At 43.1% G+C, this 121,896-nt stretch overlaps 18 non-coding genes across 18 annotated transcripts; all 18 read left to right on the top strand.

Annotated features, from left to right (window-relative positions):
* Positions 1-554: 554 nt before the first annotated feature.
* trnap-agg (transfer RNA proline (anticodon AGG)) lies at positions 555-642 on the top strand. Its single transcript is given in 2 exon segments — positions 555-590; positions 607-642. It is a non-coding gene; the product is annotated as a tRNA-Pro (tRNA).
* Positions 643-3,632: 2,990 nt separating this feature from the next.
* On the top strand, positions 3,633-3,720 carry trnap-agg (transfer RNA proline (anticodon AGG)). Its single transcript is given in 2 exon segments — positions 3,633-3,668; positions 3,685-3,720. It is a non-coding gene; the product is annotated as a tRNA-Pro (tRNA).
* A 2,991-nt stretch (positions 3,721-6,711) lies between these two features.
* Positions 6,712-6,799, top strand: trnap-agg (transfer RNA proline (anticodon AGG)). Its single transcript is given in 2 exon segments — positions 6,712-6,747; positions 6,764-6,799. It is a non-coding gene; the product is annotated as a tRNA-Pro (tRNA).
* Positions 6,800-9,790: 2,991 nt separating this feature from the next.
* On the top strand, positions 9,791-9,878 carry trnap-agg (transfer RNA proline (anticodon AGG)). Its single transcript is given in 2 exon segments — positions 9,791-9,826; positions 9,843-9,878. It is a non-coding gene; the product is annotated as a tRNA-Pro (tRNA).
* A 2,991-nt stretch (positions 9,879-12,869) lies between these two features.
* Positions 12,870-12,957, top strand: trnap-agg (transfer RNA proline (anticodon AGG)). The gene is given in 2 exon segments: positions 12,870-12,905; positions 12,922-12,957. It is a non-coding gene; the product is annotated as a tRNA-Pro (tRNA).
* Positions 12,958-15,948: 2,991 nt separating this feature from the next.
* Positions 15,949-16,036, top strand: trnap-agg (transfer RNA proline (anticodon AGG)). Its single transcript is given in 2 exon segments — positions 15,949-15,984; positions 16,001-16,036. It is a non-coding gene; the product is annotated as a tRNA-Pro (tRNA).
* Positions 16,037-19,027: 2,991 nt separating this feature from the next.
* On the top strand, positions 19,028-19,115 carry trnap-agg (transfer RNA proline (anticodon AGG)). The gene is given in 2 exon segments: positions 19,028-19,063; positions 19,080-19,115. It is a non-coding gene; the product is annotated as a tRNA-Pro (tRNA).
* A 2,991-nt stretch (positions 19,116-22,106) lies between these two features.
* Positions 22,107-22,194, top strand: trnap-agg (transfer RNA proline (anticodon AGG)). The gene is given in 2 exon segments: positions 22,107-22,142; positions 22,159-22,194. It is a non-coding gene; the product is annotated as a tRNA-Pro (tRNA).
* A 2,989-nt stretch (positions 22,195-25,183) lies between these two features.
* trnap-agg (transfer RNA proline (anticodon AGG)) lies at positions 25,184-25,271 on the top strand. Its single transcript is given in 2 exon segments — positions 25,184-25,219; positions 25,236-25,271. It is a non-coding gene; the product is annotated as a tRNA-Pro (tRNA).
* Positions 25,272-28,261: 2,990 nt separating this feature from the next.
* On the top strand, positions 28,262-28,349 carry trnap-agg (transfer RNA proline (anticodon AGG)). The gene is given in 2 exon segments: positions 28,262-28,297; positions 28,314-28,349. It is a non-coding gene; the product is annotated as a tRNA-Pro (tRNA).
* A 2,991-nt stretch (positions 28,350-31,340) lies between these two features.
* On the top strand, positions 31,341-31,427 carry trnap-agg (transfer RNA proline (anticodon AGG)). Its single transcript is given in 2 exon segments — positions 31,341-31,376; positions 31,392-31,427. It is a non-coding gene; the product is annotated as a tRNA-Pro (tRNA).
* A 2,991-nt stretch (positions 31,428-34,418) lies between these two features.
* On the top strand, positions 34,419-34,506 carry trnap-agg (transfer RNA proline (anticodon AGG)). Its single transcript is given in 2 exon segments — positions 34,419-34,454; positions 34,471-34,506. It is a non-coding gene; the product is annotated as a tRNA-Pro (tRNA).
* Positions 34,507-37,497: 2,991 nt separating this feature from the next.
* Positions 37,498-37,584, top strand: trnap-agg (transfer RNA proline (anticodon AGG)). Its single transcript is given in 2 exon segments — positions 37,498-37,533; positions 37,549-37,584. It is a non-coding gene; the product is annotated as a tRNA-Pro (tRNA).
* Positions 37,585-40,575: 2,991 nt separating this feature from the next.
* On the top strand, positions 40,576-40,663 carry trnap-agg (transfer RNA proline (anticodon AGG)). Its single transcript is given in 2 exon segments — positions 40,576-40,611; positions 40,628-40,663. It is a non-coding gene; the product is annotated as a tRNA-Pro (tRNA).
* A 2,990-nt stretch (positions 40,664-43,653) lies between these two features.
* Positions 43,654-43,741, top strand: trnap-agg (transfer RNA proline (anticodon AGG)). Its single transcript is given in 2 exon segments — positions 43,654-43,689; positions 43,706-43,741. It is a non-coding gene; the product is annotated as a tRNA-Pro (tRNA).
* A 2,991-nt stretch (positions 43,742-46,732) lies between these two features.
* On the top strand, positions 46,733-46,820 carry trnap-agg (transfer RNA proline (anticodon AGG)). The gene is given in 2 exon segments: positions 46,733-46,768; positions 46,785-46,820. It is a non-coding gene; the product is annotated as a tRNA-Pro (tRNA).
* A 2,991-nt stretch (positions 46,821-49,811) lies between these two features.
* trnap-agg (transfer RNA proline (anticodon AGG)) lies at positions 49,812-49,898 on the top strand. Its single transcript is given in 2 exon segments — positions 49,812-49,847; positions 49,863-49,898. It is a non-coding gene; the product is annotated as a tRNA-Pro (tRNA).
* Positions 49,899-52,889: 2,991 nt separating this feature from the next.
* trnap-agg (transfer RNA proline (anticodon AGG)) lies at positions 52,890-52,977 on the top strand. Its single transcript is given in 2 exon segments — positions 52,890-52,925; positions 52,942-52,977. It is a non-coding gene; the product is annotated as a tRNA-Pro (tRNA).
* The last annotated feature ends 68,919 nt before the right edge of the window (positions 52,978-121,896 follow it).

Here is a 121,896-nt window from a genome sequence, read left to right as displayed (position 1 = left end):
CAGGTTCGAGGCCTGCCGCGGTCAGCTAACTTGCCGCGTGAAATTTTACATTCTTTATTTTGATTCTGCCTCAAAACCAACCATCTCGTGCAGTCACTCACCGAAAGTAAAGGAAGGCTGTTTGCTTTAAAAAGCTCATGGCACATTTTCATCACTGTCGATCTGGTTGCACGGGCAAAACAAGCGGTGAAGTAGACTTTCGTGCACATTATTTCTGTTTGAATGGAAAAAGTAGGGGATGGATGTCTGACGTTGCAGTAAATAGGAGATAAGGTGACTGAGAAGTTCAGGCAATGGACTGCTGATCCAGTCTGCCCTCAACTTCGTCGTTATTGTGTTAAACCGTTTCCACTCGGTTTTTTTCCGTAATCACATTTAACCTCATTGCCAAATTCACCTTTTACTGACAAGAATGCAGCTCGTTGGTGAAGTAATGTCTCAAAGAATAATCTATTCATCAAAGGGAAAACATGAGCAGGACTATGGAGAGGGGGACGATGGGCCGAATAGCAAACGAAGGTCAGAATCTGAGAGCTAGATCCCTTACTGTCGGCGGCTCGTTGGTCTAGGGGTATGATTCTCGCTTAGGGGTTTTAATAATTGAAATGCGAGAGGTCCCGGGTTCAAATCCCGGACGAGCCCTGACAACTTTTAGTCAAAAAAACACTTCTCAGCCGGTCGACATGTTTCAAATTAAAACGTTTGATTGCGCGCCGTTGTTCACACAGCGTCCAAAAATCCTGGAGATTCCCAGGAGCAAAGTGAAACTCACCGAACTGAGTAAAGTTCATGCATCTCAGATGTGCTCGGCTCAGTGTCTCATTGGACAACCTAAACCCGTGTTTGATTCTGGCCAATTCTTGATCAGTCCATCTTCCGTTCTGCACGCATGAGCTCACCTCCATTGGGATATGGATACATTCAGCGTCAATCTCAACTTCAACGTGAAACAGACTCTGCCCTTAATATGAGTGCGTCCTGTTTCTCCAGCGCTGAAAAGATGGGAGAAGCTGGCTTTGGATTTAGTCCCTTGGCTGCCGAATTTAAACCGTACAGGAAATCAATCCGGGGTGGGCAAGCTGCCTGGTCTGATTAAAAGGCGTTCAGACCCTACATTCCAGGCATGTTATTGTGTTCTGGCCTCAACATTCGATTCAACGTCTCGGATCATAAGCCGCGCTCATTGTCTGCTAATGGTTCTGCTGTTCCCACTAACACCTGCTCTAGTCCATCCTTTGTTATTTTATTGCCCGCTTACCACCCACTTTGCCTTTTCGCATTGTGCCATTTATTATTCAATCACTCCTACGCTCCACTGTATCACAGACATTCCCTTTTGTCCTTCCTCGCTGCCTATTTTTTTCCAGGCGCTATTTTCGTGGAAGAAATCTGTAAACTTTACATTTTTCTTAAAATATCGGAATGATCATCTGACTGAACGTGAGCCCGGGTTCTTCATCCACAGAATGTTCACGACCAGCTGAGTTTTACAGAATTCTTTGTTTTTGTTCACTGTGTTTCTGTATCGCTTTTAAGGTGATGTCCTGTCTGTCCGAGGTCATTCTCTGTCTCTCCAAAATGGTTGCTATCAGTATCGGATCATTATGTATCTGTTTAAAAGGAATGTGCTGTCTGTCCCGGATTTTAAATTACAAATTTCAAAAACTGCCTTTGGAGGTTGCAGGAATTTTAGTTTGTTGGTGTGTTTCTGTAGCGAGGGAGTGTGTGCAAACGTGCTGCGCGATCTTACTGTGCATTTCATGTCATGGGAGAAAAAATGCATTACATGCAACTTGAAGCCACACTGATTTGATTGAACACACATTCGAGGACTGCCTGACAGGAGAAGAATCTGCTGTGGGATTTTGCTGTTCCACATCTGAAAGAAGGCAAATTATATAAGTTAGAAACATAGCGATTTGAGCGAGAGCTTGCGGATGGGCTTTGTGACATGATGAGCTCTTTCCTCCTTATTTTCAAATACAAATCAAATCAAGACAAGACAAGACATGACTGACTGACTGACTTTGTTTATATAAATATATGTATTAATATTTATATATGCGTATATTAACATACATTCCATACTTTTTAACTTTCAAAATAAATGTGCCTTTTCTGTTCTACCGGCACTGGGCTCTATTGCATTTGAGCTCTTTCACAGCACACGCAGCTGCTGTCAGATCCAGCAGAAAGGCACTCGCGACTTTAAAAGATCGCCTTTGTTCCCCACATCTTCGCTCGTGGCTTGTCTTACACCATGGGCTTACTTGTTTGTGTATTTACTGACTGCACGCCCTGATTTCCAGTGGATTTCAAGCAGTCGCACAGCCTTCGTTCAATCAAAAACATATAGATTAAGAAATAATTATTTCTTTATTGAAATCAAACTAAATTCAATTTTTTGCAATAAAACTGTAAATTTATTTATTTTCTTATTGTGATAAATATATATATGTTTTAAATTGTCTTTTTGTCTGGGTTGATTTTACTTCCCTCCGTCCTTCCTGCCTGTCAATCACCTGTGGCTTCAAAAACCGTCCCAGCCACTCGTGGTCCTGAGATCCGCGCTCACTCACGCACAGCACAATTGCCTTCATAATGATAGAAATCCGACTTTAATCTTTTGAAAGGGAAGTGCTGTCCGTGAAGGCCCATTCTACAGCTGTGTAAGATGGATGTGCTTCCTGTCCTGGATCATTCGGTGTCTGTTCAAACGGGATGGTTGTCAGTTCCGGTTCATCAACTGCCCCTTTAAGACGTATTTTCTCATAATCGCGATCATCCTGTATATTTTAAAAGGAGTGTGATTTCAGTTGCGATAACCGATTGTTAAACTGTTGTGTATCAAGCTACATTGACGTTGCCTGTGTCCGTGCACATCCATATCGCAGCATAACGGTTCATTACTCAAAATATGCCCATATTTTCATAAATCCACTCCTTGAAAGATCCCTTGTCCCAAATTTGCTCTCAGTATAAAAAAAACAACAAATTTCATGCCAGCAGCAGCAGCCGCGTGGCCTAATGGATAAGTCGTCTGACTTCGATTGTAACTGTGATGTTATCAAAAGATTGCAGGTTCGAGTCCTGCCGCGGTCAGCTAACCTGCCGCTTGAAATTTTACATTCTTTATTTTGATTCTGCCTCAAAACCAACCATCTCGTGCAGTCACTCACCGAAAGTAAAGGAAGGCTGTTTGCTTTAAAAAGCTCATGGCACATTTTCATCACTGTCGATCTGGTTGCACGGGCAAAACAAGCGGTGAAGTAGACTTTCGTGCACATTATTTCTGTTTGAATGGAAAAAGTAGGGGATGGATGTCTGACGTTGCAGTAAATATGAGATAAGGTGACTGAGAAGTTCAGGCAATGGACTGCTGATCCAGTCTGCCCTCAACTTCGTCGTTATTGTGTTAAACCGTTTCCAGTCGGTTTTTTTCCGTAATCACATTTAACCTCATTGCCAAATTCACCTTTTACTGACAAGAATGCAGCTCGTTGGTGAAGTAATGTCTCAAAGAATAATCTATTCATCAAAGGGAAAAGATGAGCAGGACTATGGAGAGGGGAACGATGGGCCGAATAGCAAACGAAGGTCAGAATCTGAGAGCTAGATCCCTTACTGTCGGCGGCTCGTTGGTCTAGGGGTATGATTCTCGCTTAGGGGTTTTAATAATTGAAATGCGAGAGGTCCCGGGTTCAAATCCCGGACGAGCCCTGACAACTTTTAGTCAAAAAAACACTTCTCAGCCGGTCGACATGTTTCAAATTAAAACGTTTGATTGCGCGCCGTTGTTCACACAGCGTCCAAAAATCCTGGAGATTCCCAGGAGCAAAGTGAAACTCACCGAACTGAGTAAAGTTCATGCATCTCAGATGTGCTCGGCTCAGTGTCTCATTGGACAACCTAAACCCGTGTTTGATTCTGGCCAATTCTTGATCAGTCCATCTTCCGTTCTGCACGCATGAGCTCACCTCCATTGGGATATGGATACATTCAGCGTCAATCTCAACTTCAACGTGAAACAGACTCTGCCCTAAATATGAGTGCGTCCTGTTTCTCCAGCGCTGAAAAGATGGGAGAAGCTGGCTTTGGATTTAGTCCCTTGGCTGCCGAATTTAAACCGTACAGGAAATCAATCCGGGGTGGGCAAGCTGCCTGGTCAGATTAAAAGGCGTTCAGACCCTACATTCCAGGCATGTTATTGTGTTCTGGCCTCAACATTCGATTCAACGTCTCGGATCATAAGCCGCGCTCATTGTCTGCTAATAGTTCTGCTGTTCCCACTAACACCTGCTCTAGTCCATCCTTTGTTATTTTATTGCCCGCTTACCACCCACTTTGCCTTTTCGCATTGTGCCATTTATTATTCAATCACTCCTACGCTCCACTGTATCACAGACATTCCCTTTTGTCCTTCCTCGCTGCCTATTTTTTTCCAGGCGCTATTTTCGTGGAAGAAATCTGTAAACTTTACATTTTTCTTAAAATATCGGAATGATCATCTGACTGAACGTGAGCCCGGGTTCTTCATCCACAGAATGTTCACGACCAGCTGAGTTTTACAGAATTCTTTGTTTTTGTTCACTGTGTTTCTGTATCGCTTTTAAGGTGATGTCCTGTCTGTCCGAGGTCATTCTCTGTCTCTCCAAAATGGTTGCTATCAGTATCGGATCATTATGTATCTGTTTAAAAGGAATGTGCTGTCTGTCCCGGATTTTAAATTACAAATTTCAAAAACTGCCTTTGGAGGTTGCAGGAATTTTAGTTTGTTCGTGTGTTTGTGTAGCGAGGGAGTGTGTGCAAACGTGCTGCGCGATCTTACTGTGCATTTCATGTCATGGGAGAAAAAATGCATTACATGCAACTTGAAGCCACACTGATTTGATTGAACACACATTCGAGGACTGCCTGACAGGAGAAGAATCTGCTGTGGGATTTTGCTGTTCCACATCTGAAAGAAGGCAAATTATATAAGTTAGAAACATAGCGATTTGAGCGAGAGCTTGCGGATGGGCTTTGTGACATGATGAGCTCTTTCCTCCTTATTTTCAAATACAAATCAAATCAAGACAAGACAAGACATGACTGACTGACTGACTTTGTTTATATAAATATATGTATTAATATTTATATATGCGTATATTAACATACATTCCATACTTTTTAACTTTCAAAATAAATGTGCCTTTTCTGTTCTACCGGCACTGGGCTCTATTGCATTTGAGCTCTTTCACAGCACACGCAGCTGCTGTCAGATCCAGCAGAAAGGCACTCGCGACTTTAAAAGATCGCCTTTGTTCCCCACATCTTCGCTCGTGTCTTGTCTTACACCATGGGCTTTCTTGTTTGTGTATTTACTGACTGCACGCCCTGATTTCCAGTGGATTTCAAGCAGTCGCACAGCCTTCGTTCAATCAAAAACATATAGATTAAGAAATAATTATTTCTTTATTGAAATCAAACTAAATTCAATTTTTTGCAATAAAACTGTAAATTTATTTATTTTCTTATTGTGATAAATATATATATGTTTTAAATTGTCTTTTTGTCTGGGTTGATTTTACTTCCCTCCGTCCTTCCTGCCTGTCAATCACCTGTGGCTTCAAAAACCGTCCCAGCCACTCGTGGTCCTGAGATCCGCGCTCACTCACGCACAGCAAAATTGCCTTCAGGAATTATAGAAATCCGACTTTAATCTTTTGAAAGGGAAGTGCTGTCCGTGAAGGCCCATTCTACAGCTGTGTAAGATGGATGTGCTTCCTGTCCTGGATCATTCGGTGTCTGTTCAAACGGGATGGTTGTCAGTTCCGGTTCATCAACTGCCCCTTTAAGACGTATTTTCTCATAATCGCGATCATCCTGTATATTTTAAAAGGAGTGTGATTTCAGTTGCGATAACCGATTGTTAAACTGTTGTGTATCAAGCTACATTGACGTTGCCTGTGTCCGTGCACATCCATATCGCAGCGTAACGGTTCATTACTCAAAATATGCCCATATTTTCATAAATCCACTCCTTGAAAGATCCCTTGTCCCAAATTTGCTCTCAGTATAAAAAAAACAACAAATTTCATGCCAGCAGCAGCAGCCGCGTGGCCTAATGGATAAGTCGTCTGACTTCGATTGTAACTGTGATGTTATCAAAAGATTGCAGGTTCGAGTCCTGCCGCGGTCAGCTAACTTGCCGCGTGAAATTTTACATTCTTTATTTTGATTCTGCCTCAAAACCAACCATCTCGTGCAGTCACTCACCGAAAGTAAAGGAAGGCTGTTTGCTTTAAAAAGCTCATGGCACATTTTCATCACTGTCGATCTGGTTGCACGGGCAAAACAAGCGGTGAAGTAGACTTTCGTGCACATTATTTCTGTTTGAATGGAAAAAGTAGGGGATGGATGTCTGACGTTGCAGTAAATAGGAGATAAGGTGACTGAGAAGTTCAGGCAATGGACTGCTGATCCAGTCTGCCCTCAACTTCGTCGTTATTGTGTTAAACCGTTTCCACTCGGTTTTTTTCCGTAATCACATTTAACCTCATTGCCAAATTCACCTTTTACTGACAAGAATGCAGCTCGTTGGTGAAGTAATGTCTCAAAGAATAATCTATTCATCAAAGGGAAAACATGAGCAGGACTATGGAGAGGGGGACGATGGGCCGAATAGCAAACGAAGGTCAGAATCTGAGAGCTAGATCCCTTACTGTCGGCGGCTCGTTGGTCTAGGGGTATGATTTTCGCTTAGGGGTTTTAATAATTGAAATGCGAGAGGTCCCGGGTTCAAATCCCGGACGAGCCCTGACAACTTTTAGTCAAAAAAACACTTCTCAGCCGGTCGACATGTTTCAAATTAAAACGTTTGATTGCGCGCCGTTGTTCACACAGCGTCCAAAAATCCTGGAGATTCCCAGGAGCAAAGTGAAACTCACCGAACTGAGTAAAGTTCATGCATCTCAGATGTGCTCGGCTCAGTGTCTCATTGGACAACCTAAACCCGTGTTTGATTCTGGCCAATTCTTGATCAGTCCATCATCCGTTCTGCACTCATGAGCTCACCTTCATTGGGATATGGATACATTCAGCGTCAATCTCAACTTCAACGTGAAACAGACTCTGCCCTTAATATGAGTGCGTCCTGTTTCTCCAGCGCTGAAAAGATGGGAGAAGCTGGCTTTGGATTTAGTCCCTTGGCTGCCGAATTTAAACCGTACAGAAAATCAATCCGGGGTGGGCAAGCTGCCTGGTCTGATTAAAAGGCGTTCAGACCCTACATTCCAGGCATGTTATTGTGTTCTGGCCTCAACATTCGATTCAACGTCTCGGATCATAAGCCGCGCTCATTGTCTGCTAATGGTTCTGCTGTTCCCACTAACACCTGCTCTAGTCCATCCTTTGTTATTTTATTGCCCGCTTACCACCCACTTTGCCTTTTCGCATTGTGCCATTTATTATTCAATCACTCCTACGCTCCACTGTATCACAGACATTCCCTTTTGTCCTTCCTCGCTGCCTATTTTTTTCCAGGCGCTATTTTCGTGGAAGAAATCTGTAAACTTTACATTTTTCTTAAAATATCGGAATGATCATCTGACTGAACGTGAGCCCGGGTTCTTCATCCACAGAATGTTCACGACCAGCTGAGTTTTACAGAATTCTTTGTTTTTGTTCACTGTGTTTCTGTATCGCTTTTAAGGTGATGTCCTGTCTGTCTGAGGTCATTCTCTGTCTCTCCAAAATGGTTGCTATCAGTATCGGATCATTATGTATCTGTTTAAAAGGAATGTGCTGTCTGTCCCGGATTTTAAATTACAAATTTCAAAAACTGCCTTTGGAGGTTGCAGGAATTTTAGTTTGTTCGTGTGTTTGTGTAGCGAGGGAGTGTGTGCAAACGTGCTGCGCGATCTTACTGTGCATTTCATGTCATGGGAGAAAAAATGCATTACATGCAACTTGAAGCCACACTGATTTGATTGAACACACATTCGAGGACTGCCTGACAGGAGAAGAATCTGCTGTGGGATTTTGCTGTTCCACATCTGAAAGAAGGCAAATTATATAAGTTAGAAACATAGCGATTTGAGCGAGAGCTTGCGGATGGGCTTTGTGACATGATGAGCTCTTTCCTCCTTATTTTCAAATACAAATCAAATCAAGACAAGACAAGACATGACTGACTGACTGACTTTGTTTATATAAATATATGTATTAATATTTATATATGCGTATATTAACATACATTCCATACTTTTTAACTTTCAAAATAAATGTGCCTTTTCTGTTCTACCGGCACTGGGCTCTTTTGCATTTGAGCTCTTTCACAGCACACGCAGCTGCTGTCAGATCCAGCAGAAAGGCACTCGCGACTTTAAAAGATCGCCTTTGTTCCCCACATCTTCGCTCGTGTCTTGTCTTACACCATGGGCTTTCTTGTTTGTGTATTTACTGACTGCACGCCCTGATTTCCAGTGGATTTCAAGCAGTCGCACAGCCTTCGTTCAATCAAAAACATATAGATTAAGAAATAATTATTTCTTTATTGAAATCAAACTAAATTCAATTTTTTGCAATAAAACTGTAAATTTATTTATTTTCTTATTGTGATAAATATATATATGTTTTAAATTGTCTTTTTGTCTGGGTTGATTTTACTTCCCTCCGTCCTTCCTGCCTGTCAATCACCTGTGGCTTCAAAAACCGTCCCAGCCACTCGTGGTCCTGAGATCCGCGCTCACTCACGCACAGCAAAATTGCCTTCAGGAATTATAGAAATCCGACTTTAATCTTTTGAAAGGGAAGTGCTGTCCGTGAAGGCCCATTCTACAGCTGTGTAAGATGGATGTGCTTCCTGTCCTGGATCATTCGGTGTCTGTTCAAACGGGATGGTTGTCAGTTCCGGTTCATCAACTGCCCCTTTAAGACGTATTTTCTCATAATCGCGATCATCCTGTATATTTTAAAAGGAGTGTGATTTCAGTTGCGATAACCGATTGTTAAACTGTTGTGTATCAAGCTACATTGACGTTGCCTGTGTCCGTGCACATCCATATCGCAGCGTAACGGTTCATTACTCAAAATATGCCCATATTTTCATAAATCCACTCCTTGAAAGATCCCTTGTCCCAAATTTGCTCTCAGTATAAAAAAAACAACAAATTTCATGCCAGCAGCAGCAGCCGCGTGGCCTAATGGATAAGTCGTCTGACTTCGATTGTAACTGTGATGTTATCAAAAGATTGCAGGTTCGAGTCCTGCCGCGGTCAGCTAACTTGCCGCGTGAAATTTTACATTCTTTATTTTGATTCTGCCTCAAAACCAACCATCTCGTGCAGTCACTCACCGAAAGTAAAGGAAGGCTGTTTGCTTTAAAAAGCTCATGGCACATTTTCATCACTGTCGATCTGGTTGCACGGGCAAAACAAGCGGTGAAGTAGACTTTCGTGCACATTATTTCTGTTTGAATGGAAAAAGTAGGGGATGGATGTCTGACGTTGCAGTAAATAGGAGATAAGGTGACTGAGAAGTTCAGGCAATGGACTGCTGATCCAGTCTGCCCTCAACTTCGTCGTTATTGTGTTAAACCGTTTCCACTCGGTTTTTTTCCGTAATCACATTTAACCTCATTGCCAAATTCACCTTTTACTGACAAGAATGCAGCTCGTTGGTGAAGTAATGTCTCAAAGAATAATCTATTCATCAAAGGGAAAACATGAGCAGGACTATGGAGAGGGGGACGATGGGCCGAATAGCAAACGAAGGTCAGAATCTGAGAGCTAGATCCCTTACTGTCGGCGGCTCGTTGGTCTAGGGGTATGATTTTCGCTTAGGGTTTTTAATAATTGAAATGCGAGAGGTCCCGGGTTCAAATCCCGGACGAGCCCTGACAACTTTTAGTCAAAAAAACACTTCTCAGCCGGTCGACATGTTTCAAATTAAAACGTTTGATTGCGCGCCGTTGTTCACACAGCGTCCAAAAATCCTGGAGATTCCCAGGAGCAAAGTGAAACTCACCGAACTGAGTAAAGTTCATGCATCTCAGATGTGCTCGGCTCAGTGTCTCATTGGACAACCTAAACCCGTGTTTGATTCTGGCCAATTCTTGATCAGTCCATCTTCCGTTCTGCACTCATGAGCTCACCTTCATTGGGATATGGATACATTCAGCGTCAATCTCAACTTCAACGTGAAACAGACTCTGCCCTTAATATGAGTGCGTCCTGTTTCTCCAGCGCTGAAAAGATGGGAGAAGCTGGCTTTGGATTTAGTCCCTTGGCTGCCGAATTTAAACCGTACAGAAAATCAATCCGGGGTGGGCAAGCTGCCTGGTCTGATTAAAAGGCGTTCAGACCCTACATTCCAGGCATGTTATTGTGTTCTGGCCTCAACATTCGATTCAACGTCTCGGATCATAAGCCGCGCTCATTGTCTGCTAATGGTTCTGCTGTTCCCACTAACACCTGCTCTAGTCCATCCTTTGTTATTTTATTGCCCGCTTACCACCCACTTTGCCTTTTCGCATTGTGCCATTTATTATTCAATCACTCCTACGCTCCACTGTATCACAGACATTCCCTTTTGTCCTTCCTCGCTGCCTATTTTTTTCCAGGCGCTATTTTCGTGGAAGAAATCTGTAAACTTTACATTTTTCTTAAAATATCGGAATGATCATCTGACTGAACGTGAGCCCGGGTTCTTCATCCACAGAATGTTCACGACCAGCTGAGTTTTACAGAATTCTTTGTTTTTGTTCACTGTGTTTCTGTATCGCTTTTAAGGTGATGTCCTGTCTGTCTGAGGTCATTCTCTGTCTCTCCAAAATGGTTGCTATCAGTATCGGATCATTATGTATCTGTTTAAAAGGAATGTGCTGTCTGTCCCGGATTTTAAATTACAAATTTCAAAAACTGCCTTTGGAGGTTGCAGGAATTTTAGTTTGTTCGTGTGTTTGTGTAGCGAGGGAGTGTGTGCAAACGTGCTGCGCGATCTTACTGTGCATTTCATGTCATGGGAGAAAAAATGCATTACATGCAACTTGAAGCCACACTGATTTGATTGAACACACATTCGAGGACTGCCTGACAGGAGAAGAATCTGCTGTGGGATTTTGCTGTTCCACATCTGAAAGAAGGCAAATTATATAAGTTAGAAACATAGCGATTTGAGCGAGAGCTTGCGGATGGGCTTTGTGACATGATGAGCTCTTTCCTCCTTATTTTCAAATACAAATCAAATCAAGACAAGACAAGACATGACTGACTGACTGACTTTGTTTATATAAATATATGTATTAATATTTATATATGCGTATATTAACATACATTCCATACTTTTTAACTTTCAAAATAAATGTGCCTTTTCTGTTCTACCGGCACTGGGCTCTTTTGCATTTGAGCTCTTTCACAGCACACGCAGCTGCTGTCAGATCCAGCAGAAAGGCACTCGCGACTTTAAAAGATCGCCTTTGTTCCCCACATCTTCGCTCGTGGCTTGTCTTACACCATGGGCTTACTTGTTTGTGTATTTACTGACTGCACGGCCTGATTTCCAGTGGATTTCAAGCAGTCGCACAGCCTTCGTTCAATCAAAAACATATAGATTAAGAAATAATTATTTCTTTATTGAAATCAAACTAAATTCAATTTTTTGCAATAAAACTGTAAATTTATTTATTTTCTTATTGTGATAAATATATATATGTTTTAAATTGTCTTTTTGTCTGGGTTGATTTTACTTCCCTCCGTCCTTCCTGCCTGTCAATCACTTGTGGCTTCAAAAACCGTCCCAGCCACACGTGGTCCTGAGATCCGCGCTCACTCACGCACAGCACAATTGCCTTCAGGAATGATAGAAATCCGACTTTAATCTTTTGAAAGGGAAGTGCTGTCCGTGAAGGCCCATTCTACAGCTGTGTAAGATGGATGTGCTTCCTGTCCTTGATCATTCGGTGTCTGTTCAAACGGGATGGTTGTCAGTTCCGGTTCATCAACTGCCCCTTTAAGACGTATTTTCTCATAATCGCGATCATCCTGTATATTTTAAAAGGAGTGTGATTTCAGTTGCGATAACCGATTGTTAAACTGTTGTGTATCAAGCTACATTGACGTTGCCTGTGTCCGTGCACATCCATATCGCAGCATAACGGTTCATTACTCAAAATATGCCCATATTTTCATAAATCCACTCCTTGAAAGATCCCTTGTCCCAAATTTGCTCTCAGTATAAAAAAAACAACAAATTTCATGCCAGCAGCAGCAGCCGCGTGGCCTAATGGATAAGTCGTCTGACTTCGATTGTAACTGTGATGTTATCAAAAGATTGCAGGTTCGAGTCCTGCCGCGGTCAGCTAACCTGCCGCTTGAAATTTTACATTCTTTATTTTGATTCTGCCTCAAAACCAACCATCTCGTGCAGTCACTCACCGAAAGTAAAGGAAGGCTGTTTGCTTTAAAAAGCTCATGGCACATTTTCATCACTGTCGATCTGGTTGCACGGGCAAAACAAGCGGTGAAGTAGACTTTCGTGCACATTATTTCTGTTTGAATGGAAAAAGTAGGGGATGGATGTCTGACGTTGCAGTAAATAGGAGATAAGGTGACTGAGAAGTTCAGGCAATGGACTGCTGATCCAGTCTGCCCTCAACTTCGTCGTTATTGTGTTAAACCGTTTCCAGTCGGTTTTTTTCCGTAATCACATTTAACCTCATTGCCAAATTCACCTTTTACTGACAAGAATGCAGCTCGTTGGTGAAGTAATGTCTCAAAGAATAATCTATTCATCAAAGGGAAAACATGAGCAGGACTATGGAGAGGGGGACGATGGGCCGAATAGCAAACGAAGGTCAGAATCTGAGAGCTAGATCCCTTACTGTCGGCGGCTCGTTGGTCTAGGGGTATGATTCTCGCTTAGGGGTTTTAATAATTGAAATGCGAGAGGTCCCGGGTTCAAATCCCGGACGAGCCCTGACAACTTTTAGTCAAAAAAACACTTCTCAGCCGGTCGACATGTTTCAAATTAAAACGTTTGATTGCGCGCCGTTGTTCACACAGCGTCCAAAAATCCTGGAGATTCCCAGGAGCAAAGTGAAACTCACCGAACTGAGTAAAGTTCATGCATCTCAGATGTGCTCGGCTCAGTGTCTCATTGGACAACCTAAACCCGTGTTTGATTCTGGCCAATTCTTGATCAGTCCATCTTCCGTTCTGCACGCATGAGCTCACCTCCATTGGGATATGGATACATTCAGCGTCAATCTCAACTTCAACGTGAAACAGACTCTGCCCTAAATATGAGTGCGTCCTGTTTCTCCAGCGCTGAAAAGATGGGAGAAGCTGGCTTTGGATTTAGTCCCTTGGCTGCCGAATTTAAACCGTACAGGAAATCAATCCGGGGTGGGCAAGCTGCCTGGTCAGATTAAAAGGCGTTCAGACCCTACATTCCAGGCATGTTATTGTGTTCTGGCCTCAACATTCGATTCAACGTCTCGGATCATAAGCCGCGCTCATTGTCTGCTAATGGTTCTGCTGTTCCCACTAACACCTGCTCTAGTCCATCCTTTGTTATTTTATTGCCCGCTTACCACCCACTTTGCCTTTTCGCATTGTGCCATTTATTATTCAATCACTCCTACGCTCCACTGTATCACAGACATTCCCTTTTGTCCTTCCTCGCTGCCTATTTTTTTCCAGGCGCTATTTTCGTGGAAGAAATCTGTAAACTTTACATTTTTCTTAAAATATCGGAATGATCATCTGACTGAACGTGAGCCCGGGTTCTTCATCCACAGAATGTTCACGACCAGCTGAGTTTTACAGAATTCTTTGTTTTTGTTCACTGTGTTTCTGTATCGCTTTTAAGGTGATGTCCTGTCTGTCTGAGGTCATTCTCTGTCTCTCCAAAATGGTTGCTATCAGTATCGGATCATTATGTATCTGTTTAAAAGGAATGTGCTGTCTGTCCCGGATTTTAAATTACAAATTTCAAAAACTGCCTTTGGAGGTTGCAGGAATTTTAGTTTGTTCGTGTGTTTGTGTAGCGAGGGAGTGTGTGCAAACGTGCTGCGCGATCTTACTGTGCATTTCATGTCATGGGAGAAAAAATGCATTACATGCAACTTGAAGCCACACTGATTTGATTGAACACACATTCGAGGACTGCCTGACAGGAGAAGAATCTGCTGTGGGATTTTGCTGTTCCACATCTGAAAGAAGGCAAATTATATAAGTTAGAAACATAGCGATTTGAGCGAGAGCTTGCGGATGGGCTTTGTGACATGATGAGCTCTTTCCTCCTTATTTTCAAATACAAATCAAATCAAGACAAGACAAGACATGACTGACTGACTGACTTTGTTTATATAAATATATGTATTAATATTTATATATGCGTATATTAACATACATTCCATACTTTTTAACTTTCAAAATAAATGTGCCTTTTCTGTTCTACCGGCACTGGGCTCTTTTGCATTTGAGCTCTTTCACAGCACACGCAGCTGCTGTCAGATCCAGCAGAAAGGCACTCGCGACTTTAAAAGATCGCCTTTGTTCCCCACATCTTCGCTCGTGTCTTGTCTTACACCATGGGCTTTCTTGTTTGTGTATTTACTGACTGCACGCCCTGATTTCCAGTGGATTTCAAGCAGTCGCACAGCCTTCGTTCAATCAAAAACATATAGATTAAGAAATAATTATTTCTTTATTGAAATCAAACTAAATTCAATTTTTTGCAATAAAACTGTAAATTTATTTATTTTCTTATTGTGATAAATATATATATGTTTTAAATTGTCTTTTTGTCTGGGTTGATTTTACTTCCCTCCGTCCTTCCTGCCTGTCAATCACCTGTGGCTTCAAAAACCGTCCCAGCCACTCGTGGTCCTGAGATCCGCGCTCACTCACGCACAGCAAAATTGCCTTCAGGAATTATAGAAATCCGACTTTAATCTTTTGAAAGGGAAGTGCTGTCCGTGAAGGCCCATTCTACAGCTGTGTAAGATGGATGTGCTTCCTGTCCTGGATCATTCGGTGTCTGTTCAAACGGGATGGTTGTCAGTTCCGGTTCATCAACTGCCCCTTTAAGACGTATTTTCTCATAATCGCGATCATCCTGTATATTTTAAAAGGAGTGTGATTTCAGTTGCGATAACCGATTGTTAAACTGTTGTGTATCAAGCTACATTGACGTTGCCTGTGTCCGTGCACATCCATATCGCAGCGTAACGGTTCATTACTCAAAATATGCCCATATTTTCATAAATCCACTCCTTGAAAGATCCCTTGTCCCAAATTTGCTCTCAGTATAAAAAAAACAACAAATTTCATGCCAGCAGCAGCAGCCGCGTGGCCTAATGGATAAGTCGTCTGACTTCGATTGTAACTGTGATGTTATCAAAAGATTGCAGGTTCGAGTCCTGCCGCGGTCAGCTAACTTGCCGCGTGAAATTTTACATTCTTTATTTTGATTCTGCCTCAAAACCAACCATCTCGTGCAGTCACTCACCGAAAGTAAAGGAAGGCTGTTTGCTTTAAAAAGCTCATGGCACATTTTCATCACTGTCGATCTGGTTGCACGGGCAAAACAAGCGGTGAAGTAGACTTTCGTGCACATTATTTCTGTTTGAATGGAAAAAGTAGGGGATGGATGTCTGACGTTGCAGTAAATAGGAGATAAGGTGACTGAGAAGTTCAGGCAATGGACTGCTGATCCAGTCTGCCCTCAACTTCGTCGTTATTGTGTTAAACCGTTTCCACTCGGTTTTTTTCCGTAATCACATTTAACCTCATTGCCAAATTCACCTTTTACTGACAAGAATGCAGCTCGTTGGTGAAGTAATGTCTCAAAGAATAATCTATTCATCAAAGGGAAAACATGAGCAGGACTATGGAGAGGGGGACGATGGGCCGAATAGCAAACGAAGGTCAGAATCTGAGAGCTAGATCCCTTACTGTCGGCGGCTCGTTGGTCTAGGGGTATGATTTTCGCTTAGGGTTTTTAATAATTGAAATGCGAGAGGTCCCGGGTTCAAATCCCGGACGAGCCCTGACAACTTTTAGTCAAAAAAACACTTCTCAGCCGGTCGACATGTTTCAAATTAAAACGTTTGATTGCGCGCCGTTGTTCACACAGCGTCCAAAAATCCTGGAGATTCCCAGGAGCAAAGTGAAACTCACCGAACTGAGTAAAGTTCATGCATCTCAGATGTGCTCGGCTCAGTGTCTCATTGGACAACCTAAACCCGTGTTTGATTCTGGCCAATTCTTGATCAGTCCATCTTCCGTTCTGCACTCATGAGCTCACCTTCATTGGGATATGGATACATTCAGCGTCAATCTCAACTTCAACGTGAAACAGACTCTGCCCTTAATATGAGTGCGTCCTGTTTCTCCAGCGCTGAAAAGATGGGAGAAGCTGGCTTTGGATTTAGTCCCTTGGCTGCCGAATTTAAACCGTACAGAAAATCAATCCGGGGTGGGCAAGCTGCCTGGTCTGATTAAAAGGCGTTCAGACCCTACATTCCAGGCATGTTATTGTGTTCTGGCCTCAACATTCGATTCAACGTCTCGGATCATAAGCCGCGCTCATTGTCTGCTAATGGTTCTGCTGTTCCCACTAACACCTGCTCTAGTCCATCCTTTGTTATTTTATTGCCCGCTTACCACCCACTTTGCCTTTTCGCATTGTGCCATTTATTATTCAATCACTCCTACGCTCCACTGTATCACAGACATTCCCTTTTGTCCTTCCTCGCTGCCTATTTTTTTCCAGGCGCTATTTTCGTGGAAGAAATCTGTAAACTTTACATTTTTCTTAAAATATCGGAATGATCATCTGACTGAACGTGAGCCCGGGTTCTTCATCCACAGAATGTTCACGACCAGCTGAGTTTTACAGAATTCTTTGTTTTTGTTCACTGTGTTTCTGTATCGCTTTTAAGGTGATGTCCTGTCTGTCTGAGGTCATTCTCTGTCTCTCCAAAATGGTTGCTATCAGTATCGGATCATTATGTATCTGTTTAAAAGGAATGTGCTGTCTGTCCCGGATTTTAAATTACAAATTTCAAAAACTGCCTTTGGAGGTTGCAGGAATTTTAGTTTGTTCGTGTGTTTGTGTAGCGAGGGAGTGTGTGCAAACGTGCTGCGCGATCTTACTGTGCATTTCATGTCATGGGAGAAAAAATGCATTACATGCAACTTGAAGCCACACTGATTTGATTGAACACACATTCGAGGACTGCCTGACAGGAGAAGAATCTGCTGTGGGATTTTGCTGTTCCACATCTGAAAGAAGGCAAATTATATAAGTTAGAAACATAGCGATTTGAGCGAGAGCTTGCGGATGGGCTTTGTGACATGATGAGCTCTTTCCTCCTTATTTTCAAATACAAATCAAATCAAGACAAGACAAGACATGACTGACTGACTGACTTTGTTTATATAAATATATGTATTAATATTTATATATGCGTATATTAACATACATTCCATACTTTTTAACTTTCAAAATAAATGTGCCTTTTCTGTTCTACCGGCACTGGGCTCTTTTGCATTTGAGCTCTTTCACAGCACACGCAGCTGCTGTCAGATCCAGCAGAAAGGCACTCGCGACTTTAAAAGATCGCCTTTGTTCCCCACATCTTCGCTCGTGGCTTGTCTTACACCATGGGCTTACTTGTTTGTGTATTTACTGACTGCACGGCCTGATTTCCAGTGGATTTCAAGCAGTCGCACAGCCTTCGTTCAATCAAAAACATATAGATTAAGAAATAATTATTTCTTTATTGAAATCAAACTAAATTCAATTTTTTGCAATAAAACTGTAAATTTATTTATTTTCTTATTGTGATAAATATATATATGTTTTAAATTGTCTTTTTGTCTGGGTTGATTTTACTTCCCTCCGTCCTTCCTGCCTGTCAATCACTTGTGGCTTCAAAAACCGTCCCAGCCACACGTGGTCCTGAGATCCGCGCTCACTCACGCACAGCACAATTGCCTTCAGGAATGATAGAAATCCGACTTTAATCTTTTGAAAGGGAAGTGCTGTCCGTGAAGGCCCATTCTACAGCTGTGTAAGATGGATGTGCTTCCTGTCCTGGATCATTCGGTGTCTGTTCAAACGGGATGGTTGTCAGTTCCGGTTCATCAACTGCCCCTTTAAGACGTATTTTCTCATAATCGCGATCATCCTGTATATTTTAAAAGGAGTGTGATTTCAGTTGCGATAACCGATTGTTAAACTGTTGTGTATCAAGCTACATTGACGTTGCCTGTGTCCGTGCACATCCATATCGCAGCATAACGGTTCATTACTCAAAATATGCCCATATTTTCATAAATCCACTCCTTGAAAGATCCCTTGTCCCAAATTTGCTCTCAGTATAAAAAAAACAACAAATTTCATGCCAGCAGCAGCAGCCGCGTGGCCTAATGGATAAGTCGTCTGACTTCGATTGTAACTGTGATGTTATCAAAAGATTGCAGGTTCGAGTCCTGCCGCGGTCAGCTAACCTGCCGCTTGAAATTTTACATTCTTTATTTTGATTCTGCCTCAAAACCAACCATCTCGTGCAGTCACTCACCGAAAGTAAAGGAAGGCTGTTTGCTTTAAAAAGCTCATGGCACATTTTCATCACTGTCGATCTGGTTGCACGGGCAAAACAAGCGGTGAAGTAGACTTTCGTGCACATTATTTCTGTTTGAATGGAAAAAGTAGGGGATGGATGTCTGACGTTGCAGTAAATAGGAGATAAGGTGACTGAGAAGTTCAGGCAATGGACTGCTGATCCAGTCTGCCCTCAACTTCGTCGTTATTGTGTTAAACCGTTTCCAGTCGGTTTTTTTCCGTAATCACATTTAACCTCATTGCCAAATTCACCTTTTACTGACAAGAATGCAGCTCGTTGGTGAAGTAATGTCTCAAAGAATAATCTATTCATCAAAGGGAAAACATGAGCAGGACTATGGAGAGGGGGACGATGGGCCGAATAGCAAACGAAGGTCAGAATCTGAGAGCTAGATCCCTTACTGTCGGCGGCTCGTTGGTCTAGGGGTATGATTCTCGCTTAGGGGTTTTAATAATTGAAATGCGAGAGGTCCCGGGTTCAAATCCCGGACGAGCCCTGACAACTTTTAGTCAAAAAAACACTTCTCAGCCGGTCGACATGTTTCAAATTAAAACGTTTGATTGCGCGCCGTTGTTCACACAGCGTCCAAAAATCCTGGAGATTCCCAGGAGCAAAGTGAAACTCACCGAACTGAGTAAAGTTCATGCATCTCAGATGTGCTCGGCTCAGTGTCTCATTGGACAACCTAAACCCGTGTTTGATTCTGGCCAATTCTTGATCAGTCCATCTTCCGTTCTGCACGCATGAGCTCACCTCCATTGGGATATGGATACATTCAGCGTCAATCTCAACTTCAACGTGAAACAGACTCTGCCCTAAATATGAGTGCGTCCTGTTTCTCCAGCGCTGAAAAGATGGGAGAAGCTGGCTTTGGATTTAGTCCCTTGGCTGCCGAATTTAAACCGTACAGGAAATCAATCCGGGGTGGGCAAGCTGCCTGGTCAGATTAAAAGGCGTTCAGACCCTACATTCCAGGCATGTTATTGTGTTCTGGCCTCAACATTCGATTCAACGTCTCGGATCATAAGCCGCGCTCATTGTCTGCTAATGGTTCTGCTGTTCCCACTAACACCTGCTCTAGTCCATCCTTTGTTATTTTATTGCCCGCTTACCACCCACTTTGCCTTTTCGCATTGTGCCATTTATTATTCAATCACTCCTACGCTCCACTGTATCACAGACATTCCCTTTTGTCCTTCCTCGCTGCCTATTTTTTTCCAGGCGCTATTTTCGTGGAAGAAATCTGTAAACTTTACATTTTCCTTAAAATATCGGAATGATCATCTGACTGAACGTGAGCCCGGGTTCTTCATCCACAGAATGTTCACGACCAGCTGAGTTTTACAGAATTCTTTGTTTTTGTTCACTGTGTTTCTGTATCGCTTTTAAGGTGAGGTCCTGTCTGTCCGAGGTCATTCTCTGTCTCTCCAAAATGGTTGCTATCAGTATCGGATCATTATGTATCTGTTTAAAAGGAATGTGCTGTCTGTCCCGGATTTTAAATTACAAATTTCAAAAACTGCCTTTGGAGGTTGCAGGAATTTTAGTTTGTTGGTGTGTTTCTGTAGCGAGGGAGTGTGTGCAAACGTGCTGCGCGATCTTACTGTGCATTTCATGTCATGGGAGAAAAAATGCATTACATGCAACTTGAAGCCACACTGATTTGATTGAACACACATTCGAGGACTGCCTGACAGGAGAAGAATCTGCTGTGGGATTTTGCTGTTCCACATCTGAAAGAAGGCAAATTATATAAGTTAGAAACATAGCGATTTGAGCGAGAGCTTGCGGATGGGCTTTGTGACATGATGAGCTCTTTCCTCCTTATTTTCAAATACAAATCAAATCAAGACAAGACAAGACATGACTGACTGACTGACTTTGTTTATATAAATATATGTATTAATATTTATATATGCGTATATTAACATACATTCCATACTTTTTAACTTTCAAAATAAATGTGCCTTTTCTGTTCTACCGGCACTGGGCTCTTTTGCATTTGAGCTCTTTCACAGCACACGCAGCTGCTGTCAGATCCAGCAGAAAGGCACTCGCGACTTTAAAAGATCGCCTTTGTTCCCCACATCTTCGCTCGTGGCTTGTCTTACACCATGGGCTTACTTGTTTGTGTATTTACTGACTGCACGGCCTGATTTCCAGTGGATTTCAAGCAGTCGCACAGCCTTCGTTCAATCAAAAACATATAGATTAAGAAATAATTATTTCTTTATTGAAATCAAACTAAATTCAATTTTTTGCAATAAAACTGTAAATTTATTTATTTTCTTATTGTGATAAATATATATATGTTTTAAATTGTCTTTTTGTCTGGGTTGATTTTACTTCCCTCCGTCCTTCCTGCCTGTCAATCACTTGTGGCTTCAAAAACCGTCCCAGCCACACGTGGTCCTGAGATCCGCGCTCACTCACGCACAGCACAATTGCCTTCAGGAATGATAGAAATCCGACTTTAATCTTTTGAAAGGGAAGTGCTGTCCGTGAAGGCCCATTCTACAGCTGTGTAAGATGGATGTGCTTCCTGTCCTGGATCATTCGGTGTCTGTTCAAACGGGATGGTTGTCAGTTCCGGTTCATCAACTGCCCCTTTAAGACGTATTTTCTCATAATCGCGATCATCCTGTATATTTTAAAAGGAGTGTGATTTCAGTTGCGATAACCGATTGTTAAACTGTTGTGTATCAAGCTACATTGACGTTGCCTGTGTCCGTGCACATCCATATCGCAGCATAACGGTTCATTACTCAAAATATGCCCATATTTTCATAAATCCACTCCTTGAAAGATCCCTTGTCCCAAATTTGCTCTCAGTATAAAAAAAACAACAAATTTCATGCCAGCAGCAGCAGCCGCGTGGCCTAATGGATAAGTCGTCTGACTTCGATTGTAACTGTGATGTTATCAAAAGATTGCAGGTTCGAGTCCTGCCGCGGTCAGCTAACCTGCCGCTTGAAATTTTACATTCTTTATTTTGATTCTGCCTCAAAACCAACCATCTCGTGCAGTCACTCACCGAAAGTAAAGGAAGGCTGTTTGCTTTAAAAAGCTCATGGCACATTTTCATCACTGTCGATCTGGTTGCACGGGCAAAACAAGCGGTGAAGTAGACTTTCGTGCACATTATTTCTGTTTGAATGGAAAAAGTAGGGGATGGATGTCTGACGTTGCAGTAAATAGGAGATAAGGTGACTGAGAAGTTCAGGCAATGGACTGCTGATCCAGTCTGCCCTCAACTTCGTCGTTATTGTGTTAAACCGTTTCCAGTCGGTTTTTTTCCGTAATCACATTTAACCTCATTGCCAAATTCACCTTTTACTGACAAGAATGCAGCTCGTTGGTGAAGTAATGTCTCAAAGAATAATCTATTCATCAAAGGGAAAACATGAGCAGGACTATGGAGAGGGGGACGATGGGCCGAATAGCAAACGAAGGTCAGAATCTGAGAGCTAGATCCCTTACTGTCGGCGGCTCGTTGGTCTAGGGGTATGATTCTCGCTTAGGGGTTTTAATAATTGAAATGCGAGAGGTCCCGGGTTCAAATCCCGGACGAGCCCTGACAACTTTTAGTCAAAAAAACACTTCTCAGCCGGTCGACATGTTTCAAATTAAAACGTTTGATTGCGCGCCGTTGTTCACACAGCGTCCAAAAATCCTGGAGATTCCCAGGAGCAAAGTGAAACTCACCGAACTGAGTAAAGTTCATGCATCTCAGATGTGCTCGGCTCAGTGTCTCATTGGACAACCTAAACCCGTGTTTGATTCTGGCCAATTCTTGATCAGTCCATCTTCCGTTCTGCACGCATGAGCTCACCTCCATTGGGATATGGATACATTCAGCGTCAATCTCAACTTCAACGTGAAACAGACTCTGCCCTAAATATGAGTGCGTCCTGTTTCTCCAGCGCTGAAAAGATGGGAGAAGCTGGCTTTGGATTTAGTCCCTTGGCTGCCGAATTTAAACCGTACAGGAAATCAATCCGGGGTGGGCAAGCTGCCTGGTCAGATTAAAAGGCGTTCAGACCCTACATTCCAGGCATGTTATTGTGTTCTGGCCTCAACATTCGATTCAACGTCTCGGATCATAAGCCGCGCTCATTGTCTGCTAATGGTTCTGCTGTTCCCACTAACACCTGCTCTAGTCCATCCTTTGTTATTTTATTGCCCGCTTACCACCCACTTTGCCTTTTCGCATTGTGCCATTTATTATTCAATCACTCCTACGCTCCACTGTATCACAGACATTCCCTTTTGTCCTTCCTCGCTGCCTATTTTTTTCCAGGCGCTATTTTCGTGGAAGAAATCTGTAAACTTTACATTTTCCTTAAAATATCGGAATGATCATCTGACTGAACGTGAGCCCGGGTTCTTCATCCACAGAATGTTCACGACCAGCTGAGTTTTACAGAATTCTTTGTTTTTGTTCACTGTGTTTCTGTATCGCTTTTAAGGTGAGGTCCTGTCTGTCCGAGGTCATTCTCTGTCTCTCCAAAATGGTTGCTATCAGTATCGGATCATTATGTATCTGTTTAAAAGGAATGTGCTGTCTGTCCCGGATTTTAAATTACAAATTTCAAAAACTGCCTTTGGAGGTTGCAGGAATTTTAGTTTGTTGGTGTGTTTCTGTAGCGAGGGAGTGTGTGCAAACGTGCTGCGCGATCTTACTGTGCATTTCATGTCATGGGAGAAAAAATGCATTACATGCAACTTGAAGCCACACTGATTTGATTGAACACACATTCGAGGACTGCCTGACAGGAGAAGAATCTGCTGTGGGATTTTGCTGTTCCACATCTGAAAGAAGGCAAATTATATAAGTTAGAAACATAGCGATTTGAGCGAGAGCTTGCGGATGGGCTTTGTGACATGATGAGCTCTTTCCTCCTTATTTTCAAATACAAATCAAATCAAGACAAGACAAGACATGACTGACTGACTGACTTTGTTTATATAAATATATGTATTAATATTTATATATGCGTATATTAACATACATTCCATACTTTTTAACTTTCAAAATAAATGTGCCTTTTCTGTTCTACCGGCACTGGGCTCTATTGCATTTGAGCTCTTTCACAGCACACGCAGCTGCTGTCAGATCCAGCAGAAAGGCACTCGCGACTTTAAAAGATCGCCTTTGTTCCCCACATCTTCGCTCGTGGCTTGTCTTACACCATGGGCTTTCTTGTTTGTGTATTTACTGACTGCACGCCCTGATTTCCAGTGGATTTCAAGCAGTCGCACAGCCTTCGTTCAATCAAAAACATATAGATTAAGAAATAATTATTTCTTTATTGAAATCAAACTAAATTCAATTTTTTGCAATAAAACTGTAAATTTATTTATTTTCTTATTGTGATAAATATATATATGTTTAAATTGTCTTTTTGTCTGGGTTGATTTTACTTCCCTCCGTCCTTCCTGCCTGTCAATCACCTGTGGCTTCAAAAACCGTCCCAGCCACTCGTGGTCCTGAGATCCGCGCTCACTCACGCACAGCACAATTGCCTTCAGGAATGATAGAAATCCGACTTTAATCTTTTGAAAGGGAAGTGCTGTCCGTGAAGGCCCATTCTACAGCTGTGTAAGATGGATGTGCTTCCTGTCCTGGATCATTCGGTGTCTGTTCAAACGGGATGGTTGTCAGTTCCGGTTCATCAACTGCCCCTTTAAGACGTATTTTCTCATAATCGCGATCATCCTGTATATTTTAAAAGGAGTGTGATTTCAGTTGCGATAACCGATTGTTAAACTGTTGTGTATCAAGCTACATTGACGTTGCCTGTGTCCGTGCACATCCATATCGCAGCGTAACGGTTCATTACTCAAAATATGCCCATATTTTCATAAATCCACTCCTTGAAAGATCCCTTGTCCCAAATTTGCTCTCAGTATAAAAAAAACAACAAATTTCATGCCAGCAGCAGCAGCCGCGTGGCCTAATGGATAAGTCGTCTGACTTCGATTGTAACTGTGATGTTATCAAAAGATTGCAGGTTCGAGTCCTGCCGCGGTCAGCTAACTTGCCGCGTGAAATTTTACATTCTTTATTTTGATTCTGCCTCAAAACCAACCATCTCGTGCAGTCACTCACCGAAAGTAAAGGAAGGTTGTTTGCTTTAAAAAGCTCTGGCACATTTTCATCACTGTCGATCTGGTTGCACGGGCAAAAAAAGCGGTGAAGTAGACTTTCGTGCACATTATTTCTGTTTGAATGGAAAAAGTAGGGGATGGATGTCTGACGTTGCAGTAAATAGGAGATAAGGTGACTGAGAAGTTCAGGCAATGGACTGCTGATCCAGTCTGCCCTCAACTTCGTCGTTATTGTGTTAAACCGTTTCCACTCGGTTTTTTTCCGTAATCACATTTAACCTCATTGCCAAATTCACCTTTTACTGACAAGAATGCAGCTCGTTGGTGAAGTAATGTCTCAAAGAATAATCTATTCATCAAAGGGAAAACATGAGCAGGACTATGGAGAGGGGAACGATGGGCCGAATAGCAAACGAAGGTCAGAATCTGAGAGCTAGATCCCTTACTGTCGGCGGCTCGTTGGTCTAGGGGTATGATTCTCGCTTAGGGGTTTTAATAATTGAAATGCGAGAGGTCCCGGGTTCAAATCCCGGACGAGCCCTGACAACTTTTAGTCAAAAAAACACTTCTCAGCCGGTCGACATGTTTCAAATTAAAACGTTTGATTGCGCGCCGTTGTTCACACAGCGTCCAAAAATCCTGGAGATTCCCAGGAGCAAAGTGAAACTCACCGAACTGAGTAAAGTTCATGCATCTCAGATGTGCTCGGCTCAGTGTCTCATTGGACAACCTAAACCCGTGTTTGATTCTGGCCAATTCTTGATCAGTCCATCTTCCGTTCTGCACGCATGAGCTCACCTCCATTGGGATATGGATACATTCAGCGTCAATCTCAACTTCAACGTGAAACAGACTCTGCCCTAAATATGAGTGCGTCCTGTTTCTCCAGCGCTGAAAAGATGGGAGAAGCTGGCTTTGGATTTAGTCCCTTGGCTGCCGAATTTAAACCGTACAGGAAATCAATCCGGGGTGGGCAAGCTGCCTGGTCAGATTAAAAGGCGTTCAGACCCTACATTCCAGGCATGTTATTGTGTTCTGGCCTCAACATTCGATTCAACGTCTCGGATCATAAGCCGCGCTCATTGTCTGCTAATGGTTCTGCTGTTCCCACTAACACCTGCTCTAGTCCATCCTTTGTTATTTTATTGCCCGCTTACCACCCACTTTGCCTTTTCGCATTGTGCCATTTATTATTCAATCACTCCTACGCTCCACTGTATCACAGACATTCCCTTTTGTCCTTCCTCGCTGCCTATTTTTTTCCAGGCGCTATTTTCGTGGAAGAAATCTGTAAACTTTACATTTTTCTTAAAATATCGGAATGATCATCTGACTGAACGTGAGCCCGGGTTCTTCATCCACAGAATGTTCACGACCAGCTGAGTTTTACAGAATTCTTTGTTTTTGTTCACTGTGTTTCTGTATCGCTTTTAAGGTGATGTCCTGTCTGTCCGAGGTCATTCTCTGTCTCTCCAAAATGGTTGCTATCAGTATCGGATCATTATGTATCTGTTTAAAAGGAATGTGCTGTCTGTCCCGGATTTTAAATTACAAATTTCAAAAACTGCCTTTGGAGGTTGCAGGAATTTTAGTTTGTTCGTGTGTTTGTGTAGCGAGGGAGTGTGTGCAAACGTGCTGCGCGATCTTACTGTGCATTTCATGTCATGGGAGAAAAAATGCATTACATGCAACTTGAAGCCACACTGATTTGATTGAACACACATTCGAGGACTGCCTGACAGGAGAAGAATCTGCTGTGGGATTTTGCTGTTCCACATCTGAAAGAAGGCAAATTATATAAGTTAGAAACATAGCGATTTGAGCGAGAGCTTGCGGATGGGCTTTGTGACATGATGAGCTCTTTCCTCCTTATTTTCAAATACAAATCAAATCAAGACAAGACAAGACATGACTGACTGACTGACTTTGTTTATATAAATATATGTATTAATATTTATATATGCGTATATTAACATACATTCCATACTTTTTAACTTTCAAAATAAATGTGCCTTTTCTGTTCTACCGGCACTGGGCTCTATTGCATTTGAGCTCTTTCACAGCACACGCAGCTGCTGTCAGATCCAGCAGAAAGGCACTCGCGACTTTAAAAGATCGCCTTTGTTCCCCACATCTTCGCTCGTGGCTTGTCTTACACCATGGGCTTTCTTGTTTGTGTATTTACTGACTGCACGCCCTGATTTCCAGTGGATTTCAAGCAGTCGCACAGCCTTCGTTCAATCAAAAACATATAGATTAAGAAATAATTATTTCTTTATTGAAATCAAACTAAATTCAATTTTTGCAATAAAACTGTAAATTTATTTATTTTCTTATTGTGATAAATATATATATGTTTTAAATTGTCTTTTTGTCTGGGTTGATTTTACTTCCCTCCGTCCTTCCTGCCTGTCAATCACCTGTGGCTTCAAAAACCGTCCCAGCCACTCGTGGTCCTGAGATCCGCGCTCACTCACGCACAGCAAAATTGCCTTCAGGAATTATAGAAATCCGACTTTAATCTTTTGAAAGGGAAGTGCTGTCCGTGAAGGCCCATTCTACAGCTGTGTAAGATGGATGTGCTTCCTGTCCTGGATCATTCGGTGTCTGTTCAAACGGGATGGTTGTCAGTTCCGGTTCATCAACTGCCCCTTTAAGACGTATTTTCTCATAATCGCGATCATCCTGTATATTTTAAAAGGAGTGTGATTTCAGTTGCGATAACCGATTGTTAAACTGTTGTGTATCAAGCTACATTGACGTTGCCTGTGTCCGTGCACATCCATATCGCAGCGTAACGGTTCATTACTCAAAATATGCCCATATTTTCATAAATCCACTCCTTGAAAGATCCCTTGTCCCAAATTTGCTCTCAGTATAAAAAAAACAACAAATTTCATGCCAGCAGCAGCAGCCGCGTGGCCTAATGGATAAGTCGTCTGACTTCGATTGTAACTGTGATGTTATCAAAAGATTGCAGGTTCGAGTCCTGCCGCGGTCAGCTAACTTGCCGCGTGAAATTTTACATTCTTTATTTTGATTCTGCCTCAAAACCAACCATCTCGTGCAGTCACTCACCGAAAGTAAAGGAAGGCTGTTTGCTTTAAAAAGCTCATGGCACATTTTCATCACTGTCGATCTGGTTGCACGGGCAAAACAAGCGGTGAAGTAGACTTTCGTGCACATTATTTCTGTTTGAATGGAAAAAGTAGGGGATGGATGTCTGACGTTGCAGTAAATAGGAGATAAGGTGACTGAGAAGTTCAGGCAATGGACTGCTGATCCAGTCTGCCCTCAACTTCGTCGTTATTGTGTTAAACCGTTTCCACTCGGTTTTTTTCCGTAATCACATTTAACCTCATTGCCAAATTCACCTTTTACTGACAAGAATGCAGCTCGTTGGTGAAGTAATGTCTCAAAGAATAATCTATTCATCAAAGGGAAAACATGAGCAGGACTATGGAGAGGGGGACGATGGGCCGAATAGCAAACGAAGGTCAGAATCTGAGAGCTAGATCCCTTACTGTCGGCGGCTCGTTGGTCTAGGGGTATGATTTTCGCTTAGGGGTTTTAATAATTGAAATGCGAGAGGTCCCGGGTTCAAATCCCGGACGAGCCCTGACAACTTTTAGTCAAAAAAACACTTCTCAGCCGGTCGACATGTTTCAAATTAAAACGTTTGATTGCGCGCCGTTGTTCACACAGCGTCCAAAAATCCTGGAGATTCCCAGGAGCAAAGTGAAACTCACCGAACTGAGTAAAGTTCATGCATCTCAGATGTGCTCGGCTCAGTGTCTCATTGGACAACCTAAACCCGTGTTTGATTCTGGCCAATTCTTGATCAGTCCATCTTCCGTTCTGCACTCATGAGCTCACCTCCATTGGGATATGGATACATTCAGCGTCAATCTCAACTTCAACGTGAAACAGACTCTGCCCTTAATATGAGTGCGTCCTGTTTCTCCAGCGCTGAAAAGATGGGAGAAGCTGGCTTTGGATTTAGTCCCTTGGCTGCCGAATTTAAACCGTACAGAAAATCAATCCGGGGTGGGCAAGCTGCCTGGTCTGATTAAAAGGCGTTCAGACCCTACATTCCAGGCATGTTATTGTGTTCTGGCCTCAACATTCGATTCAACGTCTCGGATCATAAGCCGCGCTCATTGTCTGCTAATGGATCTGCTGTTCCCACTAACACCTGCTCTAGTCCATCCTTTGTTATTTTATTGCCCGCTTACCACCCACTTTGCCTTTTCGCATTGTGCCATTTATTATTCAATCACTCCTACGCTCCACTGTATCACAGACATTCCCTTTTGTCCTTCCTCGCTGCCTATTTTTTTCCAGGCGCTATTTTCGTGGAAGAAATCTGTAAACTTTACATTTTTCTTAAAATATCGGAATGATCATCTGACTGAACGTGAGCCCGGGTTCTTCATCCACAGAATGTTCACGACCAGCTGAGTTTTACAGAATTCTTTGTTTTTGTTCACTGTGTTTCTGTATCGCTTTTAAGGTGATGTCCTGTCTGTCCGAGGTCATTCTCTGTCTCTCCAAAATGGTTGCTATCAGTATCCGATCATTATGTATCTGTTTAAAAGGAATGTGCTGTCTGTCCCGGATTTTAAATTACAAATTTCAAAAACTGCCTTTGGAGGTTGCAGGAATTTTAGTTTGTTCGTGTGTTTGTGTAGCGAGGGAGTGTGTGCAAACGTGCTGCGCGATCTTACTGTGCATTTCATGTCATGGGAGAAAAAATGCATTACATGCAACTTGAAGCCACACTGATTTGATTGAACACACATTCGAGGACTGCCTGACAGGAGAAGAATCTGCTGTGGGATTTTGCTGTTCCACATCTGAAAGAAGGCAAATTATATAAGTTAGAAACATAGCGATTTGAGCGAGAGCTTGCGGATGGGCTTTGTGACATGATGAGCTCTTTCCTCCTTATTTTCAAATACAAATCAAATCAAGACAAGACAAGACATGACTGACTGACTGACTTTGTTTATATAAATATATGTATTAATATTTATATATGCGTATATTAACATACATTCCATACTTTTTAACTTTCAAAATAAATGTGCCTTTTCTGTTCTACCGGCACTGGGCTCTATTGCATTTGAGCTCTTTCACAGCACACGCAGCTGCTGTCAGATCCAGCAGAAAGGCACTCGCGACTTTAAAAGATCGCCTTTGTTCCCCACATCTTCGCTCGTGGCTTGTCTTACACCATGGGCTTTCTTGTTTGTGTATTTACTGACTGCACGCCCTGATTTCCAGTGGATTTCAAGCAGTCGCACAGCCTTCGTTCAATCAAAAACATATAGATTAAGAAATAATTATTTCTTTATTGAAATCAAACTAAATTCAATTTTTTGCAATAAAACTGTAAATGTATTTATTTTCTTATTGTGATAAATATATATATGTTTTAAATTGTCTTTTTGTCTGGGTTGATTTTACTTCCCTCCGTCCTTCCTGCCTGTCAATCACCTGTGGCTTCAAAAACCGTCCCAGCCACTCGTGGTCCTGAGATCCGCGCTCACTCACGCACAGCACAATTGCCTTCAGGAATGATAGAAATCCGACTTTAATCTTTTGAACGGGAAGTGCTGTCCGTGAAGGCCCATTCTACAGCTGTGTAAGATGGATGTGCTTCCTGTCCTGGATCATTCGGTGTCTGTTCAAACGGGATGGTTGTCAGTTCCGGTTCATCAACTGCCCCTTTAAGACGTATTTTCTCATAATCGCGATCATCCTGTATATTTTAAAAGGAGTGTGATTTCAGTTGCGATAACCGATTGTTAAACTGTTGTGTATCAAGCTACATTGACGTTGCCTGTGTCCGTGCACATCCATATCGCAGCGTAACGGTTCATTACTCAAAATATGCCCATATTTTCATAAATCCACTCCTTGAAAGATCCCTTGTCCCAAATTTGCTCTCAGTATAAAAAAAACAACAAATTTCATGCCAGCAGCAGCAGCCGCGTGGCCTAATGGATAAGTCGTCTGACTTCGATTGTAACTGTGATGTTATCAAAAGATTGCAGGTTCGAGTCCTGCCGCGGTCAGCTAACTTGCCGCGTGAAATTTTACATTCTTTATTTTGATTCTGCCTCAAAACCAACCATCTCGTGCAGTCACTCACCGAAAGTAAAGGAAGGCTGTTTGCTTTAAAAAGCTCATGGCACATTTTCATCACTGTCGATCTGGTTGCACGGGCAAAACAAGCGGTGAAGTAGACTTTCGTGCACATTATTTCTGTTTGAATGGAAAAAGTAGGGGATGGATGTCTGACGTTGCAGTAAATAGGAGATAAGGTGACTGAGAAGTTCAGGCAATGGACTGCTGATCCAGTCTGCCCTCAACTTCGTCGTTATTGTGTTAAACCGTTTCCACTCGGTTTTTTTCCGTAATCACATTTAACCTCATTGCCAAATTCACCTTTTACTGACAAGAATGCAGCTCGTTGGTGAAGTAATGTCTCAAAGAATAATCTATTCATCAAAGGGAAAACATGAGCAGGACTATGGAGAGGGGGACGATGGGCCGAATACCAAACGAAGGTCAGAATCTGAGAGCTAGATCCCTTACTGTCGGCGGCTCGTTGGTCTAGGGGTATGATTCTCGCTTAGGGGTTTAATAATTGAAATGCGAGAGGTCCCGGGTTCAAATCCCGGACGAGCCCTGACAACTTTTAGTCAAAAAAACACTTCTCAGCCGGTCGACATATTTCAAATTAAAACGTTTGATTGCGCGCCGTTGTTCACACAGCGTCCAAAAATCCTGGAGATTCCCAGGAGCAAAGTGAAACTCACCGAACTGAGTAAAGTTCATGCATCTCAGATGTGCTCGGCTCAGTGTCTCATTGGACAACCTAAACCCGTGTTTGATTCTGGCCAATTCTTGATCAGTCCATCTTCCGTTCTGCACGCATGAGCTCACCTCCATTGGGATATGGATACATTCAGCGTCAATCTCAACTTCAACGTGAAACAGACTCTGCCCTTAATATGAGTGCGTCCTGTTTCTCCAGCGCTGAAAAGATGGGAGAAGCTGGCTTTGGATTTAGTCCCTTGGCTGCCGAATTTAAACCGTACAGGAAATCAATCCGGGGTGGGCAAGCTGCCTGGTCTGATTAAAAGGCGTTCAGACCCTACATTCCAGGCATGTTATTGTGTTCTGGCCTCAACATTCGATTCAACGTCTCGGATCATAAGCCGCGCTCATTGTCTGCTAATGGTTCTGCTGTTCCCACTAACACCTGCTCTAGTCCATCCTTTGTTATTTTATTGCCCGCTTACCACCCACTTTGCCTTTTCGCATTGTGCCATTTATTATTCAATCACTCCTACGCTCCACTGTATCACAGACATTCCCTTTTGTCCTTCCTCGCTGCCTATTTTTTTCCAGGCGCTATTTTCGTGGAAGAAATCTGTAAACTTTACATTTTTCTTAAAATATCGGAATGATCATCTGACTGAACGTGAGCCCGGGTTCTTCATCCACAGAATGTTCACGACCAGCTGAGTTTTACAGAATTCTTTGTTTTTGTTCACTGTGTTTCTGTATCGCTTTTAAGGTGATGTCCTGTCTGTCCGAGGTCATTCTCTGTCTCTCCAAAATGGTTGCTATCAGTATCGGATCATTATGTATCTGTTTAAAAGGAATGTGCTGTCTGTCCCGGATTTTAAATTACAAATTTCAAAAACTGCCTTTGGAGGTTGCAGGAATTTTAGTTTGTTGGTGTGTTTCTGTAGCGAGGGAGTGTGTGCAAACGTGCTGCGCGATCTTACTGTGCATTTCATGTCATGGGAGAAAAAATGCATTACATGCAACTTGAAGCCACACTGATTTGATTGAACACACATTCGAGGACTGCCTGACAGGAGAAGAATCTGCTGTGGGATTTTGCTGTTCCACATCTGAAAGAAGGCAAATTATATAAGTTAGAAACATAGCGATTTGAGCGAGAGCTTGCGGATGGGCTTTGTGACATGATGAGCTCTTTCCTCCTTATTTTCAAATACAAATCAAATCAAGACAAGACAAGACATGACTGACTGACTGACTTTGTTTATATAAATATATGTATTAATATTTATATATGCGTATATTAACATACATTCCATACTTTTTAACTTTCAAAATAAATGTGCCTTTTCTGTTCTACCGGCACTGGGCTCTTTTGCACTTGAGCTCTTTCACAGCACACGCAGCTGCTGTCAGATCCAGCAGAAAGGCACTCGCGACTTTAAAAGATCGCCTTTGTTCCCCACATCTTCGCTCGTGGCTTGTCTTACACCATGGGCTTACTTGTTTGTGTATTTACTGACTGCACGGCCTGATTTCCAGTGGATTTCAAGCAGTCGCACAGCCTTCGTTCAATCAAAAACATATAGATTAAGAAATAATTATTTCTTTATTGAAATCAAACTAAATTCAATTTTTTGCAATAAAACTGTAAATTTATTTATTTTCTTATTGTGATAAATATATATATGTTTTAAATTGTCTTTTTGTCTGGGTTGATTTTACTTCCCTCCGTCCTTCCTGCCTGTCAATCACCTGTGGCTTCAAAAACCGTCCCAGCCACACGTGGTCCTGAGATCCGCGCTCACTCACGCACAGCACAATTGCCTTCAGGAATGATAGAAATCCGACTTTAATCTTTTGAAAGGGAAGTGCTGTCCGTGAAGGCCCATTCTACAGCTGTGTAAGATGGATGTGCTTCCTGTCCTGGATCATTCGGTGTCTGTTCAAACGGGATGGTTGTCAGTTCCGGTTCATCAACTGCCCCTTTAAGACGTATTTTCTCATAATCGCGATCATCCTGTATATTTTAAAAGGAGTGTGATTTCAGTTGCGATAACCGATTGTTAAACTGTTGTGTATCAAGCTACATTGACGTTGCCTGTGTCCGTGCACATCCATATCGCAGCGTAACGGTTCATTACTCAAAATATGCCCATATTTTCATAAATCCACTCCTTGAAAGATCCCTTGTCCCAAATTTGCTCTCAGTATAAAAAAAACAACAAATTTCATGCCAGCAGCAGCAGCCGCGTGGCCTAATGGATAAGTCGTCTGACTTCGATTGTAACTGTGATGTTATCAAAAGATTGCAGGTTCGAGTCCTGCCGCGGTCAGCTAACTTGCCGCGTGAAATTTTACATTCTTTATTTTGATTCTGCCTCAAAACCAACCATCTCGTGCAGTCACTCACCGAAAGTAAAGGAAGGCTGTTTGCTTTAAAAAGCTCATGGCACATTTTCATCACTGTCGATCTGGTTGCACGGGCAAAACAAGCGGTGAAGTAGACATTCGTGCACATTATTTCTGTTTGAATGGAAAAAGTAGGGGATGGATGTCTGACGTTGCAGTAAATAGGAGATAAGGTGACTGAGAAGTTCAGGCAATGGACTGCTGATCCAGTCTGCCCTCAACTTCGTCGTTATTGTGTTAAACCGTTTCCACTCGGTTTTTTTCCGTAATCACATTTAACCTCATTGCCAAATTCACCTTTTACTGACAAGAATGCAGCTCGTTGGTGAAGTAATGTCTCAAAGAATAATCTATTCATCAAAGGGAAAACATGAGCAGGACTATGGAGAGGGGGACGATGGGCCGAATAGCAAACGAAGGTCAGAATCTGAGAGCTAGATCCCTTACTGTCGGCGGCTCGTTGGTCTAGGGGTATGATTCTCGCTTAGGGGTTTTAATAATTGAAATGCGAGAGGTCCCGGGTTCAAATCCCGGACGAGCCCTGACAACTTTTAGTCAAAAAAACACTTCTCAGCCGGTCGACATGTTTCAAATTAAAACGTTTGATTGCGCGCCGTTGTTCACACAGCGTCCAAAAATCCTGGAGATTCCCAGGAGCAAAGTGAAACTCACCGAACTGAGTAAAGTTCATGCATCTCAGATGTGCTCGGCTCAGTGTCTCATTGGACAACCTAAACCCGTGTTTGATTCTGGCCAATTCTTGATCAGTCCATCTTCCGTTCTGCACGCATGAGCTCACCTCCATTGGGATATGGATACATTCAGCGTCAATCTCAACTTCAACGTGAAACAGACTCTGCCCTAAATATGAGTGCGTCCTGTTTCTCCAGCGCTGAAAAGATGGGAGAAGCTGGCTTTGGATTTAGTCCCTTGGCTGCCGAATTTAAACCGTACAGGAAATCAATCCGGGGTGGGCAAGCTGCCTGGTCAGATTAAAAGGCGTTCAGACCCTACATTCCAGGCATGTTATTGTGTTCTGGCCTCAACATTCGATTCAACGTCTCGGATCATAAGCCGCGCTCATTGTCTGCTAATGGTTCTGCTGTTCCCACTAACACCTGCTCTAGTCCATCCTTTGTTATTTTATTGCCCGCTTACCACCCACTTTGCCTTTTCGCATTGTGCCATTTATTATTCAATCACTCCTACGCTCCACTGTATCACAGACATTCCCTTTTGTCCTTCCTCGCTGCCTATTTTTTTCCAGGCGCTATTTTCGTGGAAGAAATCTGTAAACTTTACATTTTTCTTAAAATATCGGAATGATCATCTGACTGAACGTGAGCCCGGGTTCTTCATCCACAGAATGTTCACGACCAGCTGAGTTTTACAGAATTCTTTGTTTTTGTTCACTGTGTTTCTGTATCGCTTTTAAGGTGATGTCCTGTCTGTCCGAGGTCATTCTCTGTCTCTCCAAAATGGTTGCTATCAGTATCGGATCATTATGTATCTGTTTAAAAGGAATGTGCTGTCTGTCCCGGATTTTAAATTACAAATTTCAAAAACTGCCTTTGGAGGTTGCAGGAATTTTAGTTTGTTCGTGTGTTTGTGTAGCGAGGGAGTGTGTGCAAACGTGCTGCGCGATCTTACTGTGCATTTCATGTCATGGGAGAAAAAATGCATTACATGCAACTTGAAGCCACACTGATTTGATTGAACACACATTCGAGGACTGCCTGACAGGAGAAGAATCTGCTGTGGGATTTTGCTGTTCCACATCTGAAAGAAGGCAAATTATATAAGTTAGAAACATAGCGATTTGAGCGAGAGCTTGCGGATGGGCTTTGTGACATGATGAGCTCTTTCCTCCTTATTTTCAAATACAAATCAAATCAAGACAAGACAAGACATGACTGACTGACTGACTTTGTTTATATAAATATATGTATTAATATTTATATATGCGTATATTAACATACATTCCATACTTTTTAACTTTCAAAATAAATGTGCCTTTTCTGTTCTACCGGCACTGGGCTCTATTGCATTTGAGCTCTTTCACAGCACACGCAGCTGCTGTCAGATCCAGCAGAAAGGCACTCGCGACTTTAAAAGATCGCCTTTGTTCCCCACATCTTCGCTCGTGGCTTGTCTTACACCATGGGCTTTCTTGTTTGTGTATTTACTGACTGCACGCCCTGATTTCCAGTGGATTTCAAGCAGTCGCACAGCCTTCGTTCAATCAAAAACATATAGATTAAGAAATAATTATTTCTTTATTGAAATCAAACTAAATTCAATTTTTTGCAATAAAACTGTAAATGTATTTATTTTCTTATTGTGATAAATATATATATGTTTTAAATTGTCTTTTTGTCTGGGTTGATTTTACTTCCCTCCGTCCTTCCTGCCTGTCAATCACCTGTGGCTTCAAAAACCGTCCCAGCCACTCGTGGTCCTGAGATCCGCGCTCACTCACGCACAGCACAATTGCCTTCAGGAATGATAGAAATCCGACTTTAATCTTTTGAACGGGAAGTGCTGTCCGTGAAGGCCCATTCTACAGCTGTGTAAGATGGATGTGCTTCCTGTCCTGGATCATTCGGTGTCTGTTCAAACGGGATGGTTGTCAGTTCCGGTTCATCAACTGCCCCTTTAAGACGTATTTTCTCATAATCGCGATCATCCTGTATATTTTAAAAGGAGTGTGATTTCAGTTGCGATAACCGATTGTTAAACTGTTGTGTATCAAGCTACATTGACGTTGCCTGTGTCCGTGCACATCCATATCGCAGCGTAACGGTTCATTACTCAAAATATGCCCATATTTTCATAAATCCACTCCTTGAAAGATCCCTTGTCCCAAATTTGCTCTCAGTATAAAAAAAACAACAAATTCCATGCCAGCAGCAGCAGCCGCGTGGCCTAATGGATAAGTCGTCTGACTTCGATTGTAACTGTGATGTTATCAAAAGATTGCAGGTTCGAGTCCTGCCGCGGTCAGCTAACTTGCCGCGTGAAATTTTACATTCTTTATTTTGATTCTGCCTCAAAACCAACCATCTCGTGCAGTCACTCACCGAAAGTAAAGGAAGGCTGTTTGCTTTAAAAAGCTCATGGCACATTTTCATCACTGTCGATCTGGTTGCACGGGCAAAACAAGCGGTGAAGTAGACTTTCGTGCACATTATTTCTGTTTGAATGGAAAAAGTAGGGGATGGATGTCTGACGTTGCAGTAAATAGGAGATAAGGTGACTGAGAAGTTCAGGCAATGGACTGCTGATCCAGTCTGCCCTCAACTTCGTCGTTATTGTGTTAAACCGTTTCCACTCGGTTTTTTTCCGTAATCACATTTAACCTCATTGCCAAATTCACCTTTTACTGACAAGAATGCAGCTCGTTGGTGAAGTAATGTCTCAAAGAATAATCTATTCATCAAAGGGAAAACATGAGCAGGACTATGGAGAGGGGGACGATGGGCCGAATACCAAACGAAGGTCAGAATCTGAGAGCTAGATCCCTTACTGTCGGCGGCTCGTTGGTCTAGGGGTATGATTCTCGCTTAGGGGTTTAATAATTGAAATGCGAGAGGTCCCGGGTTCAAATCCCGGACGAGCCCTGACAACTTTTAGTCAAAAAAACACTTCTCAGCCGGTCGACATATTTCAAATTAAAACGTTTGATTGCGCGCCGTTGTTCACACAGCGTCCAAAAATCCTGGAGATTCCCAGGAGCAAAGTGAAACTCACCGAACTGAGTAAAGTTCATGCATCTCAGATGTGCTCGGCTCAGTGTCTCATTGGACAACCTAAACCCGTGTTTGATTCTGGCCAATTCTTGATCAGTCCATCTTCCGTTCTGCACGCATGAGCTCACCTCCATTGGGATATGGATACATTCAGCGTCAATCTCAACTTCAACGTGAAACAGACTCTGCCCTTAATATGAGTGCGTCCTGTTTCTCCAGCGCTGAAAAGATGGGAGAAGCTGGCTTTGGATTTAGTCCCTTGGCTGCCGAATTTAAACCGTACAGGAAATCAATCCGGGGTGGGCAAGCTGCCTGGTCTGATTAAAAGGCGTTCAGACCCTACATTCCAGGCATGTTATTGTGTTCTGGCCTCAACATTCGATTCAACGTCTCGGATCATAAGCCGCGCTCATTGTCTGCTAATGGTTCTGCTGTTCCCACTAACACCTGCTCTAGTCCATCCTTTGTTATTTTATTGCCCGCTTACCACCCACTTTGCCTTTTCGCATTGTGCCATTTATTATTCAATCACTCCTACGCTCCACTGTATCACAGACATTCCCTTTTGTCCTTCCTCGCTGCCTATTTTTTTCCAGGCGCTATTTTCGTGGAAGAAATCTGTAAACTTTACATTTTTCTTAAAATATCGGAATGATCATCTGACTGAACGTGAGCCCGGGTTCTTCATCCACAGAATGTTCACGACCAGCTGAGTTTTACAGAATTCTTTGTTTTTGTTCACTGTGTTTCTGTATCGCTTTTAAGGTGATGTCCTGTCTGTCCGAGGTCATTCTCTGTCTCTCCAAAATGGTTGCTATCAGTATCGGATCATTATGTATCTGTTTAAAAGGAATGTGCTGTCTGTCCCGGATTTTAAATTACAAATTTCAAAAACTGCCTTTGGAGGTTGCAGGAATTTTAGTTTGTTGGTGTGTTTCTGTAGCGAGGGAGTGTGTGCAAACGTGCTGCGCGATCTTACTGTGCATTTCATGTCATGGGAGAAAAAATGCATTACATGCAACTTGAAGCCACACTGATTTGATTGAACACACATTCGAGGACTGCCTGACAGGAGAAGAATCTGCTGTGGGATTTTGCTGTTCCACATCTGAAAGAAGGCAAATTATATAAGTTAGAAACATAGCGATTTGAGCGAGAGCTTGCGGATGGGCTTTGTGACATGATGAGCTCTTTCCTCCTTATTTTCAAATACAAATCAAATCAAGACAAGACAAGACATGACTGACTGACTGACTTTGTTTATATAAATATATGTATTAATATTTATATATGCGTATATTAACATACATTCCATACTTTTTAACTTTCAAAATAAATGTGCCTTTTCTGTTCTACCGGCACTGGGCTCTTTTGCATTTGAGCTCTTTCACAGCACACGCAGCTGCTGTCAGATCCAGCAGAAAGGCACTCGCGACTTTAAAAGATCGCCTTTGTTCCCCACATCTTCGCTCGTGGCTTGTCTTACACCATGGGCTTACTTGTTTGTGTATTTACTGACTGCACGGCCTGATTTCCAGTGGATTTCAAGCAGTCGCACAGCCTTCGTTCAATCAAAAACATATAGATTAAGAAATAATTATTTCTTTATTGAAATCAAACTAAATTCAATTTTTTGCAATAAAACTGTAAATTTATTTATTTTCTTATTGTGATAAATATATATATGTTTTAAATTGTCTTTTTGTCTGGGTTGATTTTACTTCCCTCCGTCCTTCCTGCCTGTCAATCACCTGTGGCTTCAAAAACCGTCCCAGCCACACGTGGTCCTGAGATCCGCGCTCACTCACGCACAGCACAATTGCCTTCAGGAATGATAGAAATCCGACTTTAATCTTTTGAAAGGGAAGTGCTGTCCGTGAAGGCCCATTCTACAGCTGTGTAAGATGGATGTGCTTCCTGTCCTGGATCATTCGGTGTCTGTTCAAACGGGATGGTTGTCAGTTCCGGTTCATCAACTGCCCCTTTAAGACGTATTTTCTCATAATCGCGATCATCCTGTATATTTTAAAAGGAGTGTGATTTCAGTTGCGATAACCGATTGTTAAACTGTTGTGTATCAAGCTACATTGACGTTGCCTGTGTCCGTGCACATCCATATCGCAGCGTAACGGTTCATTACTCAAAATATGCCCATATTTTCATAAATCCACTCCTTGAAAGATCCCTTGTCCCAAATTTGCTCTCAGTATAAAAAAAACAACAAATTTCATGCCAGCAGCAGCAGCCGCGTGGCCTAATGGATAAGTCGTCTGACTTCGATTGTAACTGTGATGTTATCAAAAGATTGCAGGTTCGAGTCCTGCCGCGGTCAGCTAACTTGCCGCGTGAAATTTTACATTCTTTATTTTGATTCTGCCTCAAAACCAACCATCTCGTGCAGTCACTCACCGAAAGTAAAGGAAGGCTGTTTGCTTTAAAAAGCTCATGGCACATTTTCATCACTGTCGATCTGGTTGCACGGGCAAAACAAGCGGTGAAGTAGACATTCGTGCACATTATTTCTGTTTGAATGGAAAAAGTAGGGGATGGATGTCTGACGTTGCAGTAAATAGGAGATAAGGTGACTGAGAAGTTCAGGCAATGGACTGCTGATCCAGTCTGCCCTCAACTTCGTCGTTATTGTGTTAAACCGTTTCCACTCGGTTTTTTTCCGTAATCACATTTAACCTCATTGCCAAATTCACCTTTTACTGACAAGAATGCAGCTCGTTGGTGAAGTAATGTCTCAAAGAATAATCTATTCATCAAAGGGAAAACATGAGCAGGACTATGGAGAGGGGAACGATGGGCCGAATAGCAAACGAAGGTCAGAATCTGAGAGCTAGATCCCTTACTGTCGGCGGCTCGTTGGTCTAGGGGTATGATTCTCGCTTAGGGGTTTTAATAATTGAAATGCGAGAGGTCCCGGGTTCAAATCCCGGACGAGCCCTGACAACTTTTAGTCAAAAAAACACTTCTCAGCCGGTCGACATGTTTCAAATTAAAACGTTTGATTGCGCGCCGTTGTTCACACAGCGTCCAAAATCCTGGAGATTCCCAGGAGCAAAGTGAAACTCACCGAACTGAGTAAAGTTCATGCATCTCAGATGTGCTCGGCTCAGTGTCTCATTGGACAACCTAAACCCGTGTTTGATTCTGGCCAATTCTTGATCAGTCCATCTTCCGTTCTGCACGCATGAGCTCACCTCCATTGGGATATGGATACATTCAGCGTCAATCTCAACTTCAACGTGAAACAGACTCTGCCCTAAATATGAGTGCGTCCTGTTTCTCCAGCGCTGAAAAGATGGGAGAAGCTGGCTTTGGATTTAGTCCCTTGGCTGCCGAATTTAAACCGTACAGGAAATCAATCCGGGGTGGGCAAGCTGCCTGGTCAGATTAAAAGGCGTTCAGACCCTACATTCCAGGCATGTTATTGTGTTCTGGCCTCAACATTCGATTCAACGTCTCGGATCATAAGCCGCGCTCATTGTCTGCTAATGGTTCTGCTGTTCCCACTAACACCTGCTCTAGTCCATCCTTTGTTATTTTATTGCCCGCTTACCACCCACTTTGCCTTTTCGCATTGTGCCATTTATTATTCAATCACTCCTACGCTCCACTGTATCACAGACATTCCCTTTTGTCCTTCCTCGCTGCCTATTTTTTTCCAGGCGCTATTTTCGTGGAAGAAATCTGTAAACTTTACATTTTTCTTAAAATATCGGAATGATCATCTGACTGAACGTGAGCCCGGGTTCTTCATCCACAGAATGTTCACGACCAGCTGAGTTTTACAGAATTCTTTGTTTTTGTTCACTGTGTTTCTGTATCGCTTTTAAGGTGATGTCCTGTCTGTCCGAGGTCATTCTCTGTCTCTCCAAAATGGTTGCTATCAGTATCGGATCATTATGTATCTGTTTAAAAGGAATGTGCTGTCTGTCCCGGATTTTAAATTACAAATTTCAAAAACTGCCTTTGGAGGTTGCAGGAATTTTAGTTTGTTCGTGTGTTTGTGTAGCGAGGGAGTGTGTGCAAACGTGCTGCGCGATCTTACTGTGCATTTCATGTCATGGGAGAAAAAATGCATTACATGCAACTTGAAGCCACACTGATTTGATTGAACACACATTCGAGGACTGCCTGACAGGAGAAGAATCTGCTGTGGGATTTTGCTGTTCCACATCTGAAAGAAGGCAAATTATATAAGTTAGAAACATAGCGATTTGAGCGAGAGCTTGCGGATGGGCTTTGTGACATGATGAGCTCTTTCCTCCTTATTTTCAAATACAAATCAAATCAAGACAAGACAAGACATGACTGACTGACTGACTTTGTTTATATAAATATATGTATTAATATTTATATATGCGTATATTAACATACATTCCATACTTTTTAACTTTCAAAATAAATGTGCCTTTTCTGTTCTACCGGCACTGGGCTCTATTGCATTTGAGCTCTTTCACAGCACACGCAGCTGCTGTCAGATCCAGCAGAAAGGCACTCGCGACTTTAAAAGATCGCCTTTGTTCCCCACATCTTCGCTCGTGGCTTGTCTTACACCATGGGCTTTCTTGTTTGTGTATTTACTGACTGCACGCCCTGATTTCCAGTGGATTTCAAGCAGTCGCACAGCCTTCGTTCAATCAAAAACATATAGATTAAGAAATAATTATTTCTTTATTGAAATCAAACTAAATTCAATTTTTTGCAATAAAACTGTAAATTTATTTATTTTCTTATTGTGATAAATATATATATGTTTTAAATTGTCTTTTTGTCTGGGTTGATTTTACTTCCCTCCGTCCTTCCTGCCTGTCAATCACCTGTGGCTTCAAAAACCGTCCCAGCCACTCGTGGTCCTGAGATCCGCGCTCACTCACGCACAGCAAAATTGCCTTCAGGAATTATAGAAATCCGACTTTAATCTTTTGAAAGGGAAGTGCTGTCCGTGAAGGCCCATTCTACAGCTGTGTAAGATGGATGTGCTTCCTGTCCTGGATCATTCGGTGTCTGTTCAAACGGGATGGTTGTCAGTTCCGGTTCATCAACTGCCCCTTTAAGACGTATTTTCTCATAATCGCGATCATCCTGTATATTTTAAAAGGAGTGTGATTTCAGTTGCGATAACCGATTGTTAAACTGTTGTGTATCAAGCTACATTGACGTTGCCTGTGTCCGTGCACATCCATATCGCAGCGTAACGGTTCATTACTCAAAATATGCCCATATTTTCATAAATCCACTCCTTGAAAGATCCCTTGTCCCAAATTTGCTCTCAGTATAAAAAAAACAACAAATTTCATGCCAGCAGCAGCAGCCGCGTGGCCTAATGGATAAGTCGTCTGACTTCGATTGTAACTGTGATGTTATCAAAAGATTGCAGGTTCGAGTCCTGCCGCGGTCAGCTAACTTTCCGCGTGAAATTTTACATTCTTTATTTTGATTCTGCCTCAAAACCAACCATCTCGTGCAGTCACTCACCGAAAGTAAAGGAAGGCTGTTTGCTTTAAAAAGCTCATGGCACATTTTCATCATTGTCGATCTGGTTGCACGGGCAAAACAAGCGGTGAAGTAGACTTTCGTGCACATTATTTCTGTTTGAATGGAAAAAGTAGGGGATGGATGTCTGACGTTGCAGTAAATAGGAGATAAGGTGACTGAGAAGTTCAGGCAATGGACTGCTGATCCAGTCTGCCCTCAACTTCGTCGTTATTGTGTTAAACCGTTTCCACTCGGTTTTTTTCCGTAATCACATTTAACCTCATTGCCAAATTCACCTTTTACTGACAAGAATGCAGCTCGTTGGTGAAGTAATGTCTCAAAGAATAATCTATTCATCAAAGGGAAAACATGAGCAGGACTATGGAGAGGGGGACGATGGGCCGAATAGCAAACGAAGGTCAGAATCTGAGAGCTAGATCCCTTACTGTCGGCGGCTCGTTGGTCTAGGGGTATGATTTTCGCTTAGGGGTTTTAATAATTGAAATGCGAGAGGTCCCGGGTTCAAATCCCGGACGAGCCCTGACAACTTTTAGTCAAAAAAACACTTCTCAGCCGGTCGACATGTTTCAAATTAAAACGTTTGATTGCGCGCCGTTGTTCACACAGCGTCCAAAAATCCTGGAGATTCCCAGGAGCAAAGTGAAACTCACCGAACTGAGTAAAGTTCATGCATCTCAGATGTGCTCGGCTCAGTGTCTCATTGGACAACCTAAACCCGTGTTTGATTCTGGCCAATTCTTGATCAGTCCATCTTCCGTTCTGCACTCATGAGCTCACCTCCATTGGGATATGGATACATTCAGCGTCAATCTCAACTTCAACGTGAAACAGACTCTGCCCTTAATATGAGTGCGTCCTGTTTCTCCAGCGCTGAAAAGATGGAAGAAGCTGGCTTTGGATTTAGTCCCTTGGCTGCCGAATTTAAACCGTACAGAAAATCAATCCGGGGTGGGCAAGCTGCCTGGTCTGATTAAAAGGCGTTCAGACCCTACATTCCAGGCATGTTATTGTGTTCTGGCCTCAACATTCGATTCAACGTCTCGGATCATAAGCCGCGCTCATTGTCTGCTAATGGTTCTGCTGTTCCCACTAACACCTGCTCTAGTCCATCCTTTGTTATTTTATTGCCCGCTTACCACCCACTTTGCCTTTTCGCATTGTGCCATTTATTATTCAATCACTCCTACGCTCCACTGTATCACAGACATTCCCTTTTGTCCTTCCTCGCTGCCTATTTTTTTCCAGGCGCTATTTTCGTGGAAGAAATCTGTAAACTTTACATTTTTCTTAAAATATCGGAATGATCATCTGACTGAACGTGAGCCCGGGTTCTTCATCCACAGAATGTTCACGACCAGCTGAGTTTTACAGAATTCTTTGTTTTTGTTCACTGTGTTTCTGTATCGCTTTTAAGGTGATGTCCTGTCTGTCCGAGGTCATTCTCTGTCTCTCCAAAATGGTTGCTATCAGTATCGGATCATTATGTATCTGTTTAAAAGGAATGTGCTGTCTGTCCCGGATTTTAAATTACAAATTTCAAAAACTGCCTTTGGAGGTTGCAGGAATTTTAGTTTGTTCGTGTGTTTGTGTAGCGAGGGAGTGTGTGCAAACGTGCTGCGCGATCTTACTGTGCATTTCATGTCATGGGAGAAAAAATGCATTACATGCAACTTGAAGCCACACTGATTTGATTGAACACACATTCGAGGACTGCCTGACAGGAGAAGAATCTGCTGTGGGATTTTGCTGTTCCACATCTGAAAGAAGGCAAATTATATAAGTTAGAAACATAGCGATTTGAGCGAGAGCTTGCGGATGGGCTTTGTGACATGATGAGCTCTTTCCTCCTTATTTTCAAATACAAATCAAATCAAGACAAGACAAGACATGACTGACTGACTGACTTTGTTTATATAAATATATGTATTAATATTTATATATGCGTATATTAACATACATTCCATACTTTTTAACTTTCAAAATAAATGTGCCTTTTCTGTTCTACCGGCACTGGGCTCTATTGCATTTGAGCTCTTTCACAGCACACGCAGCTGCTGTCAGATCCAGCAGAAAGGCACTCGCGACTTTAAAAGATCGCCTTTGTTCCCCACATCTTCGCTCGTGGCTTGTCTTACACCATGGGCTTTCTTGTTTGTGTATTTACTGACTGCACGCCCTGATTTCCAGTGGATTTCAAGCAGTCGCACAGCCTTCGTTCAATCAAAAACATATAGATTAAGAAATAATTATTTCTTTATTGAAATCAAACTAAATTCAATTTTTTGCAATAAAACTGTAAATTTATTTATTTTCTTATTGTGATAAATATATATATGTTTTAAATTGTCTTTTTGTCTGGGTTGATTTTACTTCCCTCCGTCCTTCCTGCCTGTCAATCACCTGTGGCTTCAAAAACCGTCCCAGCCACTCGTGGTCCTGAGATCCGCGCTCACTCACGCACAGCAAAATTGCCTTCAGGAATTATAGAAATCCGACTTTAATCTTTTGAAAGGGAAGTGCTGTCCGTGAAGGCCCATTCTACAGCTGTGTAAGATGGATGTGCTTCCTGTCCTGGATCATTCGGTGTCTGTTCAAACGGGATGGTTGTCAGTTCCGGTTCATCAACTGCCCCTTTAAGACGTATTTTCTCATAATCGCGATCATCCTGTATATTTTAAAAGGAGTGTGATTTCAGTTGCGATAACCGATTGTTAAACTGTTGTGTATCAAGCTACATTGACGTTGCCTGTGTCCGTGCACATCCATATCGCAGCGTAACGGTTCATTACTCAAAATATGCCCATATTTTCATAAATCCACTCCTTGAAAGATCCCTTGTCCCAAATTTGCTCTCAGTATAAAAAAAACAACAAATTTCATGCCAGCAGCAGCAGCCGCGTGGCCTAATGGATAAGTCGTCTGACTTCGATTGTAACTGTGATGTTATCAAAAGATTGCAGGTTCGAGTCCTGCCGCGGTCAGCTAACTTTCCGCGTGAAATTTTACATTCTTTATTTTGATTCTGCCTCAAAACCAACCATCTCGTGCAGTCACTCACCGAAAGTAAAGGAAGGCTGTTTGCTTTAAAAAGCTCATGGCACATTTTCATCATTGTCGATCTGGTTGCACGGGCAAAACAAGCGGTGAAGTAGACTTTCGTGCACATTATTTCTGTTTGAATGGAAAAAGTAGGGGATGGATGTCTGACGTTGCAGTAAATAGGAGATAAGGTGACTGAGAAGTTCAGGCAATGGACTGCTGATCCAGTCTGCCCTCAACTTCGTCGTTATTGTGTTAAACCGTTTCCACTCGGTTTTTTTCCGTAATCACATTTAACCTCATTGCCAAATTCACCTTTTACTGACAAGAATGCAGCTCGTTGGTGAAGTAATGTCTCAAAGAATAATCTATTCATCAAAGGGAAAACATGAGCAGGACTATGGAGAGGGGGACGATGGGCCGAATAGCAAACGAAGGTCAGAATCTGAGAGCTAGATCCCTTACTGTCGGCGGCTCGTTGGTCTAGGGGTATGATTTTCGCTTAGGGGTTTTAATAATTGAAATGCGAGAGGTCCCGGGTTCAAATCCCGGACGAGCCCTGACAACTTTTAGTCAAAAAAACACTTCTCAGCCGGTCGACATGTTTCAAATTAAAACGTTTGATTGCGCGCCGTTGTTCACACAGCGTCCAAAAATCCTGGAGATTCCCAGGAGCAAAGTGAAACTCACCGAACTGAGTAAAGTTCATGCATCTCAGATGTGCTCGGCTCAGTGTCTCATTGGACAACCTAAACCCGTGTTTGATTCTGGCCAATTCTTGATCAGTCCATCTTCCGTTCTGCACTCATGAGCTCACCTCCATTGGGATATGGATACATTCAGCGTCAATCTCAACTTCAACGTGAAACAGACTCTGCCCTTAATATGAGTGCGTCCTGTTTCTCCAGCGCTGAAAAGATGGAAGAAGCTGGCTTTGGATTTAGTCCCTTGGCTGCCGAATTTAAACCGTACAGAAAATCAATCCGGGGTGGGCAAGCTGCCTGGTCTGATTAAAAGGCGTTCAGACCCTACATTCCAGGCATGTTATTGTGTTCTGGCCTCAACATTCGATTCAACGTCTCGGATCATAAGCCGCGCTCATTGTCTGCTAATGGTTCTGCTGTTCCCACTAACACCTGCTCTAGTCCATCCTTTGTTATTTTATTGCCCGCTTACCACCCACTTTGCCTTTTCGCATTGTGCCATTTATTATTCAATCACTCCTACACTCCACTGTATCACAGACATTCCCTTTTGTCCTTCCTCGCTGCCTATTTTTTTCCAGGCGCTATTTTCGTGGAAGAAATCTGTAAACTTTACATTTTTCTTAAAATATCGGAATGATCATCTGACTGAACGTGAGCCCGGGTTCTTCATCCACAGAATGTTCACGACCAGCTGAGTTTTACAGAATTCTTTGTTTTTGTTCACTGTGTTTCTGTATCGCTTTTAAGGTGATGTCCTGTCTGTCCGAGGTCATTCTCTGTCTCTCCAAAATGGTTGCTATCAGTATCGGATCATTATGTATCTGTTTAAAAGGAATGTGCTGTCTGTCCCGGATTTTAAATTACAAATTTCAAAAACTGCCTTTGGAGGTTGCAGGAATTTTAGTTTGTTCGTGTGTTTGTGTAGCGAGGGAGTGTGTGCAAACGTGCTGCGCGATCTTACTGTGCATTTCATGTCATGGGAGAAAAAATGCATTACATGCAACTTGAAGCCACACTGATTTGATTGAACACACATTCGAGGACTGCCTGACAGGAGAAGAATCTGCTGTGGGATTTTGCTGTTCCACATCTGAAAGAAGGCAAATTATATAAGTTAGAAACATAGCGATTTGAGCGAGAGCTTGCGGATGGGCTTTGTGACATGATGAGCTCTTTCCTCCTTATTTTCAAATACAAATCAAATCAAGACAAGACAAGACATGACTGACTGACTGACTTTGTTTATATAAATATATGTATTAATATTTATATATGCGTATATTAACATACATTCCATACTTTTTAACTTTCAAAATAAATGTGCCTTTTCTGTTCTACCGGCACTGGGCTCTTTTGCATTTGAGCTCTTTCACAGCACACGCAGCTGCTGTCAGATCCAGCAGAAAGGCACTCGCGACTTTAAAAGATCGCCTTTGTTCCCCACATCTTCGCTCGTGGCTTGTCTTACACCATGGGCTTACTTGTTTGTGTATTTACTGACTGCACGCCCTGATTTCCAGTGGATTTCAAGCAGTCGCACAGCCTTCGTTCAATCAAAAACATATAGATTAAGAAATAATTATTTCTTTATTGAAATCAAACTAAATTCAATTTTTTGCAATAAAACTGTAAATTTATTTATTTTCTTATTGTGATAAATATATATATGTTTTAAATTGTCTTTTTGTCTGGGTTGATTTTACTTCCCTCCGTCCTTCCTGCCTGTCAATCACCTGTGGCTTCAAAAACCGTCCCAGCCACTCGTGGTCCTGAGATCCGCGCTCACTCACGCACAGCACAATTGCCTTCAGGAATGATAGAAATCCGACTTTAATCTTTTGAACGGGAAGTGCTGTCCGTGAAGGCCCATTCTACAGCTGTGTAAGATGGATGTGCTTCCTGTCCTGGATCATTCGGTGTCTGTTCAAACGGGATGGTTGTCAGTTCCGGTTCATCAACTGCCCCTTTAAGACGTATTTTCTCATAATCGCGATCATCCTGTATATTTTAAAAGGAGTGTGATTTCAGTTGCGATAACCGATTGTTAAACTGTTGTGTATCAAGCTACATTGACGTTGCCTGTGTCCGTGCACATCCATATCGCAGCGTAACGGTTCATTACTCAAAATATGCCCATATTTTCATAAATCCACTCCTTGAAAGATCCCTTGTCCCAAATTTGCTCTCAGTATAAAAAAAACAACAAATTTCATGCCAGCAGCAGCAGCCGCGTGGCCTAATGGATAAGTCGTCTGACTTCGATTGTAACTGTGATGTTATCAAAAGATTGCAGGTTCGAGTCCTGCCGCGGTCAGCTAACTTGCCGCGTGAAATTTTACATTCTTTATTTTGATTCTGCCTCAAAACCAACCATCTCGTGCAGTCACTCACCGAAAGTAAAGGAAGGCTGTTTGCTTTAAAAAGCTCATGGCACATTTTCATCACTGTCGATCTGGTTGCACGGGCAAAACAAGCGGTGAAGTAGACTTTCGTGCACATTATTTCTGTTTGAATGGAAAAAGTAGGGGATGGATGTCTGACGTTGCAGTAAATAGGAGATAAGGTGACTGAGAAGTTCAGGCAATGGACTGCTGATCCAGTCTGCCCTCAACTTCGTCGTTATTGTGTTAAACCGTTTCCACTCGGTTTTTTTCCGTAATCACATTTAACCTCATTGCCAAATTCACCTTTTACTGACAAGAATGCAGCTCGTTGGTGAAGTAATGTCTCAAAGAATAATCTATTCATCAAAGGGAAAACATGAGCAGGACTATGGAGAGGGGGACGATGGGCCGAATACCAAACGAAGGTCAGAATCTGAGAGCTAGATCCCTTACTGTCGGCGGCTCGTTGGTCTAGGGGTATGATTCTCGCTTAGGGGTTTAATAATTGAAATGCGAGAGGTCCCGGGTTCAAATCCCGGACGAGCCCTGACAACTTTTAGTCAAAAAAACACTTCTCAGCCGGTCGACATATTTCAAATTAAAACGTTTGATTGCGCGCCGTTGTTCACACAGCGTCCAAAAATCCTGGAGATTCCCAGGAGCAAAGTGAAACTCACCGAACTGAGTAAAGTTCATGCATCTCAGATGTGCTCGGCTCAGTGTCTCATTGGACAACCTAAACCCGTGTTTGATTCTGGCCAATTCTTGATCAGTCCATCTTCCGTTCTGCACGCATGAGCTCACCTCCATTGGGATATGGATACATTCAGCGTCAATCTCAACTTCAACGTGAAACAGACTCTGCCCTTAATATGAGTGCGTCCTGTTTCTCCAGCGCTGAAAAGATGGGAGAAGCTGGCTTTGGATTTAGTCCCTTGGCTGCCGAATTTAAACCGTACAGGAAATCAATCCGGGGTGGGCAAGCTGCCTGGTCTGATTAAAAGGCGTTCAGACCCTACATTCCAGGCATGTTATTGTGTTCTGGCCTCAACATTCGATTCAACGTCTCGGATCATAAGCCGCGCTCATTGTCTGCTAATGGTTCTGCTGTTCCCACTAACACCTGCTCTAGTCCATCCTTTGTTATTTTATTGCCCGCTTACCACCCACTTTGCCTTTTCGCATTGTGCCATTTATTATTCAATCACTCCTACGCTCCACTGTATCACAGACATTCCCTTTTGTCCTTCCTCGCTGCCTATTTTTTTCCAGGCGCTATTTTCGTGGAAGAAATCTGTAAACTTTACATTTTTCTTAAAATATCGGAATGATCATCTGACTGAACGTGAGCCCGGGTTCTTCATCCACAGAATGTTCACGACCAGCTGAGTTTTACAGAATTCTTTGTTTTTGTTCACTGTGTTTCTGTATCGCTTTTAAGGTGATGTCCTGTCTGTCCGAGGTCATTCTCTGTCTCTCCAAAATGGTTGCTATCAGTATCGGATCATTATGTATCTGTTTAAAAGGAATGTGCTGTCTGTCCCGGATTTTAAATTACAAATTTCAAAAACTGCCTTTGGAGGTTGCAGGAATTTTAGTTTGTTGGTGTGTTTCTGTAGCGAGGGAGTGTGTGCAAACGTGCTGCGCGATCTTACTGTGCATTTCATGTCATGGGAGAAAAAATGCATTACATGCAACTTGAAGCCACACTGATTTGATTGAACACACATTCGAGGACTGCCTGACAGGAGAAGAATCTGCTGTGGGATTTTGCTGTTCCACATCTGAAAGAAGGCAAATTATATAAGTTAGAAACATAGCGATTTGAGCGAGAGCTTGCGGATGGGCTTTGTGACATGATGAGCTCTTTCCTCCTTATTTTCAAATACAAATCAAATCAAGACAAGACAAGACATGACTGACTGACTGACTTTGTTTATATAAATATATGTATTAATATTTATATATGCGTATATTAACATACATTCCATACTTTTTAACTTTCAAAATAAATGTGCCTTTTCTGTTCTACCGGCACTGGGCTCTTTTGCATTTGAGCTCTTTCACAGCACACGCAGCTGCTGTCAGATCCAGCAGAAAGGCACTCGCGACTTTAAAAGATCGCCTTTGTTCCCCACATCTTCGCTCGTGGCTTGTCTTACACCATGGGCTTACTTGTTTGTGTATTTACTGACTGCACGGCCTGATTTCCAGTGGATTTCAAGCAGTCGCACAGCCTTCGTTCAATCAAAAACATATAGATTAAGAAATAATTATTTCTTTATTGAAATCAAACTAAATTCAATTTTTTGCAATAAAACTGTAAATTTATTTATTTTCTTATTGTGATAAATATATATATGTTTTAAATTGTCTTTTTGTCTGGGTTGATTTTACTTCCCTCCGTCCTTCCTGCCTGTCAATCACCTGTGGCTTCAAAAACCGTCCCAGCCACACGTGGTCCTGAGATCCGCGCTCACTCACGCACAGCACAATTGCCTTCAGGAATGATAGAAATCCGACTTTAATCTTTTGAAAGGGAAGTGCTGTCCGTGAAGGCCCATTCTACAGCTGTGTAAGATGGATGTGCTTCCTGTCCTGGATCATTCGGTGTCTGTTCAAACGGGATGGTTGTCAGTTCCGGTTCATCAACTGCCCCTTTAAGACGTATTTTCTCATAATCGCGATCATCCTGTATATTTTAAAAGGAGTGTGATTTCAGTTGCGATAACCGATTGTTAAACTGTTGTGTATCAAGCTACATTGACGTTGCCTGTGTCCGTGCACATCCATATCGCAGCGTAACGGTTCATTACTCAAAATATGCCCATATTTTCATAAATCCACTCCTTGAAAGATCCCTTGTCCCAAATTTGCTCTCAGTATAAAAAAAACAACAAATTTCATGCCAGCAGCAGCAGCCGCGTGGCCTAATGGATAAGTCGTCTGACTTCGATTGTAACTGTGATGTTATCAAAAGATTGCAGGTTCGAGTCCTGCCGCGGTCAGCTAACTTGCCGCGTGAAATTTTACATTCTTTATTTTGATTCTGCCTCAAAACCAACCATCTCGTGCAGTCACTCACCGAAAGTAAAGGAAGGCTGTTTGCTTTAAAAAGCTCATGGCACATTTTCATCACTGTCGATCTGGTTGCACGGGCAAAACAAGCGGTGAAGTAGACATTCGTGCACATTATTTCTGTTTGAATGGAAAAAGTAGGGGATGGATGTCTGACGTTGCAGTAAATAGGAGATAAGGTGACTGAGAAGTTCAGGCAATGGACTGCTGATCCAGTCTGCCCTCAACTTCGTCGTTATTGTGTTAAACCGTTTCCACTCGGTTTTTTTCCGTAATCACATTTAACCTCATTGCCAAATTCACCTTTTACTGACAAGAATGCAGCTCGTTGGTGAAGTAATGTCTCAAAGAATAATCTATTCATCAAAGGGAAAACATGAGCAGGACTATGGAGAGGGGGACGATGGGCCGAATAGCAAACGAAGGTCAGAATCTGAGAGCTAGATCCCTTACTGTCGGCGGCTCGTTGGTCTAGGGGTATGATTCTCGCTTAGGGGTTTTAATAATTGAAATGCGAGAGGTCCCGGGTTCAAATCCCGGACGAGCCCTGACAACTTTTAGTCAAAAAAACACTTCTCAGCCGGTCGACATGTTTCAAATTAAAACGTTTGATTGCGCGCCGTTGTTCACACAACGTCCAAAAATCCTGGAGATTCCCAGGAGCAAAGTGAAACTCACCGAACTGAGTAAAGTTCATGCATCTCAGATGTGCTCGGCTCAGTGTCTCATTGGACAACCTAAACCCGTGTTTGATTCTGGCCAATTCTTGATCAGTCCATCTTCCGTTCTGCACGCATGAGCTCACCTCCATTGGGATATGGATACATTCAGCGTCAATCTCAACTTCAACGTGAAACAGACTCTGCCCTAAATATGAGTGCGTCCTGTTTCTCCAGCGCTGAAAAGATGGGAGAAGCTGGCTTTGGATTTAGTCCCTTGGCTGCCGAATTTAAACCGTACAGGAAATCAATCCGGGGTGGGCAAGCTGCCTGGTCAGATTAAAAGGCGTTCAGACCCTACATTCCAGGCATGTTATTGTGTTCTGGCCTCAACATTCGATTCAACGTCTCGGATCATAAGCCGCGCTCATTGTCTGCTAATGGTTCTGCTGTTCCCACTAACACCTGCTCTAGTCCATCCTTTGTTATTTTATTGCCCGCTTACCACCCACTTTGCCTTTTCGCATTGTGCCATTTATTATTCAATCACTCCTACGCTCCACTGTATCACAGACATTCCCTTTTGTCCTTCCTCGCTGCCTATTTTTTTCCAGGCGCTATTTTCGTGGAAGAAATCTGTAAACTTTACATTTTTCTTAAAATATCGGAATGATCATCTGACTGAACGTGAGCCCGGGTTCTTCATCCACAGAATGTTCACGACCAGCTGAGTTTTACAGAATTCTTTGTTTTTGTTCACTGTGTTTCTGTATCGCTTTTAAGGTGATGTCCTGTCTGTCCGAGGTCATTCTCTGTCTCTCCAAAATGGTTGCTATCAGTATCGGATCATTATGTATCTGTTTAAAAGGAATGTGCTGTCTGTCCCGGATTTTAAATTACAAATTTCAAAAACTGCCTTTGGAGGTTGCAGGAATTTTAGTTTGTTGGTGTGTTTCTGTAGCGAGGGAGTGTGTGCAAACGTGCTGCGCGATCTTACTGTGCATTTCATGTCATGGGAGAAAAAATGCATTACATGCAACTTGAAGCCACACTGATTTGATTGAACACACATTCGAGGACTGCCTGACAGGAGAAGAATCTGCTGTGGGATTTTGCTGTTCCACATCTGAAAGAAGGCAAATTATATAAGTTAGAAACATAGCGATTTGAGCGAGAGCTTGCGGATGGGCTTTGTGACATGATGAGCTCTTTCCTCCTTATTTTCAAATACAAATCAAATCAAGACAAGACAAGACATGACTGACTGACTGACTTTGTTTATATAAATATATGTATTAATATTTATATATGCGTATATTAACATACATTCCATACTTTTTAACTTTCAAAATAAATGTGCCTTTTCTGTTCTACCGGCACTGGGCTCTATTGCATTTGAGCTCTTTCACAGCACACGCAGCTGCTGTCAGATCCAGCAGAAAGGCACTCGCGACTTTAAAAGATCGCCTTTGTTCCCCACATCTTCGCTCGTGGCTTGTCTTACACCATGGGCTTACTTGTTTGTGTATTTACTGACTGCACGCCCTGATTTCCAGTGGATTTCAAGCAGTCGCACAGCCTTCGTTCAATCAAAAACATATAGATTAAGAAATAATTATTTCTTTATTGAAATCAAACTAAATTCAATTTTTTGCAATAAAACTGTAAATTTATTTATTTTCTTATTGTGATAAATATATATATGTTTTAAATTGTCTTTTTGTCTGGGTTGATTTTACTTCCCTCCGTCCTTCCTGCCTGTCAATCACCTGTGGCTTCAAAAACCGTCCCAGCCACTCGTGGTCCTGAGATCCGCGCTCACTCACGCACAGCACAATTGCCTTCAGGAATGATAGAAATCCGACTTTAATCTTTTGAAAGGGAAGTGCTGTCCGTGAAGGCCCATTCTACAGCTGTGTAAGATGGATGTGCTTCCTGTCCTGGATCATTCGGTGTCTGTTCAAACGGGATGGTTGTCAGTTCCGGTTCATCAACTGCCCCTTTAAGACGTATTTTCTCATAATCGCGATCATCCTGTATATTTTAAAAGGAGTGTGATTTCAGTTGCGATAACCGATTGTTAAACTGTTGTGTATCAAGCTACATTGACGTTGCCTGTGTCCGTGCACATCCATATCGCAGCGTAACGGTTCATTAATCAAAATATGCCCATATTTTCATAAATCCACTCCTTGAAAGATCCCTTGTCCCAAATTTGGTCTCAGTATAAAAAAAACAACAAATTTCATACCAGCAGCAGCAGCCGCGTGGCCTAATGGATAAGTCGTCTGACTTCGATTGTAACTGTGATGTTATCAAAAGATTGCAGGTTCGAGTCCTGCCGCGGTCAGCTAACTTGCCGCGTGAAATTTTACATTCTTTATTTTGATTCTGCCTCAAAACCAACCATCTCGTGCAGTCACTCACCGAAAGTAAAAAAAGGTTGTTTGCTTTAAAAAGCTCATGGCACATTTTCATCACTGTCGATCTGGTTGCACGGGCAAAACAAGCGGTGAAGTAGACTTTCGTGCACATTATTTCTGTTTGAATGGAAAAAGTAGGGGATGGATGTCTGACGTTGCAGTAAATAGGAGATAAGGTGACTGAGAAGTTCAGGCAATGGACTGCTGATCCAGTCTGCCCTCAACTTCGTCGTTATTGTGTTAAACCGTTTCCACTCGGTTTTTTTCCGTAATCACATTTAACCTCATTGCCAAATTCACCTTTTACTGACAAGAATGCAGCTCGTTGGTGAAGTAATGTCTCAAAGAATAATCTATTCATCAAAGGGAAAACATGAGCAGGACTATGGAGAGGGGGACGATGGGCCGAATAGCAAACGAAGGTCAGAATCTGAGAGCTAGATCCCTTACTGTCGGCGGCTCGTTGGTCTAGGGGTATGATTCTCGCTTAGGGGTTTTAATAATTGAAATGCGAGAGGTCCCGGGTTCAAATACCGGACGAGCCCTGAAAACTTTTAGTCAAAAAAACACTTCTCAGCCGGTCGACATGTTTCAAATTAAAACGTTTGATTGCGCGCCGTTGTTCACACAGCGTCCAAAAATCCTGGAGATTCCCAGGAGCAAAGTGAAACTCACCGAACTGAGTAAAGTTCATGCATCTCAGATGTGCTCGGCTCAGTGTCTCATTGGACAACCTAAACCCGTGTTTGATTCTGGCCAATTCTTGATCAGTCCATCTTCCGTTCAGCACGCATGAGCTCACCTCCATTGGGATATGGATACATTCAGCGTCAATCTCAACTTCAACGTGAAACAGACTCTGCCCTAAATATGAGTGCGTCCTGTTTCTCCAGCGCTGAAAAGATGGGAGAAGCTGGCTTTGGATTTAGTCCCTTGGCTGCCGAATTTAAACCGTACAGGAAATCAATCCGGGGTGGGCAAGCTGCCTGGTCAGATTAAAAGGCGTTCAGACCCTACATTCCAGGCATGTTATTGTGTTCTGGCCTCAACATTCGATTCAACGTCTCGGATCATAAGCCGCGCTCATTGTCTGCTAATGGTTCTGCTGTTCCCACTAACACCTGCTCTAGTCCATCCTTTGTTATTTTATTACCCGCTTTCCACCCACTTTGCCTTTTCGCATTGTGCCATTTATTATTCAATCACTCCTACGCTCCACTGTATCACAGACATTCCCTTTTGTCCTTCCTCGCTGCCTATTTTTTTCCAGGCGCTATTTTCGTGGAAGAAATCTGTAAACTTTACATTTTTCTTAAAATATCGGAATGATCAACTGACTGAACGTGAGCCCGGGATCTTCATCCACAGAATGTACACGACCAGCTGAGTTTTACAGAATTCTTTGTTTTTGTTCACTGTGTTTCTGTATCCCTTTTAAGGTGATGTGCTGGTCTGTCCGGGGACATTCGCTGTCTCTCCAAAATGGTATGCTATCAGAATCGGATCATTATGTATCTGTTAAAAAGGAATGTGCTGTCTGTCCCGGATTTTAAATTTCAAATTTCAAAAACTGCCTTTGGAAGTTGCAGGAATTTTAGTTTGTTCGTGTGTTTGGGTAGCGAGGGAGTGTGTGCAAACGTGCTGCGTGATCTTACTGTGCATTTCATGTCATAGGAGAAAAAATGCATTACATGCAACTTGAAGCCACACTGATTTGATTGAACACGCATTCGAGGACTGCTTGACAGGAGAAGAATCTGCTGTGGGATTTTGCTGTTCCACATCTGAAAGAAGGCAAATTATATAAGTTAGAAACATAGCGATTTGAGCGAGAGCTTGCGGATGGGCTTTGTGACATGATGAGCTCTTTCCCCCTTATTTTCAAATACAAATCAAATCAAGACAAGACAAGACATGACTGACCGACTGACTTTGTTTATATAAATATATGTATAAATATTTATATATGCATATATTAACATACATTCCATACTTTTTAACTTTCAAAATAAATGTGCCTTTTCTGTTCTACCGGCACTGGGCTCTATTGCATTTGAGCTCTTTCACAGCACACGCAGCTGCTGTCAGATCCAGCAGAAAGGCACTCGCGACTTTAAAAGATCGCCTTTGTTCCCCACATCTTCGCTCGTGTCTTGTCTTACACCATGGGCTTACTTGTTTGTGTATTTACTGACTGCACGCCCTGATTTCCAGTGGATTTCAAGCAGTCGCTCAGCCTTCGTTCAATCAAAAACATATAGATTAAGAAATAATTATTTATTTATTGAAATCAAACTAAATTCAATTTTTTGCAATAAAACTGTAAATTTATTTATTTACTTATTGTGATAAATATATATATGTTTTAAATTGTCTTTTTGTCTGGGTTGATTTTACTTCCCTCCGTCCTTCCTGCCTGTCAATCACCTGTGGCTTCAAAAACCGTCCCAGCCACTCGTGGTCCTGAGATCCGCGCTCACTCACGCACAGCACAATTGCCTTCAGGAATGATAGAAATCCCACTTTAATCTTTTGAAAGGGAAGTGCTGTTCGTGAAGGCCCATTCTACAGCTGTGTAAGATGGATGTGCTTCCTTTCCTGGATCATTCGGTGTCTGTTCAAACGGGATGGTTGTCAGTTCCGGTTCATCAACTGCCCCTTTAAGACGTATTTTCTCATAATCGGGATCATCCTGTATATTTTAAAAGGAGTGTGATTTCAGTTGCGATAACCGATTGTTAAACTGTTGTGTATCAAGCTACATTGACGTTGCCTGTGTCCGTGCACATCCATATCGCAGCGTAACGGTTCATTACTCAAAATATGCCCATATTTTCATAAATCCACTCCTTGAAAGATCCCTTGTCCCAAATTTGCTCTCAGTATAAAAAAAACAACAAATTTCATGCCAGCAGCAGCAGCCGCGTGGCCTAATGGATAAGTCGTCTGACTTCGGTTGTAACTGTGAAGTTATCAAAAGATTGCAGGTTCGAGTCCTGCCGCGGTCAGCTAACTTGCCGCGTGAAATTTTATATTCTTTATTTTGATTCTGCCTCAAAACCAACCATCTCGTGCAGTCACTCACCGAAAGTAAAGGAAGGCTGTTTGCTTTAAAAAGCTCTTGGCACATTTTCATCACTGTCGATCTGGTTGCACGGGCAAAACAAGCGGTGAAGTAGACTTTCGTGCACATTATTTCTGTTTGAATGGAAAAAGTAGGGGATGGATGTCTGACGTTGCAGTAAATAGGAGATAAGGTGACTGAGAAGTTCAGGCAATGGACTGCTGATCCAGTCTGCCCTCAACTTCGTCGTTATTGTGTTAAACCGTTTCCACTCGGTTTTTTTCCGTAATCACATTTAACCTCATTGCCAAATTCACCTTTTACTGACAAGGATGCAGCTCATTGTTGAAGTAATGTCTCAAAGAATAATCTATTCATCAAAGGGAAAACATTAGCAGGACTATGGATAGGGGGACTCATGAGATAGGTCTCTGAGAGTCAGCACAGGCACGATGGGCCGAATAGCAAACTAACGTCAGAATCTGAGCGCTAGATCCCTTACTGTCGGCGGCTCGTTGGTCTCGGGGTATGATTCTCGCTTAGGGATTCTAATAATTGAAATGCGAGAGATCGCGGACGAGTCCTGACAACTTTTAGTCAAAAAAACACTTTTCAGCCGGTCGACATGTGAGAAAACTGACATGTTTCAAATTAAAACGTTTGATTGCGCTCCGTTGTTCACACAGCTTCCAAAAATCCTGGAGATTCCCAGGAGCAAAGTGAAACTCACCGAACTGAGTAAAGTTCATGTATCTCAGATGTAATCGGCTCTGTGTCTCATTGGACAAACTAAACCCGTGTTTGATTCTGGCCAATACTTGATCAGTCCATCTTCTTTTCTGCACGCATGAGCTCACCTCCATTGGGATATGGATACATTCAGAGTCAATCTCAACTTCAACGTGAAACAGACTCTGCCCTGAATATGAGTGCGTCCTGTTTCTCTCGCGCTGAAAAGATGGGAGAAGCTGGCTTTGGATTTCGTCCCTTGGCTGCCGAATTTAAACCGTACAGGAAATGAATCCGGGGTGGGGAAGCTGCCTGGTCTGATTAAAAGGCGTTCAGACCCTACATTCCAGGCATGTTATAGTGTTCTGGCCTCAAAATTCGGTTCGACATATCGGATCATAAGCACCGCTCCCATTGTCTGCTAATGGTTCTGCAGTTCCCACTAACACCTCCTCTGGTTCCTCCTTTGTTACTGTATTGCCCGCTTACCACCCACTTTGCCTTTTCGCATTGTGCCATTTATTATTCAATCACTCCTACGCTCCACTGTATCACAGACATTTTGTCCTTCCTCGCTGCCTATTTATTTCCAAGCGCTATTTTCGTGGAAAAAATCTGTAAACTTTACATTTTTCTTAAATTATCGGAATGATCATCTGACTGAACGTGAGCCCGGGATCTTCATCCACAGAATGTACACGACCAGCTGAGTTTTACAGAATTCTTTCTTTTTGTTCACTGTGTTTCTGCATGCCTTTTAAGGTGATGTGCTGGTCTGTCCGGGGACATTCTCTGTCTCTCCAAAATGGTATGCTATCAGTATCGGATCATTATGTATCTGTTTAAAAGGAATGAGCTGTCTGTCCCGGATTTTAAATTTCAAATTTCAAAAACTGCCTTTGGAATTTGCAGGAATTTTAGTTTGTTGGTGTGTTTGTGTAGCGAGGGCGTGTGTGCAAACGTGCTGCATGATCTTACTGTGCATTTCATGTCATCGGAGAAAAAATGCATTACATGCAACTTGAAGCCACACTGATTTGATTGAACACGCATTCGAGGACTGCCTGACAGGAGAAGAATCTGCTGTGGGATTTTGCTGTTCCACATCTGAAAGAAGGCGAATTATATAAGTTAGAAACATAGCGATTTTAGCGATAGCTTGCGGATGGGCTTTGTGACATGATGAGCTCTTTCCCCTTATTTTCAAATACAAATCAAATCAATACAAGACAAGACATGACTGACTGACTGACTTTGTTTATATAAATATATGTATAAATATTTATATTTGCGTATATTAACATACATTCCCTACTTTTTAACTTTCACAATAAATGTGCTTTTTCTGTTCTGCCTGCATTGCTCAATTACTACATTTGACCTCTTTCACAGCACACGCAGCTTCTGTCTGATCCTGCAGAAAGGGACTCGCGACTTGAAAAGATCGCCTCTGTTGCCCACATCTTCCCTCGTGGCTTGTCTTACACCATGGGCTTACTGTTTTTGGGTATTTACTGACTGCACGCCCAGATTTCCAGTGGATTTCATGCAGTCGCACAGCCTTCGTTCAATCAAAAATATATAGATTAAGAATTAATTATTTATTTATTTAAATCAAACCAAATTAAATGTTTTGCATTAAACTGTAAATTTATGTATTTTCTTATTGTGATAAATATATATATTTTTTAAATTGTCTTTTTGTCTGGGTTGGTTTTACTTCCCTCCCTCCTTCCTGCCTGTCAATCACCTGTGGCTTCAACATCCGTCCCAGCCCCGCGTGGTCCTGAGACCCGCGCTCACTCACGCACAGCACAATTGCCTTCAGGAATGATAGAAATCCCACTTTAATCTTTTGAAAGGGAAGTGCTGTCCGTGAAGGCCCATTCTAGAGCTGTGTAAGAGGGATGTGCTTCCTGTCCTGGATCATTCGGTGTCTGTTCAAACGGGATGGTTGTCAGTTCCGGTTCATCAACTGCCCCTTTAAGACGTATTTTCTCATAATCGTGATCATCCTGTATATTTTAAAAGGAGTGTGATTTCAGTTGCGATAACCCATTGTTAAACTGTTGTGTATCAAGCTATATTGACGTTGCCTGTATCCGTGCACATCCATATCGCAGCGCATCGATTCATTACTCAAAATATTCCCATATTTTCATAAATCCACTCCTTGAAAGTTCCCTTGGCCTAAATTTGCTCTCAGTATAAAAAAACAACAAATTTCATGCCAGCAGCAGCGGCCGCGTGGCCTAATGGATACTCGTCTGACTTCGATTGCAACTGTGATGTTTTCAAAAGATTGCAGGTTCGAGTCCTGCCGCGGTCAGCTAACTTGCCGCGTGAAACTTTACATTCTTTATTTTGATTCTGCCTCAAAACCAACCATCTCGTGCAGTCACTCACCTGAAGTGAAGGAAGGCTGTTTGCTTTAAAAAGCGAATGGCACATTTTCATCACTGTCGATCTGGTTGCACGGGCAAAACAAGCGGTGAAGTAGACTTTCGTGCATATTATTTCTGTTTGATTGCAAAAAGTAGGGGATGGATGTCTGACGTTGCAGTAAATAGGAGATAAGGTGACTGAGAAGTTCAGGCAATGGACTGCTGATCCAGTATGCCCTCAACTTCGTCGTTATTGTGTTAAACCGTTTCCACTCGTTTTTTTTCGGCAATCACATTTAACCTCATTGCCAAATTCACCTTTTACTAACAAGGATGCAGCTCATTGGTGAAGTAATGTCTCAAAGAATAATCTATTCATCAAAGGGAAAACATTAGCAGGACTATGGAGAGGGGGACTCATGAGATAGGTCTCTGAGAGTCAGCACAGGCACGATGGGCCGAATAGCAAACTAACGTCAGAATCTGAGCGCTAGATCCCTTTCTGTCGGCGGCTCGTTGGTCTCGGGGTATGATTCTCGCTTCGGGATTCTAATAATTGAAATGCGAGAGATCCCGGACGAGTTCTGACAACTTTTAGTCAAAAAACCACTTTTCAGCCGGTCGACATGTGAGAAAACTGACATGTTTCAAATTAAAACGTTTGATTGCGCTCCGTTGTTCACACAGCGTCCAAAAATCCTGGAGATTCCCAGGAGCAAAGTGAAACTCACCGAACTGAGTAAAGTTTATGTATCTCAGATCTACTCGGCTCTGTGTCTCATTGGACAACCTAAACCCGTGTTTGATTCTGGCCAATACTTGATCAGTCCATCTTGCTTTCTGCACGCATGAGCTCACCTCCATTGGGATATGGATACATTCAGCATCAATCTCAACTTCAACGTGAAACAGACTCTGCCCTGAATATGAGTGCGTCCTGTTTCTCTAGCTGGGAGAAGATGGGAGAAGCTGGCTTTGGATTTAGTCCCTTGGGTGCCGAATTTAAACCGTACAGGAAATCAATCCGGGGTGGGCAAGCTGCCTTGTCTGATTAAAAGGCGTTCAGACCCTACATTCCAGGCATGTTATAGTGTTCTGGCCTCAACATTCTGTTCGACGTCTCGGATCATAAGCACCGCTCCCATTGTCTGCTAATGGTTCTGCAGTTCCCACTAACACCTCCTCAGGTCCATCCTTTGTTAGTGTATTGCCCGCTTACCACCCACTTTGCCTTTTCGCATTATGCCATTTATTATTCAATCACTCCTCAGCTCCACTGTATCACAGGCATTCCCTTTTATCCTTCCTCGCTGCCTATTTATTTCCAGGCGCTATTTTCGTGGAAAAAATCTGTAAACATTAAATTTTTCTTAAAATATCGGAATGATCATCTGACTGAACGTGAGCCCGGGATCTTCATCCACAGAATGTACACGACCAGCTGAGTTTTACAGAATTCTTTCTTTTTCTTCACTGTGTTTCTGTATCCCTTTTAAGGTGATGTGCTGGTCTGTCCGGGCACATTCTCTGTCTCTCCAAAATGGTGTGCTCTCAGTATCGGATCATTATGTATCTGTTTAAAAGGAATGTGCTGTCTGTCCCGTATTTCAAATTTCAAATTTCAAAAACTGCCTTTGGAAGTTGCAGGAATTTTAGTTTGTTGCTGTGTTTGTGTAGCGACGGAGTGTGTGCAAACGTGCTGCGCGATCTTACTGTGCGTTTCATTTCATGGGAGAAAAAATGCATTACATGCAAATTGAAGCCACACTGATTTGATTGAACACACATTCGAGGACTGCCTGACAGGAGAAGAATCTGCTGTGGGATTTTGCTGTTGCACATCTGAAAGAAGGCAAATTATATAAGTTAGAAACATAGCGATTTTAGCGAGAGCTTGCGGATGGGCTGCATGACATGATGAGCTCCTTCCCCCTTATTTTCAAATAAAATCAAATCAAGAGAAGACAAGACATGACTGACTGACTGACTTTGTTTTTACAGATATATATATAAATATTAATGTATACGTATATTTACAAACAATCCCTACTTTTTAACTTTCAAAATAAATGTGCCTTTTCTGTTCTGCCAGCACTGGGCTCTATTACATTTGAGCACTTTCACAGCACATGCAGCTGCTGTCAGAACCAGCAGAAAGGCACTCGCGACTTTAAAAGCTCGTCTTTGTTCCCCATATCTTCCCTCGTGCCTTGCCTTACACCATGGGCTTACTTGTTTGGGTATTTACTGACTGCACGCCCTGATTTCCAGTGGAATTCATGCAGTCGCACAGCCTTCGTTGAATCAAAAATATATAGATTAAGAAATAATTATTTATTTATTTAAATCAAACTAAATTCAATTTTTTGCAATAAAACTGTAAATTTCTTTATTTTCTGATTGTGATAAATATATATATGTTTTAAATTGTCTTTTTGTCTGGGTTGATTTTACTTCCCTCCGTCCTTCCTGCCTGTCAATCACCTGTGGCTTCAAAAACCGTCCCAGCCCCGAAGGTCCTGAGATCCGCGCTCACTCACGCACAGCACAATTGCCTTCAGGAATGATAGAAATCCCACTTTAATCTTTTGAAAGGGAAGTGCTGTCCGTGAAAGCCCATTCTACAGCTGTGTAAGATGGATGTGCTTCCTGTCCTGGATCATTCGGTGTCTGTTCAAACGGGATGGTTGTCAGTTCCAGTTCATCAACTGCCCCTTTAAGACGTATTTTCTCATAATCGGGATCATCCTGTATATTTTAAAAGGAGTGTGATTTCAGTTGCGATAACCGATTGTTAAACTGTTGTGTATCAAGCTACATTGACGTTGCCTGTGTCCGTGCACATCCATATCGCAGCGTAACGGTTCATTACTCAAAATATGCCCATATTTTCATAAATCCACTGCTTGAAAGATCCCTTGTCCCAAATTTGCTCTCAGTATAACAAAAACAACACATTTCATCCCAGCAACAGCAGCCGCGTGGCCTAATGGATAAGTCGTCTGACTTCGATTGTAACTGTGAAGTTATCAAAAGATTGCAGGTTCGAGTCCTGCCGCGGTCAGCTAATTTGCCGCGTGAAATTTTATATTCTTTATTTTGATTCTGCCTCAAAACCAACCATCTCGTGCAGTCACTCACCTAAAGTAAAGGAAGGCTGTTTGCTTTAAAAAGCGAATGGCACATTTTCATCACTGTCGATCTGGTTGCACGGGCAAAACAAGCGGTGAAGTAGACTTTCGTGCACATTATTTCTGTTTGAATGCAAAAAGTAGGGGATGGATGTCTGACGTTGCAGTAAATAGGATATAAGGTGACTGAGAAGTTCAGGCAATGGACTGCTGATCCAGTATGCCATCAACTTCGTCGTTATTGTGTTAAACCGTTTCCACTCGTTTTTTTTCGGCAATCACATTTAACCTCATTGCCAAATTCACCTTTTACTGACAAGGATGCAGCTCATTGGTGAAGTAATGTCTCAAAGAATAATCTATTCATCAAAGGGAAAACATTGGCAGGACTATGGAGAAGGGGACTCATGAGATCGGTCTCTGAGAGTCAGCACAGGCACGATGGGCCGAATAGCAAACTAACGTCAGAATCTGAGCGCTAGATCCCTTACTGTCGGCGGCTCGTTGGTCTCGGGGTATGATTCTCGCTTCGGGATTCTAATAATTGAAATGCGAGAGATCCCGGACGAGTCCTGACAACTTTTAGTCAAAAAAACACTTTTCAGCCGGTCGACATGTGAGAAAACTGACATGTTTCAAATTAAAACGTTTGATTGCGCTCCGTTGTTCACACAGCGTCCAAAAATCCTGGAGATTCCCAGGAGCAAAGTAAAACTCACCGAACTGAGTAAAGTCCATGTATCTCAGATGTAATCGGCTCTGTGTCTCATTGGACAACCTAAACCCGTGTTTGATTCTGGCCAATACTTGATCAGTCCTTCTGCCTTTCTGCACGCATGAGCTCAGCTCCATTGGGATATGGATACATTCAGCGTCAATCTCAACTTCAACGTGAAACAGACTCTGCCCTGAATATGAGTGCGTCCTGTTTCTCCAGCGCTGAAAAGATGGGAGAAGCTGGCTTTGGATTTCGTCCCTTGGCTGCCGAATTTAAACCGTACAGGAAATGAATCCGGGGTGGGGAAGCTGCCTGGTCTGATTAAAAGGCGTTCAGACCCTACATTCCAGGCATGTTATAGTGTTCTGGCCTCAACATTCGGTTCGACGTATCGGATCATAAGCACCGCTCCCATTGTCTGCTAATGGTTCTGCAGTTCCCACTAACAACTCCTCTGGTCCATCCTTTGTTACTGTATTGCCCGCTTACCACCCACTTTGCTTTTTCGCATTGTGCCATTTATTATTCAATCACTCCTACGCTCCACTGTATCACAGACATTTTGTCCTTCCTCGCTGCCTATTTATTTCCAGGCGCTATTTTCGTGGAAAAAATCTGTAAATTTTACATTTTTCTTAAAATATCGGAATGATCATCTGACTGAACGTGAGCCCGGGATCTTCATCCACAGAATGTACACGACCAGCTGAGTTTTAAAGAATTCTTTGTTTTTGTTCACTGTGTTTCTGTATCCCTTTTAAGGTGATGTGCTGGTCTGTCCGGGGACATTCGCTGTCTCTCCAAAATGGTATGCTATCAGTATCGGATCATTATGTATCTGTTAAAAAGGAATGTGCTGTGTGTCCCGGATTTTAAATTTCAAATTTCAAAAACTGCCTTTGGAAGTTGCAGGAATTTTAGTTTGTTCGTGTGTTTGTGTAGCGAGGGAGTGTGTGCAAACGTGCTGCGTGATCTTACTGTGCATTTCATGTCATGGGAGAAAAAATGCATTACATGCAACTTGAAGCCACACTGATTTGATTGAACATGCATTCGAGGACTGCCTGACAGGAGAAGAATCTGCTGTGGGATTTTGCTGTTCCACATCTGAAAGAAGGCAAATTATATAAGTTAGAAACATAGCGATTTGATCGAGAGCTTGCGGATGGGCTTTGTGACATGATGAGCTCTTTCCCCCTTATTTTCAAATACAAATCAAATCAAGACAAGACAAGACATGACTGACTGACTGACTTTGTTTATGTAAATATATGTATACATATTTATGTCTACGTATATTTACAAACAATCCGTACTTTTTAACTTTCACAATAAATGTGCCTTTTCTGTTCTGCCAGCACTGGTGTCTATTACATTTGAGCTCTTTCACAGCACACGCAGCTGCTGTCAGATCCAGCAGAAAGGCACTCGCGACTTTAAAAGATCGCCTTTGTTGCCCATATCTTCGCTCGTGGCTTGTCTTACACCATGGGCTTACTTGTTTGTTTATTTACTGACTGCACGCCCTGATTTCCAGTGGATTTCAAGCAGTCGCACAGCCTTCGTTCAATCAAAAACATAGAGATTAAGAAATAATTATTTATTTATTGAAATCAAACTAAATTCAATTTTTTGCAATAAAACTTAAATGTATTTATTTTCTTACTGTGATAAATATATATATGTTTTAAATTGTCTTTTTGTCTGGGTTGGTTTTATTTCCCTCCCTCCTTCCTGCCTGTCAATCACCTGTGGCTTCAAAAACCGTCCCAGCACCTCGTTGTCCTGAGATCCGCGCTCACTCACGCACAGCACAATTGCCTTCAGGAATGATAGAAATCCCACTTTAATCTTTTGAAAGGCAATTGCTGTCCGTGAAGGCCCATTCTACAGCTGTGTAAGATGGATGTGCTGCCTTTCCTGGATCATTCGGTGTCTGTTCAAACGGGATGGTTGTCAGTTCCGGTTCATCAACTGCCCCTTTAAGACGCATTTTCTCATAATCGGTATCATCCTGTATAATTTAAAAGGAGTGTGATTTCAGGTGCGATAACCGATTGTTAAACTGTTGTGTATCAAGCTACATTGACGTTGCCTGTGTCCGTGCACATCCATATCGCAGCGCAACGGTTCATTACTCAAAATATGCCCATATTTTCATAAATCCACTCATTGAAAGATCCCTTGTCCCAAATTTGCTCTCAGTATAAAAAAACAACTAATTTCATGCCAGCAGCAGCAGCCGCGTGGCCTAATGGATAAGTCGTCTGACTTCGATTGCAACTGTGATGTTATGAAAAGATTGCAGGTTCGAGTCCTGCCGCGGTCAGCTAAATTGCTGCGTGAAATTTTATATTCTTTATTTTGATTCTGCCTCAAAACCAACCATCTCGTGCAGTCACTCACCGAAAGTAAAGGAAGGCTGTTTGCTTTAAAAAGCTCACGGCACATTTTCATCACTGTCGATCTGGTTGCACGGGCAAAACAAGCGGTGAAGTAGACTTTCGTGCACATTATTTCTGTTTGAATGGAAAAAGTAGGGGATGGATGTCTGACGTTGCAGTAAATAGGAGATAAGGTGACTGAGAAGTTCAGGCAATCCACTGCTAATCGAGTATGCCCTCAACTTCGTCGTTATTGTCATAAACCGTTTCCACTCGTTTTTTTTCGGTAATCACATTTAACCTCATTGCCAAATTCACCTTTTACTGACAAGGATGCAGCTCGTTGGTGAAGTAATGTCCCAAAGAATAATCTATTCATCAAAGGGAAAACATTAGCAGGACTGTGGAGAGGGGGACTCATGAGATTGGTCTCTGAGAGTCAGCACAGGCACGATGGGCCGAATAGCAAACGAACGTCAGAATCTGAGAGCTACATCCCTTACTGTCGGCGGCTCGTTGGTCTAGGGTTATGATTCTCGCTTAGGGGTTCTAATAATTGAAATGCGAGAGGTCCCGTGTTTAAATCCCGGACGTGCCCTGACAACTTTTAGTCAAAAAAACACTTTTCAGCCGGTCGACATGTTTCAAATTATAACGTTTGATTGCGCGCCGTTGTTCACACAGCGTCCAAAAATCCTGGAGATTCCCAGGAGCAAAGTGAAACTCACCGAACTGAGTAAAGTTCATGCATCTCAGATGTGCTCGGCTCAGTGTCTCATTGGACAACCTAAACCCGTGTTTGATTCTGGCCAATTCTTGATCAGTCCATCTTCCGTTCTGCACGCATGAGCTCACCTCCATTGGGACATGGATACATTCAGCGTCAATCTCAACTTCAACGTGAAACAGACTCTGCCCTGAATATGAGTGCGTCCTGTTTCTCTAGCGCTGAAAAGATGGGAGAAGCTGGCTTTGGAATTAGTCCCTTGGCTGCCGAATTTAAACCGTACAGGAAATCAATCCGGGGTGGGCAAGCTGCCTGGTCTGATTAAAAGGCGTTCAGATCCGACATTCCAGGCATGTTATAGTGTTCTGGCCTCAACATTCGATTCAACGTCTCGGATCATAAGCCGCGCTCATTGTCCGCTAATGGTTCTGCTGTTCCCATTAACACCTCCTCTGGTCCATCCTTTGTTATTTTATTGCCCGCTTACCAACCACTTTGCCTTTTCGCATTGTGACATTTATTATTCAATCACTCCTACGCTCCACTGTATCACAGACATTCCCTTTTGTCCTTCCTCGCTGCCTATTTTTTTCCAGGCGCTATTTTCGTGGAAAAAATCTGTAAACTTTACATTTTTCTTAAAATATCGGAATGATCATCTGACTGAACGTGAGCCCATCATCTGACTGAACGTGAGCCCAGGTTCTTCATCCACAGAATGTTCACGATCAGCTGAGTTTTACAGAATTCTTTGTTTTTGTTCTCTGCGTTTCTGTATCGCTTTCAAGGTGATGTCCTGTCTGTCCGAGGTCATACTCTGTCTCTCCAAATTGGTTGCTATCAGTATCGGATCATTATGTAGCTGTTTAAAAGGAATGTGCTGCCTGTCCCGGATTTTCAATTTCAAATTTCAAAAACTGCCTTTGGAGGTTGCAGGAATTTTAGTTTGTTGGTGTGTTTGGGTAGCGAGGGAGTGTGTGCAAACGTGCTGCGCGATCTTACTGTGCATTTCATGTCATGGGAGAAAAAATGCATTACATGCAACTTGAAGCCACACTGATTTGATTGAAGACGCATTCGAGGACTGCCTAACAGGAGAAGAATCTGCTGTGGGATTTTGCTGTTCCACATCTGAAAGAAGGCAAATTATATAAGTTAGAAACATAGCGATTTGAGCGAGAGCTTGCGGATGGGCTTTGTGACATGATGAGCTCTTTCCCCCTTATTTTCAAACACAAATCAAATCAAGACAGGACAAGACATGACTGACTGACTGACTTTGTTTATATAATTATATGTATAAATATTTATATATGCGTATATTAACATACATTCCATACTTTTTAACTTTCACAATAAATGTGCTTTTTCTGTTCTGCCTGCATTGGCTCTATTACTACATTTGACCTCTTTCACAGCACACGCAGCTTCTGTCTGATCCTGCAGAAAGGGACTCGCGACTTGAAAAGATCGCCTCTGTTGCCACATCTTCCCTCGTGGCTTGTCTTACACCATGGGCTTACTGTGTTTGGGTATTTACTGACTGCACGCCCTGATTTCCAGTGGATTTCATGCAGTCGCATAGCCTTCGTTCAATCAAAAATATATAGATTAATAAACAATTATTTATTTATTTAAATCAAATCAAATTCAATTTTTTGCAATAAAATTGTAAATTTATTTATTTTCTTATTGTGATAAATATATCTAGGTTTTAAATTGTCTTTTTGTCTGGGTTGGTTTTACTTCCCTCCCTCCTTCCTGCACGTCAAGCACCTGTGGCTTCAAAAACCGTCCCAGCCCCGCGTGGTCCTGAGACCCGCGCTCACTCAGGCACAGCACAATTGCCTTCAGGAATGATAGAAATCCCACTTTAATCTTTTGAAAGGGAACTGCTGTCCGCGAAGGCCCATTCTACAGCTGTGTAAGAGGGATGTGCTTCCTGTCCTGGATCATTCGGTGTCTGTTCAAACGGGATGGTTGTCAGTTCCGGTTCATCAATTGCCCCTTTAAGACGTATTTTCTCATATACCGGATCATCCTGTGTATTTTAAAAGGAGTGTGATTTCAGTTGCGATAACCGAATTGTTAAACTGTTGTGTTTCAAGCTACATTGACGTTGCCTGTGTCCCTGCACATCCATATCGCAGCGCATCGGTTCATTACTCAAAATATGCCCATGTTTTCCGAAATCCACTCCTTGATCGAACTCTTGTCCCAAATTTGCTCTCAGTATAAAAAAACAACAAATTTCATGCCAGCAGCAGCGGCCGCGTGGCCGAATGGATAAGTCGTCTGACTTCGATTGCAACTGTGATGTTATGAAAAGATTGCAGGTTCTAGTCCTGCCGCGGTCAGCTCACTTGCCGCGTGAAATTTTATATTCTTTATTTTGATTCTGCCTCAAAACCAACCATCTCGTGCAGTCACTCACCTAAAGTAAAGGAAGGCTGTTTGCTTTAAAAAGCGAATGGCACATTTTCATCACTGTCGATCTGGTTGCACGGGCAAAATAAGCGCTGAAGTAGACTTTCGTGCACATTATTTCTGTTTGAATGCAAAAAAGGGGGATGGATGTCTGACGTTGCAGTAAATAGGAGATCAGGTGACTGAGAAGTTGAGGCAATGGACTGCTGATCCAGTATGCCCTCAACTTCGTCGTTGTTGTGTTAAACCGTTTCCACTCGTTTTTTTTCGGCAATCACATTTAACCTCATTGCCAAATTCACATTTTACTGACAAGAATGCAGCTCGTTGGTGAAGTAATGTCTCAAAGAATAATCTATTCATCAAAGGGAAAACATTAGCAGGACTATGGAGAGGGGGACTCATGAGATAGGTCTCTGAGAGTCAGCACAGGCACGATGGGCCGATTATCAAACTAACGTCAGAATCTGAGCGCTAGATCCCTTATTGTCGGCGGCTCGTTGGTCTCGGGGTATGATTCTCGCTGAGGGATTCTAATAATTGAAATGCGAGAGATCCCGGACGAGTCCTGACAACTTTTAGTCAAAAAAACACTTTTCAGCCGGTCGACATGTGAGAAAACTGACATGTTTCAAATTAAAACGTGTGATTGCGCTCCGTTGCTCACACAGCGTTCAAAAATCCTGGAGATTCCCAGGAGCATTGTGAAACTCACCGAACTGAGTAAAGTTCATGTATCTCAGATGTACTCGGCTCTGTGTCTCGTTGGAAAAACTAAACCCATGTTTGATTCTGGCCAATACTTGATCAGTCCATCATCCTTTCTGCACGCATGAGCTCACCTCCATTGGGATAAGGATACACTCAGCGTCAATCTCAAATTCAACGTGAAACAGACTCTGTCCTGAATATGAGTGTGTCCTGTTTCTCTAGCGCTGAAAAGATGGGAGAAGCTTGCTTTGGATTTTGTCCCTTGGCTGCCGAATTTAAACCGTTCCGGAATTCAATCCGGGGTGGGCAAGCTGTCTGGTCTGATTAAAAGGCGTTCAGACCCTACCTTCCAGGCATGTTATCGTGTTCTGGCCTCAACATTCGGTTCAACGTATCGGATCATAAGCACCGCTCCCATTGTCTGCTAATCGTTCTGCAGTTCCCACTAACACCTCCTCTGGTCCATCCTTTGTTACGATATTGCCCGCTTACCACCCACTTTGCCTTTTCGCATTGTGCCATTTATTATTCAATCACTCCTACGCTCCAGTGTATCAAAGACATTTTGTCCTTCCTCGCTGCCTATTTATTTCCAGGTGCTATTTTCGTGGAAAAAATCTGTAAACTTTACATTTTTCTTAAAATATCGGAAAGATCATCTGACTGAACGTGAGCCCGGGATCTTCATCCACAGAATGTACACGACCAGCTGAGTTTTACAGAATTCTTTGTTTTTGTTCACTGTGTTTCTGTATCCCTTTTAAGGTGATGTGCTGGTCTGTCCGGGGTCATTCTCTGTCTCTCCAAAATGGTGTGCTATCAGTATCGGATCATTTGTATCTGTTTAAAAGGAATGTGCTGTCTGTCCCGGATTTTAAATTTCAAATTTCAAAAACTGCCTTTGGAGGTTGCAGGATTTTTAGTTTGTTGGTGTGTTTGTGTAGCGAGGGAGTGCGTGCAAAGGTGCTGCGCGATCTTACTGTGCATTTCATGTCATGGGAGAAAAAATGCATTACTTGCAACTTGAAGCCACACTGATTTGATTGAACACACATTGGAGGACTGCCTGACAGGAGAAGAATCTGCTGTGGGATTTTGCTGTTCCACATCTGAAAGAAGACAAATTATATAAGTTAGAAACATAACAATTTTAGCGAGAGCTTGCGGATGGGTTGTGTAACATGATGAGCTAGCTCCTTCCCCATTATTTTCAAATACAAATCAAATCAAGACAAGACAAGGCATGGCTGACTGACTGAGTTGTTCATATAAATATATGTATAAATATTTATATATGCGTATATTAACATACATTCCCTACTTTTGAACTTTCACATTAAATGTGCTTTTTCTGTTCTACCTGCATTGGCTCTAATACATTTGACCTCTTTCACAGCACACGCAGCTTCTGTCTGATCCTGCAGAAAAGGACTCGCGACTTGAAAAGATCGCCTTTGTTGCCCACATTTTCCCTCGTGGCTTGTCTTACACCATGGGCTTACTGTGTTTGGGTATTTACTGACTGCACGCCCTGATTTCCAGTGGATTTCATGCAGTCGCATAGCCTTCGTTCAATCAAAAAGATATCGATGAAGAAACAATTATTTATTTATTTAAATCAAATCAAATTCAATTTTTTGCAATAAAATTGTAAATTTATTTATTATCTTATTGTGATAAATATATATATGTTTTAAATTGTCTTTTTGTCTGGGTTGGTTTTACTTCCCTCCCTCCTTCCTGCCTATCAAACTCCTGTGGCTTCAACATCTGTCACAGCCCCGCGTGGTCCTGAGACCCGCGCTCACTCACGCACAGCACAATTGCCTTCAGGAATGATAGAAATCCCACTTTAATCTTTTGAAAGGCAAGTGCTGTCCGTGAAGGCCCATTCTACAGCTGTGTAAGAGGGATGTGCTTCCTGTCCTGGATCATTCGGTGTCTGTTCAAACGGGAAGGTTTTCAGTTCCGGTTCATCAATTGCCCTTTAATACGTATTTTCTCATAATCCGGATCATCCTGTATATTTTAAAAGGAGTGTGATTTCAGTTGCAATAACCGAATTGTTAAACTGTTGTCTTTCTAGCTACATTGACGTTGCCTGTGTCCGTGCACATCCATATCGCAGCGCAACGGTTCATTACTCAAAATATGACCATATTTTCATAAATCCACTCCTTGATATAACTCTTGTTCCAAATTTGCTCTCAGTATAAAAAAACAACAAATTTCATGCCAGAAGCAGCGGCCACGTGTCCTAATGGATAAGTCGTCTGACTTCGATTGTAATTGTGATGTTATTAGAAGATTGTAGGTTCGAGTCCCGACGTGGTCACCTAACTCACCAACTGAATATTTATATTCTTTGTTTTGATTCGGCCTCAAAACCAACCATCTCGTGCAGTCACTCACCTGAAGTAAAGGCAGGCTGTTTGCTTTAAAAAGCTAATGGCACATTTTCATCACTGTCGATCTGGTTGCACGGGCAAAACAAGCGGTGAAGCAGACTTTCGTGCACATTATTTCTGTTAAAATGCAAAAAGTAGGGGATGGATGTCTGACGTTGCAGTAAATAGGAGACAAGGTGACTGACAGGTTCAGGCAATGGACTGCTGATCCAGTATGCCCCCAGCTTCGTCGTTATTGTGTTAACCCGTTTCCACTCGTTTTTTTTCGGCAATCACATTTAATCTCATTGCCTAATTCACCTTTTACTGACAAGGATGCAGCTCGTCGGTGAAGTCATGTCTCAAAGAATAATCTATTCATCAAAGGGAAAACATTAGCAGGACTATGGAGAGGGGGACTCATGAGATAGGTCTCTGAGAGTCAGCACAGGCACGATGGGCCGAATTGCAATCTAACGTCAGAATCTGAGAGCTAGATCCCTCACTGTCGGCAGCTCGTTGGTCTAGGGGTATGATTCTCGCTTAGGGATTCTAATTATGGAAATGCGAGAGGTCCCGGGTTGAAATTCCGGCCGAGCCGTGACAACTTTTAGTAAAAAACACACTTCTCAGCCGGTCGACATGTGAGAAAACTGACATGTTTCAAATTAAAACGTTTGATTGCGCTCCGTTGTTCACACAGCGTCCAAAAATCCTGGAGATTCCCAGGAGCAAAGTGAAACTCACCGAACTGAGTAAAGTTCATGTATCTCAGATGTACTCGGCTTGTGTCTCATTGGACAACCTAAACCCATGTTTGATTCTGGCCAATACTTGATCAGTCCATCTTCCTTTCTGCACGCATGAGCTCATCTCCATTGGGATAAGGATACATTCAGCGTCAATCTCAACTTCAACGTGAAACAGACTCTGCCCTGAATATGAGTGCGTCCTGTTTCTCTAGCGCTGAAAAGATGTGTGAATTTGGCTTTGGATTTAGTCCATTGGCTGCCGAATTTAAACCGTACTAGGAAATCAATCCGGGGTGGCTAAGCTGCCTGGTCTGATTAAAAGGCGTTCAGACCCTACATTCCAGGCATGTTATTGTGTTCTGGCCTCAACATTCGGTTCAACGTATCGAATCATAAGCACCGCTCCCATTGTCTGCTAATGGTTCTGCTGTTCCCACTAACACCTCCTGTGGTCCAACCTTTGTTACTTTACACCCGCTTACCACCCACTTTGCCTTTTCGCATTGTGACATTTATTATTCAATCACTCCTACGCTCCACTGTATCACAGACATTTTGTCCTTCCTCGCTGCCTATTTATTCCAGGCGCTATTCTCGTGGATAAAATCTGTAAACTTTACATTTTTCTTAAAATATCGGAATGATCGTCTGACTGAACGTGAGCCCGGGTTCTTCATCCACATAATGTTCACAACCTGCTGAGTTTAACAGAATTCTTTGTTTTTGTTCATTGTGTTTCTGTATCCCTTTTAACGTGATGTGCTGGTCTGTCCGGGGTCATTTTCTGTCTCTCCAAAATGGTGTGCGATCAGTATCGGATCATTATGTATCTGTTTAAAAGGACTGTGCTGTCTGTCCCGGATTTAAAATTTAAAATTTCAAAAACTGCCTTTGGAGGTTGCAGGAATTTTAGTTTGTTGGTGTGTTTGTGTAGCGAGGGAGTGTGTGCAAACGTGCTGCGCGATCTACTGTGCATTTCATGTCACGAGAGAAAAAATGCATTACATGCAACTTCAAGCCACACTGATTTATTTGAACACGCATTCGACGACTGCCTGACAGGAGAAGAATCTGCTGCAGGATTTTGCTATTCCACATCTGAAAGAAGGCAAATTATATAAGTTAGAAACATAGCGATTTTATCGAGAGCTTGCGGATGGGCTGTGTGACATGAGGAGCTCCTCCCCCCTTATTTTCAAATACAAATCAAACCAAGACAAGACAAGACATGACTGACTGACTGACTTTGTTTATACAGATATATATATAAATATTAATGTATACGTATATTTACAAACAATCGCAACTTTTTAAATTTCACAATAAATGTTCCTTTTCTGTTCTGCCAGCACTGGGCTCTATTACATTTGAGCTATTTCACAGTACACGCAGCTGCTGTCAGATCCAGCAGAAAGGCACTCGCGACTTTAAAAGATCGCCTTTGTTCCCCATATCTTCCCTCGTGGCTTGTCTTACACCATGGGCTTACTGTGTTTGGGTATTTACTGACTGCACGCACTGATTTCCAGTGGATTTCATGCAGTCGCACAGCCTTCGTTCAATCAAAAATATATAGATTAAGAAATAATTATTTATTTATTTAAATCAAACCAAATTCAATTTTTTGCAATAAAACTGTAAATTTATTTATTTTCTTATTGTGATAAATATATATATGTTTTAAATTGTCTTTTTGTCTGGGTTGGTTTTACTTCGCTCCCTCCTTCCTGCCTGTCAATCACCTGTGGCTTCAAAAGCCGTCCCAGCCCCTCGTGGTCCTGAGATCCGCGCTCACTCACGCACAGCACAATTGCCTTCAGGAATGATAGAAATCCCACTTTAATCTTTTGAAAGGGAACTGCTGTCCGTGAAGGCCCATTCTACAGCTGTGTAAGAGATATGTGCTTCCTGTCCTGGATCATTCGGTGTCTGTTCAAACGGGATGGTTGTCAGTTCCGGCTCATCAATTGCCCCTTTAAGACGTATTTTTTCATAATCGGGATCATCCTGTATATTTTAAAAGGAGTGTGATTTTAGTTGCGATAACCGATTGTTAAACTGTTGTGTTTCAAGCTACATTGACGTTGCCTGTGTCCGTGCACATCCATATCACAGCGCATCGTTTCATGACTCAAAATATACCCATGTTTTCATAAATCCACTCCTTGAAAGATCCTTTGTCCCAAATTTGCTCTCAGTATAAAAAAACAACAAATTTCATGCCAGCAGCAGCGGCTGCGTGGCCAAATGGATAAGTCGTCTGACTTCGACTGTAACTGTGATATTATCAGAAGATTGCAGGTTCGAGTCCTGCTGCGGTCAGCTAACTTGCAGCGTGAAATTTTATATTCTTTGTTTTGATTCTGCCTCAAAACCAACCATCTCGTGCAGTCACTCACCTAAAGTAAAGGAAGGCTGTTTGCTTTAAAAAGCTAATGGCACATTTTGATCACTGTCGACCTGGTTGCACGGTCAAAACAAGCGGTTAAGTAGACTTTCGTGCACATTATTTCTGTTTGAATGCCAAAAGTAGGGGATGGATGTCTGACTTTGCAGTAAAGGGCAGAAAAGATGACTGAGAATATTTATAAACAATCCCTACTTTTTAACTTTCACAATAAATGTGCCTTTTCTGTTCTGCCTGCACTTGGCCCTATTACATTTGAGCTCTTTCACAGCACACGCAGCTGCTGTCAGATCCAGCAGAAAGGCAATCGCGACTTTAAAAGTTCGCCTTTGTTCCCCACATCTTCCCTCGTGGCTTGCCCTCCACCATGGGCTGACCGTGTTTGGATATTTACTTACTGCACCCCTGATTTCCAGTACAATTCATCCAGTCACGCAGTCTTCCTTCAATCAAAAATATATAGATTATGAAACAATTATTTATTTATTTAAATCAAATCAAATTAATTTTTTTTCAATAAAATTATAAAATTATTTATTTTCTTATTATGATAAATATATATATATATATATATATATTTCAAATTAGCTTTTTGTCTGGGTTGGTTTTACTAACCTCCCTCCTTCCTGTCTGTCGATCACCTGTGGCTGCAACAACCGTCCCAGCCCCGCGTGGTCCAGAGTCCCACGCTCACACACGCACAGCATAATTGCCTTGAGGATTGATAGAAATCCCACTTCATTCTTTTAAAAGGGAACTGTTGTCAGTCAATAGTCATTCTACATCTGTAAGAGGGATGTTCTTGCAGTCCCGGATCATTCGGTGTCTCCTTAAAAGGGGTGGTTGTCAGTTCCGGTTCATAATTTTCTCCTTTAACAAGTCGGATCGACCTGTATAGCATTAAAAGGAGTGTGATTTCAGCTGCGATGACCGAATTGTTAAACTGTTGTGTTTCAAGATACATTGTGCCCGTGCCCATCCATATCGCAGCGCATCTGTTCATTACTCGAAATATGCAATGTTTTTCTAAATCCTCTCCTTGATCTCATCCTTGTCTCAAATTTGCTCTCAACATAACAGTCACCTGTCACAAAGTGTATGGGAATTTAAGTGGCAGTATCTATCCTGCATTCACCTGTCACATATTTTCAGAATAAGATAGACAGTATCTATCTAACACTCACCTGTCACATTGTATCAGAGAATGAGAGAGGCAGTATCTATCCAACACTCACCTGTCACATAGTTTCAGAGAATTAGAGTGGCAGTATCTAACCGACACTCACCTGTTACATAGTGTCAGAGAATGAGTGAGGCAGTATCTATCCAAAACTCACCTGTCACTTCGTATCAGAGAATGATAGAGGCAGTATCTATCCAACACTCACCTGTCACAAAGAGTCAGGAAATTTCGGAGGCAGTATCTATCCTGCACTCACCTGTCACATATTGTCAGAATAAAAGTGACAGTATCTATCGAACACTCACCTGTCACATATTATCAGAGAATGAGAGAGGCAGTATCTGTCCAAAACTCACCTGTCACATAGTGTCAGAGAATGAGAGAGGAAGTATCTATCCAACACTCACCTGTCGCATAGTGTCAGAGAATGCGAGAGGCAGTATCTATCCATCACTCATCTGTCACATGGTATCAGAGAATGAGAGAGGCAGTATCTATCCAAAACTTAGCTGTCACAAAGTGTGAAAGAATGAGAGAGGCAGTATGTATCCTACAGTCACCTGTCACATAGTGTCAGAGAATGAGAGAGGCAGAATCTATCCAACACTCACCTGTAACATAGTATCAGAGAATGAGAGAGGCAGTATCTATCCAAAACTTAGCTGTTACATAGTATCAGAGAATGAGAGAGGCAGTATCTACCCTCCACTCACCTGTCGCACTGTATCAGAAAATGAGACAGTATCTATGCAAAAGTCACCTGTCACAAAGTGGCAGAGACTGAAATAGTCAGTATCTGTCCAACACTCATCTGTCACTTCGTGTCGGAGAATGAGAGAGGAAGTATCTATCAACACTTACCTGTCACTTCGTGTCAGAGAATGAGAGAGGCAGTATCTATCCAACACTCACCTGTCACATAGTCTCAGAGAATGAGAGAGGCAGTATCTATCCAACACTCACCGACCACATAGTCTCAGAGAATGAGAGAGGCAGTATCTATCCAACACTCACCTACAACATAGTGTCAGAGAATGAGAGAGGAAGTATCTATCCTACAATCACCTGTCACATCGTGTCAGAGAAGTAGAGAAGCAGCATCTAGCCAACACTCACCTGTAACATATTGTCAGAGAATGTGAGAGGGAGTAACTATGCAACACTCACCTGTCACATAGTGTCAGAGAATGAGAGAGGCAGTATCTATCCAACACACACCTGTCACATGATGTTAGAGAATGAGAGAGGCAGTATCTATACTGCACTCACATTTCACATATTCTCAGAGAATGAAAGAGGATATATCTATCCAACACGCACCTGTCACATATATCAGAGAATGAGAGAGATAGTATCTATCCATCAATCACCTGTCACATAGTGTCAGCGAATGAGAGAGGCACTATGTATCCTACACTAACCTGTCACATAGTGTGAGAGAATGAGAGAAGCAGTATCTATCCAACACTCACCTGTCACATCGTATCACTGAATGAGAGAGGCACTATCTATCCTACACTCACATGTCACATAGTGTCAGAGAATGAGAGATGCAGTATCGATCCAACACTCACCTGTCACATAGTGTCAGCGATTGAGAGAGACAGTATCTATCCTACACTCACCTGTCAAACAATGTCAGCGAATGAGAGAGGCAGTATCTCTCCAACACTCGCCCGACACATCGTGTCAGAGAATTAGAGAGGCTGCATCTATCCTACACTCACCTGTCACATTGTGTCAGAGAATGAGAGAGGCAGTATCAATCCAACACTGACCTGTCACATAATGTCAGCGATTGAGAGAGGCAGTATCTATCCTACACTCAACTGTCAAACAAATTCAACGAATGAGAGAGGCAGTATCTCTCCAACACTCGCCTGTCACATCGTGTCAGAGAATGAGACAGGCAGCATCTATCCTACACTCACCTGTCACATAGTGTCAGAGAATGAGAGAGGCAGTATCAATCAAGCACTCATCTGTAACACTGTATCAGAGAATGAGAGAGGCAGTATCTATCCAACACTGACCTGTCACATAGTGTTAGAGAATAAGAGAAGCAGTATCTATCCAACACTCACCTTTCACATTGTGTCAGAGAATGAGGGAGGCAGTATCTATCCAACACTCACCTGTCACATAGTGTCAGAGAATGAGAGAGGCTGTATCTATCCTAAACTCACCTGTCACATTGTGTTAGAGAATGAGAGAGGCAGTATCTATCCAAAGCTCACATTTCACATATTGTCAGAGAATGAGAGTGGCAGTATCTATCCTACACTCAACTGTCACATTGTGTCAGAGAACGAGAGAGGTAGTATCTATCCAACACTCCCCTGTCACATATTGTCAGAGAATGAGAGAGGCAGTATCAGTCCAAAATAACCAGTCACATATTGTCAGAGAATGAGAGAGGCAGTATCTAACCCACACACACCTAACAAATTGTTTCAGCGAATGAGAGATGCAGTATCTCTCCAACACTCACCTGTCACATAGTGTCAGAGAATTAGAAAGGCAGTATCTATCCTGCAATCACCTGTCACATTGTGTCAGAGAATGAGAGAGGCAGTATCGATCTAACACTCAACTGTCACATAGACAGAGAATGAGGGAGGCAGTACTATCCAACACTCACCTGTCACATAGTGTCAGAGAATTAGTTCGGCAGTATCTATCCAACACTCACCTGTCACTTGGTATCAGAGAATAAGAGAGGCAGTATATCTCCAAAAATCACCTGTCACTTGTATCAGATAATGAGAGAGGCAATATCTATCCAACACTCACCTGTGACATAATGTCAGAGTATAGGAGAGGTAGTATCTATCCAACACAAACCTGTCATATAGGTTCAGAGAATGAGAAAGGCAGAATCTATCCAACACTCACCTTTCACAGAGTGTCAGAGAATGAGAGAGGCAGTATCTATCCTACACTCATATGTCACATAGTGTCAGAGTATGAGCGTGGCAGTACCTATCAAACACACAGCTGTCACATCGTGTCAGAGAATGAGAGAGGCAGTATCTAACCAACACTCACCTGTCACATAGTGTCACAGAATGAGAGAGGCAGTATATATCAAACACTCACCTGTCACATAGTGTCAGAGAATGAGAGAGGCAATATCTATCCGAATCATCTGTCAAATAGTGATCGAGAATGAGAGAGGCAGTATGTATCCAACATTCACCTGTCACAGTGTCAGAGTATGAGAGAGGCTGTAGCTATCCAACACTTACCTATCACATCGTGTCAGAGAATTAGAGTGGCAGTATCTATCCTACACTCACCTGTCACATAGTGTCAGAGAATGAGTGAGGCAGTATCTATCCTCCACTCACATGTCACAGAGTGTCAGCGAATGAGAGAGGCAGTGTCTATCCAAAACTCACCTGTCACAACATGCCAGAGAATGAGAGAGGCAGTATCCATCCAACACTCATCTGTAACATTGTATCAGAGAATGAGAGAGGCAGTATCTATCCAACACTCACCTGTCACATCGTATCAGAGAATGAGAGAGGCAGTATCTATCCAACACTCACCTGTCACAAAGTGTCAGGTAATTTCAGAGGCAGTAACTATCCTGCACTCACCTGTGACATTTTGTCAGAATAAGAGAGGCAATATCTATCGAACACTCACTTGTCACATTGTGTCAGAGAATGAGAGAGGCAGTATCTATCCAACACGCACCTGTCACATATTGTCAGAGAATGAGAGAGGCAGAATCTATCCAACACTCTCGTGTCACATAGTGTCAGTGAATGAGAGAGGCAGTATCTATCCAACACTCACCTGTCACATAGTGTCAGAGAATGAGAGAGGCAGTATCTATCCAGCACTCACCTGTCACATAGTTTCAGAGAATGAGAGAGACAGTATATATCCTGCACTCACATGTCACTTGGTATCAGGAAATGCGAGAGGCAGTATCTATCCTACAATCACCTGTCACATGGTATCAGAGAATGGGAGAGGCAGTATCGATCCAACACTAACCTGTCACATGATGTCTGAGAATTAGAGAGGCAGCATCTAACCTCCACTCACCTGTCACATAGTGTCAGAGAATGAGAGAGGCTCTATCTATCCAACACTGACCTGTCACATAGTGTCAGCGAATGAGAGAGGCAGTATCTATCCAACATTCACCTGACACATAGTATCAGCGAATGAGAGAGGCAGTATCAATCCTGCACTCACCTGTCACACAGTGTCAGCGAATGAGAGAGGCAGTATCTCTTTTCACTCGCATGTCACATATTGTCAGAGAATCAGAGAGGCAGTATCTATCCAAAACTCATCTGTAAGATTGTAACAGAGAATGAGAGAGGCAGTATCTATCCAACGCTCACCTGTCACATCGTATCAGAGAATGAGAGAGGCAGTATCTGTCCAACACTCACCTGTCACAAAGTGTCAGGTAATTTCAGAGGCAGTAACTATCCAACACTCACCAGTCACATAGTGTCAGAGAATGAGAGAGGCAGTATCTATCCAGCACTTACCTGTCACAAAATATCAGAGAAGTAGAGAGGAAGCATGTATCCAACACTCACCTGTCACATAATGTCAGAGAATGAGAGAGGAAGTGTCTATCCAACACTCACCTGTCACATAGTATCAGAGAATGAGAGAGACAGTATCTATCCAACACTCACCTGTCACATAGTGTCAGAGAATGAGAGAGGCAGTATCTATACTACACTCACCTGTCACATATTGTCAGAGAATGAGAAAGGATATATCTATCCAACACGCACCTGTCACATAGTATCAGAGAATGAGAGAGACAGCATCTTTCCAACACTCACCTGTCACATCGAATCACTGAATGAGAGAGGCACTATCTATCCTACACTCACATGGCACACAGTGTCAGACAATGAGAGAGGCAGTATCGATCCAACACTCACCTGTCACATAATGTCAGAGAATTAGAGAGGCTGCATCTATCGTACAATCACCTGTCACATCGTTTCAGAGAATGTGAGAGGCAGTATCTATCCAACACTGACCTGTCACATAGTGTCAGCGAATGAGAGAGGCAGTATCTATCCTAAACTCACCTGTCAAACAGTGTCAACGAATGAGAGAGGCAGTATCTCTCCAACACTCGCCTGTCACATCGTGTCAGAGAATGAGACAGGCAGCATCTATCTTACACTCACCTGTCACATCGTGTCAGAGAAGTAGAGAGGCAGCATCTATCCAACACTCACCTGTCACATAGTGTCAGAGGATGAGAGAGGCAGTATCTATCCAACACTCACCTGTCACATCGTATCACTGAATGAGAGAGGCACTATCTATCCTACACTCACATGTCACACAGTGTCAGAGAATGAGAGAGGCAGTATCGATCCAACACTTACCTGTCACATAGTGTCAGAGAATTAGAGAGGCAGCATCTATCGTCCACTCACCTGTCACATAGTTTCAGAGAATGTGAGAGGCAGTATCTATCCAACACTGACCTGTCACATAGTTTCAGCGAATGAGAGAGGCAGTATCGATCCAACACTCACCTGTCACATAGTATCAGAGAATGAGTGAGGCAGTGTCTATCCTACACTCACCTGTCACACAGTGTCAGCGAATGAGATAAGCAGTATCTCTTCAACACTTGCATGTCACATCGTGTCAGAGAATTAGAGAGGCAGCATCTATCCTCCACTCACCTGTCACATATTGTCAGAGAATGAGAGAGGCAGTATCTATCCAACACTGACCTGTCACATAGTATCAGCGAATGAGAGAGGCAGTATCTATCCTACACTCACCTGTCACACAGTGTCAGCTAATGAGAGAGGCAGTATCTATCCTACACTCACCTGTCACATAGTGTCAGAGAATGAGAGAGGCAGTATCTATCCAAAACTCATCTGTAAGATTGTATCAGAGAATGAGAGAGGCACTATCTATCCAACACTCACCTGTCACATCGTATCAGAGAATGAGAGAGGCAGTATCTATCCAACACTCACCTGTCACAAAGTGTCAGGTAATTTCAGCGGCAGTAACTATCCTGCACTCACCTGTCACATATTTTCAGAATAAGAGAGACAGTCTCAATCTAACACTCACCTGTCACATAGTGTCAGATAATGAGAGAGGCAATATCTATCCGAATCACCTGTCAAATAGTGATCGAGAATGAGAGATGCAGTATGTATCCAACACTCACCTGTCACAGTGTCAGAGAATGAGAGAGGCTATAGCTATCCAACACTTACCTGTCACATCGTGTCAGAGAATTAGAGTGGCAGTATATATCCTACACTCACCTGTCACATAGTGTCAGAGAATGAGAGAGGCAGTATCTATCCTCCACTCACATGTCACATATTGTCAGAGAATGAGAGAGGCAGTATCTATTCAAAACTCACCTGTCACAAAATGTCAGAGAATGAGAGAGGCAGTATCCATCCAACACTCATCTGTAACATTGTATCAGAGAATGAGAGAGGCAGTATCTATCCAACACTCACCTGTCACATCGTATCAGAGAATGGGAGAGGCAGTATCTATCCAACACTCACCTGTCACAAAGTGTCAGGTAATTTCAGAGGCAGTAACTATCCTGCACTCACCTGTCACATTTTTCAGAATAAGAGAGACAGTATATATCTAACACTCACCTGTCACATTGTGTCAGAGAATGAGAGAGGCAGTATCTATCCAACACTGACCTGTCACATATTGTCAGAGAATGAGAGAGGCAGAATCTATCCAACACTCTCCTGTCACATAGGGTCAGTGAATGAGAGAGGCAGTATCTATCCAACACTCACCTGTCACATAGTTTCAGAGAATGAGAGAGGCAGTATCTATCCAGCACTCACCTGTCACATAGTATCAGAGAATGGGAGAGGCAGTATATATCCTGCACTCACATGTCACTTGGTATCAGGAAATGAGAGAGGCAGTATCTATCCTACAATCACCTGTCACATCGTGTCAGAGAATGAGAGAGGCAGTATCGATCCAACACTAACCTGTCACATGGTGTCAGAGAATTAGAGAGGCAGCATCTATCCTCCACTCACCTGTCACATAGTGTCAGAGAATTAGAGAGGCTCTATCTTTCCAACACTGACCCGTCACATAGTGTCAGCGAATGAGAGAGGCAGTATCTATCCAACATTCACCTGTCACACAGTATCAGCGAATGAGAGAGGCAGTATCAATCCTACACTCACCTGTCACACAGTGTCAGTGAATGAGAGAGGCAGGATCTCTTTTCACTCGCATGTCACATAGTGTCAGAGAATGAGGGAGGCAGTATCTATTCAAAACTCATCTGAAAGATTGTATCAGAGAATGAGAGAGGCAGTATCTATCCAACCCTGCCCTGTCACATCGTATCAGAGAATGAGTGAGGCAGTATCTATCCAACACGCACCTGTCACAAAGTGTCAGATAATTTCAGAGGCAGTAACTATCCTGCACTCACCTGTCACATATTTTCAGAATAAGAGAGATAGTATCTATCTAACACTCACCTGTCACATAGTTTCAGAGAATGAGAGAGGCAGTATCTATCCAACACTCACCTGTCACATAGTGTCAGAGAAAGGGAGAGGCAGTATCTATCCAGCACTCACCTGCCACATAGTATCAGAGAAAGAGAGAGGCAGTATCAATCCTGCACTCACATGTCACTTGGTATCAGGAAATGAGAGAGGCAGTATCTCTCCTACAATCACCTGTCACATCGTGTCAGAGAAGTAGAGAGGAAGCATCTATCCAACACTCACCTGTCACATAATGTCAGGGAATGAGAGAGGCAGTATCTATCCAACACTCACCTGTCACATAGTGTCAGAGAATGAGAGAGGCAGTATCTATACTACACTCACCTGTCACATATTGTCAGAGAATGAGAGAGGATATATCTATCCAACACGCACTTGTCACATAGTATCAGAGAATGAGAGAGACAGCATCTTTCCAACACTCACCTGTCACATCGTATCACTGAATGAGAGAGGCACTATCGATCCAACACTCACCTGTCACATAGTGTCTAAGAATTAGAGAGGCTGCATCTATCCTGCACTCACCTGATACATAGTGTCAGAGGATGAAAGAGACAGTATCAATCCAACACTGACCTGTCACATAGTGTCAGCGAATGAGAGAGGCAGTATCTATCCTACACTCACCTGTCAAACAGTGTCAACGAATGAGAGAGGCAGTATCTCTCCAACACTCGCCTGTCACATCGTGTCAGAGAATGAGACAGGCAGCATCTATCCTACACTCACCTGTCACAGCGTGTCAGAGAAGTAGAGAAGCAGCATCTATCCAACCCTCGCCTGTCACAAAATGTCAGAGGATGAGAGAGGCAGTATCTATCCAACACTCACCTGTCACATCGTATCACTGAATGAGAGAGGCACTATCTATCCTACACTCACATGTCACACAGTGTCAGAGAATGAGAGAGGCAGTATCGCTCCAACACTAACCTGTCACATAGTTTCAGAGAATTAGAGAGGCAGCATCTATCTTCCACTCACCTGTCACATAGTGTCAGAGAATGAGAGAGGCAGTATCTATCCAACACTGACCTGTCACATAGTATCAGCGAATGAGAGAGGCAGTATCGATCCAACACTCACCTGTCACATAGTATCAGAGGATGAGAGAGGCATTGTCTATCCTACACTCACCTGTCACACAGTGTCAGAGAATGAGAGAAGCAGTATCTCTTCAACACTCACCTGTCACATCGTATCACTGAATGAGAGAGGCACTATCTATCCAACACTCACATGTCACGTAATGTCAGAGAATTGGAGAGGCTGCATCTATCCTACACTCACCTGTCACATAGTGTCAGAGAATGAGAGAGACAGTATCAATCCAACACTAACCTGTCACATAGTGTCAGCGAATGAGAGAGGCAGTATCAATCCTACACTCACCTGTCAAACAGTGTCAACGAATGAAAGAGGCAGTATCTCTCCAACACTCGCCTGTCACATCGTGTCAGAGAATGAGACAGGCAGCATCTATCCTACACTCACCTGTCACAGCGTGTCAGAGAAGTAGAGAAGCAGCATCTATCCAACACTCGCCTGTCACATAGTGTCAGAGGATGAGAGAGGCAGCATCTATCCAACACTCACCTGTCACATCGTATCACTGAATGAGAGAGGCACTATCTATCCTACACTCACATGTCACACAGTGTCAGAGAATGAGAGAGGCAGTATCGATCCAACACTAACCTGTCACATAGTGTCAGAGACTTTGAGAGGCAGCATCTATCTTCCACTCACCTGTCACATAGTGTCAGAGAAGGAGAGAGGCAGTATCTATCCAACACTGACCTGTCACATAGTGTCAGCGAATGAGAGAGGCAGTGTCGATCCAACACTCACCTGTCACATAGTATCAGAGGATGAGAGAGGCATTGTCTATCCTACACTCACCTGTCACACAGTGTCAGCGAATGAGAGAAGCAGTATCTAGTCAACACTCACCTGTCACATCGTATCACTGAATGAGAGAGGCACTATCTATCCTACACACACATGTCACATAATGTCAGAGAATTAGAGAGGCTGCATCTATCCTACACTCACCTGTCACATAGTGTCAGAGAATGAGAGAGACAATATCAATCCAACACTGACCTGTCACACAGTGTCGGCGAATGAGAGAGGCAGTATCTATCCTACACTCACCTGTCAAACATTGTCAACGAATGAGAGAGGCAGTATCTCTCCAACACTCGCCTGTCACATCGTGTCAGAGAATGAGACGGGCAGCATCTATCCTACACTCACCTGTCACATTGTGTCAGAGAAGGAGAGAGGCAGCATCTATCCAACACTCACATATCACATAGTGCCAGAGAATGAGAGAGGCAGTATCTATCCAACACTGACCTGTCACGTAGTGTCAGCAAATGAGAGAGGCAGTATCTGTCCAACATTCACCTGTCACATAGTATCAGCGAATGAGAGAGGCAGTAACTATCCGACACTCACCTGTCACACAGTGTCAGCGAATGAGAGAGGCAGTATCTATCCTACACTCACCTGTCAAACAGTGTCAACGAATGAGAGAGGCAGTATCTCTCCAACACTCGCCTGTCACATCGTGTCAGAGAATGAGACAGGCAGCATCTATCCTACACTCACCTGTCACATCGTGTCAGAGAAGGAGAGAGGCAGCATCTATCCAACACTCACATGTCACATAGTGTCAGAGAATGAGAGAGGCAGTTTCAATCCACACTCACCTGTCACACAGTGTCAGAGAATGAGAGAGGCAGTATCTATCCTCCACTCACCTGTCACATATTGCCAGAGAATGAGAGAGGCAGTATGTATCCAACACTGACCTGTCACGTAGTGTCAGCGAATGAGAGAGGCAGTATATGTCCAACATTAACTGTCACATAGTATCAGCGAATGAGAGAGGCAATATCTATCCTACACTCACCTGTCACACAGTGTCAGCGAATGAGAGAGGCAGTATCTATCCTACACTCACCTGTCACATAGTGGCAGAGAATGAGAGAGGCAGTATCTATCCAAAACTCATCTGTAAGATTGTATCAGAGATGGGAGAGGCAGTATCTATCCTACACTCACATGTCACTTAATGTCACAGAATTAGAGAGTCTGCATCTATCCTACATTCACCTGTCACATAGTGTCAGAGAATGAGAGAGACAGTATCAATCCAAAACTGACCTGTCACATAGTGTCAGCGAATGAGAGAGGCAGTATCTATCCTACACTCACCTGTCAAACAGTGTCAACGAATGAGAGAGGCAGTATCTCTCCAACCCTCGCCTGTCACATCGTATCACTGAATGAGAGAGGCACTGTCTATCCTACACTCACATGTCACACAGTGTCAGAGAATGAGAGAGGCAGTATCGATCCAACAATAACCTGTCACATAGTGTCAGAGAATTAGAGAGGCAGCATCTATCCTCCACTCACCTGTCACATAGTGTCAGAGAATGAGAGAGGCAGTATCTATCCAACACTGGCCTGTCACGTAGTGTCAGCGATGAAAGAGGCAGTATCTGTCCAACATTCACCTGTCACTTGGTATCAGCGAATGAGAGAGGCAGTATCTATCCTACACTCACCTGTCACACAGTGTCAGCTAATGAGAGAGGCAGTATCTATCCTACACTCACCTGTCACATAGTGTCAGAGAATGAGAGAGGCAGTATCTATCCAAAACTCATCTGTAAGATTGTATCAGAGAATGAGAGAGGCAGTATCTATCCAACACTCACCTGTCACATCGTATCAGAGAATGAGAGAGGCAGTATCTATCCAACACTCACCTGTCACAAAGTGTCAGGTAATTTCAGCGGCAGTAGCTATCCTGCACTCACGTGTCACATATGTTCAGAATAAGAGGGACAGTATCTATCTAACACTCACCTGTCACATTGTATCAGAGAATGAGAGAGGCAGTATCTGTCCAAAACTCACCTGTCACATAGTTTCAGAGAGTGAGAGAGGCACTATATATCCTACACTCACATGTCACATAATGTCAGAGAATTAGAGAGGCTGCATCTATCCTACACTCACCTGTCACATAGTGTCAGAGAATGAGAGAGACAGTATCAATCCAACACTGACCTGTCACATAGTGTCAGCGAATGAGAGAGGCAGTATCTATCCTGCACTCACCTGTCAAACAGTGTCAACGAATGAGAGAGGCAGTATCTCTCCAACACTCGCCTGTCACATCGTGTCAGAGAATGAGACAGGCAGCATCTATCCTACACTCACCTGTCACATCGTGTCAGAGAAGGAGAGAGGCAGCATCTATCCAACACTCACATGTCACATAGTGTCAGAGAATGAGAGAGGCAGTATCAATCCACACTCACCTGTCACACAGTGTCAGAGAATGAGAGAGGCAGTATCGATCCAACACTAAACTGTCACATAGTGTCAGAGAATTAGAGAGGCAGCATCTATCCTCCACTCACCTGTCACATATTGCCAGAGAATGAGAGAGGCAGTAGATATCCAACACTGACCTGTCACGTAGTGTCAGCGAATGAGAGAGGCAGTATCTGTCCAACATTAACTGTCACATAGTATCAGCGAATGAGAGAGGCAATATCTATCCTACACTCACCTGTCACACAGTGTCAGCGAATGAGAGAGGCAGTATCTGTCCTACATTCACCTGAGACATAGTGTCGGAGAATGAGAGAGGCAGTATCTATCCAAAACTCATCTGTAAGATTGTATCAGAGAATGAGAGAGGCAGTATCTATCCTACACTCACATGTCACATAATGTCAGAGAATTATAGAGGCTGCATCTATCCTACACTCACCTGTCACATAGTGTCAGAGAATGAGAGAGACAGTATCAATCCAACACTGACCTGTCACATAGTGTCAGCGAATGAGAGAGGCAGTATCTATCCTAAACTCACCTGTCAAACAGTGTCAACGAATGAGAGAGGCAGTATCTCTCCAACACTCGCCTGTCACATCGTATCACTGAATGAGAGAGGCACTATCTATCCTACACTCACATGTCACACAGTGTCAGAGAATGAGAGAGGCAGTATCGATCCAACACTAACTTGTCATATAGTGTCAGAGAATTAGAGAGGCAGCATCTATCCTCCACTCACCTGTCACATAGTGTCAGAGAATGAGAGAGGCAGTATCCATCCAACACTGGCCTGTCACGTAGTGTCAGCGAATGAGAGAGGCAGTATCTGTCCAAAATTCACCTGTCACATAGTATCAGCGAATGAGAGAGGCAGTATCTATCCTACACTCACCTGTCACACAGTGTCAGCTAATGAGAGAGCCAGTATCTATCCTACACTCACCTGTCACATAGTGTCAGAGAATGAGAGAGGCAGTATCTATCCAAAACTCATCTCTAAGATTGAATCAGAGAATGAGAGAGGCAGTATCTATCCAACACTCACCTGTCACATCGTATCAGAGAATGTGAGAGGCAGTATCTATCCAACACTAACCTGTCACAAAGTTTCAGGTAATTTCAGCGGCAGTAACTATCCTGCACTCACCTGTCACATATGTTCAGAATAAAAGGGACAGTATCTATCTAACACTCACCTGTCACATTGTATCAGATAATGAGAGAGGCAGTATCTATCCAAAACTCACCTGTCGCATAGTTTCAGAGAATGAGAGGCAGTATCTATCCTACACTCTGCTGTCACATAGTGTCAGAGAATGAGAGAGGCAGTATCTATCCAACACTCACCTGTCACATAGTGTCAGAGAATGAGAGAGACAGTATCTTTCCAACACTCACCTGTCACATCGTATCACTGAATGAGAGAGGCACTATCTATCCTACACTCACATGTCACACAGTGTCAGAAAATGAGAGAGGCAGTATCGATCCAACACTCACCTGTCACATAGTGTCAGAGAATTAGAGAGGCTGCATCTATCCTACACTCACCTGTCACATAGTGTCAGAGAATGAGAGAGACAGTATCAATCCAACACTGACCTGTCACATCGTGTCAGCGAATGAGAGAGGCAGTATCAATCCTACACTCACCTGTCCAACAGTGTCAACGAATGAGAGAGGCAGTATCTCTCCAACACTCGCCTGTCACATCGTGTCAGAGAATGAGACAGGCAGCATCTATCCTACACTCACCTGTCACATCGTGTCAGAGAAGTAGAGAGGCAGCATCTATCCAACACTCGCCTGTCAAATAGTGTCAGAGGATGAGAGAGGCAGTATCTATCTAACACTCACCTGTCACATCGTATAACTGAATGAGAGAGGCACTATCTATCCTACACTCACATGTCACACAGTGTCAGAGAATGATAGAGGCAGTATCGATCCAACACTAACCTGTCACATAGTGTCAGAGAATTAGAGAGGCAGCATTTATCCTCCACTCACCTGTCACATAGTGTCAGATAATGCGAGAGGCAGTATCTATCCAACACTGACCTGTCACATAGTGTCAGCGAATGAGAGAGGCAGTATCGATCCAACACTCACCTGTCACATAGTACCAGAGGATGAGAGAGGCAGTGTCTATCCTACACTCACCTGTCACACAGTGTCAGCGAATGAAAGAAGCAGTATCTCTTCAACACTCACCTGTCACATCGTATCAATGAATGAGAGAGGCACTATCTATCCTACACTCACATGTCACATAATGTCAGAGAATTAGAGAGGCAGCATCTATCCTCCACTCACCTGTCACATAGTGTCAGAGAATGAGAGAGGCAGTATCTATCCAACACTGGCCTGTCACGTAGTGTCAGCGAATGAGAGAGGCAGTATCTGTCCAACATTCACCTGTCACATAGTATCAGCGAATGAGAGAGGCAGTATCTATCCTACACTCACCTGTCACATAGTGTCAGAGAAAGAGAGAGGCAGTATCTATCCAAAACTCATCTGTAAGATTGTATCAGAGAATGAGAGAGGCAGTATCTATCCAACACACACCTGTCACATCGTATCAGAGAATGAGAGAGGCAGTATCTATCCAACACTCACCTTTCACAAAGTGTCAGGTAATTTCAGCGGCAGTAACTATCCTGCACTCACCTGTCACATATGTTCAGAATAAGAGGGACAGTATCTATCTAACACTCACCTGTCACATTGTATCAGAGAATGAGAGAGGCAGTATCTATCCAAAACTCACCTGTCACATAGTTTCAGAGAATGAGAGGCAGTATCTATCCTACACTCTGCTGTCACATAGTGTCAGAGAATGAGAGAGGCAGTATCTATCCAACACTCACCTGTCACATAGTGTCAGAGAATGAGAGAGACAGTATCTTTCCAACACTCACCTGTCACATCGTATCACTGAATGAGAGAGGCACTATCTATCCTACACTCACATGTCACACAGTGTCAGAAAATAAGAGAGGCAGTATCGATCCAACACTCACATATCACATAGTGCCAGAGAATGAGAGAGGCAGTATCTATCCAACACTGACCTGTCACGTAGTGTCAGCAAATGAGAGAGGCAGTATCTATCCTACACTCTGCTGTCACATAGTGTCAGAGAATGAGAGAGGCAGTATCTATCCAACACTCACCTGTCACATCGTGTCAGAGAATGAGACGGGCAGCATCTATCCTACACTCACCTGTCACATTGTGTCAGAGAAGGAGAGAGGCAGCATCTATCCAACACTCACATATCACATAGTGCCAGAGAATGAGAGAGGCAGTATCTATCCAACACTGACCTGTCACGTAGTGTCAGCAAATGAGAGAGGCAGTATCTGTCCAACATTCACCTGTCACATAGTATCAGCGAATGAGAGAGGCAGTAACTATCCGACACTCACCTGTCACACAGTGTCAGCGAATGAGAGAGGCAGTATCTATCCTACACTCACCTGTCAAACAGTGTCAACGAATGAGAGAGGCAGTATCTCTCCAACACTCGCCTGTCACATCGTGTCAGAGAATGAGACAGGCAGCATCTATCCTACACTCACCTGTCACATCGTGTCAGAGAAGGAGAGAGGCAGCATCTATCCAACACTCACATGTCACATAGTGTCAGAGAATGAGAGAGGCAGTTTCAATCCACACTCACCTGTCACACAGTGTCAGAGAATGAGAGAGGCAGTATCTATCCTCCACTCACCTGTCACATATTGCCAGAGAATGAGAGAGGCAGTATGTATCCAACACTGACCTGTCACGTAGTGTCAGCGAATGAGAGAGGCAGTATATGTCCAACATTAACTGTCACATAGTATCAGCGAATGAGAGAGGCAATATCTATCCTACACTCACCTGTCACACAGTGTCAGCGAATGAGAGAGGCAGTATCTATCCTACACTCACCTGTCACATAGTGGCAGAGAATGAGAGAGGCAGTATCTATCCAAAACTCATCTGTAAGATTGTATCAGAGATGGGAGAGGCAGTATCTATCCTACACTCACATGTCACTTAATGTCACAGAATTAGAGAGTCTGCATCTATCCTACATTCACCTGTCACATAGTGTCAGAGAATGAGAGAGACAGTATCAATCCAACACTGACCTGTCACATAGTGTCAGCGAATGAGAGAGGCAGTATCTATCCTACACTCACCTGTCAAACAGTGTCAACGAATGAGAGAGGCAGTATCTCTCCAACCCTCGCCTGTCACATCGTATCACTGAATGAGAGAGGCACTGTCTATCCTACACTCACATGTCACACAGTGTCAGAGAATGAGAGAGGCAGTATCGATCCAACAATAACCTGTCACATAGTGTCAGAGAATTAGAGAGGCAGCATCTATCCTCCACTCACCTGTCACATAGTGTCAGAGAATGAGAGAGGCAGTATCTATCCAACACTGGCCTGTCACGTAGTGTCAGCGATGAAAGAGGCAGTATCTGTCCAACATTCACCTGTCACTTGGTATCAGCGAATGAGAGAGGCAGTATCTATCCTACACTCACCTGTCACACAGTGTCAGCTAATGAGAGAGGCAGTATCTATCCTACACTCACCTGTCACATAGTGTCAGAGAATGACAGAGGCAGTATCTATCCAAAACTCATCTGTAAGATTGTATCAGAGAATGAGAGAGGCAGTATCTATCCAACACTCACCTGTCACATCGTATCAGAGAATGAGAGAGGCAGTATCTATCCAACACTCACCTGTCACAAAGTGTCAGGTAATTTCAGCGGCAGTAGCTATCCTGCACTCACGTGTCACATATGTTCAGAATAAGAGGGACAGTATCTATCTAACACTCACCTGTCACATTGTATCAGAGAATGAGAGAGGCAGTATCTGTCCAAAACTCACCTGTCACATAGTTTCAGAGAGTGAGAGAGGCACTATATATCCTACACTCACATGTCACATAATGTCAGAGAATTAGAGAGGCTGCATCTATCCTACACTCACCTGTCACATAGTGTCAGAGAATGAGAGAGACAGTATCAATCCAACACTGACCTGTCACATAGTGTCAGCGAATGAGAGAGGCAGTATCTATCCTGCACTCACCTGTCAAACAGTGTCAACGAATGAGAGAGGCAGTATCTCTCCAACACTCGCCTGTCACATCGTGTCAGAGAATGAGACAGGCAGCCTCTATCCTACACTCACCTGTCACATCGTGTCAGAGAAGGAGAGAGGCAGCATCTCTCCAACACTCGCCTGTCACATAGTGTCAGAGAATGAGAGAGGCACTATCTATCCTACACTCACATGTCACACAGTGTCAGAGAATGAGAGAGGCAGTATCGATCCAACACTAAACTGTCACATAGTGTCAGAGAATTAGAGAGGCAGCATCTATCCTCCACTCACCTGTCACATAGTGTCAGAGAATGAGAGAGGCAGTATCCATCCAACACTGGCCTGTCACGTAGTGTCAGCGAATGAGAGAGGCAGTATCTGTCCAAAATTCACCTGTCACATAGTATCAGCGAATGAGAGAGGCAGTATCTATCCTACACTCACCTGTCACACAGTGTCAGCTAATGAGAGAGCCAGTATCTATCCTACACTCACCTGTCACATAGTGTCAGAGAATGAGAGAGGCAGTATCTATCCAAAACTCATCTCTAAGATTGAATCAGAGAATGAGAGAGGCAGTATCTATCCAACACTCACCTGTCACATCGTATCAGAGAATGTGAGAGGCAGTATCTATCCAACACTAACCTGTCACAAAGTTTCAGGTAATTTCAGCGGCAGTAACTATCCTGCACTCACCTGTCACATATGTTCAGAATAAAAGGGACAGTATCTATCTAACACTCACCTGTCACATTGTATCAGATAATGAGAGAGGCAGTATCTATCCAAAACTCACCTGTCGCATAGTTTCAGAGAATGAGAGGCAGTATCTATCCTACACTCTGCTGTCACATAGTGTCAGAGAATGAGAGAGGCAGTATCTATCCAACACTCACCTGTCACATAGTGTCAGAGAATGAGAGAGACAGTATCTTTCCAACACTCACCTGTCACATCGTATCACTGAATGAGAGAGGCACTATCTATCCTACACTCACATGTCACACAGTGTCAGAAAATGAGAGAGGCAGTATCGATCCAACACTCACCTGTCACATAGTGTCAGAGAATTAGAGAGGCTGCATCTATCCTACACTCACCTGTCACATAGTGTCAGAGAATGAGAGAGACAGTATCAATCCAACACTGACCTGTCACATCGTGTCAGCGAATGAGAGAGGCAGTATCAATCCTACACTCACCTGTCCAACAGTGTCAACGAATGAGAGAGGCAGTATCTCTCCAACACTCGCCTGTCACATCGTGTCAGAGAATGAGACAGGCAGCATCTATCCTACACTCACCTGTCACATCGTGTCAGAGAAGTAGAGAGGCAGCATCTATCCAACACTCGCCTGTCAAATAGTGTCAGAGGATGAGAGAGGCAGTATCTATCTAACACTCACCTGTCACATCGTATAACTGAATGAGAGAGGCACTATCTATCCTACACTCACATGTCACACAGTGTCAGAGAATGATAGAGGCAGTATCGATCCAACACTAACCTGTCACATAGTGTCAGAGAATTAGAGAGGCAGCATTTACCCTCCACTCACCTGTCACATAGTGTCAGATAATGCGAGAGGCAGTATCTATCCAACACTGACCTGTCACATAGTGTCAGCGAATGAGAGAGGCAGTATCGATCCAACACTCACCTGTCACATAGTATCAGAGGATGAGAGAGGCAGTGTCTATCCTACACTCACCTGTCACACAGTGTCAGCGAATGAAAGAAGCAGTATCTCTTCAACACTCACCTGTCACATCGTATCAATGAATGAGAGAGGCACTATCTATCCTACACTCACATGTCACATAATGTCAGAGAATTAGAGAGGCAGCATCTATCCTCCACTCACCTGTCACATAGTGTCAGAGAATGAGAGAGGCAGTATCTATCCAACACTGGCCTGTCACGTAGTGTCAGCGAATGAGAGAGGCAGTATCTGTCCAACATTCACCTGTCACATAGTATCAGCGAATGAGAGAGGCAGTATCTATCCTACACTCACCTGTCACATAGTGTCAGAGAAAGAGAGAGGCAGTATCTATCCAAAACTCATCTGTAAGATTGTATCAGAGAATGAGAGAGGCAGTATCTATCCAACACACACCTGTCACATCGTATCAGAGAATGAGAGAGGCAGTATCTATCCAACACTCACCTTTCACAAAGTGTCAGGTAATTTCAGCGGCAGTAACTATCCTGCACTCACCTGTCACATATGTTCAGAATAAGAGGGACAGTATCTATCTAACACTCACCTGTCACATTGTATCAGAGAATGAGAGAGGCAGTATCTATCCAAAACTCACCTGTCACATAGTTTCAGAGAATGAGAGGCAGTATCTATCCTACACTCTGCTGTCACATAGTGTCAGAGAATGAGAGAGGCAGTATCTATCCAACACTCACCTGTCACATAGTGTCAGAGAATGAGAGAGACAGTATCTTTCCAACACTCACCTGTCACATCGTATCACTGAATGAGAGAGGCACTATCTATCCTACACTCACATGTCACACAGTGTCAGAAAATAAGAGAGGCAGTATCGATCCAACACTCACCTGTCACATAGTGTCAGAGAATTAGAGAGGCTGCATCTATCCTACACTCACCTGTCACATAGTGTCAGAGAATGAGAGAGACAGTATCAATCCAACACTGACCTGTCACATAGTGTCAGCGAATGAGAGAGGCAGTATCTATCCTACACTCACCTGTCAAACAGTGTTAACGAATGAGAGAGGCAGTATCTCTCCAACACTCACCTGTCACATCGTGTCAGAGAATGAGACAGGCAGCATCTATCCTACACTCACCTGTCACATCGTGTCAGAGAAGTAGAGAGGCAGCATCTATCCAACACTCGCCTGTCACATAGTGTCAGAGAATGAGAGAGGCAGTATCAATCCACACTCACCTGTCACACAGTGTCAGAGGATGAGAGAGGCAGTATCGATCCAACACGAACCTGTCACTATGTGTCAGAGAATTAGAGAGGCAGCATCAATCCTCCACTCACCTGTCACATATTGCCAGAGAATGGGAGAGGCAGTATCTATCCAACACTGACCTGTCACGTAGTGTCAGCGAATGAGAGAGGCAGTACCTGTCCAACATTCACCTGTCACATAGTATCAGCGAATGAGAGAGGCAGTATCTATCCTACACTCACCTGTCACACAGTGTCAGCGAATGAGAGAGGCAGTATCTATCCTACACTCACCTGTCACATAGTGTCAGAGAATGAGAGAGGCAGTATCTATCCAACACTCACCTGTCACAAAGTGTCAGGTAATTTCAGCGGCAGTAAATATCCTGCACTCACCTGTCACATATTTTCAGAATAAGAGGGACAGTATCTATCTAACACTCACCTGTCACATTGTATCAGAGAATTAGAAAGGCAGTATCTATCCAAAACTCACCTGTCACATAGTTTCAGAGAATGAGAGGCAGTATCTATCCAACACTCTGCTGTCACATCGTATCAGAGAATGAGAGAGGCAGTATCTATCCAACACTCACCTGTCACAAAGTGTCAGAGAATGAGAGAGGCAGTATCTATCCAGCACTCACCTGTCACATATTGTCAGAGAATGAGAGAGGATATATTTATCCAACATGCACCTGTCACATAGTATCAGAGAATGAGAGAGACAGTATCTTTCCAACACTCACCTGTCACATCGTGTCAGAGAATGAGAGAGGCAGTATCTATCATACACACACCTGTCACATAGTGTCAGAGAATGAGAGAGGCAGTATCTATCCAACACTCACCTGTCACATAGTGTCAGAGAATGAGAGAGGCAGTATCTATCCAACACTCACCTGTCACACAGTGTCAGAGAATGAGAGAGGCAGTATCTATCCAGCACTCACCTGTCACATAGTATCAGAGAAAGAGAGAGGAAGCATCTATCCAAAACTCACCTGTCACATAGTATCAGAGAATGAGAGAGGCAGTATATATCCAACACTCACCTGTCACATTGTGTCAGAAAATGAGAGAGGCATTATCTCTTCTACACTCACTTGTCACATATTGTCAGAGAATGAGAGAGGATATATTTATCCAACATGCACCTGTCACATAGTATCAGAGAATTAGAGAGACAGTATCTTTCCAACACTCACCTGTTACATCGTGTCAGAGAATGAGAGAGGCAGTATCTATCATACACACACCTGTCACATAGTGTCAGAGAATGAGAGAGGCAGTATCTAATCAACACTCACCTGTCACATTGTGTCAGAGAATGGGAGAGACAGTATCAATCCCACACTGACCTGTCACATCGTATCAGCGGATGAGAGAGGCAGTATCTATCCTACACTCACCTGTCAAACAGTGTCAACGAATGAGAGAGGCAGTATCTCTCCAACACTCGCCTGTCACATCGTGTCAGAGAATGAGACAGGCAGCATCTATCCTACACTCACCTGTCATATCGTGTCAGAGAAGTAGAGAGGCAGCATCTATCCAACACTCACCTGTCATATAGTGTCAGAAGATGAGAGATGCAGTAACCATCCAACACTGACCTGTCACATAGTGTCAGCGAATGAGAGAAGCAGTTTCTATCCAACACTCACCTATCACATCGTATCACTGAATGAGAGAGGCACTATCTATCCTACACTCACATGTCACACAGTGTCAGAGAATGAGAGAGGCAGTATCGATCCAACACTAACCTGTCACATCGTGTCAGAGAATTAGAGAGGCAGCATCTATCCTCCACTCACCTGTCACATAGTGTCAGAGAATGAGAGAGGCAGTAACCATCCAACACTGATCGGCCACATAGTGTCAGCGAATGAGAGATGCAGTTTCTATCCAACACTCACCTGTCACATAGTATCAGAGAATGAGAGAGGCAGTATCTATCCTACACTCACCTGTCACACAGTGTCAGCGAATGAGAGAATCAGTATCTCTTCAACACTTGCATGTCACATCGTGTCAGAGAATGAGAGAGACAGTATCTATCCTACACTCACATGTCACATAGTGTCAGAGAATGAGAGAGGCAGTATCAATCCACACTCACCTGTCACATCGTGTCAGAGAATGAGAGAGCAGTATCTATCCAACACTCACCTTTCAAATTGTATCAGAGAATGTGAGAGGCAGTATTTAACCTCCACTCACATGTCACATAGTGTCAGGGAATGAGAGAGGCAGCATCTATCCTACAGTCTTCTGTCACATAGTGTCTGAGAATGAGAAAGGCAGTATCTATCCAACACTCACCTGTCACATAGTGTCAGACAATGAGAGAGGCAGTATCCATTCTTCACTAACCTTTCACAGAGTATCAGAGAATGAGAGACGGAGTATCTATCAAACACTCTTCTTTCACATTGTGTCAGAGAATGAGTGAGGCTGTATCTATCCTAAACTCACGTGTCACACAGTATCAGATAATGAGAGAGGCTGTATATATCCAACACTCACCTGTCACATAGTGTTAGAGAATGAGAGAGGCAGCATCCATCCAACACTCACATTTCACATATTGTCAGAGAATGAGAAAGGCAGTCTCTATACTGCACTCACCTGTCATATAGTGTCAGAGAATGAGAGAGGCAGTATCAATCCAACACTCACCTGTCACATAGTGTCAGAGAATGAGAGAGGCAGTATCAATCTAACACGCACCAGTCACATAGTGTCACAGAATGAGAGAGGCAGTATCTATCCCACACTCACCTATCACATAGTTTCAGCGAATGTGAGAGGCAGTATCTCTCCAAAACTCACCTGTCACATAGTGTCAGAGAATGAGAGAGGCAGTATCTATCCTGCAATCACCTGTCACATCATGTCAGAGAATGAGAGAGGCAATTTCTCTCCGACAATCACCTGTCACATCGTGTCAGAGAATGAGAGAGGCAGTATCAATCCAACACTGACCTGTCACATACTTTCAGAGAATTAGAGAGGCAGTATCTATCTAACACTCACCAGTCACATAGTATCACAGAATGAGAGAGGCAGTATCTATCCCACACTCACCTATCACATAGTGTCAGAGAATGAGAGAGGCAGTATCTATTCAACACTGACCTGTCACATAGTGTCAGCGAATGAGAGAGGCAGTACCTATCCATGACTCAACTGCCACATAGTATCAGCGAATGAGAGAGGCAATATCTATCCTACACTCACCTGTCACACAGTGTCAGCGAATGAGAGAGGCAGTATCTCTCCAACACTTGCATGTCACATCGTGTCACTGAATGAGGGAGGCACTATCTATCCTACACTCACATGTCACATAGTGTCAGAGAATGAGAGAGGCAGTATCAATGCAACACTCACCTGTCACATAGTGTCAGAGAATGAGAGAGCAGTATCTATCCAACACTCACCTGTCACAATTTATCAGAGAATGTGAGAGGCAGTATCTATCATCCACTCAAATGTCACATAGTGTCAGAGAATGAGAGAGGCAGTATCTATCCTGCAGTCACCTGTCACATAGTGTCAGAGAATGAGAGAGGCAGTATCTATCCAAGACTCACCTGTCAACTGGTTTCAGAGAATGAGAGAGGCTGTATCTATCCAACACACACCTGGCACATAGTGTCAGAGAATGAGAGACGCAGTATCTGTCCAACACTCACCTTTCACATTGTGTCAGAGAATGAGGGAGGCAGTATCGATGCAACACTCACCTGTCACATAGTGTCAGAGAATGAGAGAGGCTGTATCTATCCTAAACTCACCTGTCACACAGTATCAGATAAAGAGAGAGGCTGTATATATCCAACACTCACCTGTCACATTGTGTTAGAGAATGAGCCAGGCAGTATCTAGCCAACACTGACATTTCACATATTGTCAGAGAATGAGAGAGGCAGTATTTATTCTACACACACCTGTCACATAGTGTCAGAGAATGAGAGAGGCAGTATCTAGCCCACAATCACCTGTCACATAGATTCAGCGAATGAGAGACGCAGTATCTTTCGGAAAATCACCTGTCACATCTTGTCAGAGAATGACAGAGGCAGTATATATCCTGCAATCACCTGTCACATCGTGTCAGAGAATGAGAGAGGCAGTTTCTATCCGACAATCACCTGTCACATCGTGTCAGAGAATGAGAGAGGCAGTATCTATCCAGCACGCACCTGTCACATATGATCAGAGAATGAGAGAAGCAGTGTCTATCGTGCACTCACATGTCATAAAGTGTCAAAGAATGAGAGAGGCAGTATCAATCCAACTCTCACCTGATACATAGTATCAGAGAATGAGAGAGGCAGTACCTATGCAACACTCACCTGTCACATAGTATCAGAGAATGAGAGTGGCTGTACCTATCCAACACTCACCTGTCACTTGGTATCAGATAATGCCAGACGCAGTATCTATCCAACACTCACCTGTCACATAGTATCAGAGAATGAGAGTGGCTGTACCTATGCAACACTCACCTGTCACATAGTATCAGAGAATGAGAGAGGCAGTATCTATGCTACACTCACCTGTCACATATTGTCAGAGAACGAAAGAGGATTTATCTATCCAACATTCACCTGTCACATAGTATCAGAGAATAAGAGAGGCAGTATCTATCCAACACGCACCTGTCACTTAATATCAGGGAATGAGAGAGGCAGTATTTATCCAACACGCACCTGTCACATAGTGAAAGAGAATGAGAGATGCAGCATCTATCCAACACTCACCTGCCACATAGTATCAGAGAATGAGAGAGTCAGTATATATCCAACACTCACCTGTCACATCGTATCAGAGAATGAGAGAGGCAGTATCTATCCTACACTCACCTGTCACATCGTGTCAGAGAATGAGAGAGGCAGTATCTATCCAGCACGCACCTGTCACATATTATCAGAGAATGAGAGAAGCAGTGTCTATCCTGCACTCACATGTCATATAGTGTCAAAGAAAGAGAGAGGCAGTATCAAACCAACTCTCACCTGACACATAGTGTCAGAGAATGAGAGAGGCAGTATCTATGCTACACTCACCTGTCACATATTGTGAGAGAACGAAAGAGGATTTATCTATCCAACATTCACCTGTCACATAGTATCAGAGAATAAGAGAGGCAGTATCTATCCAACACGCACCTGTCACTTAATATCAGGTAATGAGAGAGGCAGTATTTATCCAACACGCACCTGTCACATAGTGAAAGAGAATGAGAGAGGCAGTATCTATCCTACACTCACCTGTCACATAATGACAGTGAATGAGAGAGGCAGTATCTATCTAACACTCACCTGTCACATCGTGTCAGAGAATGAGAGAGGCAGTATCTATAAAACACTCAATTGTCACATATTGTCAGAGAATGAGAGAGGATATATCTATCCAACATGCACCTGTCACAAAGTAACAGAGAATGAGAGAGACAGTATCTTTCCAACACTCACCTGTCACAACGTGTCAGAGAATGAGAGAGGCAGTATCTATCCTACACTCACCTGTCACACAGTGTCCGAGAATGAGAGAGGCAGTATCGATCCAACACCGACCTGTCACATAGTGTCAGCGAATGAGAGAGGCAGTATCTATCCAACAATCACCTGTCACATAGTATCAGCGAATGAGAGAGGTAGTATCTCTTCAACACTTGCATTTCACATAGTGTCAGAGAATGAGAGAGCAGTATCTATCCAACACTCACCTGTCAATTGTATCAGAGAATGTGAGAGGCAGTATCTATCCTCCACTCACCTGTCACATCGTATCAGAGAATGAGAGAGGCAGTATCTATCCTACACTCACCTGTCACATCGTGTCAGAGAATGAGAGAGGCAGTATCTATCCAGCACGCACCTGTCACATATTATCAGAGAATGAGAGAAGCAGTGTCTATCCTGCACTCACATGTCATATAGTGTCAAAGAAAGAGAGAGGCAGTATCAAACCAACTCTCACCTGACACATAGTGTCAGAGAATGAGAGAGGCAGTATCTATGCTACACTCACCTGTCACATATTGTGAGAGAACGAAAGAGGATTTATCTATCCAACATTCACCTGTCACATAGTATAAGAGAATAAGAGAGGCAGTATCTATCCAACACGCACCTGTCACTTAATATCAGGTAATGAGAGAGGCAGTATTTATCCAACACGCACCTGTCACATAGTGAAAGAGAATGAGAGAGGCAGTATCTATCCTACACTCACCTGTCACATAATGACAGTGAATGAGAGAGGCAGTATCTATCTAACACTCACCTGTCACAACGTGTCAGAGAATGAGAGAGGCAGTATCTATAAAACACTCAATTGTCACATATTGTCAGAGAATGAGAGAGGATATATCTATCCAACATGCACCTGTCACAAAGTAACAGAGAATGAGAGAGACAGTATCTTTCCAACACTCACCTGTCACAACGTGTCAGAGAATGAGAGAGGCAGTATCTATCCTACACTCACCTGTCACACAGTGTCAGAGAATGAGAGAGGCAGTATCGATCCAACACCGACCTGTCACATAGTGTCAGCGAATGAGAGAGGCAGTATCTATCCAACAATCACCTGTCACATAGTATCAGCGAATGAGAGAGGTAGTATCTCTTCAACACTTGCATTTCACATAGTGTCAGAGAATGAGAGAGCAGTATCTATCCAACACTCACCTGTCAATTTTATCAGAGAATGTGAGAGGCAGTATCTATCCTCCACTCACCTGTCACATCGTATCAGAGAATGAGAGAGGCAGTATCTATCCTACACTCACCTGTCACATCGTGTCAGAGAATGAGAGAGACAGTATCTATCCAGCACGCACCTGTCACATATTATCAGAGAATGAGAGAAGCAGTGTCTATCCTGCACTCACATGTCATATAGTGTCAAAGAAAGAGAGAGGCAGTATCAAACCAACTCTCACCTGACACATAGTGTCAGAGAATGAGAGAGGCAGTATCTATGCTACACTCACCTGTCACATATTGTGAGAGAACGAAAGAGGATTTATCTATCCAACATTCACCTGTCACATAGTATCAGAGAATAAGAGAGGCAGTATCTATCCAACACGCACCTGTCACTTAATATCAGGTAATGAGAGAGGCAGTATTTATCCAACACGCACCTGTCACATAGTGAAAGAGAATGAGAGAGGCAGTATCTATCCTACACTCACCTGTCACATAATGACAGTGAATGAGAGAGGCAGTATCTATCTAACACTCACCTGTCACATCGTGTCAGAGAATGAGAGAGGCAGTATCTATAAAACACTCAATTGTCACATATTGTCAGAGAATGAGAGAGGATATATCTATCCAACATGCACCTGTCACAAAGTAACAGAGAATGAGAGAGACAGTATCTTTCCAACACTCACCTGTCACATCGTGTCAGAGAATGAGAGAGGCAGTATCTATCCTACACTCACCTGTCACACAGTGTCAGAGAATGAGAGAGGCAGTATCGATCCAACAATCACCTGTCACATAGTATCAGCGAATGAGAGAGGTAGTATCTCTTCAACACTTGCATTTCACATAGTGTCAGAGAATGAGAGAGCAGTATCTATCCAACACTCACCTGTCAATTGTATCAGAGAATGTGAGAGGCAGTATCTATCCTCCACTCACATGTCACATAGTGTAAGAGAATGAGAGAGGCAGTCTCTATCCTACACTCACCTATCACTTGGTTTCAGAGAATGACAGAGAGAGTATCTATCTAACACTCATCTATAACATTGTATCAGAGAATGAGAGAGGCAGTATCTATCCAACACTCACCTGTCACATAGTGTCAGAGAATGAGAGAGACAGTATCTATCTAACACTCCCTGTCAGGTTGTATCAGAGAATGAGAGATGCAGCATCTATCCAACACTCACCTGCCACATAGTGTCAGAGAATGAGAGAGTCAGTATATATCCAACACTCACCTGTCACATCGTATCAGAGAATGAGAGAGGCAGTATCTATCCTACACTCACCTGTCACAAAGTGTCAGAGAATGAGAGAGGCAGTATATATCCAACACTCACCTGTCACATAGTGTCAGAGAATGAGAGACGCAGTATCTATCCAAAACTCACCAGTCACATCGTATCAGAGAATCAGAGAGGCACTATCTATCATACACTCACCTGTCACATAGTATCAGAGAATGAGAGATGCAGTATATCTCCAGCACTCACATGTCACTTGGTATCAGGAAATGAGAGAGGCATTATCAATCCTATAATCACCTGTCACATCGTTTCAGAGAAGTATAGAGGAAGCATCTTTCCAACACTCACCTGTCACATAATGTCAGTGAATGAGAGAGGCAGTATCTATCCAACACTCACCTGTCATATAGTTTCAGAGAATGTGAGAGGCAGTATCTATAAAACACTCACCTGTCACATACTGTCAGAGAATGAGAGAGGATATATCTATCCAACATGCACCTGTCACATAGTAACAGAGAATGAGAGAGACAGTATCTTTCCAAAACTCACCTGTCACATCGTGTCAGAGAATGAGAGAGGCAGTATCTATGCTACACTCACCTGTCACACAGTGTCAGAGAATGAGAGAGGCAGTATCGATCCAACACCGACCTGTCACATCGTGTCAGCGAATGAGAGAGGCAGTATCTATCCAACAATCACCTGTCACATAGTATCAGCGAATGAGAGAGGCAGTATCTACCCTACACTCACCTGTCACATAGTGTCAGAGAATGAGAGAAGCAGTATCTCTCCAACACTTGCATGTCACATAGTGTCAGAGAATGAGAGAGCAGTATCGATCCAACACTCACCTGTCAATTGTATCAGAGAATGTGAGAGGCAGTTACTATTCTCCACTCACATGTCACATAGTGACAGAGAATGGGAGAGGCAGTCTCTATCCTACAGTCACCTGTCACATAGTGTCAGAGAATGAGAGAGGCAGTCTCTATTCTACACTCACCTGTCACTTGGTATCAGAGAATGAGAGAGACAGTATCTATCTAACACTCCCTGTCAGGTTGTATCAGAGAATGAGAGAGGCAGTATCTATCCAACACTCACCTGTCACATAGTGTCAGAGAATGAGAGAGCAGTATCTATCTAACACTCACCTGTCACATAGTGTCAGAGAATGAGCAAGGCAGTATCTATCCAACACTCACCTGTCCCATAGTGTCAGAGAATGAGAGAGGCAGGATCTATCCTTCACTAACCTGTCACAGATTATCAGAGAATGAGAGACGCAGTATCTATCCAACACTCATCTTTCACATTGTGTCAGAGAATGAGGGAGGAAGTCTCTATCCAACACTCACCTGTCACATAGTGTCAGATAATGATAGAGGCTGTATATATCCAACATTCACCTGTCACATAGAGTTAGAGAATGAGAGAGGCAGCATATATACAACACTCACATTTCACATATTGTCAGAGAATTTGAGAGGCATTATCTATCTTACACTCACCTGTCATATAGTTTCAGAGAATGAGAGATGCAGTATCTATCCAACACTCAGCTGTCACACAGTGTCAGAGAATGAGAGAGGCCGTATCAATCCAACACTCACCAGTCACATAGTGTCAGAGAATGAAAGAGGCAGTACCAATCCCACACTCACCAGTCACATATTTTCAGCGAATGAGAGAGGCAGTATCTCTCCAAAACTCACATGTCACATAGTGTCAGAGAATGAGAGAGGCAGTATCTGTCCTGCAATCACCTGTCACATCGTGTCAGAGAATGGGAGAGGCAGTTTCTATCCGACAATCACCTGTCACATCGTGTCAGAGAATGAGAGAGGCAGTGTCAATCCAACACTGACCTGTCACATAATGTCAGCGAATGAGAGAGGCAGTATCTATCCTACACTCACCTGTCAAACAGGGTAAACGAATGAGAGAGGCAGTATCTCTCCAACATTCGCCTGTCACATCGTGTCAGAGAATGAGGCAGGCAGCATCTATCCTACACTCACCTGTCACATCGTGTCAGAGAAGCAGAGAGGCAGCATCTATCCAACATTCACCTGTCACATAGTGTCAGAGGATGAGAGAGGCAGTATCTATCCAAAACTCACCTGTCACATCGTATCACTGAATGAGAGAGGCACTATCTATCCTACACTCACATGTCACATAGTGTCAGAGAATGAGAGAGGCAGTATGGATCCAACACTAACCTGTCAGATAGTGTCAGAGAAATAGAGAGGCAGCATCTATCCTCCACTCACCTGTCACATAGTGTCAGAGAATTAGAGAGGTAGTATCTATCCAACACTGACCTGTCAAATAGTGTCAGCGAATGAGAGAGGCAGTATCTATCCAACACTCACCTGTCACATAGTATCAGCGAATGAGAGAGGCAATATCTATCCTACACTCACCTGCCACACAGTTTCAGCGAATGAGAGAGGCAGTATCTATCCTGCAGTCACCTGTCACATAGTGTCAGAGAATGAGAGAGGCGGTCTCTATTCAGCACTCACCTGTCACATAGTATCAGAGAATGAGAGAGGAAGTATCTGTCCTGCACACACATGTCACTTGGTATCAGGAAATGAGAGAGGCAGTATCTATCCTACAATCACCTGTCACATCGTGTCAGAGAAGTAGAGAGGAAGCATCTATCCAACACTGACCTGTCACATAACGTCAGAGAATGAGAGAGGCCGTATCTATCCAACACTCACCTGTCACATAGTGGCTGAGAATGAGAGAGGCAGTATCTATACTACACTCACCTGACACATATTGATAGAGAATGAGAGAGGATATATCTATCCAACACGAACCTGTCACATAGTATCAGAGAATGAGAGAGACAGTATCTTTCCAACACTCACCTGTCACATCGTGTCAGAGAATGAGAGAGGCAGTATCGATCCAACACTGACCTGTCACATAGTATCAGCGAATGAGAGAGGCAGTATCTATCCTACACTCACCTGTCACACAGTATCAGCGAATGAGAGAAGCAGTGTCTCTTCAACACTTGCATGTCACATCGTGTCAGAGAATGAGAGAGACAGTATCTATCCTACACTCACATGTCACACAGTGTCAGAGAAAGAGAGAGGCAGTATCAATCCAACACTCACCTGTCACATTGTATCAGAGAATGTGAGAGGCAGTATCTATCCTCCACTCACATGTCACATAATGTCAGAGAATGAGAGAGGCAGTATCTATCCTACAGTCACCTGTCACATAGTGTCATAGAATGAGAGAGGCAGTATCTATCCAACACTCACCTGTCACATAGTGTCAGAGAAGGAGAGAGACAGTATCTATCTAACACTCCCTGTCAGGTTGTATCAGAGAATGAGAGAGGCAGTATCTATCCAAGACTCATCTGTCAACTAGTTTCAGAGAATGAGAGAGGCAGTATCTATCCAACACTCACCTGTCACATAGTGTCAGAGAATGAGAAAGGCAGTATCGATCCAACACTCACCTGTCAAATAATGTCAGAGAATGAGTAGAGGCTGTATCTAGCCTAAACTCACCTGTCACACAGTATCAGAGAATGAGGGAGGCAGTATCTATCCTACACTCACCTGTCATATAGTGTCAGAGAATGAGAGAGGCAGTGTCTATCCAACACTCACCTGTCACATAGTGTCAGAGAATGAGAGAGACAGTCTCAATCCAACACTCACCAGTCTCATAGTGTCAGAGAATGTGAGAGGCAGTATCTATCCTCCACTCACATGTCACATAATGTCAGAGAATGAGAGAGGCAGTATCTATCCTACAGTCACCTGTCACATAGTATCAGAGAATGAGAGAGGCAGTATCAATCCAACACTCACCTGCCACTTGGTATCAGAGAATGACAGAGACAGTATCTATCCAACACTTATCTGTAACATTGTATCAGAGAATGAGAGAGGCAGTATCTATCCAACACTCACCTGTCACATCGTGTCAGAGAATGCGAGAGGCAGTATCGATCCAACACTGACCTGTCACATAGTGTCAGCGAATGAGAGAGGCAGTATCTGTCCAACACTCACCTGTCACATAGTATCAGCGAATGAGAGAGGCAGTATCTTTCCTACACTCACCTGTAACACAGTGTCAGCGAATGTGAGAAGCAGTATCTCTTCAACACTTGCATGTCACATCGTGTCAGAGAATGAGAGAGACAGTATCTATCCTACACTCACATGTCACACAGTGTCAGAGAAAGAGAGAGGCAGTATCAATCCAACACTCACCTGTCACATATTGTCAAAGAATGAGAGAGCAGTATCTATCCAACACTCACCTGTCACATTGTATCAGAGAATGTGAGAGGCAGTATCTATCCTCCACTCACATGTCACATAATGTCAGAGAATGAGAGAGGCAGTATCTATCCTACAGTCACCTGTCACATAGTGTCATAGAATGAGAGAGGCAGTATCATTCCAACACTCACCTGTCACTTTGTATCAGAGAATATGAGAGGCAGTATCTATCCAACACACACCTGTCACATAGAGTCAGAGAATGAGAGAGACAGTATCTATCTAACACTCCCTGTCAGGTTGTATCAGAGAATGAGAGAGGCAGTGTCTATCCAACACTCACCTGTCACATAGTGTCAGAGAATGAGAGAGACAGTATCTTTCTAACACTCCCTGTCAGGTAGTATCAGAGAATGAGAGAGGCAGTATCTATCCAACACTCACCTGTCAACTAGTTTCAGAGAATGAGAGAGGCAGTATCTATCCAACACTCACCTGTCACATAGTGTCAGAGAATGAGCAAGGCAGTATCTATCCAACACTCACCTGTCACATAGTGTCAGAGAATGAGAGAGGCAGTATCTATCCTTCACTAACCTGTCACAGAATATCAGAGAATGAGAGACGCAGTATCTATCCAACACTCATCTTTCGCATTGTGTCAGAGAATGATGGATGAAGTCTCTATCCAACACTCACCTGTCACATAGTGTCAGAGAATGATTGAGGCTGTATCTATCCTAAACTCACCTGTCACACAGTATCAGATAATGATAGAGGCTGTATATACCCAATATTCACCTGTCACATAGTGTTAGAGAAAGAGAGAGGCAGCATCTATACCACACTCACATTTCACATATTTTCAGAGAATGAGAGAGGCAGTATCTATCCTACACTCACCTGTCATATAGTTTCAGAGAATGAGAGAGGCAGTATCTATCCAACACTCAGCTGTCACACAGTGTCAGAGAATGAGAGAGGCCGTATCAATCCAACACTCACCAGTCACATAGTGTCAGAGAATGAGTGAGGCAGTATCAATCCCACACTCACCAGTCACATATTTTCAGCGAATGAGAGAGGCAGTATCTCTCCAAAACTCACATGTCACATAGTGTCAGAGAATGAGAGAGGCAGTATCAATCCAACACTCACCAGTCACAAAGTTTCAGCGAATGAGAGAGGCAGTATCTGTCCAACACTCACCTGTCACATAGTATCAGCGAATGAGAGAGGCAGTATCTATCCTACACTCACCTGTCACACAGTGTCAGCGAATGTGAGAAGCAGTATCTCTTCAACACTTGCATGTCACATCGTGTCAGAGAATGAGAGAGACAGTATCTATCCTACACTCACATGTCACACAGTGTCAGAGAAAGAGAGAGGCAGTATCAATCCAACACTCACCTGTCACATAGTGTCAGAGAATGAGAGAGCAGTATCTATCCAACACTCACCTGTCACATTGTATCAGAGAATGTGAGAGGCAGTATCTATCCTCCACTCACATGTCACATAATGTCAGAGAATGAGAGTGGCAGTATCTATCCTACACTCACATGTCACACAGTGTCAGAGAAAGAGAGAGGCAGTATCAATCCAACACTCACCTGTCACATAGTGTCAGAGAATGAGAGAGCAGTATCTATCCAACACTCACCTGTCACATAGTATCATAGAATGAGAGTGGCAGTATCATTCCAACACTCACCTGTCACTTGGTATCAGAGAATAACATGAGACAGTATCCATCCAACACTCATCTGTAACATTGTATCAGAGAATATGAGAGGCAGTATCTATCCAACACTCACCTGTCACATAGTGTCAGAGAATGAGAGAGACAGTATCTATCTAACACTCCCTGTCAGGTTGTATCAGAGAATGAGAGAGGCACTATCTATCCAACACTCACCTGTCACATAGTGTCAGAGAATGAGAGAGACAGTATCTTTATAACACTCCCTGTCAGGTTGTATCAGAGAATGAGAGAGGCACTATCTATCCAACACTCACCTGTCACATAGTGTCAGAGAATGAGCAAGGCAGTATCTATCCAACACTCACCTGTCACATAGTGTCAGAGAATGAGAGAGGCAGTTTCTATCCTTCACTAACCTGTCACAGAGTATCAGAGAATGAGAGACGCAGTATCTATCCAACACTCATCTTTCACATTGTGTCAGAGAATGAGGGAGGAAGTCTCTATCCAACACTCACCTGTCACATAGTGTCTGAGAATGATTGAGGCTGTATCTATCCTAAACTCACCTGTCACACAGTATTAGATAATGATAGAGGCTGTATATATCCAACATTCACCTGTCACATCGTGTTAGAGAATGAGAGAGGCAGCATCTATACAACACTCACATTTCACATATTTTCAGAGAATGAGAGAGGCAGTATCTATCCTACACTCACCTGTCATATAGTTTCAGGGAATGAGAGAGGCAGTATCTATCCAACACTCAGCTGTCACACAGTGTCAGAGAATGAGAGAGGACGTATCAATCCAACACTCACCAGTCACATAGTGTCAGAGAATGAGAGAGGCAGTATCAATCCCACACTCACCAGTCACATATTTGCAGCGAATGAGAGAGGCAGTATCTCTCTAAAACTCACATGTCACATCGTGTCAGAGAATGAGAGAGACAGTATATATCCTACACTCACATGTCACACAGTGTCAGAGAAAGAGAGAGGCAGTATCAATCCAACACTCACCTGTCACATAGTGTCAGAGAATGAGAGAGCAGTATCTATCCAACACTCACCTGTCACATTGTATCAGAGAATGTGAGAGGCAGTATCTATCCTCCACTCACATTCACATAATGTCAGAGAATGAGAGAGGCAGTATCTATCCTACAGTCACTTGTCACATAGTGTCATAGAATGAGAGAAGCAGTATCAATCCAACACTCACCTGTCACTTGGTATCAGAGAATAACATGAGACAGTATCTATCCAACACTCATCTGTAACATTGTATCAGAGAATATGAGAGGCAGTATCTATCCAACACTCACCTGTCACATAGTGTCAGAGAATGAGAGAGACAGTATCTTTCTAACACTCCCTGTCAGGTTGTATCAGAGAATGAGAGAGGCAGTATCCATCCAACACTCACCTGTCAACTAGTTTCAGAGAATGAGAGAGGCAGTATCTATCCAACACTCACCTGTCACATAATATCAGCGAATGAGAGAGGCAGTATCTATCCTACACTCACCTGTCAAACAGTGTAAACGAATGAGAGAGGCAGTATCTCTCCAACATTCGCATGTCACATCGTGTCAGAGAATGAGACAGACAGCATCTATCCTACACTCACCTGTCACATCGTTTCAGAGAATGAGAGAGGCAGTATCAATCCTGCAATCACCTGTCACATCGTGTCAGAGAATGGGAGAGGCAGTTTCTATCCTACAATCACCTGTCACATCGTGTCAGAGAATGAGAGAGGCAGTATCAATCCAACACTGACCTGTCACATAATGTCAGCGAATGAGAGAGGCAGCATCTATCCGACACTCACCTGTCAAACAGTGTAAACGAATGAGAGAGGCAGTATCTCTCCAACATTCGCATGTCACATCGTGTCAGAGAATGAGACAGGCAGCATCTATCCTACACTCACCTGTCACATCGTGTCAGAGAAGTAGAGAGGCAGCGTCTATCCTCCACTCACCTGTCACGTAGTGTCAGCGAATTAGAGAGACAGTATCTATCCAACACTGACCTGTCACATACTATCAGCGAATGAGAGAGGCAGTATCAATCCTGCAGTCAGCTGTCACCTAGTGTCAGAGAATGAGAGAGGCAGTATCTATTCAGCACTCACCTGTCACATAGTATCAGAGAATGAGAGAGGAAGTATCTGTCCTGCACACACATGTCACTTGGTATCAGGAAATGGGAGAGGCAGTATCTATCCTACAATCACCTGTCACATCGTGTCAGAGAAGTAGAGAGGCAGTATCTATCCTGCAGTCACCTGTCACATAGTGTCAGAGAATGAGAGAGGCAGTATCAATCCCACACTCACCAGTCACATATTTTCAGCAAATGAGAGAGGCAGTATCTCTCCAAAACTCACATGTCACATAGTGTCAGAGAATGAGAGAGGCAGTATCTATCCTGCAATCACCTGTCACATCGTGTCAGAGAATGGGAGAGGCAGTTTCTATCCGAAAATCACCTGTCACATCGTGTCAGAGAAATAGAGAGGCAGTATCAATCCAACACTGACCTGTCACATTATGTCAGCGAATGAGAGAGGCAGTATCTATCCTACACTCATCTGTCAAACAGTGTGAACGAATGAGAGAGGCAGTATCTCTCCAACATTCGCATGTCACATCGTGTCAGAGAATGAGACAGGCAGCATCTATCCTACACTCACCTGTCACATCGTGTCAGAGAAGGAGAGAGGCAGCATCTATCCAACATTCACCTGTCACATAGTGTCAGAGGATGCGAGAGGCAGTATCTATCCAACACTCACCTGTCACATCGTATCACTGAATGAGAGAGGCACTATCTATCCTACACTCACATGTCACATAGTGTCAGAGAATGAGAGAGGCAGTATGGATCCAACATTAACCTGTCAGATAGTATCAGAGAATTAGAGAGGCAGCATCTATCCTCCACTCACCTGTCACATAGTGTCAGAGAATTATAGAGGCAGTATCTATCCAACACTGACCTGTCAAATAGTGTCAGCGAATGAGAGAGGCAGTATCAATCCAACACTCACCTGTCACATAGTATCAGCGAATGAGAGAGGCAATATCTATCCTACACTCACCTGCCACACAGTTTCAGCGAATGAGAGAGGCAGTATCTATCCTGCAGTCACCTGTCACATAGTGTCAAAGAATGAGAGAGGCAGTGTCTATTCAGCACTCACCTGTCACATAGTATCAGAGAATGAGAGAGGAAGTATCTGTCCTGCACACACATGTCACTTGGTATCAGGAAATGAGAGAGGCAGTATCTATCCTACAATCACCTGTCACATCGTGTCAGAGAAGTAGAGAGGAAGCATCTATCCAACACTCACCTGTCACATAACGTCAGAGAATGAGAGAGGCCGCATCTATCCAACACTCACCTGTCACATAGTGGCTGAGAATGAGAGAGGCAGTATCTATACTACACTCACCTGACACATATTGATAGAGAATCAGAGAGGATATATTTATCCAACACGCACCTGTCACATAGTATCAGAGAATGAGAGAGACAGTATCTTTCCAACACTCACCTGTCACATCGTGTCAGAGAATGAGAGAGGCAGTATCGATCCTACACTGACCTGTCACATAGTATCAGCGAATGAGAGAGGCAGTATCTATCCTACACTCACCTGTCACACAGTGTCAGCGAATGAGAGAAGCAGTATCTCTTCAACACTTGCATGTCACATCGTGTCAGAGAATGAGAGAGACAGAATCGATCCTACACTCACATGTCACACAGTGTCAGAGAAAGAGAGAGGCAGTATCAATCCAACACTCACCTGTCACATGGTGTCAGAGAATGAGAGAGCAGTATCTATCCAACACTCAGCTGTCACATTGTATCAGAGAATGTGAGAGGCAGTATCTATCCCCCACTCACATGTCACATAATGTCAGAGAATGAGAGAGGCAGTATCTATCCTACAGTCACCTGTCACATAGTGTCATAGAATGAGAGAGGCAGTATCAATCCAACACTCACCTGTCACTTGGTATCAGAGAATAACATGAGACAGTATCTATCCAACACTCATCTGTAACATTGTATCAGAGAATGAGAGAGGCAGTATCTATCCAACAGTCACCTGTCACATAGTGATAGAGAATGAGAGAGGCAGCATCTATACAATACTCTCATTTCACATATTGTCAGAGAATGAGGGAGGCAGTATCTATCCTACACTCACCTGTCATATAGTGTCAGAGAATGAGAGAGGCAGTGTCTATCCAACACTCACCTGTCACATAGTGTCAGAGAATGAGAGAGGCAGTATCAATCCAACACTCACCAGTCACATAGTGTCAGAGAATGTGAGAGGCAGTATCTATCCAAAACTTATCTGTAACATTGTATCAGAGAATGAGAGAGGCAGTATCTATCCAACACTCACCTGTCACATAGTATCAGCGAATGAGAGAGGCAGTATCTATCCTACACTCACCTGTCACACAGTGTCAGCGAATGTGAGAAGCAGTATCTCTTCAACACTTGCATGTCACATCGTGTCAGAGAATGAGAGAGACAGTATCTATCCTACACTCACATGTCACACAGTGTCAGAGAAAGAGAGAGGCAGTATCAATCCAACACTCACCTGTCACATAGTGTCAGAGAATGAGAGAGCAGTATCTATCCAACACTCACCTGTCACATTGTATCAGAGAATGTGAGAGGCAGTATCTATCCTCCACTCACATGTCACATAATGTCAGAGAATGAGAGTGGCAGTATCTATCCTACAGTCACCTGTCACATAGTATCATAGAATGAGAGTGGCAGTATCATTCCAACACTCACCTGTCACTTGGTATCAGAGAATAACATGAGACAGTATCCATCCAACACTCATCTGTAACATTGTATCAGAGAATATGAGAGGCAGTATCTATCCAACACTCACCTGTCACATAGTGTCAGAGAATGAGAGAGACAGTATCTATCTAACACTCCCTGTCAGGTTGTATCAGAGAATGAGAGAGGCACTATCTATCCAACACTCACCTGTCACATAGTGTCAGAGAATGAGAGAGACAGTATCTTTATAACACTCCCTGTCAGGTTGTATCAGAGAATGAGAGAGGCACTATCTATCCAACACTCACCTGTCACATAGTGTCAGAGAATGAGCAAGGCAGTATCTATCCAACACTCACCTGTCACATAGTGTCAGAGAATGAGAGAGGCAGTTTCTATCCTTCACTAACCTGTCACAGAGTATCAGAGAATGAGAGACGCAGTATCTATCCAACACTCATCTTTCACATTGTGTCAGAGAATGAGGGAGGAAGTCTCTATCCAACACTCACCTGTCACATAGTGTCTGAGAATGATTGAGGCTGTATCTATCCTAAACTCACCTGTCACACAGTATTAGATAATGATAGAGGCTGTATATATCCAACATTCACCTGTCACATCGTGTTAGAGAATGAGAGAGGCAGCATCTATACAACACTCACATTTCACATATTTTCAGAGAATGAGAGAGGCAGTATCTATCCTACACTCACCTGTCATATAGTTTCAGGGAATGAGAGAGGCAGTATCTATCCAACACTCAGCTGTCACACAGTGTCAGAGAATGAGAGAGGACGTATCAATCCAACACTCACCAGTCACATAGTGTCAGAGAATGAGAGAGGCAGTATCAATCCCACACTCACCAGTCACATATTTGCAGCGAATGAGAGAGGCAGTATCTCTCTAAAACTCACATGTCACATCGTGTCAGAGAATGAGAGAGACAGTATATATCCTACACTCACATGTCACACAGTGTCAGAGAAAGAGAGAGGCAGTATCAATCCAACACTCACCTGTCACATAGTGTCAGAGAATGAGAGAGCAGTATCTATCCAACACTCACCTGTCACATTGTATCAGAGAATGTGAGAGGCAGTATCTATCCTCCACTCACATTCACATAATGTCAGAGAATGAGAGAGGCAGTATCTATCCTACAGTCACTTGTCACATAGTGTCATAGAATGAGAGAAGCAGTATCAATCCAACACTCACCTGTCACTTGGTATCAGAGAATAACATGAGACAGTATCTATCCAACACTCATCTGTAACATTGTATCAGAGAATATGAGAGGCAGTATCTATCCAACACTCACCTGTCACATAGTGTCAGAGAATGAGAGAGACAGTATCTTTCTAACACTCCCTGTCAGGTTGTATCAGAGAATGAGAGAGGCAGTATCCATCCAACACTCACCTGTCAACTAGTTTCAGAGAATGAGAGAGGCAGTATCTATCCAACACTCACCTGTCACATAATATCAGCGAATGAGAGAGGCAGTATCTATCCTACACTCACCTGTCAAACAGTGTAAACGAATGAGAGAGGCAGTATCTCTCCAACATTCGCATGTCACATCGTGTCAGAGAATGAGACAGACAGCATCTATCCTACACTCACCTGTCACATCGTTTCAGAGAATGAGAGAGGCAGTATCAATCCTGCAATCACCTGTCACATCGTGTCAGAGAATGGGAGAGGCAGTTTCTATCCTACAATCACCTGTCACATCGTGTCAGAGAATGAGAGAGGCAGTATCAATCCAACACTGACCTGTCACATAATGTCAGCGAATGAGAGAGGCAGCATCTATCCGACACTCACCTGTCAAACAGTGTAAACGAATGAGAGAGGCAGTATCTCTCCAACATTCGCATGTCACATCGTGTCAGAGAATGAGACAGGCAGCATCTATCCTACACTCACCTGTCACATCGTGTCAGAGAAGTAGAGAGGCAGCGTCTATCCTCCACTCACCTGTCACGTAGTGTCAGCGAATTAGAGAGACAGTATCTATCCAACACTGACCTGTCACATACTATCAGCGAATGAGAGAGGCAGTATCAATCCTGCAGTCAGCTGTCACCTAGTGTCAGAGAATGAGAGAGGCAGTATCTATTCAGCACTCACCTGTCACATAGTATCAGAGAATGAGAGAGGAAGTATCTGTCCTGCACACACATGTCACTTGGTATCAGGAAATGGGAGAGGCAGTATCTATCCTACAATCACCTGTCACATCGTGTCAGAGAAGTAGAGAGGCAGTATCTATCCTGCAGTCACCTGTCACATAGTGTCAGAGAATGAGAGAGGCAGTATCAATCCCACACTCACCAGTCACATATTTTCAGCAAATGAGAGAGGCAGTATCTCTCCAAAACTCACATGTCACATAGTGTCAGAGAATGAGAGAGGCAGTATCTATCCTGCAATCACCTGTCACATCGTGTCAGAGAATGGGAGAGGCAGTTTCTATCCGAAAATCACCTGTCACATCGTGTCAGAGAAATAGAGAGGCAGTATCAATCCAACACTGACCTGTCACATTATGTCAGCGAATGAGAGAGGCAGTATCTATCCTACACTCATCTGTCAAACAGTGTGAACGAATGAGAGAGGCAGTATCTCTCCAACATTCGCATGTCACATCGTGTCAGAGAATGAGACAGGCAGCATCTATCCTACACTCACCTGTCACATCGTGTCAGAGAAGGAGAGAGGCAGCATCTATCCAACATTCACCTGTCACATAGTGTCAGAGGATGCGAGAGGCAGTATCTATCCAACACTCACCTGTCACATCGTATCACTGAATGAGAGAGGCACTATCTATCCTACACTCACATGTCACATAGTGTCAGAGAATGAGAGAGGCAGTATGGATCCAACATTAACCTGTCAGATAGTATCAGAGAATTAGAGAGGCAGCATCTATCCTCCACTCACCTGTCACATAGTGTCAGAGAATTATAGAGGCAGTATCTATCCAACACTGACCTGTCAAATAGTGTCAGCGAATGAGAGAGGCAGTATCAATCCAACACTCACCTGTCACATAGTATCAGCGAATGAGAGAGGCAATATCTATCCTACACTCACCTGCCACACAGTTTCAGCGAATGAGAGAGGCAGTATCTATCCTGCAGTCACCTGTCACATAGTGTCAAAGAATGAGAGAGGCAGTGTCTATTCAGCACTCACCTGTCACATAGTATCAGAGAATGAGAGAGGAAGTATCTGTCCTGCACACACATGTCACTTGGTATCAGGAAATGAGAGAGGCAGTATCTATCCTACAATCACCTGTCACATCGTGTCAGAGAAGTAGAGAGGAAGCATCTATCCAACACTCACCTGTCACATAACGTCAGAGAATGAGAGAGGCCGCATCTATCCAACACTCACCTGTCACATAGTGGCTGAGAATGAGAGAGGCAGTATCTATACTACACTCACCTGACACATATTGATAGAGAATCAGAGAGGATATATTTATCCAACACGCACCTGTCACATAGTATCAGAGAATGAGAGAGACAGTATCTTTCCAACACTCACCTGTCACATCGTGTCAGAGAATGAGAGAGGCAGTATCGATCCTACACTGACCTGTCACATAGTATCAGCGAATGAGAGAGGCAGTATCTATCCTACACTCACCTGTCACACAGTGTCAGCGAATGAGAGAAGCAGTATCTCTTCAACACTTGCATGTCACATCGTGTCAGAGAATGAGAGAGACAGAATCGATCCTACACTCACATGTCACACAGTGTCAGAGAAAGAGAGAGGCAGTATCAATCCAACACTCACCTGTCACATGGTGTCAGAGAATGAGAGAGCAGTATCTATCCAACACTCAGCTGTCACATTGTATCAGAGAATGTGAGAGGCAGTATCTATCCCCCACTCACATGTCACATAATGTCAGAGAATGAGAGAGGCAGTATCTATCCTACAGTCACCTGTCACATAGTGTCATAGAATGAGAGAGGCAGTATCAATCCAACACTCACCTGTCACTTGGTATCAGAGAATAATATGAGACAGTATCTATCCAACACTCATCTGTAACATTGTATCAGAGAATGAGAGAGGCAGTATCTATCCAACAGTCACCTGTCACATAGTGATAGAGAATGAGAGAGGCAGCATCTATACAATACTCTCATTTCACATATTGTCAGAGAATGAGGGAGGCAGTATCTATCCTACACTCACCTGTCATATAGTGTCAGAGAATGAGAGAGGCAGTGTCTATCCAACACTCACCTGTCACATAGTGTCAGAGAATGAGAGAGGCAGTATCAATCCAACACTCACCAGTCACATAGTGTCAGAGAATGTGAGAGGCAGTATCTATCCAAAACTTATCTGTAACATTGTATCAGAGAATGAGAGAGGCAGTATCTATCCAACACTCACCTGTCACATAGTGTCAGAGAATGAGAGAGGCAGTATCGATCCAACACTGACCTGTCACATAGTGTCAGCGAATGAGAGAGGCAGTATCTGTTCAACACTCACCTGTCACATAGTATCAGCGAA

This window comes from Pristiophorus japonicus, unplaced genomic scaffold (genome assembly GCF_044704955.1).
Source record: "Pristiophorus japonicus isolate sPriJap1 unplaced genomic scaffold, sPriJap1.hap1 HAP1_SCAFFOLD_37, whole genome shotgun sequence".
In the NCBI taxonomy this organism is placed as follows: domain Eukaryota; kingdom Metazoa; phylum Chordata; class Chondrichthyes; family Pristiophoridae; genus Pristiophorus; species Pristiophorus japonicus.
The sequence above is the reverse complement of the archived record's forward strand: the minus strand, read 5'-3'. Positions and strand labels throughout refer to the sequence as shown.